The sequence below is a fragment of the Lytechinus variegatus genome, chromosome 2 (genome assembly GCF_018143015.1).
Source record: "Lytechinus variegatus isolate NC3 chromosome 2, Lvar_3.0, whole genome shotgun sequence".
NCBI lineage: Eukaryota > Metazoa > Echinodermata > Echinoidea > Temnopleuroida > Toxopneustidae > Lytechinus > Lytechinus variegatus.
Genome location: NC_054741.1, coordinates 79,179,681 through 79,285,030, shown reverse-complemented (window position 1 = coordinate 79,285,030; position 105,350 = coordinate 79,179,681). Strand labels below are relative to the sequence as shown.

The 105,350-nt window shown below is 36.0% G+C and overlaps 2 protein-coding genes across 3 annotated transcripts; both read right to left on the bottom strand.

The window, feature by feature from the left end:
- Positions 1-4,643: 4,643 nt before the first annotated feature.
- LOC121409171 (phosphatidylinositol-glycan-specific phospholipase D-like) lies at positions 4,644-38,583 on the bottom strand. Its single transcript, XM_041601018.1, has 25 exons — positions 38,371-38,583; positions 31,489-31,544; positions 30,680-30,758; positions 29,925-30,022; positions 29,331-29,441; positions 28,735-28,783; positions 27,310-27,370; positions 26,622-26,732; positions 26,354-26,381; positions 25,764-25,903; positions 25,174-25,366; positions 24,712-24,836; positions 22,193-22,379; positions 21,698-21,808; positions 20,984-21,058; positions 20,516-20,669; positions 19,746-19,804; positions 19,256-19,353; positions 17,829-18,022; positions 17,317-17,559; positions 15,086-15,145; positions 14,314-14,423; positions 13,432-13,458; positions 12,668-12,715; positions 4,644-11,875 (listed from the first exon to the last, which is right to left on the bottom strand). The coding sequence occupies exons 1-25, from the start codon at positions 38,468-38,470 to the stop codon at positions 11,786-11,788; spliced, it is 2,607 nt and encodes an 868-aa protein (XP_041456952.1). The 5' UTR covers positions 38,471-38,583; the 3' UTR covers positions 4,644-11,785.
- Positions 38,584-39,488: 905 nt separating this feature from the next.
- On the bottom strand, positions 39,489-64,342 carry LOC121409170 (acetoacetyl-CoA synthetase-like). 2 transcript variants are annotated; one of them, XM_041601017.1, is made up of 18 exons: positions 64,294-64,342; positions 57,688-57,791; positions 56,309-56,426; positions 55,537-55,650; positions 54,738-54,835; positions 53,908-54,104; positions 53,221-53,374; positions 52,882-52,962; positions 51,285-51,409; positions 50,514-50,578; positions 49,866-49,988; positions 49,162-49,275; positions 48,578-48,703; positions 47,880-47,949; positions 47,536-47,594; positions 45,768-45,970; positions 43,828-43,957; positions 39,489-43,466 (listed from the first exon to the last, which is right to left on the bottom strand). In XM_041601017.1, exons 1-18 carry the CDS (start codon positions 64,325-64,327, stop codon positions 43,342-43,344), a joined length of 2,040 nt encoding a protein of 679 aa, XP_041456951.1. In that variant the 5' UTR covers positions 64,328-64,342; the 3' UTR covers positions 39,489-43,341. The 2 variants fall into 2 exon arrangements, with proteins under 2 accessions (XP_041456951.1, XP_041456950.1); XM_041601016.1 differs by lacking the exon at positions 64,294-64,342 and adding an exon at positions 63,960-64,176.
- Positions 64,343-105,350: the final 41,008 nt, after the last annotated feature.

Genomic DNA, 105,350 nt, shown 5'->3' with positions numbered 1-105,350 from the left:
CCAGATTTGTATGATCTAAATTTTGTATCCTGATCAAGAGCGATATTGGTTACTTTGTCTTTGAGACCAAAACATCACTGCCTGAGACAATTCTGAAAAATCTCGGAGCAAATCTCTTTGTGAAGTTGAGATCACTGTATTTCTCGTTCACAATATCTCAACCACATCTCTGGTTTAGGGCCAACTAAACTTTTTACTTTATGTCGATTCATATCAAAGCTGAATGTTGTGCAGTGGTTCAAATTTTACTAAATTTGCCTGTCCAACAGCAGTCCAATATAAGGCTATTTTTCTGCACACAAAACCTATCCAAAAGAGTGTACAGTACAACACATGAATATGCTGAAAAAAGTCACTAATGGTGAATAAATATCACCACACCATAATATTGGTCTTATTGTTTAGATTATGCATCTATTTTCACAGACATTTTACAGCCATTGTTTATCAATGTCTGTATCAACCAACGTAACACATGGAGCTCAAGATGCAAAACAAGACACAGCACTTTTAACAAATAAATTTGTACTCCCAAAATGGAAAAAAAAACTTTAAGAATAGGCTTTGGACTTGATTTTTTTCACACAAATATTTCTGTGTTTTGTGGGTCCATCTTCTTTGTTTCATTGTATGTTAAAATAATAGTAGTATGTGAAGAATTGGTCAAGTGACCTGGGTCCTCAATAGTCAAAGTTTGTATGATCACAAAACTGGTAACTAATACGAGCTATTCATCACATCATGGTATCTGATAAGCTGGTGATAAAAAATACTAGTAGTTTTTTATGGTATGTTTGTTTCAAAGAGAACCCAGCTATTTCCTTTTTTTAAGCCCTGCTGCTGTATTATTTAATAACCATTCAAATATTTATATTTATGGGAATTGTACAAATTATATGAGTTAATATTATTTTCATTTTGATATGTCTTAACCTTGTATGTACAATTTGAAAGCATGTTCAAAGATAGTTGATCCCATATTATAGCATCATTATGGTCATCTGCTCGAATCAAACCTTCACTACTGAACTCCATTTATTCTGTAAGGGATATCTGTTTTGGGATCTCTGTTAATAGCTCCATGGTTTAATGAACATAAGCCGTTTATCAACTAACATACATACATGTATGTAGACAAAACGTCACCTTCAATCATAGCGAAGTTTCCCTTTGTGGTATATTTTAAAAGGCGGTAAAAAGAAAAACAATTTGGTGAAAATGATGAAAATGCAGAAGATGAGTGATCAAAGGCCTGTTTCATAATGAGTTACAATATATAGTAAAACTATAATGAAAACCTTGATAGTGATTGGCTGCTGATCTCTGTTACCATGACTACATTACTGTAATAACTCTATATAAACAGGCTCCTGGACCATATTTTATGGAATATCTCAAGGGCATGTTACAAGCTATTGGTATTTGCCTCATTACTCAGAACCTTAGACTTTCACTCCATGCATGCTCATAAAAATAAGGAATGAGGGCTGGGTGGGGGAATGAATTCCATCATTTTTCACTGATGCATTTTATAAATTAGAATATTCTACCTGTATGAACTAGAGCCCTAGAGAGAAGGTTATTATGGTACAAAGTCAGTAACTCCCTAATTGAAGAAAAACGATATACTATAGTATTTATAGTATTCAGGTTATTGACAAATATGCACCTTCCAAACTATGTCATTAACATGGAACGTTTGTCTTTAATACCTGTTGCATGTATGCCATAATCACCAGAATTGTAGTATTGTATTGCTCTATTTGTTAAGTGTATGTCTTGAATACATGTCAAATTATTCTTTGGCCTTTTAGGTACTGTTTCACAAGTTCTTCAAACATCTGAAGATGTTGGATTTGTTGTCTTGTGAGACAACACCTTGGCCCTTACTTCAGTGGCAATATGTTAATGAATTATTGTGATATCTGGAAATTGAATAAATATTTGTGTGGTGATTATACATGTCAATGTATAGACACCTTCACAAGACTTTTAAATCTAAAATACATATTTGGGTGTGATTTTGTATTCCTAGACTGTTTTCCTAAATGGCATGTGTTTGCATTAAGAATTTTTCTTGACTGTAGACCATTATGATGGGGATTTGGTATTTTATTATGCTTTTACCAGCCTTGATACCTTCTTCAAATAAAAAGAAATGAAGAATGTTAACTCATTGAGTGCTAAGTATCCTACTATAACATGCCGCACTTGTGCTCGCACGCCTACTATTGATTGCTTTGTGCTTGCATTGTTTCCTACCCTCGCCTGCTTCGTGCATGACTGAGCACATTCGGAATTACAATCATTGTTACGCAGTTTTGCATTGTATTGCGCATCGCATGCACGCCGTAATTAGCACTACTGTGTGCAGTGCGAACTCTGCTTTCTGACAGATCAACTTACTCACACGGCTTACATTCGACTTTTTCGAGTATTTCTACATTTTTTACAAGATATGGCTCCGCCTCTAAGAGGGAAGAGACCTAGGTTTTTTGATCCATACAAAACACTCCACAAAATGGAACTACTTGATACAACTCATATTCTAGCAGTAAAGATAATAACCAATCCATATAATGAGGACACCATTATAAGGAGTATGAAATTTCCTACAACTTTTCTATACAATATTTTGTGGATAAACTAATCGTCAGAGAGTTACAAGCAATTGTAATCATGACTATTGAAAGGAGTGAATACGACTCGCGATCCCAAAATCAATGTGGCACAGGGGGGTTTTGAGGCTGGCACAGGGGATTAGCATCGGATTAGCACTGTGGCGTTGGGTTAGTAGTGTGCGTGGCAATGTTAAGAGTTAAGGCTTGCAAAATTACAAAAATAAGCAGAATCATGTTTTTCATCTTAACTCTAATGCCACTAATGACTGATTAAATTGATCCAATGAGAACTTACATTACATTAATGATGGATATTTTCAGCTACAAAGGTGCTTTTCAGAGAGGCCATGTTCAACGGACTGATACCAGTAGGCTGAGACACTAATGAAAGTAGACAGATTTTTGTCTTCTTCTGAGACTTTAAAAAAGATGCCCCAAACTGAAATAAACTGCTGTCTTTATCATCATTCGATATGGCCACACATGGCATTAGAATAATAGGATTTTTTTTTCAAGTTAAGGTAAAATCGCTATATTTCAGTGGAACCCCCCCCCCCCCCACCCTCTAGTATGCCCAGATGCCACTGTACATGTCTTGTTGACAGGAGGGTAGCAATCCTGAGAGACATTCTTTCTACTTGAATCATGTAATTACGCAGTCAATCAGGGGCGGATCCAGGATTTTCCAAAGGGGGAGAGGCACATTTTCCCCAAGGAAAATTTGAAAAGCAAAAAGAAAAGGGGGTCTTAACTTTCAAAAGGGGGGCACACTTGTGTTTTAACAGCATTTTTACATTAAAAATTTTAATTGTGCCTCTAAAAAAGGGGGGGCACAGCCGATCTGCCAGTGGTCATAATAAACCTGGTCACTAGGACATCCTCTTATTGACACACACAGAGGACATCTCAACCGTTAAGGTGATAGACTTTTAAAGAAGAAGAAAGGAATACTAGAATAATCAATGAAGCTAAAAATATAAATTATACTGCCTCCTACTTTGGTTTGCTTCTGATTTCTGCATACATGACAGAATATCTAAACACAAAATGCCTAACCAACATGATCAACCTGGGGCCCGTAACTTAAAGGTTAGCAATTAATCGCTGTTGGCCTATCAAGATCATCGTATGTGCATTTCACTCATTAGACTTACTACGAACGAATCAGAATTAGTTAACCTTTGTGTTATGGGCCCCTGGTTTTGATAGTACAACCACTTTACATATTTACTCAAGAAAAGAAGATGGCATTCAGGTATTGGTATATCTTTGGTGCATCTTTAAAGTCATAGAATTCATTTATCATATAAATGTATAAAATTTGTATTTCAAATAACATCTTGTATGAAATTTACATTTCACATTGCTTCTCTTAAAAACAAAAATATTTTTTGTACATAAACAAAGACGCTGTCCTCATTATCTTCGGAATCGAAATGTCTACTCTTTAGAATTATGTACAGTTTATCAGGATGGCCATCATTGAACAATAATTCCTTTCAATTGTACAAACAGTTTGAAATATATGTTCCAACTAAACAATTCATAATCATCATAGTAAAGGGAGGATTGCAGCATAGTACAATTTTTACATAAAAATAGGGTCATCAAACTGTCATTTCTTCAGTAAATGGAAATCTACCCTTGCCAATATAATTTGTGAGAAGGCATTGAAATAAGAAAAGCAGAATGGTTAAAATTGGCAAGAAAAATAGTATTTGTAATGTATTTAATGATCAAGAATTTGTTACTTTCTCCTCCGAGCACCCTTTCCCAGGGCTAATCACAAAATATATCCACGTAGCATGTTACTGAACAGTCGCCTCCTATATTTGAATAATTGCCATTTAAGATGTCAAAGCAATTTTTTGAGACCACATTTCACCAATCATGACAGCATTTTAGTTGAATTTCACTAAAGTTAAAGAGATTGCTTTTGTCCCAAGACATTCAATTTAGGCAGACTTTGGTAGTACAAAACACTGGAGAAAACTATGAAATTTTGTGCTTTTTACAGGCTTCTTCATGCATTTCAAAGGTACATGTGAAGAAAGGCAGAATCATATCTTACTTAATGGTTGCATGATATACTAATCAAACACAGTAATGTATAAATGACCATGCAACCAACAGCTAACTTGATTCCTCCCACACAGTTCAATTCACAAGTTAGATGATGATTCAGACTGACATCCTTGATTTGCAGAAAAAATGGATTTCGGTTATGTTTTGATTTAAATTTTTTAGTAAAAAAGATATATTTGGAATGGGTTTGAAAGTTGCGAAAATGAAAAACCGAATATAAAAGAATGTGTCAGAAAATCACATTCATCAGCTGCATTGGTTGGATATACACCATGATTCACACATGAAAATAGATCAATATGTTTGTATTAAGACACAATGTACACATTCCAAAGAAAAAAAAACTTCTGCTTACAAATTAAACAAAATATTAGAAAAGAATAGATTGATTATGGGTACCTCTCCTAAAACATCTCTTCACAAACATCGGCTATTTAGTAATCAGTGTTAAACAAAAGAAGTTTTAGGACATCCAAAACATATTTGCTCATACATAAAATAAATTAACACGATCTTGGAATGCCATTTATAAAACAAATGATACACGTCTTCATTTTTCCATTCTATGATGCATACGCTGTCATTGAGGCTGTGTTCAAGCCATTACACTCAGCGTCACAGGTTTATGCAATGGGTAAACAGAGCCTTAACTCAGGAAGATTGTATAATGAACTAGCGAACATGCATCATACTTAGTAATTCTATTTACCATTTAAAGATATACAGAATAAGGCAAGTCTCATTTATGACCATTGGTCCTTTGGTACATGTACATGTAAAGACGATCTTCAATGAATGTGTCACAAGTTTTCATGTGTGTCTGCTTCAACAGCTGACAAGACTTAATACACCGGTCATTTACTACTTTAGATCTACCATGCATGTTTTAGGAGTCAAAGTCTACTGAAAATATACCATACAAAAGGGTCATTACATGGCTTTATAATTTTATGCCCTACAAGTTCTGAAACTCTACCACTGATCAATAAGTTTGCACCTTATATAGATACTATATATGTACATTCGTAAATATCAGCTTAGATTTATAAAAAAAAGGTTTTTTAATAGAAAAGCTGAATGTATTCCAACAGTGGTGTCTTGGAAAGATCCTAGGGGACACTGATATGGATCAGATTACCAATGTAAGAATATATAGATACAAAGTCTCTTGGCAAAGAAAAAAGGAGGATGAGATTGGCAAACATGTTCTACGAATGCCATCAGACTATGCTCTCTAGACTGCGATGACCCAGCAACCAAATGGAAGGAGAGGCCATCCTAAGCACACACAAAGGACATGGAGACCAATAACCTGTATTCTGAACATTGTATTTTCTCTTTTTTTTTCAGTGATTTGACAGTCAGTATTCTGGTGGATTTCATAACAAGTCATAAATCTTGCCCCAATATACCCCGCCTCACTAACGCACTTGATTCAAGCACATTATTACTCAGAGTTGAAGAAAAATTGTCATAAATCTGTATTCTGTTGGATGTAAATAACTTTTGTCAATTCAATCGTCACACCAAGCTTATAACAATTTTTGTGACAGGGTCAAGCATTCATAAATTTTGTCATTACTTTGGCTTTGCATGTATGCCAATATCATGGCAGCTATATTTCTAGCGTAGAATTAACTCATCAGAAGATATCAAGCTAGAGAACGGTTATCGGTGAATGATATTCCAGAGGACTATCGTCTGGGATTCAATTATCAGATTTGTTTGAGATCTTTTGAGGAAATGGCAAGGTCTTTCACAAGTCTCAAGAAAGTGCACTCACTGTTGAGCTACAAATAACAACTGCACTTCAGGTTTTTCTGCAAGCGGCAGCTTTCAGAATGTAGCTGGCGATGTAGATGGATATGTCAGAGCTCACAGAGCCGCTCGATTGCAGCTGCCACTAATTCTATATCAAGAGCGGGGGACTTCATAAATTCTTGGAGGCACAGATCACCTCCAATAAGGCATCATTCGCCAAGATGGCGCAGATGCCATCTAGGTTGCATATACTAGAGGCATATTGCCATCCAGGCACCCGAAGAGAATGAACATCTGTACATAATTGACAAGGGTGAACATTCAATCACCATGCAAGCCACTGTTGACCAACAGATACATTTGACCAATATCATCGACCAATGGCCAGGATCAACCTATGATTCATTTATTTGGAATAACAGTCAAGTCTATGACGATTTTAGAGGTCAAATAGGTCCTCTTGCTACTAAAAAAGGTAGCATCCGTAAAGACTTTTGGATTTAAAAGAGGGTCAAAGGAGAGTGGCAAATGCTGGAGAGAGGTTGCCGAGGTCCTCCAAACCCAAGACTTTAAGGTGGAGCAGAGAGCAGAAGACTTTCTGCAGGCAAAATAAAGAAGAGATGAGAGGAGGGCTTTGAGCATTGCAACTGAGGACATCAAGATTCAGGAGGAAATTGATGGAAAATATTGGAGGACCTGCACCAGCAAGATGAACAGTCAGACACAGTGGCCTCATCAAGGAATGTTTTTTTAAGGAGCAGAAGAAAATAAATGGCACAGAAATGAGGAAGAGACGGGTCTAAAACTTGTGGAAATATAGGTGATCCTTTTAGGCGAGTTAATTGTCAAAATATTTCACTGGTTCAAAAGCCCTCTAACTTTCGGCCTAGCTGGTTTAACTATGGCTTGCTACTAAAAAGGGAATCAATGTGTATAAATTATGTTGCATGTTCCTATCGCATTCACTGAATTCTGGACTCGTGTTTAAATTGTAAGTGAAACTTTTCTACTCATCATTCCCAAGCAGTTTTTAATGGTTTCACTACCATCAATTTTGATGAATTAAACATCTACTTTCGGAATTGAGTCCCTTTTTTTACTGCAATTACTTGAAATAGCTACTGCACATGTGCATTTTGTTATTGCTATGAAATCAAGCCCCCTCTGAAATTTGAAATTATGCCCATATGACAGTGCGGAGTTTTTTTGTAGTTTTTTCTTTTAATCCAAATTTGATTCTCATTTGATTACTTTAATTAAAGATGTACATTCATATTCTAAATATTTCCCCCTTGGCAGGAAAAGGGGACGAGAGTATTCCCAGAAAAGGGATCTAAAATCATCCATGAGGTAAGGAACTCTGACAAGACTCGGATCACAGTCTTTGATATCGTACTGTACGTCTTCGAACGTAGAGGGCAACAACATGAGGCTATGCTGTGTGATAGCTGCCTTCTACATTAGTTGTGATGTTTTCGATTCAGTCAAATGGAGTCGTGTGCAGTCACGATGTTTGGATTGTCACGATCTCACCCCCACTTCGCTATAATAGCAATGTGGGGGTGAGATCGTATTTTGTGGCAAGTATTTTGTTGAGATTTTGGAGTAATTTTTGTTGCTGTTCTGTGCAGTTTGATGAAAAATATGTTTCCGTGATTTTCCGTTTGAAAAGCCACTTTCAAAGGGCCATCGTGGAAAATCAGTGTGTCCCTACATTATAGAGAGAAAGCTTATCGATAATCGCTAAGTGGCAAAAACAAGCAATTATCGACAGGACTATCGATAAAGACGTTATAGATAACAGCCCTAGAAAGCAGTCAGAGATTTTCTTCCTTCCGTCATCATCGTCCCAGGCAGACAGATGGAGGCTTGTGGGCGATACATGACCGACGCACAAAGTGGACCATTCTTTACGGCGACAGAGAGTGGGTGGATGGATTCCAAGTCATTCTTTGCTTTTGTCGCGAAGCTCTTTCATTCATTGCTTACCCAAGAACAGTACTCCTGATGGCTGATGGGCCTAGCATGTACCAGTCACCTGAGGATGCTGGTATTTGCAGGGAGAATGGCATCATCTTATAAAGGCTGCCACCTAACACTCAATGACTATGTTAATTCCATCAACACATTGACGAAAGGAAGATCTTTACAAGAAGTTCAAAAACACCATGACAGATCACGATGCAACAAATGCAGCTGTAGCACAAAGTTTTCCACAAAAAATCACCAAAACTAAAGGATGTAATGCTTCCTCTGTGTATTGCATATATATATGGATATTAGAAGGACACCTACATGCACAATGAATAGGGAACAAAGGGAACAATGTTAAATTGTTAAATAACACCAAACCTGGAACAGAAAAGAAAGCTCTCTATTGGTAACACAAACCACACCTAACTCACAATGTTCAACTCAAGAGTGGTCCTTTTGATATTAAGGCGACATTTCAAAGTGCCAGATGCACACTGCATGGTAACTTTCAAACAATATGTGCCAACAATGCAATGATAAACTCAAATCACGGTCAATTTGGAAAAGAGCACTTCCATGCAAACAAAAAAAACTGGCAATGGAAGGAAAGGAAAAATAAGACAAACAAATATTATTGTTATTATGTCTTCGCCATTATTCATGTGTGTCAATATTTTCTGTCAATTTTGTCTAAGATCATTGTAATAGTCTTTAAAAAAAATTATTATAACAGATCTAACATTTAAACAAAAATCTTTTTATTTATTTGGAGGTCGTCAAAGACATGCATGATAAGGATGGTCAGGATACACCCTTTAAAGACAACAGGCCTGGTGACAGATGGTTTGGTAGCTTTTTCTCAAAATCTGGTCTTTAGATAATCCCAACCAATAGGGAAGGAAAGGTCCATAGTCATCCCCCGCCGAATTGATTGATGGTTTCCAAATTGGAGACTTATTTGAAAAAAGTGGGTGCCAGGAGTGTCCTCTTTGAAGGAAAGAGAAACTACGATGAAAGCAGTTTCCCCCTTGACGGGCAAAAGGAGACAAGAGTTCTAGCAGAAAACGGATCGATAATCGTCCATGAGCTAAGGAACTCTGACAAGACTCAGATCACCATCTTGGCAACCATGAATGAAAACCAGAAAATTTCTTCCTCCAGTTATCGTCCCAGGCAGACGGATGGAAGCTTGTGGGCGATACATGACCGACGCACAAAGTGGACCATTCTTTACGGCAACAGAGAGTGGGTAGATGGATTCCAAGTCATTCTTTGCTTTTGTCGCGAAGCTCTTTCATTCATTGCTTACCCAAGAACAGTACTCCTGATGGTTGATGGGCCTAGCATTTACCTGTCACCTGAGGAAGCTGGTTTTTACAAGATAATTGCATCATCCCTAAAAGGCTGCTTCCTAACACTCAATGAGTATGTTCAGCCCATCAATAAATCAACAGAACGGAAGATCTCCTCTAGAACACAATGACAGATCATGATGCAACAAATACAGCTGTGGCATAAATATATGGATATTAGAAGGACACCTACATGCACAATGAATAGGGAACAAAGGGAACAATGTTAAATTGTTGTTAAATAACACCAAACCTGGAACAGAAAAGAAAGCTCTCTATTGGTAACACAAACCACACCTAACTCACAATGTTCAACTCAAGAGTGGTCCTTTTGATATTAAGGCGACATTTCAAAGTGCCAGATGCACACTGCATGGTAACTTTCAAACAATATGTGTCAACAATGCACTGATATATCCAGTCACTGTCAAATTGGAAAAGAGAACTTTTACGAAAAAAAAAAAATGGCAATGATGGGAAAAGGGCCACCTAGAGCATTCAAAATTAACATCTCACACAGGAAAAAAAAACTCAAGGAAGAAACAGAAGTCCATAGAAGAAGATGATTTTCAGATTTTCTTCCTGGCAAGCAAAGCAACAAGACTATCGGTCAGAAACCGGACGTACAAGGAGAAAGCAAAGGAATATGTAAAAAGGGGGTCTAAGAAAGAATTATCTGCCCTCTCCTGCTGAGTGGGGATGGACTTGTCTATAAGTGGAAGTCCCTATGAACATATTTGCTAGAAGCCAAGTCATCCTGCCCTGAACTACTGAAGTGTGCATGTAGGAACAAGTGTAGAAACCGCAAATATGTACCCGCGCACCTAGAATGCACTGTTTATTGTATATTCAAGAGAGATTGCAACAATGCTTCAAAGCAATGGTCAAATGTCCTGAGAGTATCAAAGGTGACAGAATAATCAAAAGTTGCTAATACATGTAGCTATTGCTAATAACTAATCTATTGTTTTGATATTTTCATTTCTAATTTTTTTCAATTATATTGTTTCTTTGTTTTCTTTCTTCGCAAGAGTCAACAATTCTTATTGCAGAGATGAGTTTTTGTACACCTCCATATTTCTTTAGTGCTAAAAAAAAACAGCACAAAGAAATTCCGGAAAGTGAACTTTTGAAGCCAGCTGGGGTCAAAGCACTGAGCCATGGCACGATGACATTATTAGCAACGCTTGACATAAGGTCCATCCCTCGCGACCCTCCGTGTAGGAGCTGTGTATGCACACTTTCCAATTACCATTAATAGGAAAGCTTTGAGGCAATAGCTGGTAGAAAAGCATCAGAATTGTTCGCTTATAACTTGCAATAAAAACAAATTCAATGAAGAAATTCAATACATGGAATGTGTAAAAAACATTACACTATCACAAAACATAAAACAAACTTAATCCAAAGATTAAAAAATCTATGCAGTCTTCATATTACTATACATACAGGTCGACAAGAACTCTTTGGAATATACGTAAATAGACAAGTCTATATCTCCAACTGATCAAATGTAGACTCTGCACACACATGCACATACATGTCCACATCCATCATAGATCGTCAATACATATACATCACAAGTTTACATCTGTAAATAATAAAAGATCCTGTATACTACCTGAAGAGCATTGTATTGCATAAGATTAATGTACCTGTTTCTCACATTGAAAGACTAATGAACCTTCATTCTTTCATTCATTCATTTATTCATCCATTCATTCATTCATCCATCCATTCATTCATCCATCCATTCATTCATTCATCCATTCATTCATTTACCCATCATTCATTTCATTCATCTATTTTTCCATCCATCCAAATAAACTAATCATCACTTCATGACACCTCACTTGTATTCACTTTTCTGTCACAAATGAGATAACTTGGTCCATGTTTACCATCATATTGAAAAAAACCTAATTCGAAGTACCATCCTCTCCATAACTGCCTGTTTGAGTTGCTCATGTCGTCTTTGAGAATGTGAATTGATCATTTCATCTCAAGAGTGTAAACATACACTTCTCCTACAAGCCGTCCTGCCCTGTTGTTCCGAGGTGCACTGACGACCAGATGAGGTTTCTGAGAACAACACCAGAAGTACAGAAATATATATTTAAGAAGGAATGCATATAAACAGAATTTATTGATTAACTTTCTCTGTGTATATTCTTTTATGTCTTTCATTTACATGAATATCAGATATTATGTCAGAACTTGGCACATTGCACAACCTTCCTATTTATGGCCATCTGGTCTTTTGGGGGCTACATTCGGGCGAGGGGGGAGGTTTGATGTGGCTTTTATAATGCCAGAATTACAACTGATGATATCATCATCCATGTTAAAAGCTCACGAATCTTCAATAAATGCTGATTGATAAGAGCTAAAACTTTGCCACTTTGCATGAAAAATAGGAAATTTCTAGTATATCCTAATTTCATAGCCTGAATGGGAGATTGTTTTTCTAATCTTTTAACAAAAATGGATTATACATGAATTCTTGCTCTGTAGCATAATTTAAATAAGCCAAACAACATTCTTAACAGAACCCAGTTAAACAGGTTCCAGTCTTAATAATAGAGAATAGCTTTACTGTAACAGCCAGGCTGAAAGTAATGGTGAATTGTTAAAATACAAAACATGAAGAGACTTTTAAAAAAAAAAATGGTAGTTACTACGAAGTATCATGGAAGACAACATTGATGAACCCACAGAAAATGAAAAAATAAGCTGTGCAAATCCTACTTGAATTCTTATATTGTCTGAATTTTGAATGTCAATATTTTAAGAGAGCTAAAATTCAAAAATATGCTGATTGTTTTTATTCTCAAATGAGCTAAAATATATCTAGATGTTAAAAAGCTCACTTACCTCATTAAATCTCCATGTCACTAAATTTGAACCAAATCGTGATCCACCCTAAATATTGAACAACATAATTAATCTCTATAATAAAATCAAGCCAGTGTCAGCATTTTCCTAAATCATTCAAAAGTCACTATCTTTAGGAATATATTTGAATATTTAAGTCAGCATTGAATTTTTTTACTTTAAATGAATCAAATTTTACAACAAAACTTATAAAGCAATTGATTTCGTTTTTTAATAGCTTACTTCCTCTGGTGGTTAGAGTATTGTTTCTATCCTCTTTTCTCCATCATCCATAAATCATCTTTACACAAACCTCTATCAGGGTTATAGGAGTTAACAGAATTCTCCTGCCTTTTTTAATTCTATATTGATAGGCAAAACATTGTAAATACATGTAGAAGTGCTGAATCTTATAGGGATCAATATGTAATAATGAGTGAATGATCAGAATAATTAACCATCATTAAATTCAATTTTATTTGGAGGGTTTAGATAAAGTAGTCCTTTGTACTATAAAAATCCCAAACTTTTATTAATTTCTCATAGTTTCCTGTCTAAATCCAAACCTGATTTCTTTCAGAAATTCCCCTTTCCCTACATCAACATATTTGTATATGAAGAAGTTCGGATTCAAATACAAAATCAATGTCAAAATGATTATCCACAACCAATGTCAGCTTTGTAATTGCTATTAAACTTCCATAGCAAACTAAGCTCATTGATTTCAGTAAAATAGAAGGGTGGCTGTGTTTTTTCAAACTTACTTCATTGCTGGATAATACAATAGAGGCCTGTGAAACAGAAGGAAGAAAATATACATAACATATACAAAATGCTTTTTAACCAAATTAGAATCTTTATCAAACCTACAACATATCATTATCAAAATACATGTATCATCGCTATAACCTAGCAAAGCAGTTCAGAAGTAAAATCTTTCCTGACTAGGGCTGACTACACACTCACAATGCTGACAGAGCAAAAGTTGGTCAAAAATATAACTTCCATCTACAAATCCTAATCAAATTGAAATTTATGCGAAAATTCACAATTTTATAATTGTTCTTGCTATACTAATCAAAATCAGTCTTTACAAAAATTGTAATAGTCAAGTCTTTTCAGGGTTCAGAGTTAAAGGTAAATGCTAGTTTTGGTCAAGATATCAAAATGAGTTCGTACAGAATCCAATGAAATGACCACTAAAGTGTCTGTTTGTATAAATAAAACGCATGTGCCAAAGGATTCTGGAAGAAATTGTGTAATTGTTGAGAAATCAGCAAATAAGCACAGGATTCGGGTATTAAGGCATCGGGCCCGACGCTCTAAGCAATAATTATACATTGTCCCACGTGCGCTTATCTGTGTTGGGGATCTTCGGTGTGAACATTTTTCAGCGTAGATTTCAAGATTTCACAAAGTTCAGTTAATGTAACTGTACCAGATCTAGATCCTCGATGATATACTGACAATTAAGCCTTGTTTTACAGACTTTCTCATTAAATCAGTGTTTACTGCAACTACTGGAATTTCTCTTTAAACATATGCTACTAAATTATCATATCATGGGCTACAGATCAAGCATTACAATAGACAATTCTTAATATTGCAGGTTGATACAAGTATTTAAGCCACTACTAAAAACCAACCTTTTCTAAAGGGCATGGTTTGATGAATGAGGTGAAGTCACAAGATCTTGTTGCATTGCCTGTGCGGAAGGTAACACCACCTTTAAAGACAAAAATGCTTCCTTCTTCAACTGCAATACAAGAAAGAAATAACAAACAACTTGTTAATTCCAATCAAATCATGATTATGGAATAGAAAAATAAATTTAGCCAAGAAACATACATTTTTTTTAAATCTTTGGTCCCCTTCCAAGCATTGTATCAACATATACAAATAATATACATCATCATGCCCAATAATTACACACACACGATACCTTTGAGACAGCTCTCAAATGCAAAAGGCATACCGTAGTTTTTTTTGCTGCTTCATAGGTAACATGAGTATTATTCTTCTGCCTGATTTCAAGGCAGACAATTTGACACTAGCTAGTCAGTTTCAAGCCAATAATGATTTTGCTACGAATGCTACCATCAGTATTACTGGGCTTTATATTGCCAAGTTTTTTAAGTCAACAACAACGGTGTTTACAGAATCTAAAGGCAAATGTAGATTTAGATCTTGCCCCAAATAGTAGAAATCAATCCTCCTATAAAGCATTCAGCTAACATCAAACATTTATTTTAATGAGTTTGCAGGTAATTTTGCCTTAGTCAAATCTATTAGGACCACACAAATTTATTTTGACTTTGAGAAATTGAACTTAGAAATAAATCACATATTTAATCTGGTATTTGAAATTTTTTGATCGAGCTAAATCTTTGACACAGAATGTCTACTTCACAAATTTACCTTTAAATAGTTCTTCACTGATATCTTGTGTTCTAAACGGTGCTCCGACAATCAAATCATCTGAAATGAAACAAAACAAAACAAGTGGAATGCCTCTGGCCGTCTCACCTGCATCACGCGGTTCAATATAGCAGCAGTGCTGACTTTGAAAACTACTCTAACTCGCACAAGATGTTCAGAGATACATGGTTACTCTTATGTCCACTTTTTATGAACTAGACCAATAAACTTACAGAGATATGATGGTTATTCAACAAAAAAAAACCAACATGGCCAAAGTTCATTGGCCTAACATGACCTTTGACCTTGATCATGTGACTTGAAACTCGCACAGGATGTTCAGTGATACTTGATTACTCTAATGTCCAAGTTTAACGAACTAGACCAATAAATTTTCAAAGTTATGATGGTAATTCAACAGATACCCCCAAATCGGCCAAAGTTCATTGACCCTAAATGACCTTTGACCTTAATCATGAGACCTGAAACTTGCACAAAATGTTCAGTGATGCTTGATTACTATTATGTCCATGTTTCATGAATCAGATCCATAAACTTTCAAAGTTATGATGGGAATTCAACAGATACCCCCAATTCGGCCAAAGTTCATTGACCCTAAATGACCTTTGACCTTGGTCATGTGACATAAAACTCACGCAGGATGTTCAGTGATACTTAATTAACCTTATGTCCAAGTTTCATGAACTAGGTCCATATATTTTCTAAGTTATGATGACATTTCAAAAACTTAACCTCAGGTTAAGATTTCGATGTTGATTCCTCCAACATGGTCTAAGTTCATTGACCCTAAATGACCTTTGACCTTGGTCATGTGACATGAAACTAATAGGATGTTCAGTAATACTTGATTAACCTTATGGCCAAGTTTTATGAACTAGGTCTATATACTTTCTAAGCTATGATGTCATTTCAAAAACTTAACCTCAGGTTAAGATTTGATGTTGACGCCGCCGCCGCCGTCGGAAAAGCGGCGCCTATAGTCTCACTCTGCTATGCAGGTGAGACAAAAACTAAGATTAATCTTAAATGTCACATCAATAGAGGGCATCATTCTGTCCACAAAAATCTGAAAGTTGTTCATGCTCTATCACAAAATGCCATGTGCCACAAAAACTAGTTGAGATGCAAGTTCCATAATCAGACATATAGTGAAAGTAAGTGGGATATCAAAAGAGACAATTTAGTTGACCAATAATCTAGTTGTTACTTCCAGTGCTCACAAAGCATGATTACTTCTAAACCTGACTATTGAATTCTGTGATTATAAAGACTTTGTACAGGAACTGGTTGTTCCAGTAGGTAAAAAGCTAATTATGATTGACCAGTACTAAGGTCCTGGTAATGACAACCAATGACATACCAATGCGCACTCAATAGATACGCCAAAATGTCTGACCTACAGAGCACATTTTGCTGCATCTAATCATATGTATTTTCAAAATTCAGTGACATTAAAGATTGAATTGGGTGAATTCCATGCTATAATTTAGGTGAAAGCTGCGACTCTAGTCTTTGATTTTGTGAGTCCTATGATTCAAGGCACAACAAAAGAGATACAGCTGAGGTGACACGACTACAAAACAGTCACCACCTATGTGCTCCCATCTTCTTTAGTTGTTTTTCTTGTTATAGACAATGCCCTGTGACGAATCTATGTATAAAAAACATGCATCACACTGTGATCAATAAAAATAAGACAAGAAAAGACTAGATGTATTGACACATCCACTGTAGTATCACCGGATCAGACACATCACTTACATTAGGTAAACAGCAGAAGATATACATGTAACTGCAGCCCCCACCTAAACTCTAGACTTGGGAGTCTTGTGCCTGCTAGTTTACATCAGAGCCTGGCACATAACTCTTCAGACAGGAAGCAAAATTGTGGCCTGGCGTATGGTCAATAAAATTTTATTCCTATTAGCTGTTTTCCTGGAGGACAATGGGGATTAGTAAGGTCAGGTGTAAGGTGAAATCCGAGAGCCTCTTGGCCAAATCGGGAGGGTTGGCATCTCTGCCACTTATCTATATGTCAACATGCTTTGTACTGATATGTATAGAGAATGCTTTTTATTCTTCATTTAATATATACATAACAAATGTCCTAATTGTAATGCACCCTAGTCCATGGCTGCTGCATTTTTATAATCATTGAATACTTTAAAAAAAGATAAACCATAAATATACATAAGGTATTTTTTCTTTACCTATTCCATCTCCCGTGATGTCATCAAACATAAGCTCTCCTCCAAACCTGCCATACTGTCTGTCTCCCTCATAGAGTGCTATAGGATGTAAGGAAATCATCTTAGGATGATACCTTAGCATCCTTGTAGGACTGGAACCAGATGGACTCACATGGGTTGAGGGAGAGATGTCCAAGGTGTACAAAGTGACTTGGCCAGCATCGGTCAGCTTGACCGAAAGATCAAGAATCTCACCATCTATATCTAGAAAAGCAAGCATCAAGGATGTCAATTACGTAAAGGGGTGTGGCAAGTTAGATATTCTTCGTTGACGTTGCTTCAATAGCTATTTTCTACCTGGAGGATGCACTGAATCTAACAAAATGTAAGGAAAAGATCAGGTTGATCACTGTAAGTAGTGTGAGGTAAATGAGCTTTCCTATTCACTGGCACAGAACTGGATTTAAACTTTGGACTTTCAACTACTAATCATCTTCCTTTTTTTTATATTTTGGTGCAAAAGACAGCTCTACCTTTTGTATTTGATCCAACAGCCAGGATAAGACTGCCATTCCCGAAAGGGTCTCCAACAGAAAATCCTGATCCAAACTTCTGGAAGGACACTTCTCCTCTCAACCTGGTCAGAAGAGCTGGGGAGGACCCAGTAGAATAAATAGAGAGAGCACCAACACTCTGAATGTCGTCTGGGGAGTAGGAGCAACTGGGGCTGTAAAAAAAAAACATATTGACTAAAGAATAATTGCGTTTATTCCAAGGAGTTAGGAATGAAAAAAATTCAACAAAACAGCATTATTCAGACTGGGAGCTTAGACTTATGTACTTAGCTAATAAAAGTGATATTCTTTGTTTTGCTGCATGCATGATTTCCATGTAGCCCCCCCCCCCCACCCCACCCCATTCTACTAGTACATGTATGTCTAAGTACACATTTTAGGGTTTTAAGAAAAAGACATTCCTCTCCTTCTTACAATAGAACATGGTAATATGTTTAAGCAGGGTCCCTTCTGTGATTACTGCTCAAAGCAGCTAAAACAGATCTCACTTTTATTGCGGTACCTATACATCAATTATGTTTGATTTTCTGAGAGCAGGATTACATTAGACTAAAAAATGATTGTAAGATTTCCAAATAACCAGGAAATAAAAATTTGATGACACAAAAAAAATATCAAAAATTGTTCTAGATAAAGAATCAAGTAAATCACTATGTATTTATCCTATTAAAGGAGAATTTAACCATTGGAACAAGATAGCTTGTGTGAAAAGAGAAAAATCAAAGAAACAGATCAACAAAAGTTTGAGAAAAATCAGACAAATAATGAGAAAGTTATGAGCATTTGAATATTGAAAATTGGCAATGCGACAGAGATGTGTGATGTCACTGATGAACAACTCTCCCCATTACCTTAGTATATATTTCACTTGAATTGCCTCTTTTCTCACATCTATCCATAGATCATGTGTTCTTTCTACATGAGGGCATGTAATACATATTTTTTAAGAATACATAATGGATAAAGAGTTTGTATCATCGTAAGAAAAAGCAAAAAGAGACATTTTGAGGGTATTTTATAGTCCACCAAAGGGAAAGTTGTTCATCAGTGACATCACACATCCTTGTCGCATTGCCGATGGGAGGATCTCCATAGCATTAGTGATTGCAATATTCAAATGCTCATAACTTTCTCATTATTTGTCCAATTTTTCTCAAACTTTCTTTATTCTTATTCTTTGATTTTTCTGTTTCTACACAAGCCTATTTGTTCCAAAGGTTTCATTCCCCTTTAAGCTTCAGCAATAAGCCCTCGTATTAAAACAAAAGTAACTAGGCTTGGATATAAAGCTGTCTACCTCAACTGTCTACTTTTCATCTCTCCTTAGTGCTGACATGGATGCCATGTGAAATTACTGTAATTTAATCAATTGAATTTGAACTCACTTGGCACACATACGATATGTTGGTTGTGAGATTAGAAGTAGGGGGTTATGACCTGGCACTGGATGAATCCTCATCTTATTACCAAACCATCCATATTCCTGAAAGAAAACAAAGAAATGAAGACTATATTCAACTTTTAAATATATCCTTGAATTTGGAATTTCATTACTGAACTTCTTTCGCATCATCAAATTTATAAGACCATTTAATGTTTAAATGTCAAATTGGAAGGAACACATATTTATTTGAAAAATTTTGAATTGATATAAATCACATGATCATTTGTTTAATATACAAACCTGAAAATGAATGAATGTTGAGAAAAATGCAATTACAAATAAAGATTAAAATACAGATTCATATCAACAAAAGAAGTAATGAAAACATAATTCCACTACAACAATAATCTGGTTGATACATATTAATTTTAAGCAAGATTTCACTACTTGATATATAGAAAACATTATATTACATTGGTTCATAACTTTACCTGATCTCCTTCCAATGTGTGATTCATATCCTTCTCTGTAAGATGTACTCCAATAGAACCTGAAAATAAAAAGATTAATGGTCATCTTGTGGTGAACATCTCACAAATGAATACTAGTGAAATGACACATAACAAAACATGACAAATTAACAAATCCAGAAAGAACTTATTTTATTAAATGATACAAACAGTAATATGCTAAAGCTGAGATAATAATTATACACTTAAGCAATTTTTCTTTTTGATCCAGGTATCCAATAACGTAACTTCAAAAAGGAAGATGAAAATTTTCATAAGTGAAAAAAAACACCCATTAAAAGTTATGAACTTCCTCAAAACTTCCACAAAGTTAATTATTTTGTTAAGTTTTAGCCTATACTGGCATTTCTACAATATCCTGGTTTGAACAGCAATTGACTCTTAGCATTAATTTCTATAGAAAAATCATTCTTTATTTGTAACATTATTCCTCTTTGAACTCTATTCTCCAAGAAATGGAAAGTACTGTTCGTCCATGAGGTACCACTTTTCTCTACATCATCTTTCTTACTTAAAGTCCAAGTATTTTTCAAGACTTATATATCAAACCACAAACTATCTTCATGACATCTATACCCTTATGTAATGGATCTTTGTTTATTGATGTAAACATTCAATAAAACATAGCAGTCACATAAAATGTCTACCCTGTATAAATAAAACTATATTTTCATTGTTATTTCAAGATATCATATTTAAATTTCCACCTGTATTCTAGTTACTACACTCACTTTGAAAGTATTTGTCAGCGTAGAGGATTGACACCATGCCTGCTTGAGAATGACCATTAGCTGGGGCAAATGGTGACCCAATCAAAAGGTCAAGATGGCCATCATTGTTGAAGTCTCCACTGGATAGTGAGCGACCAAAGTTGCAGTACATTAGCTATGTAAAATAGATAAGTAAGAAGTGTTCATGTATGAAAAAACTGCCAGTTTCAGCTTATTTTCTTTTTAATATTCCAGCAAACGTGTGGAACAGAAAAGAGACTAATAAGAAATGTACATGTAAGAGGAAGCACCAAATCAACAACAAAAATTAAAATGCTAAAAGAAAAAAAGGAAATAGATTTTTGTTTTTATCTCGTTGTGTGTTGCATTTACACATAGATGTGCCTAACATGGCTATATAATGAAGATTGGACTGTAAAAATATCTCAATAGTTCAGATTCTGATTATAAACTGAAAGTGTAACTTACTGTACATGCAATTGTGATATCTGGAGACAATGATCTTCTGCCTGTTTTAGTTCCATAGTATACATATACTTCTCCCTGTTAAAGATACATGTATGTAGAAATATACAAAGGATACATGACATGTTGATGATAATAATGATGATAATGAACTTGTAGAGCACATATCACTCATATTTGCTTATGAGATGTCAATTTGAGTTTGATTAGGCTTAACTAGAAGAAACCTCCATGTGTAACATTTAGTAATGAGCTCAAATCTATAGTGACCAACTCTTCTGATTAAATGATTTCATTCTCACCTAGTTCTTTAAAGATTGACATCCGCTTTTGAGATCTACTGGCATACACATAACTACTATTATTTATATGAAAATGGATCCTTATAAGACATACATGCACTAGAAAGTGTTTATTGTGTGCTTTCCCAACATTGCAAGCTCCATTCTTTTTGTTATGTTTCATATTGTATGTTTCAATTATTTTGATTTTGTTTCATTCTGTTGTTGTATCATCTATCATTTACTGGTTATGTACAATCAGAATTCTTCCAATAAATATAATTGAAAATAATAAGGAAGCATGAAAATTGAGAATTGTAAAAGAGAAAAGCAAACAAGGTCTAATTCTGCTGGTTCAGAAGACATCTACTTCCTATTTTACTTGAAAAGGATGATAATGGACGAGATACAGAAGTAGAGGAAGTGATGTTCTTACATGATATGTTAGGTTTGTAGATCCAACCGATGGTGCACTAACAGCAATATCAACAAAACCATCCAGATTAATGTCTACGGCTACTACATCACTACCAAATCGACCGCCTTCCTGAAGAAATGGAATTAAAGAGTTGACATTTTAGAAATAATACAAGGAAATAGGAATATGTTCTATTCAATGCAATTACTCAGGTGAAATGACAACAATCACAGAGTACAATGACTGTTTGTTTCTTGAAATATTTTCAAGAAATTACACTTCTCTAGTAAATTTGTAAAGAAAATTCGAAAGTGCGCTTGTATTTATGTAAAAATTACCTTGAAATAATTTTCCTTCAACTATACCCCCCCAAAAAAAATGAAAGGAGTGTAGTGATTATCAGAACAAGAAATGAAAAAATCAAAGTGGAATTAATGAATATATAACACAATGATACAATTTAAAAAACTATGTCACAAAGTAATTTTACAACAGGAACCAAAACAAACTTACATGGAAACCTTGAAGGATAAGATCAGCCTGTTGATCCAAGTCATGCGATCCATTATGTAAGATCTGGTTAGTTCCATAGATGACATAGACTCGTCCAGTCTGGACCTGGCCTTCCAACCCATATCCAGGGCTTCCTAAGATCAGGTCCTCTGTGTCAGTATCATTACAGGGAGATTTTGCCATGCTCCTGTATTCAATGTATATTTGTGTATAAGGGTAAGGGATGAATGAAAATCTGAAAAGTCTGTTGTATTCCTTAGTATTCAGCTGTCTCCAATGCTATGGCTGATAGTATTAGGTGAATCAAATAATTACATATGAGAGAGTAAATCTGGGCAAAGACATAGGGTTTCCTCATAACTGACAGGGTACTCTCATGAGGTAAGTTGAGGGGGTGCAATGACCTCCCCATCCCCCCCCCAAGTCCTTATAGGGTTAACCCTAAAACGACTGGGGGGGCTGATTCAGCCCCCCCCTCGACATAAATCCGCCGCGCGACATTTTTTGACCGCGTCGCTCGCTGACTTTTTACTTCCAAGTCTCGCGCAACTTTTGAGACCAAAATTGTGAACCCCGGGTACGCGGTTCCAAAATTACGCAACATTTCGTAAGTGCATGCAGACCCAAAATTACTCAAAAACGTGAATTTGTGTACAAATCCAATGCAAATAGTGTTCTTAGCCAAAATTCATAAATGTATCATTATTTGTCCTTTTACTGCTTAAAATCAATTAATTTTATCTTGTTTATGGTCAAAATAAAGTCCCCGACAATTTCCATTGAAAAAACAAAAAAAAGTCGAAAAACAAAGAAATACATAAGAAATTTAGAAAACAATAGAATACATCAAAAATAAATGTGATTTTGAAATTTTTTTCCAAATCAATTTGATCAGATGCCTATCTAGCTTATGTGAAACAAAAATTAGCATTTCAGGGGCATTATTTTATTAATTAGAGCAAACTTATTATTTTATGCATAAATTAGCATAATTAATGAGACATGAGATTTTTGCAAAATTTGATGTCATAGTTTTGTAAATTCAAGCCTAGCCCTCATCAAAGATTAAACTAGCCCTACTAGAAACAACTGCTTGACCTTATCGCCCTGTTCTCCAACATTTAAAGACAAGCCTGGCCGGCTCATAACTCACGAGATGCTCTAGTCCAATAGGCAAGCCTAGCCCTCATCAAAGATTAAACTAGCCCTACTAGAAATAACTGCTTGACCTTATCGCCCTGTTCTCCAACATTTAAAGACAAGCCTGGCCGGCTCATTACTCACGAGATGCTCTAGTCCAATAGGCAAGCCTAGCCCTCATCAAAGATTAAACTTGCCCTACCAGAAACAACTGCTTGACCTTATTGCCCTGTTCTCCAACATTCAAAGACAAGCCTGGCTGGCTCATAAGTCACGAGATGCTCTAGTCCAATAGGCAAGCCTAGCCCTCATCAAAGATTAAACTAGCCCTACTAGAAATAACTGCTTGACCTTATCGCCCTGTTCTCCAACATTTAAAGACAAGCCTGGCCGGCTCATAACTCACGAGATGCTCTAGTCCAATAGGCAAGCCTAGCCCTCATCAAAGATTAAACTAGCCCTACTAGAAATAACTGCTTGACCTTATCGCCCTGTTCTCCAACATTTAAAGACAAGCCTGGCCGGCTCATTACTCACGAGATGCTCTAGTCCAATAGGCAAGCCTAGCCCTCATCAAAGATTAAACTTGCCCTACCAGAAACACATGCTTGAGATTACTGCCCTGTCCAAATAGAGCATTTTATGGGAAAAAGGGTATATAATAGATATAAAGATACACTTAAAGACACATCTCCTACCCCCTAGAAGTTACAAACCTTGGGAACATTTCAACAGCATTTTCAACCAACAAGTAGTCAGATCTGAAAATTTCCTTGATTTTGATTGGCTGAGAAGAACTGTTACCATTGGTAACTGTCAGATAAAATGGGACATGTCAGACAAAACGTCCTGCTCCCATTATCTGAAGAAATTAAGTTTGGTTACCTCTCATAAGGAATTTCATGAATTCATTTCCTGAGAAATCACATGGTGAATATATCACAACAGCTATATACATGTAGAGCACTTTGGCTCAGGTGAATTACTTACCTTTCAAATGCAATATTCTAAACTTGTATTTAATTACCTCCACACAAATTCAAAATATTAATGAAAAAATATTTGATTTGCATTCAATATACAAATATACTGTTAATAAATATGTTTGGATTCAACAGACGTATGACTGAGAATCAAAACTGTGTTAATAACAAAAGCATAACTGCCAACCAAGATAGGAACAATTTGAAGGGACATGTATGCAAACAAAAGACAGATTAATTCACCGGAAGAGAACAAAACAAACTGGTAGAAAAGACAGACATGCATTGTGTTTTCAACAGACAAGAGTGAACTGGACGCAAAAAATAGAAAGAGCAATCAAGATACCGGTAAGACAGATGCCCAAAAAAATTAAGATGAAATACAATGTAACTTACTGTCCAAGTCTTGCATAAGGATCTCTGACATAGAAAGATGATGTTGGTTTCTCATCATTTCTAGACCGTAGCATTGTTCTTCTTTTCTTTTCTTCAAGTCTTTCATGAAGGGTTTTTAGCTGTTCCTGTAAATAAAATTTAGTATGATTGAACTTATAAAAAGTAATCCTTCTTGATAATTCGTAATACAGATAGATATAGTAAATCAAATCATTCAAAATATTAATTCCCAGGCTATGCCAAAACAGTGTTTGTTCCTCTTCCATTCCTCACTTTCTTCATTTTCTCCTCCTCCTCCATCACAACCATCATCACCACCACCACCACTTATTCTTCCTTAATACTGTCATGTCTTCCTGCCACTATCCAATAATTTTATAGTTATCAACCATGCTTTCCCCATCACCACAATCGCAAGTAATCCTCATCATGGTTGAAATTATTTAAGATTTGGCCCTTTACCTTGAGAGAATCAGCAGCCGACAGATAGATGCCTCTGGTAGAAGGCGTAATCATTACATCCTTCCTACCCAAGCCATGTAGGTTGATCCTGCTCCGGAGACCTCTCAGGGGTGTCTTCAATCTCTTTGGCATTGGTTTAATCGCATTATGGGAACAGTTAATGTAGATGGGATTATGGGGTACCTCACAAACACTACAGATAGAAAAGGCATAAACTTCAATGATAATGTATGAATTCAGGAGGATGGTTAAAAAGCGCTCTCCAATGTTGGTTTTATAAATGTACATAATAGTTGCTTGTCATATTCACTTGTAATCCATGTTTTCTTATAAATGGAGAATAAAACCTTAAACACAGACTAAATCTTCTTTATGAATTTGGGCTGTTATTTAGTCCTGAAGACATTCAAACTTATGACCACAAGGAATGAACTCTTCAAGGTGCAGAACTGAACTTATCTTTGGAGTATCATGAGCTAACCGAAAAGGGTTTCAATCATTAACATTTTTATGGAATCATAATTCATCCTTGAAGTGATCTCTTGCAAAGTATCAGTGTCATTTTGGAATTGCCACGAACAATAACTCACTCAGTTCCATGTTCCAGCATATCGATAGTATCATGCCAAAGTCTCTGACTCCATACTGCCATATCATCAACACCTCCAAGGAAATAAGACTCAAACTCCTCCACCATAAATGGAGACTTGGATGAGTAATCCATATACAGCTACACAAAGAGGAAAAAATCATACATAGAGGTATCATACATTAGAATGGACAAGAAGTGAATATATTTGCATTAAAATTTGAATTAGAAAGGATAATTGTGTAGTTGTTAAACTAAACCCTCTGTTTCTATTCTTGCTTCTACATCTCTTAACACCTTCTTTTCTCCTACTTCTTTTTCTTGATCCCTTTAGCATAATCCACTAACATAAAATACACGTTGAAATTTATGCTGCAATATATTTGGAAAAAAAATAGTGAAAGTCCTCTAATCACTCAAAATTTCATTTCCATTATTCTCATCTGCATCGAAGTCTGTGATAGGTACATTTTACATTTTCAAAGGTAATACAAACTCTGTCAATTATTACATTTTTCCTGAATGAAAAACAGACTAGAAATAAGTTTAAGTATGAGACTGGGTTTACTATTATCATCTAGAGTGAATTACCTTGGAAAGGGCCAGCTTTTCTCCTAACCTGTAGAGTGGACAATACAAAGAATATCTATATCAACATTTCAAGAGGCAGAATCATTTGGCCATTCAAAAATACATGAAATATTAAGTTTGATTTGCACAAGAATACCTATAATATTACCTTTGAATTTCAAATGTAGGATTTATATAAACAGCACTGCAATTAATAAAACCAACAGTCAGTCAGTTGTAGCATCTTATCACAATTAAAGATCAGTGTATTAAAAGAAAGATACTTTACCTGGCAAGAAACAAAATTGCTGTGCATTCTACAATGACATCCTCTTGCATTATGACTGTGTTGTTGTAATATATTTTGTAGATCTCATACAAGTCCTTGACAGGTACATACCTGAATGTTTAAAATAATTTATAACTGTGGTAACCATCACAACATGCATTCAATAGAATCAAACATGACAACCATCAAGTGTTTGCATGGATGAAATTAATTGCTCCATAATTAGCACATCAACCCAGATACTCATTAAGTATTTGGTATATTTCAAACCTATAATCAATAAAACTAACAATGTATGATTTTCTATTTTATCCATCCTCAGAGTACTTGGCTTCCAGTTTGTTTTCATTATCTAATATTAGGCTGTTATCTTGTCTATCTAATAATTAAAAACTATTTGTCTTACCCACACAATCTAACAAAATCAAATTTGGGACCAATTGCTTTTTTTTTTGGGGGGTGGTGGTAATCAGTTATAATGAAAGCATGAACTGACAGGAAACCAATACAAATGATCTCAAAGAATCACTTTACACATAAATTACTCCACCATGTTCTGTAATCTTAAAAACTACCGGGTATATGGAATTCATACTTCTCTCTTGCTCGGGTGAAATATTGGGTCAGTCAATTTCAAACAACCTACATATATTTACAATTAATGTCAATGTAGAATTATTGATCGTACCAGTTTGATAAAGTACGAATGTACTGTAAATCCAATTCAGCTTCAGATAAAACATCTCCTCCTGAAAAATTGTGGGAAATAGAATAAAACTTCTGAATTATAATCACATTTCAACGGTTGTTACCATCAATCTGAGAGTCTGTTTGTTAAAGGTGCTTGGATGAGGTTACAGATTTAATTTCACAGAAAAAATATTTTTGCCAAGAGGTCTTCATGTGATCTTAAAGGAACTTAATGGAACTTAGAGAAATGTGTACATAAAGAGGGTCAGTTTGTCATGATTATGTTTTAAGAATTTCATTTTAAACAAGTGGAATTTCTCTTGTAGTCTCGCTTGCAATACACGATTCGATATAGCAGTAATGCCGACTTTGAAACAGCTATTGAATAATTATTCACAAAAGCAAACACTTATATGATAAAATAATATGTCCATTGACCAAAAATGACCATGATTACGTGACCTAAGACGTGTGCAAAACATTCATTCACACTTAATTACCCTATGTCTAGGTTTCATGAAGCAGATCCATATACTTTTTATTTTTAATTGATAATGCCAATTCAACAAATTCTGCCAACACAGCCAAAATTCATTGACCTTAGATGACCTTTGACCTTGCTCACATGACCTGAAACATGCACAGGATATCCAAGGATATGTGGCTACTATTTATGTCCAAGTTTCATGAACTAGATCTATAAACTTTTAAGTTATGATGAAAATTCCATAAATACCCCAACATTACCAAAGTTCCTCAACCCCAAATAACCATTAACCATGGTCAGATGTGACCTGAAACATGCACAGAATATTCAGGGATAATTGATTGCTCTGATTTCCAAGTGTCATGAACTAGATCCATAAAATTTGAAAGTTACGATGACAATTCCACAAATACTCCAAACATGACCAAAGATTGTTAACCCTATTGACCTTGGTCATGTGACCTGAAACTCAGGTATGATCTTAGACACCATTACCCTTATGTCATGAACTAAGTCCATAAAATTTCTAAGTTAGATGACAATTAAAAAACTTGATTTTGATGATTCCCCCAACATGGTTTTGGTTCATTGACCCTGAATGTTCAGTCATATTTGATTACCCTATGCAGGTGTGAAAAAACAGTATTTCAAAGTCACATTTTTACTCTTTTTTATTAAAATGTATTATGTAACATGAACAATAAGACATATATTTATGCATTTATAAACATTCCACTTGTAAGTCCTATCAGAGTCCTTCTATGCAGGTGGTCAAAGCAGTTTGAACTATTATTGAAATTCAGGAGAGCATTTCAAAAAAACTTATTCTAGTGATTTTTCACTCATTTGTTCTAAGCCAATAAGATGCATGGGTTTCAATGGCTCAGGTCAGTTCACTATTGTCTATTAGATTTATGAAATGCCCCCCTAACCAACCTTCATCTCCTACACTATGGGCATCAGGGAAGGAACCAAAGAAGTTGATCTAAAAATGAAAAACAAGGGTAAATAAGATAAATTGTAACTTTCTGTTTCTGTTTCATAAAATACAAGCAAATTAACAAATGGGCATCAATTTAGTTTTGCACAAATCGCAAAGATGATGTTAAATAGGAGTCAAATATTACTTTGACAGACTAATCATTCCAATAGTTGCTTTCATAATCAGTTCATCAGTAGATGAGCTTGTATTGAAGTAGAAGTAAATTTTTCTATTATTTTACCATGATTTCCTCTTTCATTTGAATTTGTGACATTTTTGTTTTTGTTTTCTGTATCACACTTGAGAGATTTTAGTCCCTCAAATACATGTACTTCAAGACCTACCATCACAAGCAACTTAGTTGGTCTAAAATCACTTGATATGTCTCGTCATTAATTACAGATTTTCACTGAATGCCAGCTTGCTTTTTGCAGAACTAAAATTTATTCCCTATGATTGAAATTGATCAATCACTAAGATAAATGCATCTTATTGCAACCATAAAGTTTCTTGCAATGCCCTTTATTGTTTTATATCGATATAGACTTACATCTCCCATTGTTGTAAGGAACCCCTGGTCAATACCTAAGCTATGCCAGGATACATCAGCTACCTGGTGGGATGCAAACCCCAACAAGAACACAACAAGCTTTGTCGCATCCTGCACAGATAAGGAATATAACAAAAAAGGAAAGAGAAATAAAATCCAAACTAAATGATAAACATGGCAAAATAGAAGTTACAAAAAAGGCTCTCATAGGCGTATCCAGAGGGCCAGAGTGACCCCCCCCCCCCCCCCCCCCGGCCCCCCACAGCATTTGTTGTGTGTAACTGTATCATGAGGTTAGCTTAACTAAAGCTTGTCAATACACATCCATTATGAGATTCTCAAATAGTACTTGAGCATTTACCTTTTCAGGTCTATCCTCTCAAAGCATAGTCTCCTAACAGCCGAATAGTAGATTTCATAAAACAATTGAAGGTATTCTGAATCATTCACTGTAACTAACCAAATCATACTGCTTTATGTGTTATGGTCAGGAGTGGGATTGAAAGAGGAGTACAATAATCAATACTACCACCACTTACACCTCCTCCTCCTCTTTTTTCTTCTACATCATCATCATTACTATCATCATCTTACCTTGTTCCATGGCTGTGGGTAATGATCTCTGATATACTGGATGGTTGTGATCAGGAATGGAGACCAGTGGGTGTCCTCTGATACACTGTGATACTTCCCTATTCAAAATGACAATGGTCAATCAAAGGCAGGTAATAAACAAACTCAAAGCCCATCTTCTGTTTCGTAAATAACAAAAAGTGCAGGTCACTGCAAAGACTATATGCCAATTCATTACTAGATTATATGAATGTCTGCCCCTCCCCCCCCCCAAAAAAAAAAAGAAAAAAAACCAGTAAGGCTCTGAAGAATACTAAATAAAGATGTGTTTTGTTAAAAAAAAACTATGTATGTCACATCAAAATAACATATCAGACCCTTTTTCAAGCATGGATTTCAGAATATCATCTTTTGTATTTTGCTTTCTACTATCCAGGTACTATATAGATATATAAAAGGAGAGTTCAAAGGACTAATTTTACACACAAAAAAAAAGAATTACCACTGATAATTATAGCTTTGTAAAAATTGAACGTTAGATGATGGAATATAATTTATGTTCCTGACCCTTTACCAAAGCATAAAAACAGAATGAACACTTTATTTCATAAACATTAGTAATAAGAACACTCAAAACACTCAAAAATCTTTATTCTCAAAACTTCAAACATACAATGATAAAAAGAAACTAATTCCAAGATATCACAAAGATGAAAGGTTTAAAAGAAATGCTTTATTATCTTCCATACATTGATGAATCATGAAGAATTTCTTACCTCCTCGACAAATACTATCATAGTAGGCATCGGGGTAAGGATTACCAGCTTGGAAGGCATCTTGGTTCTCTAAAATCAACTGAACAGAAATTCATAACAAGGAAAAATTAGATGAATTTCTACATTAAACTTAAATGTACCGGTACATGTAGCTTCATAAAATGACAATAAAACAGAAAAACAAATACGAATCAGTGATAAAGTATGTTGAAAGCATTGAAAGACACAAACTTCCTTTAAATTGATTAAAATTTTCCCATACTTTCAAATGAACAATTTATTTTTTTTTAATGGAATTGATACTTAACCTCCACACAAATGTACTTTAATATCAGGGTAAACTTCCCCTATAGTTGGTAAATTAATATTAATGATCTTATAAGACTTTATACCTTTGATTTCCAGTAAACAAACATCCTTTGAAGTTGAAGAGTTATTTCTTAACAGTTGACCCCAGAATATATATTAAAGTATCTTGTTCTATGGACTTTGACATACAAGCACATGATCTCAAGTACCAACCTAGCTTACATGGTATTTGAGTGGGATTTTCAGGTAAATATAGTATTCTGCAATAGAACGTCAGACAATTTAGAATAATAGTCATTCTTGTTAATCTTCAAAGGAGCATAATTAAATTCATAACATTCACTTGTTTCATCATGAGGGGGAAATCATTTATGATCCCAAATGTGATTTTTCTCATAATTCTATGATTTAAAAGATTAGGGAGATGTATAAGGTTTTTTTTTTATTAATATGTCCCCATCTTCCTATCAATGGCTTTTGTTTTACCAAGCCATACCTACCTGCTTGTAATTAACATCTCTTCTTGTATCCTTGAAATACTGAGTAGCTCTGTGAGCTGAAATTCAAAATAATGGCACATTAATTAGACAACCATTGAGTTCAAACTATATACAAGAAGGAATTTCCCAACACAGGGGTTCCACACACTAAATTCCACTAATTAGCTTCATATGCAAGTAACATATCAGATCAACTGTATAAAGAATACAGAAAATATTAGCTGACCTTGACACACATAGCATAACATCTGCAGAAGAAGAAACAATGGGTGTAGAGAGGAGTTTGATCTAGATCTACATCTATCTCAGGTGAAAACTCATGTACACTTCACTACATGAACATCAATTCATGACTTGTAAGATTTTTTTTAATGTTACTAACATTTATCAAAATTTTGTTAGTATAATTGATGCAAAAAAAATTCCACCAGCATGTGGCAAATGAAGTGCAGAAAGCAATTGTTGGAATGTTTAAGAGAACATTTCAGATAATATCAAAGGAAATGCTCTATATTTTGTTCACACTTGTACGACCTCATCTTGAATATGGTATATACCCAGACAGGTGTCCAGACAGGTTGTGTGTCCGGACAATCAACTTTTAGCAGCCACTTTGAAAAATTAATTCGCGAAGTTTCATCAATTTCTAGTTCAAAATGTTAAGCAACATTGTAACAAAATAAATGATTACAACTAATAAATTCATATTTTCACATACTACAAAATGTTAAGCAACATTGTAACAAAATAGATGATTACAACTAATGAATTCATATTTTCACATACTACGCACACCTGTAACGTGGAAATGAAGTTATTAGTCAAGCAAGAAAAGTGGAAGGTGGCGACTTCACCTCTGACCTTCTGACTTCAAAATAATAGAATTGCTTAGATCTATGCTAGTATCATACACACCAAATTATATGAGCCTACATGTAGGTTAAGTTAAACTTAAGTTATCGCGTTAACAAGGACTTCAGGAGGGTAAGATGAAAACAATTCACTGTGATCTTGACCTTTGACCTTTTGACCTCAAAATCGATAGGCTTCCTGGGATCCATGCTAGTAGCATACACAACAAATTATATGAGCCTAGATTAAGTTAAACCATAAGTTATTGCGTTTACAAGGACTTCAGAAAGGTAAGATGAAAACATGTCAGTGTGACCTTGACCTTGGACCTTTTGACCTCAAAATCAATAGGCTTCCTGGGATCCATTCTATTATTATACACACCAAGCCTAAGTTAAGTTAAACTGAAGTTATCGCCTTTACAATGACTGCAGAAGGGTATTGATTAAAACATATCAGTGTGACCTTGACCTTTGACCTTTTGACCTCAAAATCAATATGCTTCCTGGGATCCATGCTAGTATCATGCATACCAAATTATATGAGCCTAGGTTAAGTTAAACTGAAGTTATCGCGTTGATCTGCAGAAGGGTATTGATGAAAACATGTCAGTGTGACCTTTACTTTTGACCTTTGACCTCAAAATCAATAGGCTTCCAGGGGCCCATTTCTCAACACCAGGACAAGTTAGTTCCAATCTTATTAAACCCGTTTCTCGAAAGGCTTCCTAAGTAAAATACCTAGATATCGATATTATCGGTAAAAAGAGCAGACGAGACATAGCCTTAGTCACAAAATAGCATAATTTTCAAAAAGAAAATTATAACAAAATTGCAAATATTTTGATGAATTGGGAATTTCATCTTTTAAAAATAATAGCACAGGTAAATAATGCACCATACATACTTAGACCATGAAGATTAGATCATTCAATTGCTGAAAAAATGGAATTATGAATAAATAATCTCGTGACTAAAAAATCACATGTGGACGTTGAGATGGGTACCCCCGGGATATCCAATTTTAATAGTTTACGAAAGTAAACCATAAGTTTTCTTTGTAAAATGATGATAATTCAAAGGTATTTTACGATTCCAAACATCATCAAAATATAGTTTGACAATTTTCTTTTAAATCTTAGATACCGAAACTTACGATTTGACAAATTATATGCATAAATTAGAGATAGAATTTATCAAAATGTTAAGAGGAGTCTGAAAACAACAAATACAAGTCCAGTTATGGACGGCCTGACGTGGTAGAATCTTTATCGATTAAATTATTTTACTATTTCAAAATGAATTGTTTTGTGGCATATTACCAACAGTTTTTATAGGTTCTTTGTATTACAATGATCATTGAATGCATTATCCCACTTCAGGAGTGAAGACGGACAGTCAACCTGTCCGAAACGTCGAGTCTCTCTACTACTCATCATCTCTACTCGCCGACTCAAGCCAGCATCTCCTCATCAGCTCTACTACTCAAGCTGTTCTCACTCAACATTCCTTCTGGTTTACAGTCCTTTTCAGGACTATTTTCAAGAAAGAATACTCTACACTCAAATCTCCACTTTCTCGCCTATCCACTTCTTCTCTTCTTCTATCCACTGTTTCTATAACACTCCACATGGTGTACCGTAAACCACATCAGCAATTGTACATGCCACCATGCAAACCTTCAAACAACATCTAAGTTACGTTAGTAAATGATTTTTACTCTCTAGTCTAGAAGCCTCCTGGCTACACCAACTGGGAACTAACATTTTGACTGGTTTCCTTCCGAAAAGATGGGTGGGAAACTTTGAGAGATATAGAGAAAAGAGGCATTATCGTGATATAGGGAACCACCGTTCACTTCATACAGCAGCGCTTTATTCAGTCACACGCACGGTTCCCTATTTCCACCTTCATTCACTTTGTACACAAGTGCGCATACACAAATCTACGAGTGGTTCCCAAAACCACGATTTGGCCAGAAAAGACAATGTTCAGAATACTGATTTGGGCATTCTCGTGATCGAAGCCACTAGTGGACTCTTTCCCCCGGACACTTTTGGTATTCAAATCATGTCCTACCTTTCGAAATTGAAAGTCTTTTTTTCAGCAAACTAGCCGTCCATCCAGAGATATCGTGCGCTTACATTGTACATCGTCGCGTCGCATCTGCTCGCTCGAGCTCTGCCCAATTCGTGTGCAACTGTCATGCGCAGACACAAGTCGTACACAATACTACTAGTGATCACCCGATGCATTTGATGACGATTGGGAGGCGGAGCCGGAGGCGGAGCTTGGAAATCTGTGACTTTGGGGGTGAAATATACCACGCGCATCAATTTCTTTCAAATTCTGTGGTTTATTTCGTTTTCCAACAGGTGGCTTGGATGTAATCTACTATGGGCTCAATCTATTTGGTCTCCTTCGAGGCCACTACTGTGTATAAACCTATGGTGTATTTTCCATAGACTTCTACACAATAGTGGCCTGGAAGGAGACCAAGTATAGTGAGCCGATATTTCCAAAAAGTTATTGTTCAAGCTATACTTGGTATCCTTCGAGGCCACTACTATGTATAAACCTATGGTATATTTTCCATAGACTTGTACACAATAGTGGCCTGGAAGGAGACCAAGTATAGTGAGCTGAAATTTCTTTAAAAAATTATTGTTCAAGCTATACTTGGTCTCCTTCGAGGCCACTACTTTGTATAAACCTATGGTGTATTTTCCATAGACTTCTACACAATAGTGGCCTGGAAGGAGACCAAGTATAGTGAGCCGTTATTTCTAAAATCATATTATTCAAGCTATTCTTGGTCTCCTTCGAGGCCACTACTGTGTATAGTTTAACGGTGTATCTTCCATAGACTTGTACACGATAGTGGCCTCGAAGGAGACCAAATAAAGACAGATTTATATTGTATTTCATCAAATATTTTTTATATTAAAGCGTTCTTTTAAAAAAAGATAAGTTGTATAATTGTGTTTATTTTTATTTTCAGGAATAGGTAACTGTCTGAAAGTGGCAGAGTGGTCTTGAAGAGGAGGGAAATGAGGGGTAGATGGAATATACAGGTTAATTACCTTAATTCCCCTGTATTAGCAGTGGACAGTGCGAACAGTCCACATTTATGTGGACTGTTCGCACTATCCACTGCTAATACAGGGGATCTGCATTATTTTGTGTGCACACGCTCACAATTTTTGCTGTAAACGTGATCGTGAGTGCACACGGTACTCGGTGTCATCTCGCAGCTAATTTACCCTGCATGGGAGGCGGAGTCTGGAAATCCGTGCCTGCGCATTGGTGATCATAAGCTTATCGATTGGAAGAATGGGCCGCGGAGGCGGAGTCTAAAAATCCGTGCCGTGATGAAATTAGCGCATCTATGTCAAATTCTGTGGTTTATTTCGTTACTAAGCAACACATGTGGCTTTGATGTAATGTACTTTTAAAAGTGAATCAGCTTTAAAAATAGTCTCATTCGAAGCCATAATAAACTCTTGACGTATTTTTCTTATAGACTTTTGGTTCGAACAGACAATCATCTGAATATTTTTAAGGATGCAGGAATAACCGTCTGAAAGTGGCAGAGTGGTCTTAATTGAAGAGGAGGACTAAAGTGGACCTTCCTCATTTGATAGATTTAGGTTATCGTCAGATCTAATTCATTGTTTTACCTTTTTTCTTTAATAATTATTTTAACTAAATAAACTCAAGGGTATAATGAGTAGGCCAATAAACTCAAGTGTAATGAGTAGGCCCAATCTGTCGAAATACGCAGGTGACAACTTGGTTGATTTGATTACTTTTTATAACTTCATTTTATTTTCCAAATATCATGCAGTGCTAGAGGATTGCACTTCAAAACTGCGGACTAAATAAAGCCTACATGCCAGCTGCAGCCCGTCTCGATCGAGAAAAATTACATGCTTAACGCTCGCTAGCGCTGTGCTGCAAAGTCACGGACAATGTAATAAAAACTGAAGGCGGAGACTCGGGCATGAGCAAAACTTTTCGCCAATATGCACGTATACATGCACGTTGCACTGCCGAGTGTGGCGCCTCCCATGTAGTGATATCTGCAATCTCATTGGCCAAAAGTACATACATCCACGGCGACGTGCGCAGAGAATTGAAATATACATGTTTGGTTGACTGGACTATAAATTCTTGAGTACTTACGCCATGTACCAATATCTTGCGCATGCCTTCTTTCGGCCAATGACATTACAAATAGGTCACTACATGGGAGGCGCCACTCGACGGTACTCGATCATGATTGGCGAAAAGTTAGCGCACGCCCTATAGCTACAGATTCTGCCAATTGGACTGCACGCATGCAGTAAACGGCAAGCTTTTATCAATTTGAGAAGACGGGTTGTTGAGCTGCATGGGCCAGCGCCACTACGATAGGCTTTATTTCGTACGTCCGTACAATTACAATAACAAAGCAACCCAGTCGTCATTTGCGTATTTCGTATATTGGGCCTAATTCGGGGCGGGCCTTAAATCAAAATCCTTGAGTTTATTTAGTCAGAATAATAATGTTCATATATCAGGGAAGACCAATGCAAATAAATTCGCGAGCTTGCTGTGACAAAGCAATTGAAAATAGCGGCCTAATTATAATAGTGAACATGGTGAACTTCCATAGATCTATAAACCAAATGAGGACGATAACGTTAGATCTATTATGTTTTGCTTTATTAAGTACATTAAGTATGTTAAAAATAGAATTGAAGTTACATGTTATATACTTTCAACGTTGTGGAATCAAATACTTTGATAACTCCCCCTTGCGGCAACTATCAAAGCTTTCAATTTGGGCAAAATGACTATTTTAAATGTCGAGTACCAATGTTTCATTAATTTTCATTATTTTGATTACTATTAATTGTGGACAGCTCGAACTGTCCACTGTTAATACGGAGAAAATTGGAAATTAGGGTAATTAACCTGTATATTCCATCTACCCCTCATTTCCCTCCTCTTCAAGACCACTCTGCCACTTTCAGACAGTACATTTCTTGAACAATCAACATAAAACACAATAAAACAAATTAATCTTTTTAAAAGAATGCTTTATATCAAAATATTTGATGAACACAAATCTGTCTTTACTTGGTCTCCTTCCAGGCCACTATTATCTACAAGTTTATGGAAAATACACCGTAGATTTATTCACAGTAGTGGCCTCGAAGGAGACCAAGTATAGCTTGAACATTAACATTTTGGAAACATGAGCTCTCTATACTTGGTCTCCTTCCAGGCCACTATTGTGTAAAAGTCTATAGGAAATACTTCATAGATTTATTCACAATAGTGGCCTCGAAGGAGACCAAGAATAGACAGCATTCATAAGAAATAATAGTTGATAATAGCATCTATTCTGTTAGTTTTGTGATAGACTTAATACTATTTTTTATACTATCGCTCATTCTATATTTGGTCTCCTTCCAAGCCACTACTGTGTACAAGTCTTTGGAGAGGGCTCCATAAAGTTGTACTCAATAGTGGCTTGGAAGGAGACCAAATGTAGAACGACAACTAAGAGTCAAATTATTATTATATTTATTGATTTATCTTATCGAGGAGAGGGTCGGGGATTGTCGAATGAAATAACGTCCTACTCAGAAATTATTGTATCAATGGGAAAATACGTGTTGTAGCAAGGTCACTATTTCGGTTCGTCTGTGGGGGAAGTTTCGCATCGAGAACAAAAAATTTCTTTTGAAAATCATTGAAGCCGTCATTTCATTGAATCGACCTGCAAATATTGGTAGGTGTTCGAAGAGGTCCTAAGTGGCTTATAACACGATATGGCCCTGATTTGTGATAATCATAGCGGTGTCACATCTCGGAGAGATATTACAATATTTATGACAAAAGTTATGACAGAGTGGCAGAATACCACCCCAGGGCTAGGCTCCCAGAAAGCGTGCCGGAGCCCCCAGGGTTGCTGGTAAGCTAGCCCAGGGAGCTCCGGCCAGCGAAGCCGGAGCTCCCGTACACACTTAATTATTATTACCTATTTCTATATGGGTCGTGATGCCACATCCAATGGATTTGTGAAGCACAACAGACAGAATGAAGATTGATTTCAAAACAGCAGGCCAATTCATTTTCATCCACTAGTTCTAGAATTTTGTAGACGTCGCCGATCTGGGAAATTTAAGAACGTCTTTCCCTCGATGCCGCCACCATATAACTCAATGACTGCCACCGATCTTTGCCGTATATACCGGTACCGGTCGTCCGGCCGGCCGGAGGAGCGCGCTTACCAGGGCGCCGATTGCACGAAAGGGTCTTTCCATGCAAAGACCATGGAGTTATATAAACCTAAATCAAAGGACCGTCTTTCTTGTCACGGTCGCCCATCTTGTAAGATGCACTGTATGTGGGATATTTCTGAAATTTTATGATAAACAAATAAAATTCGTTAGCTAGCTTTTAAATCAATTTTAACACAATTTCACGAGATATTATCATTTTACAAAGATTTTGTTTACACAACGGAAAATGCGTTTCACATGGCGCATCATGAAAATGGGCATGGTATGAAAGACCCTTTCAATTGGCCCCTGTACCCTCTTGAATGACATTCATACGGGCAGACAGTTTTTTGAAACACCACCCAGCGGCATTTTAGCTGTTCTATTTGATTAAAGAAAAGTAGAGTTGAATCAATCAAATTTTCATATTCCAGTAAAATGCAGCAGGCATTTAGCTTTTGACGTTAATATGATCTCACTAGTATACTGTGTGTCATTATTTGTTTTATTTTTCACCATGCACTGCAAGAAAAAGATTGACAAAATATAATGTTGCATTGGTAGTAATAATACACAGTAGAAACTAAGCATAAACAAAAGATGTTTGAAGCACAGAGTCCCTTAATTTACTTAACTGGCTTAAAACATTATGTGATTGTAATGAAGTGTTGGGTACCACGTTCAGGCCATTTAAATGCTTCTTTGATATAAAAGAAAATCCAAGTTTAAAAACTGTATGTATAATAAATATACACTGTTCTAAAAATACACATATGGGATTTGGCATTATCTCTGTCAATTTTACTCGAATATGGACATTTGAATGAACCAAAAAGAGACACGGAAATCACAAATGTTTTCTTTTTCTTAAAAGTTTGTATTGTCTTTATTCAGCTGACTGCAAACATGTGAATATATTTATTACATATATCCAACTCAATTCTACAGATGTATGGGGTAACACAGAAAAATATAAATTCACCTAAAATACCTACATGATAGAGACCTTGAAGGACCACATGATAAAATATTCACCATTATTTCAGAAACACCAACTATTTCCCATGAACCTACCTCTCATGTCGAGACATTGAGGCATATTATTAGCTTTTAATTCATTTTTCTCAGCCCTACACGATGGGAAAGGAATGTGGAAAAATAACTAAAAGTCAAAGATTTCCTGATAAGATTGTATTTTTTTAGAAGCACACAGATATATATAACTGTGAGACTAGATGTAAATCTTTAAACATAAATTAATAAATAATGTTACAATTTGATCACATGAAATATTTCTGTGCCTACTCTGACTTCCAAAAGATTGCTCCTTTTAGTAAGTGAACACTTCTACATATTATAGCTTATAAGGCATTAAATAACATGTAGCATCAATAAAAAAATATTACTTCACTGCTACATTCAAAATAAAAAATGAAGCCTAGGAAAGACAATATGTGTAAGATGAACCAGGAAGCTAATATTGAAATGAAATTCTATTTTGATTGGAAAACAAACACAAATTTTAATCCCTGAGAGCGATTTTGAAATCAGGGTTTTGTTGCATTTTTTCTTTCCTATCAATTCGGGCATGCAAGCATGAAATAAATATGAATACTCATGTATCTTGGTGTAATCTATTGGAATTCTAATTTAAGAATTGGCTAAAACAAGACAATACAGATTGACATGAAGACATGTATTTTGTTTAAATTACAGAATAAAATAACTGATGAATTCATCACAAATCAATACCCAGGCAGGAGAATTAATATAAACAATTTCCATAACATCAACATATTATTCGAGAGAAAGAGGTACCCCAACACATAATTGATAACCCATTCTTTACAGCAAACATGATGAATTTGTGCAGACATCAAAAGAAACATGGACAAAATAGAGGGAAATAGAGAGAGAGGGAGGGGGCAGAGATGCCAAGGTCATAGACCAACGATGCATGACATTTTGGGCAGGAAACCATGACTCAGTGTGAGATCACCAGGGATTGTATATGAGGATATGCTGTGATACAAGCATGAGACTAATGGTGGGGGGGGGAGGGGGACAAATAAACAAAGCTATCAGCCATTTTATATACCCTAATAACTACATTCACATTTAAAGCTATTTACATAAAGTGGGAGTGCCTATATATACTTGGTAATCACTTTGTATAATGTGAATCTATATCATTTCTACATAAAAATAAATACATAGCAACTATTGCATTTCTTATGAACATCATTACAGGCACATTAAAAAGAAAAAAAATTGTGTTCGCTATAGTCTTTACAACCTGTTCGAATTCAACAAGGTTGCAATATGAATAAAACTTCAGCGTTACAATAACTATTTGACTCTGTGTCTATCACAGACATTTAATGCATGAACTGAGCTTTCTGATAGTGTTCCATTTCACCAAGTTTATTAGTTAATTATCTCAAAAATTAGCATTTTATCTGAGATGTATGGTCATTATGGTGATGCACATGCAAACATGCAAGTAAAACTACAATATGTTGAATAACATACACACATCGAAATATGAGCTTATACAATTTGAAAACCAATATAGAAGCAATTTTGCACATGAGCTTAACATCATACTTAGTTTAGGCAGGAAGTAATAACACACTTCTCTCAAGTCATATCAATTCATAATGTGTTATGAAGCTTACAATCTTGATCACATGATATATTCCTATGAATTCATCTCATTGCCAATACAATACAAGATATATAGAACATGATTCTTACACTACTGCCACCCTGAGTTGATCTACTGGCATCGCATGTATTTTGTGAAAGGTTATAGCCAGGTGGGTATTGCCAGAATGCATCCATGATGGGACTCTTCTTAAACTGACTAAGCAAAAAAATGTTTTCAAAGTGACATTATTCTCTTATATCACTTTGAATTGCACATGAACAAATGGAAATATATCCAAAGATAAACAATAACAATACCCAATGTGAGCAACATTTTATGGACATCGCCCAGAGGAAGAAAGAGGCTTGATCTGCAAGTTTTTTCCTAGATTTATTACAACGATAGACCATTACAGACACAACACAGCTTCCGAAACGTTGAAAAGTTGGTTCATGTATATCTTCATCTGAAGAACAATGCAAGGTTCATAAGCATTGCTTGAAAAATGAAAAAAAAAAATAAGAGTTTGATTATAAAGATTTCCCCATTTTTTTCAATTCATTCAGCTACATGTGTTTTGAAAGAATTTTCACAAGCACCATCATAATCCTTTTTTTTAATGACTCAAGTGCTTGTATTGTCTTATGCTTTCAATAAATTGCATTTGTCATGATTGGCTACAATTTTGCATCCATTATAAATTACATTGCATCTTGTTTTTATCCAATTAATATCCTAATTCATGATCCATTGGACTGATCCATGGACCGATCCATGGGACTGATCCATGGACTGATCCATGGGACTGATTCATGGGACTGATCCATGGGACTGATCCCTGGGACCGATCCATGGGACCGATCCTTGGACTGATCCCTGGACTGATCCCTGGGACCGATCCCTGGGACCGATCCATGGGACTGATCCCTGGGACTGATCCATGGGACTGATCCCTGGGACTGATCCATGGGACTGATCCCTGGGACCGATCCCTGGGACCGATCCCTAGGACCGATCCATTGGACTGAACCCTGGGACTGATCCCTGGGACTGATCCATGGACTGGAAACAATCAATTGACTGAATAAAACACATGTGCTGCAATATATCTTGCTCCAGACCTACAATCATTTGAATATTGAGCAAAGTTTAAAATGAAGGGACATAACAAAAACTTTAATATACAGACTTCTCTCTATAGCTGAATACTGTAAGAGCAAGAATTGCACATAACCCCATACCTAATGCATGGTTTAGGGATTTACATTTTTTTTAAATGGTAACTAACAAATTCTGACATGGAATACATAAGAAACAAAAGGATATAGTAATAATTGCTATAAAAATGATTTGAATATGGAATTAATGGTTAATTACTTATCTCCTTAAAGATTTAGCTACGTGTCTATGCCTAAATAGCTTCAGTGAAATTTTTGTTTGGTTATTTTTTTGACTAATGAATTGTTAAATTTCCAAAAAATTGATTCGTACTATGGAAAACCCTGTCCCTGTAGACAATGATTAAACTTTTGTTTATTGATGTTAAATATAGTCAATACTTGACTCTTTCACACGGTCACATCTATATTGTGAAAATATCTACTCTTTTCATTTTCCCATGCCAAAGTTCATTATCTGTTGATATGAAACATGGATTTGAATACTGGTAATTTACATGATAAAATCAAGAGAGACCATCCACCCTTGGTTGAATTTACTACTCCTGGTGAACTGAATGACACACATTTAGTTTTCATTATACAATGAAGTCTTCAGTGTGTAATAACCTCAAAACTTTCAGTCACATTACTCCAGATTTATCCTGGAATCTTCTTTTACAAAAAAAAATACTTTAACAATTTGCTAACCCTTGTTAAATGTAATGTCTAAATACATGTACATTCCCTTAAAGCTATACAAAACAATTCTTTCAAATTGGTCTTTAGGGCAGCTATTTTCTGATTTTTTGAGAATGCTGTTGACATTTAAAGCTACTCACAATAAGCATATGCTAAGCATTGTCAGACTGATTGTGAAAAAAGAAGTTCGCTGCAATCCAACAATAACAAGATAGGGCCTAATTTTCTGGTGAGGTGGACTCGATGCTGGAAGTTGATGTACTGGTATTGAGAACCAAAGATTTCTTTGCCTGGACTTCAGCACAAATTGGTGGGCCGGGATTCTTGACTGGTTTGGCATAACCTTTTAAGTAAAGAGAGAAACAAGATCTTAATGAAGAAGTAACTTCTGAGCATTAGGTAAGTGTTGGTTAGCAGGCCTATATGGTTGGCCAAGTAAAACATACTTCTAGAGGTAGTGTTCCTGTAATGCCACAAATGAAACATTTTTAACAAATGAGTTTTATTTCAATAAAAAGTAATTTAAAACCAAATAGCCAATTCAACTCAAATGATTAAAAACTGCAAACTTAATCATCAATACCACACAAAGTATTCACTTGAATATTAAAAGGTTTTTTATTAGTGAAAAGTTGATATTTTTGAATGATTCTTTAAACTGGACATCAGAATACAGACCATTTTTACATGAGGAATATACACACCTTGTAATTCTGGTAGATCTTGATAGAGATCAAGAGACTCTGGGTTTGAAAATGCTCCCCTCTGAATGATCTTCTCTCCAGCAATAATCTTCTTTACAGCAACCTCCACCTTCTTACCGCTGATAGTATACTACAAAACAAAAAAACATGTAATAGAAATGATAATTTCTATAGTGTATTATGTATTCATAACCAAAACTGTGACAAACTTAATAAGCAAAAAACACTGTTATGTGCATGTGAAAGACAATGAGTAGCTATGAAAGGTGTGAATGGGCAAAATATGATTGTTGAGAAATAACAGCCTCATGGATGTTGCATTGCATATATATAAAACTGTCCATTATTAAACTACAACTCACATCTTCATACCATGTTCCTCCCCTATCAATATCATCTTTCCATTTTCCTACAAAATGCATCTCCACTTCCACAATTGAAAGGTCAAAATAGTATGTAATAAAAAATAACTAACTTGCAACATACTAGACTAGGTCTAGGCCTAAACTGTCTAGACCCAAGACTTGTGTAAATATTTCTGTCATTCTAATCTCTTGGAATATACCGTGGATTTATTTGGAGTTCATTCAACTAGGAGTTCAACTGTTTGGACTTCATTTGTTGCTAATTGGAGTTGATTGTTTAAGTGTTAAATTGGAATTTCACAAATATAACTAAGGTCAGTAGGGCATATGCCATCTATGGTAAAAATCATGAAGGGGGACTTAGTTTGAGGGATTTATTTACTATTATAAATAGTGAACGTTATATGATACAATTTTACTGGACTATAAAATTATCCCTCATGCAGGTCTATTTCACCTCAGACGTATATATAATCCAGTACATTGTACAATGGATTAGACACTATTTATTATATAATATGATCCTATTCATAAAGAAATTAGAGCCCATTGGTAATAAGCTATTCAACGTACCTGAAATGGAATGAATTGAGAAAATGACATGCAGATGATAAAATTAAAATATACCATATGAGGGCTATTTTATCCTTCTAATAATTTCCATTTACATTTGGACTAAGCAAATTATGAAATCTTTGTCAATTCAAAATAACCATTTGTTACTCTTTAGGGATATATTTACAACATATTTTATGCTGCTCATTAGAATTGGTACTGCAGTACTAGAAACAACTCATGACTTACAGTTGAGGCCTAAAGATTACATACACCCAGGAAATTCAAAGAAAAATTGACATCTGCTTAACATCATAAAATTTGCTGTATCTTATAAAATATTCCATCACATTGCTTTGTCATCAGGAGCAGAGAAATATTTAGGTGTCATTTTTCTCTCCCAAATCTTCATATTTTAGACAAATAAAAAATACTTGACAAAAACATTTCATATTTGTGTTTGTTCCTTCTCAACACAAACATTTCAGATTACACTTTTTTGTTCAGTGGTGACATATCATGATAGAAAATATGATATGAATCATTGATTTGATATTCATATATTTCTATGAAGCGATATTTGAAAATATAATAGCAAACAATAGAATACAATTGGCACGAATATTTCTTCTTTTTCTTCAAGAAAAATCCACCTGAAATATACTTTAATTCTAATTGCATCCCAATCATGTGAAGAGAATAATGCGCTTTTTCATTTGACACAAAATTCATCATGGTAGTATTTATATTTCTGAAGATATAGAAAATTTTACAATGTTTGGCAAGTGAACAAACTTCACTGAATTCCATGGGTGTATGTAAACTTTTGGCCTCGACTGTAAATAGTTAGCACATTATGACTTAATATTTGATTCACAGTACTTTCTCTCTCTGGAAACTGAAGTCCTACCAAAAAACCTCAAATAGCTTGACCAGGATGTCCAATTGAACCTGTAAAACAATCCACCCCTATAATCTTTTATTTTCCATTATGTTATATTTTCATTAGTATCAACTCACTGGAATGTCTTTGGTCTCCAGAATAAGGGCAGGCACATGCCGGGCTGATAGCTCAGACCTGATTTGAACTTTGACCCTCTTGACCAGATCCTGGTCAAAGGTCATTCCTGGGGCCATCTTGAGAAAGAGAATAACACGCTCCTCATTGACAGCATTCCTCTGAGGGACACATAGACTGTCCTGGATCTCCTTCAAACGTTCAACTAATGTGAAAACAAGAAAATGAATGGAAAAAGAGGAGGAAGAGGAAATAAAAGAGAAAAAGAGGAGGGAGGATATAAAGAAGATACAAAAATAAGAGGAGAATGTTAAAGAATGAGGAGTTACCATGAGATAACGTCCTATGCTCAAAGAGAAAATATGGTATGCATGGAGGTTTAATGCAGTGGATTCCTTGAGACTGTGGCCAACAAGTACTGCCAACACTGGCTTGAAATGTATCTAAAGGACAAGTCCACCCCAACAAAAACTTGATTTGAATAAAAAGAGAAAAATTCAACAAGCATAACACTGAAAATTTCATCAAAATCGGATGTAAAATAAGAAAGTTATGGCATTTTAAAGTTTCGCTTCATTTCACAAAACAGTTACATGCACATCTCGGTCGGTATGCAAATTAGGAACTGATGACATCACTCACTCACTATTTCTTTTGTATTTTATTATATGAAATATGAAATATTCTTATTTTCTCGTCATTGTCATGTGAAATGATTTTTCATTCCTCCCTAAACACATGGAATTCCATTATTTTAACATTTTGTGCTTCAGGCAAGGAGGTCCTAATCGTCCAATTCGTAAATATTGAAATATTGTAAAATTCAAACAATAAAAATAAAAAAAATAGTGAGTGAGTGACATTATTGAATCTCTCATTTGGATGTAACTGGCTCGTTCATATAACTATTTTGTTAACGGACAAGTCCACCCCAACAAAAACTTGATTTGAATAAAAAGAGAAAAATTCAACAAGCATAACACTGAAAATTTCATCAAAATCAGATGTAAAATAAGAAAGTTATGGCATTTTAAAGTTTCGCTTATTTTCAACAAAATAGTTATATGAACGAGCCAGTTACATCCAAATGAGAGAGTTGATGACATCACTCACTCACTATTTCTTTTGTATTTTATTATATAAAATATGAAATATTTCTATTTTTTCTCATCATTGTCATGTGAAATCAAGTTTCATTTCTCCCTGAACACGTGGAATTCCATTATTTTAACATTTTGTGCTTCAGGCAAGGATGTCCTAATTGTCAAATTTGTAAAAATTGAAATATTGTATAATTCAAACAATAAAAAACAAAAGAAACAGTGAGTGACATCATCGACTCTCTCATTTGGATGTAACTGGCTCGTTCATATAACTATTTTGTTGAAAATAAGCGAAACTTTGAAATATCATAACTTTTTTATTTTACATCCGATTTTGATGAAATTTTCTGCATTGTGCTTGTCTGATTTTTCTCTATTGATTCAAATCAACATTTTTCTGAGGTGGACTTGACCTTTAACAATAAGCGAAACTTTGAAATGTCATAACTTTATTTTACATCCGATTTTGATGAAATTTTCACCATTGTGCTTGTCTGATTTTTCTCTATTGATTCAAATAAACATTTTTCTGAGGTGGACTTGACCTTTAATATGACATTTGTTTACCAATGGAATTTAGATACAAGACACCTTGTAAGGCACATTTGTAACAGAATCAATTGATAATGGACAGAAAAGAAATCTGAAATATTTCATTAATGCTTACCAATATTGTAAATATCTGAACTTCCAAATCTGACACCATTTGGATTCAGAGTCCCGTCACTGTGAGGAAGAGCAAAGGAGAAAATTAAAGGATTATTACTTTTTCTAATCAAAGCAAACGCTAGATTCTTTACAGGGCTATCATACAAATATGTCAAAATTTCAAATATTAGGAGGAAAATGTATATTGTACATCTCAAGACATACACTTCAAAGAAACCTTTTTTTATGATATTAAGGTATATAAAATAAAATAATTATGTAAGTGAATAGAAGAATATATATCCTACATAGATTAAATCCTGTGTGCTGATTGAAATAGCAAATAGAAATAGAAAATCTTACCTGCGACCCTGCATATAAATTCCTTTTGTCTTCGGATTAATTGTACAAAAATCACCATGAGCCCAAACACCTATACAGAAAGACAAACAGAATTTTCAGCTGATTACTGACAGATAGTTTCCTCATTTTTATGGCAAACCATCATTTATTCCCTCAAGTCAATACTCAAGCGACCCCTCTTTTTTTATATAAAAAAAAACTGAAGACATTGTATTATTACAGTCATGCACTGCAGGGTGTTTCAAATGATCATTTACACATGACTTTATGAACACCTGCAGTGTGAAATTTGAACTAAAAGTTTTTGTGTCTCATTATGAGGAAAGTTCTTCTAATAATCTGACTTAATTAACTTTAAACTATGACAGGCATGTGAGGGGAGGTTATACCTCTCATTTGTACCCATACATCATTTGACTTTTATTCTGTATCATAAATGTAGTAAATCAAGGTATCAACCATGACAGGCAAATGGCTTCTAGTAATCCTGATCCAAACCTCATTTCTCTCTTACACATTACCATGTAGATTATTATTGTTTTAATACGTATTATTTTCAAATATGTTGAACATTTTCTGTTGAATATAATTGAATTTCATTTAATTCACATACAACTCGGTAAAACAGTTCTAATCATGTGATCTATCACAAAATTCCATGAGAAATTGACAAAGTAACCTTTTCAATATCAATTTACCTCTGAATTTAGCAAAGTAAGCCTTCTTGTATTTGAATCCATCAGTATCATTCCAAAAGTGAGTTGGCATGCACGGGAATGGTTTGATACAAACCAACTCTCCACTCTCTCCATATACAGGTTTGCCTGAAAACACAAAGATAACATTAGATGCAGGTTTGCATATAGTATGGAACTGCAGTCCACTGCAAAATGAAAGTCATATTTAATACCTGTGCACAAGTCAAATGTGCATATTCCCCAGTCTCAAGACTAATATAAATCACTTTTTCCATAGCCAATAAAGACTATTAATGAAAACTTAATATCTTAGGATACCTTCTGTGTTAGTGGAAAGGTATAAAGTTTACATAAAACAAAAAAAAGTGAGAGTACAAGAAACATATACAATCCATCAAAGGAATAAGACGGTAAACATTGGCCTCTATAACACAGACCGTAAACAGATACAAGGAAATATTCATGGAATATAAGAGGAATATGTCTAGTTGGCTTTGTAATTAAGTTTGTCTTATTTCATCACCCTTACCAATAGTAATTATTTTCTTATTTTCATTTTTACAAATGATACAAGTTTCCTATACCTTCTTCGCCCCATGATTCAATAGCCATTCCTAGATTCCTTGCCTGGATCTCTCCTCTGTAAACCGGTACTGTCCAGTTCTGACCAGCAAAGCATGAGATCAGATCAGTCCCACCTAGAAGGAACAAGCAAAATGATGGATCGTTTTTTTTTCCAAACATACAATTGTAATTATATGACTGCCATATCTTCTTTCTTATTGATCACAATGATAATTAGGCCAAGTATGTTTCTCATTCAGGTTTATTTCTATTGTGTTTTAAAAAAAAGTGTGTTTTACTTTTTTTTCTCTTGTTTGTTAATAAATTTTTAATTTGCATTAATTATTTCACCCCGGTGATATAAGTAGGTAGATCAACATGTTAGTTTATAAACCCATGTAAAAGTCTAGCTACAATTCTTTAACATTATCAGAGTGTACTGTTCTACAAATACTATAAGATACATCCCAGGATTTTTCATGTCACTTTTTTAAATATATTGACATTTATCTTGTGTTTACATGTATATATGACATTTATCTTGTGTTTATATGATCCAAGATTTAATCCCTTTTAAATAACCATCATCCTATTATTTCCAGCAGATAGCAAGTAGGGTCCTGCAGTTTGTAAATCATCAGCTAAAACCTACAAAATTGTTGAAATAAGAATTGCTTTTAATGTAACATTAGCATAAGGTGAAAAGTTAGCATCATAGCCTAACCGGTTATTGAGCCCAGTAGAAGGTCTTCCTTCACACATGAATACACATAGTCATATGAAGCAGGGGTCAAAGGTGAACCAGTAGACAGTATTGTATGAAGCTTCTCAAGTCTATGTGTTTTTCCTGCAACAAAGACCAAGAAAATTAACAAACTGTTTCAAACAAATTTCCAGATATACTTGAGTAAACACTAACAGTTCACAATATAAAGTTTATCTTTGTGAAAATATATAAAACTAAAAAAATTAACAGCCATTGCTAATGATTATGATTTGATCTGTGGTTTAATATGAATGATAAAAAGGTTCAACAATGAATAAAAGTTATCATTCTGAACACAATTAGAGGGACCACTCCATCGAGAAGGCACTATTTTTTTTAATTTGATTACTTCATATCTTAACAATACAAATGTAGATTCCTCAGCATTAAAAACTATGCACACATTATCATGTATTAAGTTTATGTGCATCAGAAATATTGATTGTGTGCATTATAAGTTTGAAATTTTTAGATATAAAATTATTTGAGATCTTGATGGGAACTTGTTTACAGATGAGTAAAATAATATATGCATGCCCATTTAGCACAAATTTACTGGTACCTATGCTTAGACCTGAAAATTATTCATTATCAGATGTCACTTACTTGGATGGACTCCTTTATCTTGAAGAACAGAGAGCCATTTAGCACCAGTTCCCAAGATGGAAATGCTAGAAAAATAGAATACAGGGGAAACAATTAGAAACAAAACATCATTACGCAAACTATAATCATAAGTGCAGCATCATATTGGTCAAAAAATTGGTAAGGGAGCATCTAAAAGCAAATCTAGAGATGAAAAAGAGAAAAGAGGTCAGAAAAGAAATGGCTAAATAAGACATGAAACGGATATTGAAAAGATAATTAAATGATAATACATTTATAGGTGCACATGTAGTATTCATTAACAATGATGATTCGGATTTGCAGTGATAGCTATTAATCACATGTACTTCCAAATATATAATAGGATTTCAATACAAGTACATCATGATTCAAGATTGCAATGCAACATGAAATAGATGTACACTTAAAGTATAAAATCTGGTATTATTTATTCTTTGAATGCACTGAACACTGGAAATATTGGCTTTGGCTGAAGCTGGGATAATACATAGCGAAACTGAATAGATAACTATAACTGGAGCTTATAATAACCAAAGACCATCATGGCCTCTGTGCCCTTTTATTGGCCTTGGAAAAAAATAATGTGCTTTGGTATTGTTCCCATTGGTGCTCTTATATAGAAAGGTGCCCTAAAGGCCTAAAGAAAAGTGGTCTTGCTCCCCAAAATATTGAAATTTTAATTCCTGCTAGATAAATGATAAATATAAATTTATGTAACAACCAAGGGCATATCTGGCACAAGATACTTACTCTAACATGTCTATGAGGTCCCAAAGTACATTAGGTCCAGGAACTAAAGGTGATCCATCATAGAGGACTACACCACTGCCTACAGCCAAGCCAGAGACTAGCCAGTTCCACATCATCCATCCAGTCTAAGACAAGCACAAAATAAATGTTATGTTCATTAACTGTCTTCTTGCAAGGAGTGCAGGATGTCAAGAAAAAAAATCAAAGCCAGTCTGCCAATCCCCCTTTGTCATATTTTAAAATCTTAATTTTTTTATCTAGAATTATAAAGGACTCAACTATTGTATAGGGGTTTGTTGAATGTAAGAAATTAAAAAAATGTCCATTATATGCTATCAGCATATGATCAAACATGAATTTGCAAAGTAACATCTTCCAGAGAGACGACTGAGGATACACAATAACCAAAAATAAATATTCCCCATAATGTGAATAGGGTTTGATAGAGATTTCATCTTGAATTGGTGTTTGGTGGTTGATGATCCTTAAGGGCTATGGTTTAAGATTCTGGTTGACAGGTCCATTAGTCTTTCTCACATTCATCTTATCAGATTATCTTAGTGAAACTACCACAGGTAGGCCGGATGTTCAACTTCATATGAAATGGAATGCTAAAATGAGAATAGTGGCAATTAAACTACCAAACTAATAGTATATGAAAATTGCTATATAGTTAAAATAGGATTACACCTTTAGGGATACAACCAAGGCACAGTTGGATAAAAGCTAGTGATTCAACAAATACCCCCAACTTGGCCAAAGTTCATTGACCTTGAATGACCTTTGACCTTGGTCATGTGACTTGAAATTCATGCAGGATAATAAGTAATATTTGATTACCCTTATGGCCAAGTTTCATCAACTAGGTCCATATACTTTTAAAGTTATGATGGCATTTCAAAAAAATTAACCTTAGGTTATAAGATCTCGATATTGACTCCCCCAACACGGACTAAGTTCGTTGACCCTAAATGACCTTTGACCTTGGTCATATGACCTGAAACTCAGGCAGGATGTTCAGTATACTTGATTAACTTTATGTCCAAGTTTAATGAACTAGGTATAAACTTTCTAAGTTATGCTGTCCTTTCAGAAACTTAATCTTCAGTTAAGATTTTGATGTTGACGCTGCCGCTGTCGCCGTCAAAAAAGCGGCACCTATAGTCTCACTCTGCTATGCAGGTGAGACAAAAATGATAAAATAGAAGATATTCTATTCTGCAATTTTGAAGTATCATTGATAAATAAACAGATACATTTTTATTTTATGCCCTTTACATCATAACCAGCTAAAGGCACAAATATTTATTTCATCTAGTAATGAATCAGGACAGTGAAATGTGCGAATAGGAGATTCACCAAAACTAAAGATAGGCTTTTAATTGTCTGGAAAAACTTAAAGTTTGGGCTTACATTGTAACATTCTGCACTCCGGACATCTGTAAAATAATGTGTAACTTTAAGAAACAGTCCCAAGGGGGAGTGAGGAGGACAGGTACTCCAAACACTTGTGAGTTGAAATTCATTGAAGCATTCACTTCACACAAATGCTCTCATGAACTTCCAAGAAGTTGGATATTAAAATCCCAATGCTTACCGTTGTATAATAAATTATGTTGTCTTCTCTCCTCATATTGCCATGGAGTATGTGCTCTTTCAGATGCTGAATGAGTGTGCCCTGGATAAAACAAAACAAGTAATTACTATATCTGCAGTAATTATACTTTTACCATATGTACCAAAGTAAATACATATCAAGAAAGGTAGCCTAATTAAATTGAGGTTAACAATTGAATTGTGTATCTTCATGTCTTGATTTCATTTGCATATAATACACTATAATAGTACTATATTAGCATATAATATCATTACACAACTATTCAAAATATAAAATATCAGGATCATCTACATAATGAAGGGTGTGGCCAGAACGTACCCCTGCAGAATGGACCATGCACTTTGGTACTCCTGTGGTGCCAGATGAATACATAATGAAGAGAGGATGGTTGAAGGGTAACTGTTCAAACTCCAATGGTGGGAAGGTGCCATCTGTCTCCCGACCAGACGCCAAAAAATCTGGCAAAAATGTGCTGAAAAACATGACAATTCAGATTGGAAAAAAAGGTTGATGCCTGAATGCAAAAACTGGTGATGTTTTGTCACAATCTTGTAATCTTGTAATGTTTTTACCTTTATTTTATAATCTCTTTCATTCTTTACTTGCCTTTTATGACCAATCAATATATTACAACCTACTCTCACACACTCCTCTTTATTCTGCTTTGTTTTCATACTTGGAAAGGAGCAATCAATTTGAAGTGAAAGGCACAATTATACCTTGAGTTTATTCATTTAGCAAAAAAACAAACAGAATCACATGCTACATTGGCTATTGGATGCAAATACCAGTATTTAAACTGTTACAGACTGATTCAGATAGGGACACAGTGTCAAAACTATGTATTGACTTTCAGTTTGTGATGATAAGGATCAGTCTCCAAATGCAAATAATCATATCACTTATGTTAAGACCAAGTTATATAAACACAAATGTTTTTTCATCAATCTCTGTGTAGTGTGTAGTCTAAGTACCATTCAGTTCAGACTTTATAAAACAATTTACCTATTTGGAATGTTTGAGAGGTCAAGTTCAGCCGGTGCTCTGACGTAGGGTATGACGACAACCTTCTCCAGTTCCGGGAGTCCATCTACGACCTGCCTTAGCTTAGCAAGGTGGTCATGGGTCTTGCCATTATAGACGACAGCATCCACAGAGAAGATTACCTTTGGTTTGATCTGTTTGAACCTATCCAACACACCCTAAGAACAAGACAGAATATAAAAATAGAATAACTATTTGAACAAATGCATATCACAAAAATAAATGACTTTCCAGAGCTACTCCCTGGAGAGCGTTTTTTTTGCCTAGCAGGCAGAATGGTGTTGGGATTTCCGCATATATCGAATCCTAATCGTGTTGGTCAGGCAGAAGGATGTTACCTCTTGTAAGCACAGTACATTTCATGTAGCACGTTCTTGAGCTAATGCCTTCAGGCAAGTCACACAGGAAATGAAAATCATTGACTGCAACTGCATACAACCTTGTCACCTCCATTCACCCATTCTCCTAAATCATAGTGGACGTGCACACGAGTGACGTCATTTCAACCGCTCAAGCTCAGCACTAAGATCAATTGCAATGGATCTTTTCCCTTATAAGACACAGTTTTCAGTGACTTTTCACAAAACTAATGTTAGCTTTACAATGCATTATCTTCAAAATATATATCGCTTTTTCTCTTTACTCAAGTAAAAAAAAAATTGAAGCAAGTGAAAGAGCAAGTATGCACAAGTTGCATCTTCCCATCACTTGAATTTGAATTCGATCCTTATTGTCTAAAATGGGCTCTCAACAGAAATTCATCTTATAAAGAATTCAAAGATCACACTTACAGTTACTCCAAAATCTGGTGATGTGGAGCTCCAAACGGCCCCTATACTAGCTGCTGCAAGCATGGCCTCAATTGCTACTGCACAGTTGGGAATATAACCTGAAAAAGAGAAAAGGCATAGACAACTTTGTAGCATGAAGACCCATTCTGAAAATCATTTTTGTCTGTTAGGTCTAGAGCAATTCACTGAATTGAAGAAACATCACAAGCAACCTATGTCATTCTGAATTCTAAATTCAAATGCAATCAGCTTCAGAAACGACACTCACAACCCAATGGACACTTCTCATAAATCTCATCATGCATCAAGTCATGACACAACTCATGAATTCAATATAGAGACAAAACTATGTCTCTTCAAATATTGCAGTTTCCGAAGGCTGGGGCTTATTTAAACAACAAGACCACTAGCCAAACAAGTTAAATCTTGATTTTAACTCCAGTTTAGAAAAGGCTTGAGGTTATTTAAAGAAGAGAGAAATCAAACCAACAAGGAGCCATTAATGCTGCAATCATATTTCCCCCACAGCAGTGGTACGGCGAGTAAAAAAACAACCAGTTTATTCAAACAAAATCAGAATATTGGATACCGTTTAGAAAATCAAAAATGAAGCTTGAAAATGTGTTGTGGATCATTTAGTCATATTTTGATTTATATTTTGATTTTGATTTATCCTTAACTTTGATTTATCCTTAACTTTGAATCAGTCTAAATATATACATAATTTACCTTATTTTTTAAATATATAATTTTGTCAATCCATTAGGCTTCATATAAGGACATATATGTTTGTTCTTACCAACCACCCTGTCTCCTGCCTGGACTCCCATCTTCTTTAAAGCTGCAGCAAACTGGCAAACAACGTCATGCAGCTCAGCATACGTTATCCTTTCAACTTCTTTGTTTCCTTCCACTATAGTAAAAAGTATAGAATATAGAAAATATAGAAACTTCTTAATAATTTGTTACTCTTGCAAGTATGAGGAATAATTGCAAACATATATGTTTGATTATTTGCAGTAGTCAAATTTACAATTCTTTTAAATTTTGCAATGTATACTATCCATTTTTAATTGGTAATCGTTGGTGATATTGCAATTTTTTTCAAAACATGATTAATAAAAACTTTAATTGATTTTACTTAAATGTTTGTAATAAAGTGAAGACATCATACTATAAGTGTCAACAGGGTAATTTGACACTTGATGGCGGGTAAGAAAACCTAAAGAACGCTTTAATTATTTTTAAATAGAACATTAGGGGTAGCATAAGACCGCTTTCTTCCTTTATGGGCCCTCTGCTTTCATCTTTCCCCTCTCTTCCTTTTTCGTCCACTTTTTTCCTCTTATTTTGTTTCTTCTTCTCTTTCCCCCCCCACCTTTTTAATCTTAAAAAGTCACCGAGGGATATTCGCCCTCTGCCTCCTGTGGCACTGCCCCTATTTATGATTTTTTAATGGATTTTTTTCAGTATGAATAATCAAGGTTTTAAGCAAATTAAAGTTAAGTGCTCCACAATATCTCCAGAATTTCTTTCAAAAATTGGGTGATTTTTTTTATTCAATTACATACCTGCAGCAAATAGAGCAACCCTGTCATCTCTATACCTCAGAAGATTTTCAGCAAAGTTGAGTCTGCTGCCCTCAAACCACACTGGTACTTCATCTATTCCTTTATTTGGATCAACTACCTGTAAAAAATATGTTGTAACAATTTATCAGAAGAAAGAATGTTTTATATAGAAGTGAGTCACAGTGCTCATTATAAATTGGTATTCATACAACGTTGGAAAACAGGATATACATAAAATCACAAAGTATAAACATAAAAATCTGGACTCAATACTTGGTGAAAACAATGGGGTAGATGAGTTCATCATCATTATCTCTGAAATGTGGAAAAATCCATATCATTGGGATGCCAACCAAAGAGACTGGTGCTGCTTATACACATCTTATTCCTAATTATTTTCAAAACCAAGGGGGCTATTTTAACAAATTTGGAATCATTATAAAGCTAGATTCATAAGCTCATAATCTAGAAAGTTTCATTATTATTATCATTACTATATTTCACCAAGTCATAATATAAACCTCTAAAATGTCTTGTCATGTGTATTCCTTGTCCAATTTTGATGAAATTTCATTGTTTTCTTTGTCTGATTTTAATCTATCTATTCAAATCACATAATTTTCAACCTTGAGTTCCCTTTTAAATCAGATCACCACACCTGATTACACCAAAAAGAAATGGTAATACAGTAAATTAAGTTCAGGATTATATTGCTGTAATTAATTGAGTATAAATCTAATATAGGTATAATTGTACATTTACTGTTGCATATTTGTGTCAAATTTGTCCTCCAATATGAATCTATCTTTCAGAATTAGGAGATCCATATAGACTGTGGGATGGTCGCTAAAATTGTGACTTTCCGTGGGGCAGCAAATGCAACCACAGTTAAGGCGAGTACATTAGCACAGCCACCACAGAAAAGCAGTATAGTTAGAACTTCAGTGAAATCAATAACGACACGGCAGTAACACTCATTGATTTTTTCAATATTATGGTACTCCATAATCCATATTACTGTGCATACATTTCTTTGCAGCATACAGACAATGGTAGATAAAGAGCCTAACACATGGCACATTTGATTTCTTTTGCAATTTTTTTTAAAGATTTCATAAGCCTATAGCTTTTCTGCTAAACCTGTAATCTTCAATTTTTTCCATGTCAAGAAAATGTCTTAGTATATTAGACTCCATGCTCAACAGTTTGCATTGCGATTTTGATTATTTTTTTTTAACAAAATATAATATGAACATGGAAATTTGCTGAGTTTCATGAGAAAACTGAAATCTGGGCCACCTTTTGCTGTATAATGAAACTTGTTATACAGAGGCAGTTAGTCAGTAGCATAGAAATAGAAACATGTACATAATTCTTACCCTGGTGTATGATTGAGAATGGACAATGTCAAAATATTTCCAGCATTCTCCCCAGAATTCAGCATAGTGATCCACTGACCACTGCCATAGGTCATCGTATGTTTCTGTGTAGGATAAAGGGGGAGATTACTTTAAAATATCTAATTGCTTGCTCAGAGCAAAACCTGATTTAATAACAAGAACAAATATATATAGACAGTTTAGATATTATTAATAATTAATTACCATCTCATTATCACTGAAAACTATTGAACATAAATGTCAATATATAATGTAGTAATGTAGTAATTGATTAGTAGTAGTAGTATGTAGTAGCAAGTAGTGAGCAATAGAAGGAGTAGTAGAAGTAGTAGTAGTAGTAATAAGTAGTAGTAAGTAGTAGTAGTAGTAGTAGTAGTAGTAGTAGTAGTAGTAGTAGTAGTAGTAGTAGTAGTAGTAGTAGTAGTAGTAGTAGTAGTAGTAGTAGTAGTAGTAGTAGTAGTAGTAGTAGTAGTAGTAGTAGTAGTAGTAGTAGTAGTAGTAGTAGTAGTAGTAGTAGTAGTAGTAGTAGTAGTAGTAGTAGTAGTAGTAGTAGTAGTAGTAGTAGTAGTAGTAGTAGTAGTAGTAGTAGTAGTAGTAGTAGTAGTAGTAGTAGTAGTAGTAGTAGTAGTAGTAGTAGTAGAAGAAGTAGTAGTGAGCAAATAACTATTGGTAAAGGTGATGGGCAAACATCACTTTCAAAGCAAGCTGGATGTAGCTATTCCAGAGCGAAGATGTTCAACCTACAAGTAATTTACTCCTGAAATTTTACTTTTCTTTTACAAAATTATTTTACGCTTGTGATGGATTTTTCTTTAAATTGTATACCGTACACAATAGGGTCCTATGTCAGTTGATGAATAGTTTCCATTTAAGATTGAATATACATTAATGCCTGCCTACCAGCAAATTCCAACAGGATGGGAAGCATCAAAATTTATGATCTTCGTGATGCACTCATCTTATGATAATTGCAGGTACCGTACCAAAAGAATGTAGCAGATCTATGCAGACAACTTCCAGAATTAAATTAATCTTTTTCACAATTTTCTTTCTTTTGAATCTATGTTTGGTTTTAGGCAAACAAATACATGCAGACTTTAAATATTTTACCATCTTTTGATTTGTTCCGGGTTAAGTTATAACAGATTTATTTCATCCGCCACTTTCAAAAAAGAAAGAATTTAAAAGTTATGTCTTTCATTTCTCATATCATTGTAAGATTAAAAAATATTTTTGATTAATATTCTGGTTCACTTTGCATGAAAACTGACTATTATCGTAACTTTGCCATTAAGGTAAACTACCACTGAAATCTTGATTTGGCTTAACATCATATCTTGTATGCTGTGAAATAACAAGGCAATGTATGTCATTGTGCAGCAATTATAGTTTCTGAACATCAATATGTAGCATGACAAAGCATCAAAACGTCTGTCTATCTTGCATGCAATCTATGTATCGTAATGGCAAGGCAAGTTACATTGTTTTGCCAAATTAACAACACGTAAAATTGCTGAAATCAAATTTTTGAGAGCTGAAATTTTGAGAGATATTCATGGCTCTTATAAATAACTCGCCCCATTTGTGTTAAGTCATTCAAATCTAATGATGGCACATCTATCGGTCTTATGACACCTTGCCCTTTGGCAAGGCGTCAATCCACACAGGCTGCTTGAAATGCTATGAATCCAGTGACCGGGTAATAATAATTGTGGAGCGCTTTGAACAGTCGTAGATTGATAAAGCACTATATAAATGTCAATTATTATTATCATTATTAACTTCCCTTGTTTTATTCATTACATCAAGTAGTGTCATAAATTGACGTGCATTCAAGCTTAATTATATTTTCAAATGACCATAAATCTGCATTCTACCAAAAACTCACATCATAATGTGTGAACTCCCCAGTGAGAATTTTTGGTGTTTTATGCAAGGACCTTTGGGGAACTTTTTATTTAACTTATTTGATTATCATTAATTAATATCAATGGTCATTTATCCACACCACTCCCAGTCAGTAGCGGAATTCCGCAAGGTAGTGTCCTTGGCCCCACACTTTTCATCTGTTTCATCAATGATCTACCAGATGTTGTAAGATCTAGTATGAAGCTATTTGCATGTACTGTGTTGTGCAGATGTTCTACAGGATGATGTGAATGCAGTAAAGGAATGGGCAAATTTGTGGCAATTGAAATTCAACAAGTCAAAGTGTAAAGTTATTCACCATGGTCGAAATAATCAAAGCTTCACATTCCATATGACAACTGAAGACGGTCACCAAGAAGTAAAGTCTGATGAAAAAGAGAAAGATCTACGAGTCCTTTTTGAGGAATCTCTATCCTTCAGCACCCATGCTGCTGATGTTGCACAAAGGGCTAATGCAAAACTTGGAATGATTAAGAGGTCTTTCACAGCATTAAATGTGAAAGGGCTCAAGCTTTATAAAGCCATTGTAAGACCTACACTGTACTCTGGAATATTACAACTCTGCATGGGCTCCTGTATATAAACGAGATGAAGATCTACTTGAAAAAGTACAACAGAGAGCAACCAGACTATTGCCTCATCTCCGTCATCTAGACTATCCTGAAAGACTGAAGGCTTTAAATCTCCCTACTCTATCATTTAGAAGACAAAGAGCTGAACTGATCCAAATATATTTGCAAATTGCAAATAAGGCAAAATGCATTTTCAATTAGGAGTATAAATAACTGGAATGCTTTACCAGCTAGAGGAACCAGTTTCTGCATCAAGTGTCAATATGTTCAAATCAGCTATTGAGAGGCACTGGAAAAACTATCCACTAAAGTTTTTAACCTACCAGAGACTATGCAACATGACGAGGGGCAAATAAGCTACAAGCTTTACGTCTCTACATCCAAGTAAATCCAAGTAAGTAAGTAAAATTAATTGATTGGAATAAATTGTGAAGATTGTTGGATTATTATACTTATCACATCATGCTTTAATATAGACCAAAATAAATCTCTAAACCCTTGTATTAGTGTATACATAATTTATAAATGTTTAACATATAAAATGTTTTTTTTTCCCAGGAGAGAATTTGTGTGTACCCCTCCTCCCCCTCTTTCCTCTTTAGTCAATTTTCTTTTTTTTTATTTTACTGTTAAAATTCACTATTGTTAGGCCCAATTGAATGGAATAAATGATACTAATATCAAATTACAGCTGAAAAAATATAACTATTGATAGTAGCCATCAACATGATCAAAAGTTGAAGGTGGGATTTGAGCTCTGACCATCCCACCTTGAGTAAATTGAGAGGGGTATAAAACATACAACACTCGACTCTGCCAAAGATTGCTCATGGTTGAGTTACTAGAAATTCTTTATTTCCTCATTATCTTTATTTTTTTCATAAGGCCTATCTGAAGATTGCTGGGCATATTTGCTTTGACGAAAGACCCTCTAGTTATAGTGGTCATATCATGAATGCGAATTCAGAGTTATAAAGTATATCGTACCTGAATTCCAATACACACTGCAGTTCATGGATTTTCAGTAGTTCTGCACAAAACACTCAGCTAGCTCTTTGATTGTTTAAAGACTCTTGCACATAGGACAATATCTGCATTGATATGCTGTTGACAATCATTCTCCCATCATCACCCTCATCCAAATCTTAATAGAACATCCTGGATGGTATGATACCACACCCAATATCATAATTTCAACACACTAGACGTTTTAGTGCATCAATCATCTTATCGTTCTTTCTTGATGCCAGCACGTCATTCTGTTGCGAAAACTATTTATATTAGAGTCGGAGATGAAGGAAATAAAAAGTAGCCTAGCTAGTGCCTTAGCCAGGCTTAGGCAAGCGTACACATAGATTAGTATGTTGTTGTTGTTTTAGCTTATACGGCGCGTATCATTAAGTGTGAATATTTAGTTCCAATCTTACTAAACCTGTTTCTCGAAAGGCTTCCTAACTAGAATACCTTGATATACCAGGTAGATACTTTCGATAAAAAGTGCAGAGGAGACATAGCCTTAGTCACAAAATTATGACAAAATGCAAATATTGTGATGAATCTTTTCAAAATAATGGCACAGGTAAATTATGCATCATACATAGGCCTACTTAGACCATGAAGACTGGAGTATTCAATTACAGAGAAAATCAAAATTATGAATAGTTCATTTCATACCTAAAAAAACACTTGTGGACGTTGAGATGGGTACCCCTGTGATATCCAATTTTAATAGTTTACGAAAGTAAACCATAACGGTTTTCTTTGTAAAATGATAATTATAATATACGGTCTTTTATGATTCCAAACATCAAAATATGGTGAGACTGCCAAATATGGACCACCTCTTTTGAAACCGACCACCTTGCGCGCGTTAAAATTATTGCGTATTACAAACGATACGTGCGGGAGAGTAGGCGCAGTGTCCATAGAAATGGTAAGAATTGATTTTACGAGAAAAAAAAGAAGCAACAAAAAGTAAAAATTTAGTAGAATTAATCAAAATTGTATTAACCAAACCCAAACCCCGCTGAAAACCAAGAAATACGATAGGAAATGGCTTTAAATTAGAACAAATATCCGTTGTCGTCGATTCATGTGCACAGCTCGCAGTGGACATAGTGAGACGATCATTTAGCATGTTAACATCATACAACTGATTTGAATGAGTAAAAATATTTCGCCACCGCGACAAGAATCTGCCATAAACTTAGTGTATCGCGGGTGGTCGGTTTCAAAAGATGGATGCAAATTAGGCCTAGTGCAAATGAGCAAATGTAAAATCGTCGTATTCATTGTTCGCCGATATATACACAAATTGAATCGAAGTCGCCGATCAAGACATGAGCATCTAATCTGCTCAATTTTCAGCACAAATGAGATGAAAACTGGGAAAAAATTGATGAATATTTATGCAGATAAGATGCTTAGAAGATTAGGGTCGATAAAGGGTAGTTCCAACCATATAGTTTAACAAAACATTTTTAATCATTGATACAGAAACAAACGATATTTGACAAATTATATGCATAAATTAGAGATAGAATTTATCCAACTGTTAATAGGGGTCTAAAAACAACAAATACGAGTTCAGTTATGGATGGCCTGACATGGTAGTATCTTTATCGATTAAATCATTTTAGGATGGGGGGTTGGGTGTCCGGACACGTAACAAAAATGATGCCTTTTTTTTCTTTGGATTACACAAAAACTGTGCATTGATTAGTGATAATCAATATTTATTATCTAACATTTGTGCTAAAACATTTAAGAGATTTGAATTGTGAACTTTTCAATTGGCAGTTTAAAATCGACTGTCCGGACACACAACCTGTCTAGACACCCAACAAATGGTTTTGTGGCGTTTTACCAACAGTTTTTATAGTTTCTTTGTATAACAAAATTTTATCATTGAATGCATTAACCCACTTGTTTTGTGATGTAATTTCCACCTCTATGATTGATTATGTAATATTATTTAATTGTAAAACTTTTAGGCACTTCTGCATGTCATACATACTATAGACGAGTCTACCCACGTGATGCCACTAGTACAGTACGTCATTATTAACAAAGAAGTTATGACAGGTTCGGAACTTCGGATGTGTCATAAATTTAGCAGAGCTTGTTGTACCCGATCTTGATTTGGTCAAGAGGGCTCCGTGAAACGGTTAGCGGACAAGTAGCTCACTAGCTATAATCAAGAAGTTAGACTTATGTCATAAGTTATGATGGTGTTGAGAAACAGGCCCCTGACTGAGTACATGTATGAGTGACAGTGTCAAAAAATCTAGCATTGCCATTTGTCATTTTGTCCCTCAAGAAAAAGAGAAAATAAGCCAAACATTGCCTGGACCAAAAAAAAGCTTGAGAGTTGAGTCTCTGTATTTTTGGTTGTTCGCTGAACTGCATTGGCTCACAAAATGTCAGAAATTGTTGAATAAATCCCCAGAAACTACGGTTATTCCTGTCTCTAAACATTTTTAGGCCTAGACAGGGAGAAGTAACAGAAAACAAGGTTATATCATAACCTTGTTCATATTCATTGATGATTGAATGAGTGGTTCAGAACGAGCTGCTGCCGCTGCAGAATGTAACTGCTCGGCTTCCGAATTCCAGGCCAGGCTATCGGCCAGCTCGACAACTTCACTGAGGCTAGGCAGCGCCACGCTGGGCATAAGTTACCCAGGGAACTCCGGGTGGGAGCTCCCCGGGTTACGTTGAGCAGTGCTGACGTTAGATACCGGTACCTACCGATTTCCAGGTTATAAAAGCTATTAATAATCCCTCTGAACTCATCCATCTTCGTTCTTATTTTCGGATCCGGACTCCACATAATCTCTGAACTTTTTACATCCATTTTGAGAATATTTTTCTAACAAGTTTTGTTTACAAAAAAGAAATAACGTTAGTTCGTCGACTCGATTCACATTCGTTCGATCGCGTATCGTACCACCGGACATAACACGTTGTACTATACTACATAGAGTTAAATAATATAACTCTATGTTGTACTACTACATGTACTTGCATGCACTATAAGTATTTAGGCCACGCCTACTTTAGACTGGTAACTTTTTACTCGTACCTTCGTAAGCAGTATCTATGCCATAGAGATACATATGGCTGGAGAAAGGAGAACATTCGCAAAAAAATAAGTGACAAAAAATGGTCTGATCCCGCCGGCCGGCGCGGAGGCCGTCTGATCACCACTTTTCTGCGTATTTGGAATGTAATTTATATGTAATTTCATCAAAAGTGATCTCAGCAAAACTTGTTTAAGTACAATAACACACATTCAAAAGATATATCATATTCAACCCTTCATTTATATAAAATTAACGACAAATTCGACAACGGTATTACTATTAGTTAAATCTAGTGATACTGGTAGTTCATTGGTTGACGAGATGATCGCACGATGTTTAGAGCTTGCATGCAAAGTGTACCACGCCATAGTCTAGAGTTAACGTGAAAAAATGGAGGTGTGTCGAAGGCGGTGGCCGTCACTGGCCAATCAGGGAAGTGGGAAGCCCATAGAGATCTCTTTTCTCTATCGGGAAGCCCCACTTCCCTGAGCCAATCGCCATTCTCGTTTGCTTCATCGTCTTACGACCGTCTCGATGGAAACTCCCCTTGAGTTGTTTTGATTAATATTGCTTTTTGTTTAAATAGAAGAGCGGGCATGTTTTGTTCCCATGCACTGTATAGAGGAAAAGCACTTAGTCGACCATAATCATCTCAGGGCCCTAGAAACGATTTTTTTTACTTGTGTGCTAATGTAAATTTGAAAAAAAAAAGTTTTCACTACAAATCAAATTGGTCCAGAGAAATTTTAAAAGCCCCCCAAAAAAATTCACTAAAAAATAATGGTCATTTTGGATACATATTTCATTTTTTACACATCTTCCAGATTACCTGGGGTGCTGCCTATGGAGAATGATACACGCAGTCATCCCCAAGGAAACTTTTGGGGTGCTTCAGAGGGCCGATCACCTCGGCCAATGCTAGTGTCCAGACGGTATACTTGTATTCTAAAGGCCCACCCGCCATACGCAGAATTTTTTTCATCGTGAGCAGTACGTGTATTTTTTTTGGGGTAGAAACTCGAAAGCGAGGGAGTGAAGCGAACGACAGTTATACCAAACATACAGGAAACTGAGCATTGTCAGAACTTCAGAGGCCGTGGAACGGTTTTCAAAGTGGGGGGGCTGATCGTGGGGGCTGACCATGCAAATAAATCACAATCGTATGCAAGGGCGCCGGGAGGGGCAGGGGGCACTTCACCCCCCAATAAAATTTTTGGGGCAAAACGAGATTTTGCCCCCCCCCCCATAGTCGAAAAATGATAATTATTTAAGGACAAAAGTAAACGATGAAGGCACTTTTCTGCCTAAAAATTGTCATTTCCATTGTCAAAAATGAAAAAAAATTCGCCCCTGACTGGGCAATTACATATCATAGTAAGCCTCGCGTCTTTTGACGAACATGTCCCCCTGTGAAACGTACCTTTGATAAGCCCCTTTTCCCTCTTATTACAGTGTAATAACGTTTAACCTTTAAATGAATACATTTACTAAAAACGAATGGCAAATTGAAAGTGGTTCACCAATGCATGCTGTCTGTGGCGGCTAACAAACGAGCTGTCGCCCAGATTCGCTCAGACCGGACCCGATATCACTAACGCGCGTGAACACTAGTTTTCGAGCAACATAATTATGGAATCTTAAAATGACTGTAAAGGAGAAAAGTTTAAAGAGTTAAAGAGGCTTGAGTAGTTGGATTATTGGATAAATGGGAAGATGCTAGCTTGAGTCGGCGAATGGAGTGCAGAGCTGGAGTACTCATATACTCAAGCCTCTTCAACTCTTCAACCTTTCCTGGATTAGGCCCTACTGTCTTTTTCAGGACTACGCTCATTTAAAGGTCAAGTTCACCCCCAGTAAAATGTTGATTTGAATAAATAGAGAAAAATCAAACGCGCATAACACAGAAAATTTCATAAAAATCGGAAGTAAAATATGAAGTTATGACATTTTAAAGTTTCGCTTATTTTTCACAAAACAGTGATATGCACAACTCTGTGACATGCAAATGAGTCAGCCGATGATGTCCATCACTCATTATTTCTTTTTTATTGTTTGAAATATATAACATTTCATTTTTTAGAGATTTGACCATAGGGACCGACTTGACTGAATCATATAGTATTAAACAATGCTAATTCCACATGTTCAGGGAGGAATTGATCCCCGTTTCACTTGACAATGAGGCGAAAATATTAGAATATTTCATATTTCATATAATAAAATACAAAAGAAATAGTGAGTGGGTGACGTCATCAGTATCCTCATTTGCATACCAACCAGGATGTCAAGTTAAGCGAAACTGTAAAATATCATAACGTTCTTATTTAACATCCGATTTTGATGAAATTTTCAGTGCTTATGCTTGTTGTATTTTCTCTTTTTATTCAAATCAATTTTTGTTTGGGTGGACTTGTCCTTTAAACGAAAAAGTACTCGACTATCAACTGTCCACTTCCTTCCCTATCAATTTCACTTTTTCCTCTATCCACTTTTTCGAAAACTCCACATGGTGTACCGTCAACCAAATCCGCTATTGGAATGTAATTGTTTTCTTATAAATAATGTTATATAATGTACATTATCACCCGTATCAGACATCTGAGCTGGTCATTTACAAAACCGTATTGCCCTTCATTTTCTGAATATCGGGAAGGGTAGGTATATTGTTTGTATTTTCCTCGGTCTCAATGCGCGTATTTACTTTGCATGCAGAGACGAAGCAAAATATACCTTTGTATTTTCCCTGGTCTCACATCCGGGCATTTGTAGATGCGTATAAAGAGATACGCTTCATAAGGATCCGCCCACCAACAATATACGTCATAATAAAGACAACGCTGAATCCGAGCGCTTGCAAGTACGTCATAATGGTTAAGTGCAGAGCCTAGACCGATATTAACATGACACAATAGAACTCTATTTTTAAAAGAAATATCCCCATTATCATGATTTTTGCTCTAGATATCTGATTTGGATGATAATAAAAATATTGACTGGCTCTTCTTTCGGGGAACATCAAATATATTGCCCTTAAATGACCCATATTGCCCTCGTCTAAAGACTCGGGCCAATATGATTCATTTGCTGGCAATATATTTGATGTTCCCCTCAAGGCCAGTCAATATTATATAATTATGAACTGCGTTAGTTTTTTAATCAGTTCATGATTATTTACAAATGAATATTTCCTGGAATTTGATATAAAAATCATTTCCTAGTTATGGTCACATTTCCCCCAGGAAATATGTAAAGAAAAAAGAAGATTTTGAAGGAGTCATCCAAAAGTGCTTCCCAGCCATGCAAAACATGCAAAAGGAAACATATAAATCGAGTAATGTTTTAAACTTTAATGATTTTTCAGAAAAGTTTTAATTTGTTAGACAATTAAGTCTGTCATATTTCTTTTTCCTCCAGTTACAAAATATGCTTAATACATAATTGTTCTGACAGGAATTACTTGAAACTTAGGATAATTGTGCTCTCTCGCGTCGTCGATGTAAATATACATAAATAAATGTTCCTGAAAGGATATTGCATGAAAAATGTAATTTCTGGTATTTTGAGTCAATATAAGCGTAATGCGTAAATTAATTGATCAGACATGAAAACCACATTCCGAAGCGATCGTTTTGCGAGTAGATTTCACATTGGTTCTCATATGAGTATAGTCTTTCGAAGTGAATTCTATGTTTAATTCTCAAGAAATTTATTTTTTGAATGATCTTAGAAACGCAACTTTTATACTCCATTTTTACACACAAAGTCCTTACCGTGGGGGTCCCACATTCTCTCCCGCTCGATCGCTTCGGTATCTAATTCTGTCAAAAATATTGTGCCCCCTCCGGGATTTTGCCCCCCCCCAAAAAAAAAAAAAACTGAAAGTGTTCCGGCGCGCCTGATTGTATGGTCATATTTACTTTTTTGTACATGGTTTTGGAAAAAAGTGAAGCCTCCCCCCCCCCCCGCCCCTTCCGCGGCCCCTGAACCTAGGGAGACAATACACCAATATGTTTGCAGTAGATATAATCATGTGTTAGTAGGTCCATGATATAATACAGCGCGCCCTCTTTCTTGTGGAATCAAAATCACTAGCATTATGCCAAGAAGCTGAAAAAAGGACTGGGATATTTGAGATGTTGGGGACTGGGGTGGGGGCAAAATTCTGTTGCCCCTTCCTTAGTTTTTCATGAAATGTTTACAAGGAATCAGATTATTCATGAATATGTGACTAGACAGTCTAAAACAGTTTATTTACCTTTACTAAAAACACTTTCAGCACAAAATACATTCATTTTTGATGGTCCTAAATTTTGGAATACTTTGCGCATAGATTTAAAAAACTTCCCTTCACTCGCAGTCTTCAAAAGAAAACTTAAGACATTTTTAAGAAAGGGAGGAAGACTGCCACCCCCCTGACAATTCCCAACCCATGCAAAGGACGTATCCCTGCCCCCCCCCCTGACGAGTCACAGTCACAACTGATCCCTGACGAGCCACAGGTGGCCCCCTATGTCCTTTATATCCTGTTGAGGACCTTTTTTTTCTGGTACGAAATCTTAAATTCTGTGGTTGAAGACCTTTTTTTTTGCTTGTCAATTTTTTTGGCGGACGATTTTGCCCCCCCCCCCCTCATCCAAGACTTTTGAATCCTGCTCTTTTCGTGATGACATGACCATAACAAGCATGGGCTCATTTTAAATAGAATTAAATGATCTTTTGAATGCTGTACCTTGAACCTTGAAGAAATACTCTCCCAAAAAGCGTACACGCTGTCCTGGAGAGGGACAGATTTCCACAGATTTCCAAACTTTTTTTGAGGGGTTTATATTGCGTTACATGTTCATGTTTCTTTATTACATTTCAATTGTTATAACTGTATTTTTATAGAAAAATGCGCGAATGTATACTTTTACGCTTTTTGGCAAGAAATACATTCACGAGTCCTATAGCCGGAAGGGGAGGGGGTAGAAAACGGGAGTGAAAAAATATAAGAAGGAAAAAAATAAAATAAATAAACCCTTCTTACGTTTTCTCCGTTCCTTATTTTGGGGAGGAGGACGTTCTTTAAATTTGGGGGGGTCGCCCGCCTGCACCCCCCCCCCCCGCTACGTGCCAGTATTCTATAGCGGTATAAACTAAATAGTCCGGCAGCCCAGGAGGTTTATTCAACCGAAAGCCGGACAAGCAAATGACCCCATAGCTGGATGGCATGGACCTTGAAGTTTACAAAAATGCATTGCTGCCGGGTTCTGTGCGTGGTCTTCCCTCCGAAATGACGTAATATATGACGTCACTACAAAATGGCCCCATTTCACCATTTTTCAGACATTCTACACATAGCATGAAGTCAAGGGAGAATATCTCAGCCAAATCATGCTTGTTTTGTATGAAACTTTCACAATATATTGTTCAAGTAGTGCACAAGAGATATGCAAAATTTCACGAACAGAAATTATTGTTTACATATGCAAATTACGTAATGAAATTTGCATATCATTAGTTTTGGAGATTTCTTGCATAAAAAAATTGTCGAAAATCGATTCAGAAATTTATTTTCTTTTTTGGTGTACTTTATTTGATAATTTTCCTCTCAAGCATAGTATCATTGTCTTCATCTATATCTCTACTTTAAGAAAATATATAACAGTAATTGAAAAAGTCATTATAGACTGTGATTTCAGCCCCCTTTTCAATATGGTGCGCACATAGAAATCGTGCGTTTTTGGCCTATTTTCACCATATAGCTGAGGTGGGCGACCGATATGCCTACTTTATTAGTGCTTCTTGCATTTTGCATGATATTAAATCTTCCAAACAACATATTTTCATCTTCATTTTGAATCTGGTGATACATCAATGATTTCAGCACAGATTGATTGCCCATTAGGCAGTCTATAGGCTACGTTTTCAGCCTAGTTTTCAACAACGAACCTATACCATGTAAGACTGCATCGTTGTAGTCGAGTCGGATAAGAGGTTCCTGTGTACCATCAAAATATTTTTCACTCAACGTTTTGGTATTTGTCTAAAGTGTCTCGTTAATGAATCTTGATGTTCCCTTCCCAAAATCGTGTCCAACGGGGTTCAAAATTGATATCTTTGGCGGCCCTCTTGGACTTTTTTTAAAATGAAAATCAATTGTTTTCATATTTTATTGCACAGAGTCTGACAATGGGACAATCTTTTAATCAATACGCATTTCTCTATGATTGGGATAGTAGAAATCGATTTAATTCGTTTTCTGATGATATATTTTGAAATAAAATTTATCCCGAAATGGGCATGATTTTGGTCAAAAATTTGCATGAGCATTGATCTGTTCAATCATTAACATCAACAACTATTTCAAAATATCAGCATTCGACACGAAAGAGGATATAATATACCGACAATACTGTAACGCTTCATGACCAAGTTAAAGGGCAAATACCATTATTACCCATTTATTGGAAAATATGCCACTTTGGAGCCCATATTAAGGCAAAAAACGTTTCTGATATGGAATAAAGCCACTTTCATTCTTTTTAAACTACATGGAGATAAGTGGGGTAGAGTTTCCTCTATCTGCTACTAGCATACTGAAGCATACCCCCTTCAGGGAGCGTCGAAATCACCCACCCTTTTTCATATTTTACCTATTTGTGGGAAAATATGCTTTTTCAAGCCCCCATTGAGGCAAAAAGTGTTGCAGCTACGTAGTACGGCCACTTTCATTGTTTTTAAAGTATGTGGAGACAAGAGTAGAGTTTCCTCTATCTGCTACATATAAAGAAGTGCTGGTACAGTAAAGCCTACCACCTTTGGGAACTGCCAAAGTTACCCGCCCCTTTTACGTAATTTGCAAATTCATGGGAAAATGTGGTATTTTCGAGCCCCCATTGAGGCAAAAGGTGTTTCTGCTATGTAGTAAAACTACTCTTATTGCTTTTAAACTATATGGAGACAAACGAGTAGAGTTTCCTCTATCTGCTACATATAAAGAGGTGTTGGCATATTGGAACATACCCCCCTTAGGGGGTCACCAAAATCACCTACCCTATTTCATATTTTAATTATTTATGGGAAAATATGCTATTTTCGAGCCCCCATTGAGGCAAAAGGTGTTTCTGCTATGTGGTAAAACTACTCTTATTGCTTTTAAACTATATGGAGACGAAAGAGTAGAGTTTCCTCTATCTGCTACATATAAAGAGGTGTTGGCATATTGGAACATACCCCCTTGGGGGGTCGCCAAATTCACTTACCCTATTTTATATTTTAACTATTTATGGGAAAATATGCTATTTTCGAGCCCCCATTGTGGCAAAAGGTGTTTCTGCTATGTAGTAAAACTACTCTTATTGCTTTTAAACTATATGGAGACGAAAGAGTAGAGTTTCCTCTATCTGCTACATATAAAGAGGTGTTGGCATATTGGAACATACCCCCTTAGGGGGTCACCAAAATCACCTACCCTATTTCATATTTTAACTATTTTGGGGGAAAATATGCTATTTTCGAGCCCCCATGGAGGCAAAAGTGTTTCTGCTATGTAGTAAGGCCACCTTTATTATTTTCAAACTATATGGAGACGAAAGAGTAGACTTTCTTTTGTTTGCTACATATAAAGAAGCGCTGGTACAGTAAAGCCTACCACCTTTGGGAACTGCCAAAGTTACCCGCCCCTTTTACGTAATTTGCAAATTCATGGGAAAATGTGCTATTTTCGAGCCCCCATTGAGGCAAAAGGTGTTTCTGCTATGTAGTAAAACTACTCTTATTGCTTTTAAACTATATGGAGACGAAAGAGTAGAGTTTCCTCTATCTGCTACATATAAAGAGGTGTTGGCATATTGGAACATACCCCCTTAGGGGGTCACCAAAATCACCTACCCTATTTCATATTTTAACTATTTTGCGGGAAAATATGCTATTTTCGAGCCCCCATGGAGGCAAAAGTATTTCTGCTATGTAGTAAGGCCACCTTTATTATTTTCAAACTATATGGAGACAAAAGAGTAGACTTTCTTCTATCTGCTACATATAAAGAAGTGCTGGTACAGTAAAGCCTACCACCTTTGGGAACTGCCAAAGTTACCCGCCCCTTTTACGTAATTTGCAAATTCATGGGAAAATGTGGTATTTTCGAGCCCCCATTGAGGCAAAAGGTGTTTCTGCTATGTAGTAAAACTACTCTTATTGCTTTTAAACTATATGGAGACAAACGAGTAGAGTTTCCTCTATCTGCTACATATAAAGAGGTGTTGGCATATTGGAACATACCCCCTTAGGGGGTCACCAAAATCACCTACCCTATTTCATATTTTAACTATTTTGCGGGAAAATATGCTATTTTCGAGCCCCCATGGAGGCAAAAGTGTTTCTGCTATGTAGTAAGGCCACCTTTATTATTTTCAAACTATATGGAGACGAAAGAGTAAAATTCTTCTTTATCTGCTACATATAAAGAAGTGCTGGTACAGTAAAGCCTACCACCTTTGGGAACTGCCAAAGTTACCCGACCCTTTTACGTAATTTGCAAATTCATGGGAAAATGTGGTATTTTCGAGCCCCCATTGAGGCAAAAGGTGTTTCTGCTATGTAGTAAAACTACTCTTATTGCTTTTAAACTATATGGAGACAAACGAGTAGAGTTTCCTCTATCTGCTACATATAAAGAGGTGTTGGCATATTGGAACATACCCCCCTTAGGGGGTCACCAAAATCACCTACCCTATTTCATATTTTAATTATTTATGGGAAAATATGCTATTTTCGAGCCCCCATTGTGGCAAAAGGTGTTTCTGCTATGTGGTAAAACTACTCTTATTGCTTTTAAACTATATGGAGACAAAAGAGTAGAGTTTCCTCTATCTGCTACATATAAAGAGGTGTTGGCATATTGGAACATACCCCCCTTGGGGGTCGCCAAATTCACCTACCCTATTTCATATTTTAACTATTTATGGGAAAATATGCTATTTTCGAGCCCCCATTGAGGCAAAAGGTGTTTCTGCTATGTAGTAAAACTACTCTTATTGCTTTTAAACTATATGGAGACGAACGAGTAGCGTTTCCTCTATCTGCTACATATAAAGAGGTGTTGGCATATTGGAACATACCCCCTTATGGGGTCGCCGAAATCACCTACCCTTTTTCCATACTTTACCTGTTTATGGGAAAATGTGCTATTTTCGAGCCCCCATTCAGGCAAAAAGCGTTTCTGCTATATGGTGAAGCCAGTTTCATTCTTTTGAAACTACATGGAATTAAAGGAGTAGACTTTCTTCAATCTGCTGCTAAAAAGTGGTTGCACAGCTAAGTCTATCCCCTCCGGGGGTTCCGAAAGTCACCCACCCCTTTTCCATATTTAATATGGGGAAAATCTGCCAATCTTGGGAGCCTCTGAAGAAGGTAGCAGTCGATGTGCCAGCACTTTTTTTTACATGTAGCTGATAGAAAAAAAATGCCTCTTCTTTTATTTCCGAGTGGTTTCCAAAATCAAAGCTAGCTTTACTATATAGCAGAAATGCCCTTTTGTCTGAATGGGGGCTCAAACATTGCATTTTATTACAATAAAGAATGAAAATAGACATATGTAACTGATAAAGAAGATCCTACTTTGTCATCTTTATGTGGTTACAAAACAAAAACAAGGGCTTTACCGCAGGCAGAAACGCTGTTTGCCTAAAAATTACTAATTTTCCGAGAAACTGGCAAGATACGAAAAAAAGATTGGGTGACTTTGGCAGCCCCCTGAGGGGTACGCTTTGCTATACCCCAATTTCTTTATATGTAGCTGATAGAGAAAAGTGATTTAAAGGAAAAAAATTACATACTCAAAACAAAATTTTACCACATTGGGGGCTCCGAAAAGCACGATATCATAATAGTCAAGCTATGGATAATGGTATGGTACTGTATGTAACATTTTACTGGTTCCTGTGGGAGTATGCTTTCAGGTGCCCGAGAGTAATTGCATGAAAAATGAAAATGCAGAGCAATGCCTCGAACTTGTATCTTTTTCAAGAGATTTAATTATCATAAAAATTGCTTTGTGTAGAAAATGCATTTTACCCTCATACACATGATACAAGTAATACATACCTTTCTATCGATCGCTAAGTACGTTATTTTCTGCTGTTAGGCACATCAACAAAGGCGATCGGATGCAAGATGAAACAGATAGATGTCAATGCACATGAACATTTTGGTTCAAAATTTTTGATGAATTCTTTTTTTTAATATATTAACCGGACTATTCAGAAAACAATTTCAACCGATTTCTACTATCCAAATCCTAGTGAAATGCGTATTGATTTAAAATTTCCCATTGTCAGACTTTGTGCAATGAAATATGAAAATAATTGATTTTCATTAAAAAAAGTCCAAGAGGGCCGCCAAAGATAACAATTTTGAACTCCGTTGGACACGATTTTGAGAAGGGAACATCAAGATTCATTAACTAGACACTTTAGGCAAATACCAAAACATTGAGTGAAAAATATTTTGATGGTACATAGAAACCCCCTTATCCGACTCGACTAGAACGATGCAGTCATACATGGTATAGGTTCGTTGTTGAAAACTAGGCTGAAAACGTAGCCTATAGACTGCCCAGTGGGCAATCAATTTTTGCTGAAATCATTGATTGATCACCAGAGACATAATTAAGAGGAAAACATGTTGTTTGGAAGATTTAATATCATGCAAAATGCAGGAAACATCAATGAAGTAGGCATATCATTCGCACACCTCAGCCATATTATGGTGAAAATGGGCCAAAAACGCACGATTTCTACGTGCGCACCATATTGGAAATGGCTTTTTCAATTACTGTTATATATTTTCTTAAAGTAGAGATATAGATGAAGACAATGATATTATGCTTGAGAGGAAAAATATCAAATAAAGTACACTAAAAAAGAAAATATATTTCTGAATCGATTTTTGACAATTTTTTATGCGAGAAATCTCCAAAACTAATGACATGCAAATTTCATTACGTAATTTGCATTTGTAAACAATAATTTCTGTTCGTGAAATTTTGCATATCTCTTGTGCACTACTTGAACAATATATTTTGAAAGTTTCATACAAAACAAGCATGATTTGGCTGAGATATTCTCCCTTGACTTCATGCTATGTGTACAATGTCTGCAAAATGGTAAAATAGGGCCATTTTGTAGTGACGTCATATATTACGTCATTTCGGAGGGAAGACCACGCATAGAACCCGGCAGCAATGCATTTTTGTAAACTTCAAGGTCTATGCCATCCAGCTATGGGGTCATTTGCTTGTCCGGCTTTCGGTTGAATAAACCTCCTGGGCTGCCGGACTAAAATGTTGGTGGTCAATAAGTTTAAAAAGCGATATAGATTAGCGCCAGCAGCGGTAAAATGGCCAGCTGTAAATGCAAACTATATAACATTTTGTGATTTACGATTATTTCCTTTATATTTACTCAATTCAGGCCAACTTCAGTTGGCTTAAAGGGGCAGAGCGAAGCGAGCGAGAAAAAAATAAACCTTTCATGAGAATCTAATTTTGAGGCCTTTCTGACATTATAAAATTATTCAGTAAATAGGCCTTAACATAATATCTTGCCCTTTTCCTTTGCTTTTTTTTCCTCCTTTTTTTTTTTTGCTCTTGCTTTGTAGATTGTTGGCCACTGCCAGTGCTAATACGTGTGGGTTCCGGTGCGGAGCCCCCAAACCTCTTGAGATCGCCATTTTATAGATTGCCGCGATTTTTAATAAACTTGCAAATAATTTTTATATCTTTTCAACAAGTTGCGTAATGCAACAAATATTTTGAGGGGTCACAATCCATTTTATGATGGCTTTCCGAAAACCGATTCCGCGTTTGCTCCCTCATTCCCGTGATCCTTTGCGGTGACATACGCCCTCACGCGCCACAAACGCTATTTGCGATAAGGTCTACGCGGGAAAATTTATAAAAAGTCACCAGCGAGCAGCGCTATGCGGTTGGGGTCTGGAACTAGCTTGACATCAAAGCCATTTAAACCTCGCAGATTGCCACTATTTTTTTCTTTATCAAATCGCGTTTATATACATAATATATCTTTTATCTTTTACATAACTCTATTCAACCCAGTTGCATAATGAACCAAACATTTTGAGGGGACAAAAGATAGCAAAAAAATTTTCGCCAGCGATCAAAGCTGGAAAAAAATGCTTATTGAAATTAAATCTAATTACGTGATAGATTTTCCATTATATTTAGTAAATGACCCATTTCATTGTTCCCACTCATTTCATTATACGCTGTGTCCTATAATTTCTTTTATTTCCTCTTTATGGGTTCCGGGAACCAAGACCCCCCCCCCGCGCACGCCAGTGATTGAACGTAAAGCTTAATGTTGTTGCATATCCCCGATGTAGGCATGAATGATAGGTCCATGATGTAGGAATGGTCCCTACAGGGGGGCCTTCAAGGTTATAGATGAAGAGCCCCTATACTGCGTGTGGCCCCAGTATCTCATTTGCATAATATTTAGCAAGATGATAGCACGTTGTATGCAGTCCATCTTTCTTCCTACTCTTTATTTTCAATCCTCGGCACACGGTCGTGTATTATGTTTTTTTTTCTTGTCCCTTTTCTTAATTTTTCAATTTAGCTTTTGACTAATCTACCAGGGCTCGAACCTCTGCATGAATATGTAACTCATTTATTTATTTATTTATTAATTGATATGTTCATATTCCACAATCATCAAAGTACATTTCGTAATCATGTTTACAATGAAAAAATGCATAACATATGCAGGATTGAAACGTAGCAATGAAATGAAAAAAAAGTGGAGGGGCCTACTAAAAAGCAGAGCTTGTAAAATGTAGACCCCTATCAAAACACAGAGTAAAATAATCAGCGAAATTCTATAAAATTATTTAGATATAAACACTGTAACACAAATTTATTTACACTATATACAAAATTAAATATTGACTTAAAAAAATAATCAATACTACCGTGGATAAGTATGAAGTTCACAAATATTTATTTTGATTGAATCAATAAGAATTCAGTAGAATTTTTTTGATGAGTAATTTAAATCGTATAAGATTAGCTGTCTCTTTCATTTGGCTCTGTCCAGAGAATTCCAGAGTTTTGGTCCTGTGAAATATACTTCCCCCACGTAGCTTGGATACAGGCAAACGCCACAACGCCAAGTTGGTCATGCACTGTGTGTGTTTGAGTTTTGTCAGACGTGTATCAATCAGAAATGACGTCTGGACCGAATTTGAACGTCACCATCCGAAAGACGTGACCCGGGCTCGAACCTCGACCCTCTGCATCAATTTGTAACTTCCCCACAGCTTGGAATAATACAGGCGCACGCCACAACGCCAAGTTGTCGCGTTGTACTACCCGGAATATTTTCATTTATCCTCGGAAGTATCGCTTTAATCAATAGTTAATTCATGGAGCTAAGCTCAGTCGTTAATTCTCGTCGGCATTTTCACCCTACAAAGTGATCACCTTACAAAGGCTGGACATCAAGAGGGCAGACTATATACCGTATGATTTTTACGAGGGAATTCTTAGTCTTCGATTCTAGTGAAGTTAAAGTTGTACACTTCGGTTTGTCAGTTGATTCTAAAATGAAGTTCAATATAAGGAGAAAAATTAATTGAGCGATTGACTAAAGAAATCAAATGACATTTGGTGCAAAAATGGTCTATTAAGAGATTTGAATACATTAATTTTTGGTCCGGATTTCTTGGAAGTATCAATTTAGCCTGAATTCTAGAACTATCCAACATAATTGAGCTTGTGTATCGCGAGCGCTCAAGCAGCAGCGCAGCGCAAGCGAGCATAATTATTATGCATGCGCTCTATCTATGCACCATACACCACTACCAGCTAGCTCCCTTGGTGTCATTTCAGCTCAGTATACTGTACCGTTGACTGAAGCTTTCGTATAACTATTCTACACTATTATTCCCTTTATAATGATTGGATTCTCTATCTGATGTGTTTCACGGAATTTTACGAACCAAACAAATTTTTAGGCCATTGTAAGGCGAGATCTTGATCGGAATATTCATCCTGTCATGGCTGTATGATCTGTGTGGTGGATAGACTACCGACGGACGATACCGTACTTCCCGCAGTACAGTGCGGCGGTACGGTGTGATGTGTGCTGGTACATTCATACAAAAGCGGTATTGGACGAGCTAAGATCGAGGCGATTGACGTACGTTGCACAGCACCGCTTCAGCAGCTAGCAGCAGAGTCTGCTTGGCAAAAATGGCGAATACACTGTATTTTGTCGTAAGCGTCGCAGTGATTCAGTGCATTCTCTTACAAAATCATGAAGGTAGGTATCGACATCATTGATTTCTGTGTAGACAATAATTGTACTGTAGTTTTAGAGACTGACGTAGTCATTGTGATGGGTGCGATCATGTTCCCAGGCCAAGGCAAGGGCAGGCCGGCCAGGCCAGATGCTGTTCTGTGACTGTGCATGATGGTTCATACTGTCAAGGTACGGGTATACTGCCTTTAATACTGCCAATACTGGTGCATTAACCCTGGCATTGACCTGGCGATGCCGATGGTGATGTGTGGTGATGATAAATGATGATGATGATGATTAATGATGATGATAGATGATCATGATGATGGTGATGATGGTGATGATGATGATGCTGATGTGATGTGATGATGATGATGATGATGATGGTGATGATAATTGTGGTTGTGGTGGTGATAGTTGATGAAAATTACATGACAGTTGGTGACGATGATTAAGAAACTTGTTTTATGTACATGATGTGACCTAGGGAGATAGACCTTCATCCTTATTTTCCCCCTTTTATTTGGGGTGCTATTATGACCCCATTCTACCCCATTGTGTGGAGAGTATCCTCTGCCTAATACCCAGGGGGCCACTTACATTGACGAGCGGATACCATGCGCGACCAAAAAACATGTGAAAAGGATGTCCTTTTCACGATAGGGCACGTTACGTACGTAACGTGATAAGGGCGTCAAAAACACAAAAATAATGAAAAAAGGGTATCTATTTCGCTAGGAAAATTACGTGTTTAGGGTCGAATTTGCGGGGATGATAAAACAAAATTGAAATGTTTTATAAAGGATGTCCTTTTTGCCCCAACACTTCGTGTTTAGACTCTTAGAGTCGGATTTGCGCGAGCTTTAGAAGGTGGGATCGTACTAAACAAAATAAGGTATTAAAGCCGACGACCGAAGGACGTACCCGTAACAATAAAACATTCTTGTACTTGTGTAGGGGTTCATTTCAGGGAATATTTGCCAAGATTATTGTTTTGTTTCCAATACTTGTTAAGGGTAGGGTTTCACACGCCAATACTTGTTAAGGGGTGCATTTTCAGAATATGGAAATTACGTGTTTAGGGTGCTTTTCGAGACCCCATGGTCGCGCATGGTATCCACTCGTGAATGGAAGTGGCCCCCCCCCCCCCCGGCCCCAAATATTACTGGACGAGTCCTGGGCTCCATCCCACAAAACGGGCCAGAGCTCCCTGGGTTAATGTACATGTAGACTGTCTTTAAAGTTCACTTCAGTCAGTATTCAATACACCAAATTTTCTGTACAAAAAAAAACTTGCTGTAGTTCTTGACTTTGATGGTGTGACATCCTGGGGCTACATGTAGACCTTATCACTTTTATAATATATAGCCCAGGGCAACAATTTTTAAAATAATGCCTTAGCCTTTATAGTTAGGGCCTACACTGATAATATCCAGGAGGTATGTCACACTGGCACCCCAGCAAAATTTCGCAAACCCTAAAGTGCATTTTAAAGTTGAGATTATTGGCAGCAGAGACAAGGAGTGACTATCCAGCAGGACAGGATCTCCATGTACAGTAGGAGTGGTCAGTCACTTAAAGGGTAATCCAACCCAAATAAAAAAAAATAGAGGAAAAATGAAAATCGGACAAGTTGATACATGCAGGTGAAAGTTTGAACAATATTGGACAAACAGTGAGAAAGTTATGATATTTTAGTAGGTGTAAAAATATGTAATCACTATACCCACAGAGACTTCAAATTGGCTGCATACACAATGTATGTGATGTCATTGTAATGTAAAGGCAAGGGCTACTCTTCCATGTACTCCAATACATGAAATGCAGGCTGTGAAATGGCTAAAATGGCAAGTTATACTTCAAATTATATTTTTCTTTTATGAGGACATACAACAATATACTACCTTGGTTATATTCAGATTACTGCCCCAGTAGTAATTTCTGATAATTATGTAGGCCTACATGGCTTATGGGAAAAATTGTCCTTGCCCCTTGTCATAATTTACTTTCCCAATTGCCAATTTGAAATCTAGTTAGGGATCTCAATTTTAAAGCAGCCATAACTTTCATATCGCTTGTCTGATTTCTTTCAAACTTTCACCATTCTATTTTCTTTATTTTTCTCCTTTCCAACACAACATTTATGACCAAAGCTGGGTTCCCCTTTAATGCTATCTTTAATAAAGTTAGTGGCAATCAGAGTCCTCACTCCTCAGAATACTCAGAGAGAGCATACCATGATACCAAGTACTAGTACCGGTATTTGTTTGACCTCTACTGGAGTTAACCTCCTGTGTCTGGGATCCCTTCACCAAAAAAGAATATCAAGATATATACAGAGATAAGTACCATCAAACATCAGTTGTTAGCCAAATAATTAAGACCTACATGTACATTAATGATAGGTTAGCAGTTTCTGGAGTGATGAAGGAAAATATGTCTGCCAGTGCTGTATTAGGTTGACAATATAGCCCAACTCACTGTCCTAATGTCCTTTCATAAAGTCAACACTTATTCCATGTAATTCCAACACCCTGTTTGGGGTACAATTTTATGTCATTGCAGTAATTGTAAAAAATTGTTAACAAATTTATGACAAAGTGCAATTTGTCCCCGATTAAAATCTCTAAATATCGCTTTTAGTTATCAAAACCACAATCTAGAAATGTCTACCTGGTTCATTATTTATGAACATGAAAGTATTTAGGCTTGCTAGTTTTCTGAATAAATACAAGTGCATGTTTGCCTGACCAAAAAGAGATGGATGATTACAGTAATGTTAGCCTCCTTTTTGATGCAAAGATAGTCACCGCCTTTTTTTTAAAGTTTGTTTTATGTACCATTACCAACTACATTTTTACCAAGGCGCACTAATCATTTACATTCAGTTTTCCTGGTCTTGGGGTTTTTCTTTTAATTATCAGCTTATGTCCTGTATTAGAATATTCGTTTTGGGTCTAATCTCCTTGGGTACATGTACAGTACATATTGTGTCTGTGAGTTGGTTTGTGCATCTATCATTACGGTTACTCAGTATTGTTATGCTGCATTCCAGAAACGATCTGTATTTGCAATTTTTATCACATCATATCAAATATCAATATATAAACCTTTCAGTTTACAAAGGGAAAAAATCATTATGACAACTAGATTTAATTACAGATAAGCTGTACAACTAACAATATCTATCTGGGTGGCAGAAAAAAAAGATCAATGCCGGAGGGCAGTGTGTATTGATAGCAAGATTGAATAGCAAGATAAGTTCCCATCCAATGGCCTCTTTCACTGATCTTTCCAAGTGAATGGTTGGATATTTGTTGCCAATAAGGTAGATAAAGAATATTAGCAAAGTTACAAAGATTTTTATTTCATCAATGTGGAATCAGCAAGTCACAACGGGATATTGTTCCTGTACAAATTGTACACGCATTATTTTGTTACTGTGAGATTGTAGAGTGGGGGGATTCGCTATAAACAAGAGGGTTTGTATTGATGTCGATGCTTGAATGCTTGGAACATAAAAATCTGAACCCAACCCCCCCTTGATTTTTTTCAAATGGTTCATTGTTCAGTAATTTGTAAAGTTTGATACCTAACTCTTTTGTCAATCCATTTCATGATGGTTTCAAACATCTATTGAGAACTTGGATCAAACAAAGTTACATATCAGTGCTGCGGTATTGTGAGGAAAGTCAGGAAATATCAAGTGCATACAGTATGTAATTGGCATTCAACAAAGAGGAAAGTTACACCATGCACTTGCTGTCTGCAGTAATACATGTAGTTTATATATTTTTTGTTGAAAATAATAATTTTTTTGTCTACTGTAGTCTTACCATGCAAACTTATTTATTTGAAATCTTTCTTGTTAAAATTATTTTGACCAAGCTTTCACGGACAATATGCACCAGGACAATTATGCGAGTTTGGTTTCTATATGATATTAAATATTCAACTGATTTAAAATAAATTTGCTGTGTAGCTAGATGACACCAAAATACAGGCTAAGTTCAAATACGGAGTCTGCAGGTCAAAGGTCACAACGCATTAAATATGCAAGCTGGTTTCCACATACTGGTAACTTATGAAATATTCAACAGATTAAAAAAAAATTGGTGTGTAGGTACATGTAGATGACACCAAAATACAGGCTAAGTTTGAATTCAGAGTCCGCAGGTCAAAGGTCACAGCTCATTAAATATGCCAGTTGGTTTCCGCATGATAACTTTGGAAATATTCATTAGATATTCAAAATGTTTGGTGTCTGGGCAGATGACACCAAAATACAGTCAGGTCACATCAAATGACCTGATTGTCATATCTTCTGTCAGAGATTATTATGGAAAGGGTTGAGTCTTTAGGTCAAAGGTCAAAATTTGTTCATTTTATTTATATGCATATTGGTTTCTGCACAATATTAAGTTCAATCATATTGAATGAATTTCTGATGGCATTAAAGGTACATGTAAATGCTAGTTTTGGTAATGATATCAAAATGAGTTCGTACAGAATCCAATGAAATGACCACCAAAGTTCTGTTTGTATAAATAAAACGTACATGTATGTGCCAAAGGATATTTGAAGAAATTGTGTAATTGCTGAGAAATCAGCAAATAAGCACAGGACTCGGGGAGAGCGTCGGGCCCGACATTCAAAGCAATAATAATACACTTTCCCACGTGCGCTTATCTGTGTTGGGGATCTTCAGTCTGAACATTTTTCAGCGTAGATTTCAAGATTTCACAAAGTTCAGTTTATGTAACTTTACCAGATCTAAATCCTCGATGATATAGTGACAATTAAGTCTGGTTTTACAGAATTTCTCGTGAAATCAGTGTTTACTGCAACTTCTGGAATTTATCTTTAAATGACTAGTGACTTTATAGGTCTTGAAATTCCTACATGTAGCCTATATGCTCCATGGCATCCATGCACTTGTAGGCCAGCCTACATGTTTTCTCCTAAAAGCATACAACTTATGATATGTATATATACATGTACCGGTATATAATCAGTTATTTATTATACCTTTCAATTAAAATGCAATAGCTGTAGTTAAAAAAAAATAATGGGGGGGATGAAAACAAAGTAGGCCAAGTCTTCTGCTAATTTATCACCCATCTTGGATGAGATCAGTGGGATAGGACCATGCTACATGTATGTGTGGTATCTCATGGAAGAATAATAGGGAGCTGTCTCCTTTATACCAGCCAATGAGCTGTCAAGTTTGTTCGCTTCTTGAGATGATTCACAACTGTATCGGTTTTTGCTGCAAAATTGAGGTCAGCTTTTGGTACTCAAGGGTCAGGTCTGGTTTCCCAACCACCCCCTGTGATGATGAGGGGTAGAGTGTACAAGGATGCCTTAAAGACTGGGAAGGATAGGGTGGGGACTGGGGATTTGGACCCCCCCCTTTCCTGTATGTTAAAGGTCAAGTCCACCCCAGAAAAATGTTGATTTGAATAAATAGAGAAAAATCAAACTAGCATAAAGCTGAAAAAGCTGAAAAATCGGATGAAAAATAAGAAAGTTATGACATTTTAAAGTTTTGTTTACTTTTCACATTACAGGGCTGTGATACATGTACGCACAATTCAGTGACATGGGAATGAGACAGTCGATGATGTCCTTCACTCGCTATTTCTTTTGTGTTTGAATTATGCAATATTTCATTTTTTACATATTTGACAATATAAAGGACCAACATGACTGAACCATATATTATTGAACAATGCTAATTCCACATTTTAAGGGAGGAATTAATCATTGTTTCACTTGACAATAGTGAGTGGATTTTGCAAATACATGTAATCCTAAGTTGACTTGGGATTGCAATCTTGAGATTAATCAAGCGAACTATCCTGATGATTGCGTATCCATTATGCAAATGATCCTGAAATTGTTATCGGGATAATTTGATGGATCAGAAATAGCGCGAATTTTTGAAAACTCGGACTGGTGCAGGCGTACCTATATATGTATACATGTATGGTTGGGTATATATGAGGACAGTAATAATGCTTGACGATAAATGTACACTGTAAAAACTGTGGTGTTAACATTTGGTGTTAATAGAGGACCACACCCTGAGGTGTTAAAATAACACCGTAGAGATTGAACATAACACCAAAGAGTGTAAATGTAACAACCATAGGTGTTGTAATAACATCTATAGGTGTAAAACTAACACCACCAATTTAACACCGGTGTAAAATAACTGGTGTGGTCCTCTATGTACACTGGTTAACACCACAGTTTTTGCTGTGTACCGCTACTCCCCTCTTCTGGTGCAATTTGGGCTACAGATGATGTACATGTAGTGGGGAGAAGAGAATAGAGATACATGTACATGTATATGTAGGGAGAAAAGGGAGCATGTGAGAGAAAAAGGGGGAGAAAGAGATGGTGTGAGAGGAAAAGGGAGAGGTATTCTGTAGAAAGTATAAGCTCTGTGAAATTAGGTGCATATCACGTTGCAAAAAGCTTGTATCCTCTAGATAGATTTCCATGGTTTTCATGAGCAGGAACTAAACTTGTTTTGTGCGCATTGGGTCAAAGAAGCTTAAAGCTTTTTTTACTATGCACTCGCAACTATCCCTTTTCTACTCATTCACTGCAAGTTTGAACTTCATTTGCTCTTAAATTACTACTCCGTTAGTAATTAAATGGGAAATTTTCAAAAGTACATGTTTGTGTCAGTCTCAATTAGTAGATATGTTTATTATTTCTGTACATGGCCAAATCTGTCTAGTCTGTAGATCTGTGTACAGTATATCTGCAGATTGTTAATTAACTTTAAATTTAAAGAAGGGATCGTATCAATTGAAGGGAGAAAACCAGGAAGATAAATCAGTAGGTGCTTAAATGTTAAGAAATAAATACAGGCCTTGGGCCAAAATCATACATGTACTGTTGGCCTATGTTTAAATAATGAGAGGATGGATTGGGTATGGGGTCAGTGGGTTGTTTTGATGGAGGGGGAGGGGGGTGGGGTGGGTGGTGAGTGAGTGAGTGAATAGTAGAACAAAAAGAAAAAGGAAGGGGGTGGGGCAAGATCAGAGAAACCCAAGCTGTCAGTGAAATGCAGTTCATCAATACATGTAGTTCAGTCCAGAGAGCACTTCTAACCTAGTGTAATCCTTTTAAATCCATTTACTCAATGATCTCTTCACAGCTCTTTACCACTTGAGCCTTCTTATTTGTAAAGTTGCTTCATAAAATAGAAATTGAATGCAATAAAGTATTTCTACCTTGTCTGCGGGATACCTTTGATGTTGAGGCAATATGCCGCCCTCTTTTTTTACACTATGACTTTATAGCTTTGTTTTGAGTTCTCTTTCTCTTTCTGTTGTTTCCTTTTCCCTTCATCTCTCACTCCCTCTCTCAAAAATAAGAGAGAAGTGAGAAACCATTCTCTAAAAGCTGACTCATTTATGATAAGATTAGTCTCACTTACAAGTTTCAGACTGATTAGATCCTGCCAGCTGATTTCTCAAGGTTGTGTTCAAGTTATTTTGATTTTTGTCGGAAATCATGATTTGAGAGATGATTAGTGTGATAATAATAATAATAATAATGATAATAATAATAATGATGATAATAATAATGATAATAATAATGATAAAAATAATAATATATAGCATTTATGAGGTGCCGATCTATCTAGTTGTCTATTCAGTGGCGCACTATTTATTGCCCCGGCTGTAGCTCCAGCTGCTAAAGGCGCTTGGTGCATTCAAGGAATTAATCCTGCCGGGTACCCATTTACCTCACCTGGGTCGAGTGCAGCACAGTGTGGATAAATTTCTTGCTGAAGGAAAACACGCCATGGCTAGGATTCGAACCCACGACCCTCTGTTTGAAAGGCGAGAGTCAGAACCACTAATTGTATCATGCATTTGTATAGTGCAAAAACTATTTCTATATATTCTATTGCGCTGCAAGAGCTTTCCAGATGTAAGATAAAGTTGTGTTGTAGCAGGTTCCTGGTTGTAGAAGCTGATTGAAATATGGTTGACATGAGAGATAAATTAATACACTCTGTAAATATGAACGCTGTCCTGCCGAAATAGTGAATTTCATTTCTGTGTCTCTAGCACAAACTTTTTATTGAACACACCCATTTTCTTCTACTTCATATGTTGCAAGGTGATGGTGTAAAATATGTGTAGTTTTTTTTTTTTGTAACATTAGCTAGAGGTGATAGGCCTACAATGGAATTATTTTCAATTGTCAAGCAATGCTCATGAAATATGGTAACACACAAATGGTTTGTAGATGTAGGCCTATATAAGAATTATTTTTTGATGTATCAAGACTGTTGGAAACTGTGTTGAGCATGGTAATGGCACGTAATGGCAATAAAAGTATAGAGATGAACTGAAAGGCCCATAATTGATTTTGGTTGGTGAGAGACTGAGTTATTTAATAACAACTAAGAAAAAGAAGAGAGAAAAAAAAGAAAAGGAAAGCACAAAGTATCAAATTATTTTCTGAAAATTATATCAAGATTTATCACAAATGCTTGCTTCTCTCACTTGTAGCCTTTTATGAATTTCCCCATACACCACAGGGTGCTACATAAGCACTTGCCTGATTACCCGGGGCAAGTTAAAGTTAGAGTTGGGCAAGTGTTTTTTAAGTAAAGATCAAAACTACTTGCCTGAATGGGGCAAGCAAAGTTCTCAAAGTAGAATGACCAAAATTAGGGTCGATGTGACATATTGACCCTAGTTTTGATCATGGCAGGCAAGATAAAATCACTTTGGAAAAAGAAATGCAATAACACAGTAGATCAGTTCATGTCAAAAGAGAGAAAAAGGTCAATGGTTTATAAAACCGCAAAACTTTCTTTTGGAGAGGTAAATTTCAATGATTTTTTTGGGCAAGTGAAATAGATTTTTGGGCAAGTATATTCCAACTTTTTAAAAATTTACTTGCCCGACTGGGCAAGTGCTTCTAAAAAGTTATGTAGCACCCTGCACCATGTCTGGCCCCCTCAAAAAAATTTCCTGATTACACCACTTCATGTAGGACCCCGTCCATGGACAACCAGGTATGTGAAAATAACAGCTTGTACAGTAAACTGTTCTGGGTTTCTTGCATTTTGTGGGAATTCAGAGTTAAAATTAGAGTAACATCATAACTCCTATTATGTATACTTCCTCAGTAAAAGGTGTTTTGCATTTATTTTCCCTGTAACAGTCTCATCTCTTTTCATTTCAACTAGCCAATCTTGGTTATAATAAGATGGCAAGCTTTCAATGACTATCATTCCTAGTTAATCCCCTTCTTGAAATACTTGAGGTCCTTTTTGAAAGGGAGGTGCTACCAAAGGGCTAGGGTAACAATACCAAGCAATCTTAGAGTTTTCTATAGTAGGGGAGAAGGGGACTCCCATTGAAACTCCTCAATACATTGTTGTGGTTTTAAGGTAAGGCTATCAATATAATGAGAAAGACCCTGGTGAATAGGACCATAGGAAAACCTTATTGTAGGATGTGTTTCACTATTTTGGAATTCGTCATACATGTATGTCTTTTTTTCTAGAGAGGTAGTAAAAATTTATATTCCTGCTAGTTAATACAAATGTATGGCAGTGAATCAGTTCAAGTAGTGGGTCTGTGGAAGGAAGGAGAGAGAGAAAGAGAGAAATCCAGAAAACAAGAGGCAGCAACAAGAAAAAGAGCACACACATTTAGACTCGCATGTATTTTAGCCTACATACATATACTGGGCCATCATGTAGGCCTACCTAAAATATATACTGATCAATCATTTTACAGGAACTGTTGAATTTCAATTGGTGTAGATGGAACAGGAATTGGCCTACATTTTTTTAAATAATGCACACTCACTACTACACTGTAATGGAAAGTAAAGTAAATTTTTTTGAATTTTTCAAAAGACAAATGTGATGAGTTTTTTTTTCCAAAATATAAGTGTGTACCGTAAGTAACGGTGTATTAACCCACCTTTTTCTCGGCGGGGCAGAAGCAAAAGTCGGGGGTGCGGTTTATACACGGTGACGGGTCTGAGCCAGCCCGCCGTAACCCCTCCCGTACATGTACGATGTCTGCCAGTTCACAACACATCGAGTGGCCGGGCGTAGCCGCCCAGGCAATGTCGTTTAGAGGGGTATGAGCCGCGGGTAATGGGAAGTGATTATTGCAATATTAATTAAATGTTGTCCATAACAAACGCACCCAGGCCACCTTCATGACACTAATTTTGACTTTAATCTCGATTCAAAGTAGTGAAGTTCCCTGGCGAATTTAAAAAGACGCCAAGCATACTCGGTAATATTTTGTCACCGCTGAGCGAGAGTTGAGTGAGCTTAGAGATTGCGTTGTAATGTGGTTATAGTGCGACTTAAGCTGGCGCTATTCAAAGTCCCGTTTCGCGCCAGCTTGTTTTTTTCCTTCCTGTTTGCTTTTCACAAGATACCATGTAAACCACGCACGAGAGAGACGGCAAGAAGCCGTAAAAAACAAATGGAAAAAATGCCAATTTCTTTGTTTCTTGAACCTTCCTATAATCCCGTATCCAAAATTCATGCTAAGACATCAAATTTCTGAAAGTGATTGTGAGATTGTGATGCAAGAAATGTGAATGTTTCTTCCTCCTACGCTGGGCCTGGGAAAGACACAGATCATAATTTGATAAGATGTACTGGCATGACTTGTACTGTATCGTAGTTTGCAATGTAATGGCAGTGCTGTGTGTGTACACTGTGACTGTGAGGTGAGCGAGTGTGTAAGTTGCCAATATTGTCGGGACCGTTCTTTCTTTCTAACATTTGTAGATGAATTGATCAAGAACAGCATATATCTGCATACCGGTAATCTCTTTGGATACTTTGAAATCTTAAAAAACTTAGATTTTGTTTCTTCGTACCTCAAATATGCATGCAAATGTGAGAAGATTTTTTTTTTTTTTTAGTCCAAAGTTGGGGGTGCGGTTATTACACGGGTGCGGTTAATACACCGTCACTTACGGTATTTGCCACTAATGTACATGTACTCTAATGTTATGTTATCTATTGCCTATGTCAACCCTTTTTCTCACAACATTTTCTTATCCCAGGACTATTGTTAAACCTCACACTATAATCCCGACATGAGAAATGTTCTTTATTCCACAATCACAAAGGCTCTCCAAAAACTTGGCAATTTTTTGTGATTTTTGAATAAAGAATATTTTCTCATGTCTGCACACCAATCAGGTGAATTTTTTTCAGTATCCTTTAAAGGGGTAGTTCACCCTGAGAAAAAGTTTATTGTAATAATAGCAGAAAAATAATAAAAATATTGCCTCGGGTTTGAGAAAAATCCATCAAAGAATAAAAACTTATTAAGATTTTAATTATTTGATTTGTGACATCATATGCGAGCAGCCTTTTATGTTTCCTCCATGTTGTATGGTAAAAATCAATAAAATGTCCTTTTCTCAGAAAAGTGAAAATGGTTTTTAAACTTTTTACTCTACCTTCAGTATGGCTGCGTTTATGCAACCCGAAGCCAGAATCATTATTTGATTCATGATTCAAAACACAAACATGAATCGCAATATGACAGAATCAGCATTTAGACGATCTTCATTCCAATGCCATTTCTCCTCGGATTCAGACCAATCCAGTGTGCAGTTTGACATAGGAAGTATAGGTTAACTTTTTCGCACGTGTTTCGGCTCTTGAAAAATCAATCTTTTGCTTCCAGAATTCAGTCTATACCTCATTTTGTTTACTTCTATTCATCTTGTCGATTTATCAATAATGGTGTTCGGAAGTGAATTTCGGCGTAGATCCAATTAAATATTGACAATGTTAACTCAACAACAACTGAGATCATTGTCTGTCCAGTTCATTACTAGAGCTTGAATTCGGATACATGACAAAAAATAACGAAAAGCAGTGGACGATGCGATGACCAACACAGAACATGAAGTTAAATGCACGTGACAAGAAATGCATGCATAGTGCATATAGGCCTAATAGCGCATGCCTTGAGCATGGCAAGAGTCAAACCAGAAGAAGCCAGACACAGCGATGTCATAGAATCATGATTTAAATCACAATTGCATTTATACAACCTTTTTCGTTTGTGATTCTACAGAAACGTCTTTTCAAACGCCCCTTTTTCCATGTTTCATGTTTGTGATAAAGACGTGAATTTTCACTTTTGACTAAACACATTGTGATTTTTCAGAATCTTGATTTGAATCATGATTCTAATCATAATTTTTTTTTTGTAAAAAAGTGGCGCATAAATGTACCCTTCATCAATATACAGATCATTTCACATCCGTTCCTATACAGAAAACAAAAGCTGCTCGTTTATGACATCACAAATCTAAAACTTAAATTTTCTAAGAACTTTCTTAATGGATTTTCCAATATTTTTTTCACCAATATTCTTTATTATTTTTGCTGCTATTTTTTACAAGAAACTTTTCTTCAGGTTGAACTTCTTCTTTAAACCCAGTAGTATGATTTTCCTGTTCGCATACATGTACATGTATTGTAGGCCAAATTTTCTCCCTAACCTTGGCTAAGGAAATACACCTACTTGCTTTTTCACAGCAAAGTCAGTTATCCTAAGGCTCTGACCCTGTTCTCATTACCTTTCTAAAACTATTTTACTGGAAACTAGTGCAGTATAGTTTAACTTATAATGAGATTGGTCGCAGTGGTCTTGGTAGTGATCTTTCAAAGTGGTTCGAAAAATCACCTCGCGATGTAGTTTTCAAGATCGCTTTACCTCCTTAACTGGTTTTTGCGTAAGTGAGGACACAACCGTTCTTCAGGAAGCGATCTCTGCACATTTTGAGCACTTTTCTCATAAAAATATCTATGTTGCGGTTTTAGATTTCACGCGAAACCTGTCACCCCAGAGAGCATTCCCATAGCAACAAAACCGATTTACGTGAAGTGGTTTTTAAACTGCTTTTGGGTGATCAAATGAGAACGCAAGCAAAAGCGATTTTCCAAACTGGTTTCCTGAACCAGTTTCCAGTAAACTATTTTTAGAAGGTATAGTGAGAATGGTGTCTCTGATTGGACAACAGTGCTGGCTCTGTTGCTCCTACATGACTTGTGAAGTCCTAGGGAGCACCATCCTTGGCTTGGCTTGGCTGGGTTACTGTTCGCATGATGAACCTTAACGACTCTCAATTCCTGGGTTAATCCTTCTTTTTGAAGTCCTGACCAAATAGTCCTGTACTATAGTTGGGCTAGCCAAGCCTTTTTGCCCACTTTATAAAAACGTTGTGAGAACTAAATAAAGCATAACCTCAGACTAAATGTGGGCTAACTTGCCATTTAGCATCTGCCCTCAAGAAAAGGGTAGGCCCCTATAACCATGGACCTATAGGTCCATGCTATAACCAAGATATAACATATAATTCCACAAAGCGCTCTCAGTCTATTTTATTAGCCTTCTTCACTAGCCAGTCAGTGTTTTATGACTCTGTTTGCTTGCTTTGCTGTACTGTCCCCACCAGGGATCCAGGCAGGAAATTTATTCTTATACCCCTTTCATACTGCCCTCTCCATTTTTCACCGGCGAACTTCTCCGCCTCGCATTCCTCACTTCCCCAGCAAAGAAAAATGTACCCTTTCGCACTGACATTTCTTCCCCGGCGAAAGTCAATGGGCGTTTGCAGAACAAACGAAAGAAAATTGTAAACATTACTTCTTACCTATTACAAAAGGTATAAAAAAAATTAATTACAACATATATTGGAAGTATTACGAGAAAAACAAACAATATCACCTTGTTTTTATATTTTAGCGCATTTTATACATGTAAAAATTGCTTTTTAATAAATATTGTTAGTAAAAAAAAATTATATTCGAGGCTATCTACTTGGCCATAGCATTCAGCTGAGCTTGCAACTATCGCGCATGGAATATCGGTACAGGGGACTTCAGGAGAGAAAAAAATGACCTCTGACGTCATTAAAGAGGAGAAGTTCTCCGGTTTGTTTCATACTGGCCTTTTCGCCGGTGAAGTTCTCCACTTCTAGAGGTGGAGAAGTTCGCCAGTGAACTTCACTGGTGAAGTTCTCCTGTGTACCTTTCATACTGGACACTTTCCCCTTCGCTGGCGAACTTCGCCGGTGAAAAGCGCAATATGAAAGGGGTATTAAACACCCAAGAATTCTGTGAATCATCAGGGAGGGGAAGGGGAGTCATCTTCACTGGAAAAGAAGGGTCATTTGAAAATTGAATGCTCTTTAAGAATTGAGATTACAAGGTTTGCAGCATAACTCCAGAGGAAAAATTCCTAGATTACGATTTGCAAGCAAATTTTCAAATAGATATGATAATTTATTATTATATGACCATTCCCATACATGTCATAATGTAGCTAGATATAGATATTTATTCAAGCATGGGCAAACTACTCTCGAGCCATGATTCAAGCAAGAAAATTGAGAGTTCCTGCTCAGTAGTCTGTATTTTCATACATGTAGTCAAATAGCATAAACGTTAAAAATTTGATATGTGAAAATATTAATAATTTTGATAAGTTTAATAGATTTGTATTTTTTTCTCATAGACTCTTGTGACACAGAATTTCTTACATTGTAGATATAAATTTATTTCACTGGCCCACCAGTCTTCGCCCAAATTTTTTTGGCGTGCACTGCAGTGGTTTAAATACCTGTAATAAGGGTTATGACTCTTGACTCCTTTAATATTAAGGCCAATATCATACAGTTTTATATCTATTTAGTTTGTCCAATTACCATAGAAGGGGGGGGAGGCGTACATGTATGTCACGTAATGTTCTCTCCATGTAGGCCTACATATGAAATTACTGAGTGAAAACAGCTATCTTCCTGGTGTCAGTCCTATCACCACTCACTGTCATAAACTAGAATGGAGCTTCCAAAGTAAATACTGTAAATTAATTTTCTTTGAGACAAAAAGTCATAAACCATCTTTTGTTTAGCTTCCATATCCTTGTGAAGCTCGTAATGGGATTCATTGCTTGACACAGAGTAACCTCATTGGGGCCAGAATAGTCTACATCATCAGACCTTTTCATGCCTTGTTCCCATTGGTATGTTATGACTGCATTGCATATACACGTAATATAAAACCTACATACGGGCCCGTGTTTCTGTTCATGCATCAGAACAAAGTTGTGAAAGGGTTATCTCAAGGAAATTTTATACTTGAACAGTAGTATGTGTAGCATACTGTACACTTGTATCCACATACATGTACGTGTAGGCTAGATGGGACCCATCTTCCACAGATTTGCATTTTATATGCATGAGATTTGCCTTGGCATGAGATCACAGGCATTTTGTACAGATATGGGGATTTGCTGTAATACTTATGAGAAAGAGATTTGACAGGATGTTTCAAGACCACTTTGCCTCATTAAACTGGTTAAAGGACAAGTCCACCCCAACAAAAACTTGATTTGAATAAAGAAAATTTCATCAAAATCAGATGTAAAATAGGAAACTTATGGCATTTTAAAGTTTCACTTCATTTCACAAAACAGTTATATGCACATCTCGGCCGGTATGCAAATGAGGAACTGATGACATCACTCACTCACTATTTCTTTTGTATTCTATTATATGAGCTATGAAATATTTATATTTTCTCGTCATTGTCGTGTAAAATGAAGTTTCATTCCTCCCTGAACACGTGGAATTCCATTGTTTTAACATTTTGTGCTTCAGCCTTCAGGCAAGGAGGTCCTAATCATCAAATTCGTAAAAATTGAAATATTGTATAATTCAAACAATAAAAAAACAAAGAAATAGTGAGTGACATAATTGACTCTCTCATTTGCAAGTCACTGTCTCGTTCATATAACTATTTTGTTGAAAATAACCGAAACTTTGAAATGTCATAACTTTCTTATTTTACATCCAATTTTGATGAATTTTCAGCATTGTGCTTGTCTGATTTTTCTGAGGTGAACTTGACCTTTAAGTGTAGGCAAGGCCCCACATTAACTTTTTTTGGTGGTGGCCCGTTCGGGCCACCAAAACCTTCAAATATTTTTTTTGGTGGCCCATTAGTAAAGTTTGGTGGCCCGAAAAATATAAAGAAAAACATTAATTAAAAATGAATAGGGCCTAAAACAAACTAAAATATTATGCAGTCACTACCACGTACCACTATTCTTTGTACATCTTGTTATGTTAATCGTGCCTGCTGTTATACTACTTTGCTTATTTTGTGGTAATTCATAAAACCTAGATTATGCAGGCCCCAAATCCAGTTTATTTTCTCTTTTCCAGCATATTATAGCAGGAGAAAATCACAGAAAAATATGCTGCAGAATTAGAACAATGTGTAAAAGGGGGAAATAAAAAAAATTAGAAGAGTATATTGAAAAAAAGAAAACAAAAATTGTAAAAATGAATAAGTGAAATAAAACAAAAGAAAAAATGAAGAAAGAAAAAACAAAGAAGAGGAAAAAAAATTGAGAAAAAAAAACAAAGAAAATGTAAGAAAAATGAAGAAGACAAAATTATCAAAAAATGGGGAAAATTATTATTATTCAGTAGAAACATGTTCTTTAATCAGGCATATTCAATGGGAAGGGGTATAAATGGTTTAATCACTGTAAAAAAAAATGAAAGAAAAAAATAAGAAAACGGCAAAAGTTATCTGGAAAAAACAGTGAGAAAATTCCTTCCCTATATTTGACAAAATGATGGAAAAAATTCACATTTCATATCAATGAAATGCCTTCCCAAAGTATTTACTTCCTTAAGAGTGGTTTAAGAAGTCATTTATAAACAAGAAAGAAAGAAGCTGTCTATTCATTTTTGGCTAGAAGAGACACAGCGTCGAAATAAACCAAATATCAACATACATACAAATGCACATGTGGGACTGTGATGTACTCACCTATGTGTTTTATGTGTATTAATGCATTTGGAAATCGGTCTTTTTGAGTCAAAAGAGAGGTCATAATTCCTCCTTTTAATGCTTGCAAATAATCAGGTTTCAGTAATATGGACTGTAGAAGGGCATTTCATTGGTGTAAAATGTGACTTTGACGTAGATTTTCAAAGTTCTGGGGAAGATTTCTTAGCAGTAACATTTCGTATCGCAGCTCCCTGAGTCTGAATAGTCTGCAAGCGCACGGCTAGCTGCAGTGGTTTCATGCATGCAAAGCTCACCAAGACAGCCAGCATAGCCGGCTGAATAATAGTTACTGTATGCTAGCTGTAGGCCTACATACTGTCATGACTATGCAATCTTTGTGTGTGTATTTGTGTGTAGATTAACAAAAAAGGCGCATGACGAATTTTCTTGCAATTTGAACTGTAGAAAGTTTATAAATGCATGCAAAATCGGGAGAAAAAATGCGCTACTTTGAAAATTATTGGTTGCCCGATTCGGGCCACCAAAACTTCACATTTTTTCAATAATGGTTGCCCGAGATGATTTTTTGGTGGCCCCGGGCCACTGCTAATGTCGAGCCTTGGTGTAGGTGAGGACACTACTGTTCTTTGGGAAACGATCTTTGCATGGAAGTACATGTACGAGAGTGCATTTTGGGCACACTAAGTCATTACACACTGTGTGTAGAATGCCTATGCTGCAGTTTAAAATTTTGCACGAAAGCACGACTCCAGTGACTCCACTCAGACTGATAGCGCAGTCACATTTCACATTACGGCGAGATGAAAACAGCTGATTTCAAACTTGCCATGCCACCTTTGGGGAAATGTGACTGTGCCATAAGAGCATTCATATAGTAGAGCACTTGAAGTGAAGAGGTCCTGGAAACTAGTTCAGGAGATCGTGATGAGGAGTGAAGTGATCTTCCAAACTGGTTTTCTAAACTGGTTTTAGGGAAACTCATTCAAGAAATTAGATGAGGACAGGGTAATGTAATCTGCTATGCAAAAACAGGCTGCATGCTAAAGACTGTCAATGAAAATGACAGCATAATAATTCTTCCAATGCCCAGTAATATACCCTGATTATTTATGAGAACAGATTTTACAATTTTAATTACAATACACATGAACCACCACCCTCCTTTACTCCATTATTGTACCCCTTTACTCTTACCCCTCTCTCACCTTGTCTTTTCCATGGAAAAAATATTTTAAAAAATGGATTTATTCTTTTGCTACCTGAATGAACACATTGGAAGTATTTAAAAAAAAAATACTTCTTTTCATCTGAATACAATTTGTAATTTGTATTCTTCAACATTTAAAGCATGCAAATATTTATCAATGAATGCTTATCATAGATTGACTAGTTACTTTTCTCTCAATGTTTAAAGCCTACATAAAGTTCTATTTACTAGGGCAGCAGTTTTTGATGAAAAGTAATGAAAAGCAAGCAGATGATGGAGGTTGGGGAAAAAAACCTGAGATGCCGGGCAGACAATGAAAATGATAGCGGTGAACGATTTCTTGATCGGCTGGCGCCAGGGATGTTACCATAAAATTCATTTGGAAGGAGAAGAGAATCAAGAATGATGGAAAGGGGAAGAACGATATATCTGCTATGTGGAGGTGTAACCAGAAATAACCAGAGATGATTTGGGCTTTGTTTTGATGTATGATGGAACTGAAGACAGGGTAAAAGGATGGCATTGAAAAAAGTGCAGTGATCTCAACATCAGATGGGTGGTTACAGGTGGTTTATTATGAGCTGCCAACTGTATTTTGTGAAATCAGAGCAACATTCATATGCAGAGTACTTAGTATGCCTACAGTTGAAAATGAAGGAATACTTTGGAACTTGTGCACAAAACGTGCAGATGTACATGTAATATTCTTTCATTGGATCATGCCAAACTTTGTTATAGGTTTGGCCGGCCCCCCGTTTTTTTATTGTTAGAAAATTCCACAAATCCCATGAAATTGTCACCTTTTGGGACTTTCGGGAGGGGGTTGTTTATTGGTAACTATGATAATAATTCATTGTATTATTACCATCATCCTAATAATTATTACCATTGATATAGTTGGTGGGCTTATTACATGTAAGTATCATAATTATCATTTATCATCACCATGTTTTAAGTACGTTTTTGAAGGTGCACTTGTTGGGACCCAGACTTGCCGTATTTAAGACCCGACCTTTGCTTTGCCTTTACAACCATGATTGGGATATACATTTTTTCTGTTTAGCAAATGTCATTACATAACTCTGAAGTCATTTAGCCACTCTTATCTTGCATAGTCACCCTCTTGAAATGTTTGTATTTGCAAACAAGCTTGATAAAAAGAGGACAAAGGCAAGGGGAATGAAAAATATCACCTGAACTGTGGTATTTCATCACAATAAAGCACCATGAAAGGAGGAAAAGATACACTTAATTCTATGATACTGCACAACAGAAGAGATTATTAGCTGATCAGTTCTACATTTGTATCTCTTAGCAGGCAACTACATAGTGTGGATCCACAGAAGAGCACAAGATATTGAGAAAAATCTACACTGAACTACTGTAGCTTGGTCCTTATAAATATAATACAATTTCAAGTTGAAATATACCTCTCCCTTTCTTCTTTTCAAAGATATGAAAAAACAAGTTGCCAAAGTATGATGCTTCGAGCAAAAGTTGCGAGTATTGCTTGAAATATATACTTCCTATTGCTGCATTGTGCATGTACACCTACTACTTTAACACCAACAATAATAACAGAAGTTAATTAGGTGAAATGAAATGTATATTATGAAATGAATCTCTTTAATAGATTCATGTAATTCTATTAGGAGATTAGGATGTATCTCAAGCATATCGTCAGTAATTTTACGAACAGGCTCAAACCTGTAATTTTCTGTCAAATTTTCGAAATCTATATTTTTGCAAATTCTAAAAGCCTGTGATTTACTCTATGCATACAAACACTCCATTACAAAAGAATAGAATGTATGCTTTATATTAGTATAAATAATTGATCTGGTTTATTTCAAAGCGCAAAGTTATGAGCATCTGAAAAACATCAAAACTTTGAACGCGACTACTCGAAATCATGTTTTGGAGACCAGCCAAGGTTTGAGCCAGTTAGTAAATTCACTGACGATATCTCCAAATTAGTCCTGCATTTACAGCATTTTTTTTTTGGGGGGGAGGGGTTTGGATTGTTTCTGCAAGTAATTAACAAAATTTATTATTTAAAATTAATAGTATGTAGGGCATCATGTACTTTCGCCATGAATGGGATTGAAATTCAAATTTTACTCTTCAGATTTCAACATGAATACACTGTAGGCCTATGTTTCTTTCAGATATTTCAAGGGTAGAAAGGCTTGGGCATTTCATCTATTTATTTTTTAAATGTTGAAAAGGTTAGTGTTATTATTATTCATAGATCCTAGGCTAAGCATGCTGAGAAGACCACAGGATGTAGACCTAAAAAGGAAAATGGTTTGAGAACATGTCAACTTATAAATTCTGCAGTTGTTTTCTTGCTTGGGCTGTCTGGTGGTAAAGGCTTAGTACCACTGCATTGAATGGCTAATGCTTTGTAACTTGACCGGTTTTGATCGCGATTGAGAAACCATTGTTCGGCAGGCAGCCCTTGCTTTGGATGCCAAGCTCAAGCCTGATGGCCATGATTACCAGGTTAATACTGAAGAGAGATAGAGAGAGAAGGGGAGGGGGGGGGGGTGGAAATGAGCAAGTGAAAGAGAAGGGCAAAGAGAGAGAGAGAAAAGAAAATGCAAGGAGATAGGCCTACATGTATGTTTACTTATACGTGGAGAAGGATAGAGAGAAGGAGAGGCCTGGGGGAAGAGGGATATTTCAAAAAGATGAAATTTACATTTTTTGTAAGGACAGGAAAGAGTGAATAGGACTTTTACATCCTGATCAATATCAATGCCTTGGCCAAATTGCATGGCAATTAATTATTACTTTTCTGCACAAGTTGCTTTCATACTCACCTGACACGGAAAATACCAATGTTTCCTGATCAGGAAAATCTGGAATTTTCCTTAGGAAAAAATATCTAGTATATTGGTCCTGTAAAAATAGCTGTTTCTTTTTATAGACCAAGTTTTGGTACAGGTTTTTCGTAACTGAAAAAATGCCACCGGGCATTCTTCAATAAATAGAAAACAAGAACAACGCAAGACCACTGTTTGTAGTCTTCCACTTTAGGCCGTGTTTATGCTTCCACTTTTCAGGCCAGAATCAGTGTTTCCAAACGTGATTAGTCCAAAACACGGTTGCGTCCATGCTTACTTTCATTTAAACGCTGTTTCAAAACGCCGATCGTAAACTCACAAAAGGTGCGTTTGTGCGTTTGACCAGAATCAGGCTTTCTGGGGAAGTATAAACAGAACCATGATCGTAAACGTGTTTAAATGACGTCATTTGGTACATGCTTCCGGTGGATGAAAATCCGCGGGCAAATACAGTCGTATCGCTCCATGTTATCTCCACGTGATAGCAACACTCTGAAAAAAAAACTTTCGGAAGAAGGCGCGCCCAATTTGACCTCGCTTTACGATGCGAAGCCAGCTGGAGATCATGATTTGCTCTGAAAACTTAAAGTAGAAATATATTGAAAATCGTAAAACTGGAGAATCATATATCACAATAAAGGAGAAAATAAGGAGAACACGATGGTGTACATCATTTATCATGGAGACGGATGAAACTCAGTTAATTGATAGTTTAAAGTTCTCTCTCTGAATGCTTCAAACACGCAGAATTACGTCCGCGAAATTGGGGATTTTTTATGACGTCACTGTCTGTACGAGAGGCGTGATTGGCTCTCCCACGTGAAGCTCCACTTGCATGCAAAACCTGTTGCAAGGGTACATTTTCTCCACATTGTCACTGAATACTTCGATCCCGAAATGATCGAAAGAAAACCCAGAATTTTATCGAGATTTGGATTTTCAAATTGATGATTTTGAGATGAAGAGAATGATGATGAAGTGAAACAACACAGTGACGTAGTTGGAGGTAAATTGGGGGAATTACGCCGATGATGATGATGAAAATTCAACTTGCAACACAATCACAAGTAAAGTCATGTACATACCGATTCGCTACCAATTCATGCTGCTGGAAGTGCTAGCTACACCGCTCGGGCCAAATTGAATTCATGCTGAACATGAATAACCACATCCAGAGAGAGTCTATCATAAGAAGGAAAATAATGATATAACTGTACTTACAAACAAGTGAATAATCCGAATTAACCTAGCTGAAAGCAAATCAACTCAACGAATAGCAGCAGACGATATGCACCGACGATAAACTTCATGTGGCTGGGATAGATTGTCACTCGTTCTGTTAGATGTAATTTGTAACTCATTAATTTGACAAAATTACGAAACTCGGGGAATTATTATTCTATATAAAAATATAGTAAAATCTCTTATCATTTTTTGAATTACGATAAAACCTGTTTTGAAGGAAAACGTTGAGGTAAATTAAAATTAGATGTAAAAGATCATCCCATCATGCGTAGCATTATGTGATCGTAAACAAACCATCACAACAACACATGCCGTATTGTTTGCTCGCCTTGGCTGAGACTGAGAGAATAGATCTATGCACGTTTTGCACAGCTCTCAATCAGCAAGGAAGGAATACGTGCATGTTTGCGATGGTTTGTTTGCAATGACATACAAGCTACGCATGTTGGGGGGATTTAAAAGTAATTTTAGTTTATCTCAACGTTTTCCTTCAAAAGAGGTTTTATCGTAATACAAAAATAATAAGAGATGTTACTATATTTATATATATATAAATAAGTCCCCGAGTTTCGTAATTTTGTCAAATTAATGAGTTACAAATTACATCTAACAGAACGAGTGACAATCTATCCCAGCCACATGAAGTTTATCGTCGGTGCATATCGTCTGCTGCTATTCGTTGAGTTGATTTGCTTTCAGCTAGGTTAATTCGGATTATTCACTTGTTTGTAAGTACAGTTATATCATTATTTTCCTTCTTATGATAGACTCTCTCTGGATGTGGTTATTCATTTTCATGGATTTAATTTGGCCCGCGCGGTGTACGTATAGCTACCACTTGTAGCAGCAGCTGCATGAGTTGGTAGCGAATCGGCATGTACATGACTTTACTTGTGATCGTCGGGCAAGTTGAATTTTCATCATAATCATCGGCATTGTTCCCCCATTATTTACCTCCAACTACCTCACTGTGTTGTTCACTTCATCATCATTCTCTTCATCTTTAAAATCATCAATTTGAAAATCCAAATCTAGATAAAATTCTGGGTTTTCTTTCATTTCGTGATAGAAGTATTCAGTGACAGTGTGGAGAAAACGTACCCACGCAACAGGTTTTGCATGCAAGTGGAGCTTCACGTGGGAGAGCCAATCACGCCTCTCGTACAGACAGTGACGTAATCAAATTCCAGTCAATTCAGAGACCGATGCGAGGCATATTTCGGAGGGGCATTTTAGCGTTTTTTAATCGGCGATTTTCACCATTTTGTATTATTTTCGGTATTTTTGAATGACCCACTGATGATCCCCACATCATTACCTTTCCATTGATATATAATAAGACCACATTCATAATCAATATATTTCTCCTTTAAGCATAAACAGCACTCCCAGAACCACGTTTACGATCGGCGTTTTGAATCGACGTTTGAAATCGCTGATTCTGTCCTCGCAATTGAAGCATAAACTATGGCTGACAATTCACGCAACAGCATCAGACTCGCAATTTCAAGTAACTTGAGCTGTAAACACATTTCTTCATCCCTTGGCTTCAGCACAAGAAAAGTGATCATATGAAGAAAAAAAAACAGGATTCACAGTCACATTTTCAATCAAACTAGATGGGTTATTTATAATGGAAATGAATACTTCCTGCACTTTGTACCTATCTTACTATGTGCATGGAGCTGTCAACTGAATGTTTGGGAATATACTTCAAGATGGAAATAAATAGGTGTAAAGGGGAATAGAGGGAATTGGTCAAGGGTTACTTCATTACAGTGAAGGGACGAGGATAAGAGGGTCAGATAAGAGAATGTATTCAATAGCATGAGTGGGAGGACATGTAAAGGTGGATAAATGGGTCAGGACCCAGAGATGTTGGAAAAAAAGACCACCTCATGAAAGAGGGTCCTTATATTGCTGTATCGTTACTCAAGATGTGCATAGGGGAGATTCTAACATACTCTTACCGTACTTGTTTTCACCTTTTGAGAGAATGAATGAAAGCAGAGAATAAATGATTGAATAGAAAGAAAATCAAAAGAACAGCTTATATGCAATGAAAAAAATAAAAAGTTCAGGAAAATAAGAAGCAAGCTTGTAAATCGGAAATAAGGGACTCAGCATGTCCGTGTTTGCATGGAAAGTGTGTTGAACAGAGCATAGGGATTTATTGGGAACGGATTTTGAAGCTCTGAATGGAAGGGGGGGGGTAGGAGGTCGTTGCGTTGTAAGGGAGAACATGATATCATCATTCACACCTGTGTCTTGAGGGGGCGATGAGTAAAGGGGCTTTAAGTCTATGAATACTGGATGAGATGGAGAAGGGTGGATGGAGTGAGAGAAAGGGATGGGGTGGAGGAAAGGAAGGGAAGGGGTGGTATTTAAAGGAAATTGCACATTATTACATTGTCAGAACTTTAAATGAATTAGGCCTACTTCATGAAGCCATGAATAAACTGACCCTTTTCATTTCAACAGGGCCGATATTACGACTCCAAGTTGCTCATTTTTCTATCCTTTTATTCGTTATCAAATTTAGGAGATTCATGGTCCATTACTACTGGCACAGTGTGTAGGCCTCATATTGGGAAAATTAATTGTTCTCTTTTGCCTCTCATTGACATGTCAAAGTGGCTTTCCTATTTCTTGTTCTCTTTTGCCTCTCAGTGACATGGCAAAGTGGCTTTCCTATTTCTTAAAGTGCAGACACAGATAAAATCTTTGTTGAATGACACCAGAATGTCAAAGAAATTGCTTTGTCACTACTACCTCTTACTTTTGAAGTTGAATCAATAATATATGGAAAGGGACAACTATTGGGAAAGAGGGAGGGGAAGGGTAAAAAAAGAGCAGAAAATAACATCATTTACGTCAGATCCTAACATTACATAGCAAACAGACACACTTATGCACAAAGCCCAGTGAGAACACCTATTTTATTGCTTGCTCTTCACAAACAAACACCCAGTAAATGTTACATTGGGAGCAAATTTATGAGTGATATGATAGTTTATATTTCCATTTTGCCCACACTGGGGAGCAAACATTTGTGACAGAATATTTCATTTCTTTACCCTTTTCGGCTGAAGCAGCATGATGTTGACTCTGGCTTATGAATGTAAACAATGTGAAGTGGAAGGGGAATAGCTAGCTGACATGCTACCAGTAGGTTTAGTCTTGTGCATGCAGGCTTTGCAGAGAGATGTATTGTTAAATGCTTTTTAGACTACAAAAAATTCCTTAACCCTTGGAAATCGATTGAGTAAAGGGGGGGGGGGGATCTTTGCACCACTAAATTCTGAGAGTTATGCTTAGCCCACTTCAGTTTCAGACTAAATTTTATCGGGAGTGGGCTAGGGCTAGCACGGCAAATAGTACATGTATGAATATTTCATGCTTATTGTGAACTGTGTGGCTAAGTTATCTAGATATTATGGGGTTCAGGCATTAAACCTGGCGAAGCGATAGGTGTAGGGTTTAAGATAAATGCCAGTTGTGGTAATGATTTCAAAATGAGTTCGTACAGAATCCAATGAAATTACCACCAAAGTGACTGTTCATATAAATAAAAAAATATGTGCAAAAGGATTCTGGAAAAAATTGTGTAATTGCTGAGAAATTAGCACGGGATTTGGGTCAAGCGTCTGGCCGACATTCAAAGAAATAATAATACACTGTCCCACGTGCGCTTATCTGTGTTGGTGATCTTCATTGTGAACATTTTTCAGCGTAGGTTTCAAGATTTCACAATGTTCAGACTTCAGTTTAAACTGTACCAGATCTAGATCTTCGATGATATAGTGGCATTTAAGCTTGGTTTTACACACTTTCTCGTGAAATCAGCGTTTACTGGAACTACTTTCATTTATCTTTAAGATAGACAGTCTGAAAGTGAAACCAACTGAAAGATAGGACTGTATTGGGTTCATGATAGTACTACAGTGTTGAGAAACTGGGGACCGTTTCATGAAAGTTGTCAGCACTGAAAAGTTGTCTTCCTCTGACAGTTTCCATAGTAACAGTCAGAGGCCAGTGCTTCTTAGCCAATCAAAACCAAGGATTTCACTGAAATTGTCAGCACTGACAATTATGTCGGTGCTTACAACTTTCATGAAACACCCCCCTGGTCTTTGTGTTTTGAAGTTTTGTTAACATACCGTGCATGTTTTAAAGAAGCTTGGTTGTAGAGTCTGTAGACTACATCTACATGTAAGATGCATTGTTTGAGAGCTGCAATAATTCATGACATTTAATGAATTGAACTCTGACTAGTGACTGCATACATCTAGGCTATACATGTATGATGATCCATGCATGATCCTTGTCAGTAATATTAGTACATTTATGTGTATATTTAATTGGACTTGGATAATTTATTTTCCTTCAGTTTATTTGGATTGGATGGGAGGGCAAACTTAATTTGTACATTGTATGTGCCAGGGAGGGTGGGGGGGGGGGGGTTAGATCAAGCCTCTGTCATTGTACTTTCAAAATGCTAATGCGTATTACATGTACATGTAGTTAAGAAAAAAGATGCTTCACTTTCTTGCCAATTTTGTTTTAATCAAGTTTAATCACA

Excerpts from the sequence above, each read along its gene's own strand:
- LOC121409171 (XM_041601018.1), bottom strand. The coding sequence starts at position 38,470 with ATGAAAATGAATTGGCCTGCTGTTTTGAAATCAATCTTCATTCTGTCT. Across the intron at positions 31,545-38,370 it reads CACGACCCATATAGAAATAG|CTCACAGAGCTACTCAGTAT; the intron begins GTAATAATAATT and ends TTTGAATTTCAG. Across the intron at positions 21,059-21,697 it reads CTACAAACCTAACATATCAT|GGAGAAGTATATGTATACTA; the intron begins GTAAGAACATCA and ends TATCTTTAACAG.
- LOC121409170 (XM_041601016.1), bottom strand. The coding sequence starts at position 64,065 with ATGGATGTAAAAAGTTCAGAGATTATGTGGAGTCCGGATCCGAAAATA. Across the intron at positions 52,963-53,220 it reads GCATGGTCCATTCTGCAGGG|GGCACACTCATTCAGCATCT; the intron begins GTACGTTCTGGC and ends TGTTTTATCCAG. Across the intron at positions 50,579-51,284 it reads GACCTCATAGACATGTTAGA|CATTTCCATCTTGGGAACTG; the intron begins GTAAGTATCTTG and ends CTATTTTTCTAG.